The sequence below is a fragment of the Ixodes scapularis genome, unplaced genomic scaffold (assembly GCF_016920785.2).
Source record: "Ixodes scapularis isolate PalLabHiFi unplaced genomic scaffold, ASM1692078v2 PGA_scaffold3__209_contigs__length_174095766, whole genome shotgun sequence".
Taxonomy (NCBI): Eukaryota; Metazoa; Arthropoda; class Arachnida; order Ixodida; family Ixodidae; genus Ixodes; species Ixodes scapularis.
In genome coordinates, this window is record NW_024609868.1 from 5,351,967 (window position 1) to 5,496,145 (window position 144,179).

General features: G+C 44.3%; 3 protein-coding genes across 3 annotated transcripts; all 3 read left to right on the plus strand.

Annotated features, from left to right (window-relative positions):
• Positions 1 to 28,425: 28,425 nt before the first annotated feature.
• On the plus strand, positions 28,426 to 53,189 carry LOC115329577. The gene is made up of 6 exons (XM_040206071.1): positions 28,426 to 28,438; positions 28,601 to 28,744; positions 39,366 to 39,445; positions 42,033 to 42,156; positions 52,244 to 52,729; positions 53,182 to 53,189. The coding sequence occupies exons 1-6, from the start codon at positions 28,426 to 28,428 to the stop codon at positions 53,187 to 53,189; spliced, it is 855 nt and encodes a 284-aa protein (XP_040062005.1).
• A 2,221-nt stretch (positions 53,190 to 55,410) lies between these two features.
• Positions 55,411 to 64,176, plus strand: LOC115324461. The gene is made up of 4 exons (XM_040206070.1): positions 55,411 to 55,452; positions 57,136 to 57,402; positions 61,116 to 61,195; positions 64,018 to 64,176. The coding sequence occupies exons 1-4, from the start codon at positions 55,437 to 55,439 to the stop codon at positions 64,174 to 64,176; spliced, it is 522 nt and encodes a 173-aa protein (XP_040062004.1). The 5' UTR covers positions 55,411 to 55,436.
• Positions 64,177 to 65,223: 1,047 nt separating this feature from the next.
• LOC115324445 (P-selectin) lies at positions 65,224 to 74,438 on the plus strand. Its single transcript, XM_040206069.1, has 8 exons — positions 65,224 to 65,414; positions 66,325 to 66,501; positions 68,461 to 68,661; positions 70,013 to 70,189; positions 70,429 to 70,623; positions 71,511 to 71,687; positions 71,927 to 72,121; positions 74,227 to 74,438. Exons 1-8 carry the CDS (start codon positions 65,408 to 65,410, stop codon positions 74,436 to 74,438), a joined length of 1,341 nt encoding a protein of 446 aa, XP_040062003.1. The 5' UTR covers positions 65,224 to 65,407.
• The last annotated feature ends 69,741 nt before the right edge of the window (positions 74,439 to 144,179 follow it).

A 144,179-nucleotide genomic window follows, 5' to 3' on the forward strand; every position in this document is an offset into this window, starting at 1 on the left:
GAGCCTCGGTAATTTCGCTGACGCCGCTCAAGATAGTTAGACATCGCCAGGAAGACGTAGAACCAACAATTCGAACACGAAAAAGGGCAGGGGGACTCACACCGACGCCAACAACATGGCATTTCAATGGTTTGTTTATGGGCGACGGCGAGATTCTTGCCCACACCCCCATCGCGCATGCGCGGCGCCGGTGGCGTCCGCTAGGGGCGCTCCGGGCGCTCCGGTTTGTTTGTAAACATGAGTTGGTGTATATAGGAAGCGTCACATTCCTTGCAGTGCACCTGGTAGATCACGCCCCTTTCTGCCTCTGGCGGGGTCGGGTCTTTTGGCATGGAGATAACATTGACAATTGTTCTTTCGTACCCCCAACGGCCTAAGGGCGCGTCCCAATGCCTCCGGGATGCACACGACGTCACGTGTTCGTTCGGCTCGATCCGGGCGCCGATGGGACATTTGTTTCTTAACGCGATTGACAAACCAGTGGGGGTAGTTACGTTTTTTCAAAGCCTCCCGCACATGGCTAAGTTCTTGAATGCTAAGTGTTGACTTAGATGGGACAGTTTCTGAACGATGAAGTAACGATCTTACAACTGAGCTTTTGTGTTGAGTAGGGTGATGAGAGTGGTAGTCAAGAAAGTTTTGTCTGTCACATGGTTTACGATATACGGATGTCTCCATCTTAAAAAAAGGTTCACTAGTTCTATGGACACGTACATCTAAACACGGCAAGGTACTATCGGTTTCATGTTCGGAGGTGAACTGAATTGAGGGGTGGACACTATTCAAATTGCGGTGAAAATCAGTTACATTCTCTCTGTTAACCATTACAAAAGTGTCATCGACATAACGACGGTAGAACTTCACGGGGAAATCAATGCCAGACATTACCTTTCCTCAACATATTCCATGACGAGATTCGAGACGGTGACGGAAACTGAACTCCCCATGGGCATCCGCTGACCTGATGATATATGTCCCCATTAAAACTAAGATTACACTGGTTGAGACAAAAACGCAAAAGGAGTATAACGTCTTCCACAAGGAGGGTTGTGCGAGTGGACAACGACTGGTCTGCCAACAACCGGTCACGGGCGACATCAACCGCAGGGGCGTTGGGGACATTCGTAAATAATGAAATCACATCAAAGGATACCATAGCCTCGTGCGGTAGCAGGGTCTGAGCGCGTATAAGTTCAACAAAGTCATGGGAATTCCGGAGGCTAAACTCATTTTTTCTTGTAACAGGGCTCAGAATCATAACCAGATATTTCGAAAGGCTGTAAGTGGATGAACTAATAAAAGATACAATCGGGCGTAGGGGGCAACCCGGTTTGTGAATTTTGGGGAGTTCATACATCTTGGGTGTCGCGGCGTCAAAGGAGAAGAGACGACGGTATAGGTCGTCACTGATGCGTCCTTTCTTTTTCAGCTCTCGAAGGTGGTCAACTAACTCTCTTTCGGACTTAGCAGCGGGATCTCTTGATAGCCTCACGAAATAGTGACTGTCGTTTATAACTTCATACATCTTCTTCATGTAGTCATCCCTATCAAGCACAACGGTTCTTTTTCCTTTGTCGGCCTTTAAAATCATGATGGAGCTGTCTGACTTCAACTCATTAAGACCAATGCGTTCTTCTTGACCAACAAACAATGTCCCATCGGCGCCTGGATCGAGCCGAACGAACACGTTACGTTAAGGGTTTCGGAGGCATTGGGACGCGGCCTTGGGCCGTTGGGGGTACGAACTGTATACAAACCCTACAGAACAATCGCCAATGTTATTTCCAAGCCAAAAGATCCGACCCTGCCAGAGGCAGAAAGGGTCGTGATTTACCAGGTACAGTGCAAGGAATGTGACGCTTCCTACATTGGAGCGACGAGACGAAAAAGAAAAACAAGACTAAAAGAACAGGCACGGGACCGCCACCCGCTTCATGTCCGAACTCGTCGACCACGCATGGACGTCAGGACACCAATTTGACATTGACAAGGCATCCACCTTGGAGGGGGATAAAAGGTGGGAACCGAGGAAGCTGCTGGAATCTTGGTTCATCCAGAACGACAAACGCGGAAGTGATTCATCGCTGGTAAACAAGAACCGTGGCCCCCTGCCGGACGTGTACACAAACTTTATGCCTAAATAACCGAACTTTTTTGTGCGACTCTCACTCGCTCTGCGCTCTACTGAAGATGCCTCCCGCATGGGAGGCGAAACGTTTAATTAAATTGTTATTTTTGTGATGTCAAGCCGTTTTTGTTATTACATTTATCACGTCTTCGCCCGGCTTGTGGAGTATTTTTGCGCTCCTAATTTCACCGGCACGACAGCCATGGGAGGCCACTGCGAGCAAATGGGGACAGAAATAATTGAGGCCTATCGGATGGCGACAAGCCCGGAAAACATAACCACCCCGTCCATTTCGCTCTCAAGAAAGGAGATTATCTTTCTTAGGCCCTTAAAGGGCCCATGAAACGATTTTTGGGTTGGGATAAATCATTTTAGATTGGGATTTTACTAATAGCACATCGTTCAGTGGACCAAAAGAAAAAGGTAGAAAGTCAAAAGCCTGACTTTCAGTGCGCAAATTTGAAAACAGAGCGGACTATTTCGTACCTCCTCCCCTTCGCAACCTCTCTGCCTTTTCACTGTGATACAACCGCGGTCCCAAAAGCGCGTTATCGGGTCCAAACTGACGTCACACGCAACCGGACCTCACTTATTCCCTTCACCCCTAAGCTGACATTGTGGTGGAAGCTACACGCTTGCCGGACCAATCAGCCGCCTCCCTTTCATCACCTGACTTCATTCTCTGCAGCCACATTTGCCACGCTCACGTGTCAAGTGTGGCTGGCCCAACGAGCACGTAGCTTCAACAGCACTGTCAGCTTCGGAATGAACGGGGTGGGGAAAGCGACTTTTGTCTGAATTTTGAGCGACGGGCTAATCTTCTAGGGGGAGAATGGATGTGTCCGGGATTACACAAACGGGAGTGCGAGCAAGAAGGGACTCCCCCTTTTCGTCTTCTTGAACTGTTTGGTGGAATGCGCGATTTATGAGTTCAGGAGGAAAGCGAAACAGGAAAAAGTTGGAAAAGCGTTTCATGACCCCTTTAATGGAAGCCGCACGCTGACAGACTAGGCTAGGCGACAAGGTCACCGGCAGAAGCGGCCTTTCCTTTTATGCGTTGTTGATGCCCCTTCGACCTCGCCTTTTGCAAATCCTCCCCACCTGCTTTTGCGTCTTCGTGTGGCTGTCAGCGAGCGCGACAGCCGCTTTAAGCAAATCAAAAGGATGAAGCGAAACGCGTTACTCAGCGTGACCTCTCTACATAGGACGCGTAGGACAAAAAAGTTTGGACGAAAATTTGTCACGTGACTTTTTCTGTCACGCTGATGGGATCTCTGGGGCTGTCGTTTTTGCCGTTTGCCTAGTTATAGAAATAAGCAGGCCACGTAGGTCCGGTTTTCGAACTGGGCTCTTCAGTGTGCTGTTGCTTTCGTGCGTTGCAGACGCGGCCGTGTTTTTTCGTCGCAAACGGTCGGAATACGTCCATGCCAATTTTTCGGTAACAGTCATTTTTTGCACCGGAGTTCGTGGAATACTTGTGATGTGTTTGTTGGACACGCTTCGACAAAAACTGCTCTTCGTCGACGACGAGACGTCAGTTGAATGTGCGCAACCTTCTTCCTCGAATGTGTTTGTGGGGTGCCTGAGTTGGATTATGCATCTATCAAGGATTACATGATATCGCTCTTTTATTAGTAAGTGCACTGCAAGCATGATTCTGATAGTCGCCCTGCTTTCCTTTCATTCTCCGCGGTTTTACGTGTGATGAGTTTTGCTTGGCATGAGGACAGTGTTAATTGTATTTTATAATTTGCTTTTCGTTTTACAGAGAAGTGTGACCTTTGTAAATATGTTGAGAATACACTGTGTGTAATGATAGTTGTTTAATAAACTTCTGGGAGCGATCGAAAAAATTTGTTTGTCCGTATAAGTGATTGGATATGCAACAAATGACATGTAACGTACACATACTTGCACGACGTTCGGCCAATACGAAGCAGACGCATCGTAGAGTTTTCGCACAATATTACGCGAACGCTAGGCCCGGCCGAAACAGCTGTACGGCAATACCTGCCGGGTATCAAACGGTGGTGCAAAACTGGACAGTTGAGCGATATTGTAACCGACTTTCGGCCGGCACTGGCACGATACTGCAAAGTATTGCCGTGCTGCTTGGGAACGGAGGTGATGACATCTTACTATCGTGCTTCCAACGCTTATTTATTTTATTTCTCTCCTGGGACGCGTAAAAGAGCACTTCTGTGACACACCAGAGATATTCGAAACTTGGGCTGGCCTCTCGGCTTTCTTTGCCACTTTTGGCACTTATTTGGCACTTCAGTGGGTAGCCAGAAAAGAGCCAAACTTCGGCATGCCCCGAATCGACAAATTAACATTTACTGCGGCAGTTATGGCTCAAGTCTGGCACTTACTTTGGCACAACTGTGGCGGACCAGAGAAAAGCCAAACTCGGCGAGGCTGAAATACCGAAATTAGGCGTTGCTTTGGTTGTTATGGCTCAAGTATGGCACACTTCGGCACTCCTGTGGCGTATCAGAGAAACGCCAAATGTTGGCGTGTCCGAAATACCCAAATTAGGCGTTGCTCTGGCAGTTATGGCTGAATTATTGCATCAACTTTGGCGCTCCTCTGGCGGACCAGAGAAACGCCAAACCTTAGCACGTCCCAAATACCGAAATGAGGCGTTGCTCTGGCAGCTATGGCTGAAGTATGGCACCAACTTTGGCGCTCCTCTGGCGGACCAGAGAAACGCCAAACCTTGGCACGTCCGAAATACCGAAATTAGGCGTTGCTCTGGCAGTTATGGCTGAAGTATGGCACCAACTTTGGCGCTCCTCTGGCGGACCAGAGAAGCGCCAAACCTTGGCGTGCCCCGAATTCCCAGTTTAGGTTTTATTATGGCAGTTATGGCTCAAATCTGGCACCAACTTTAGCGCTCCTCTGGCGGACCAGAGCAACGCCAAACTTTGGCATGTCCAAAATACCCAAATTGGGCATTGCTGTGGCAGTTATAGCTCTAGTATTGCACTACTTCGGCAATCCTGTGGCGGACCCGAGAAAAGCCAAACTTTGGCACGTCCCAAATACCGAAATTAGGCGTTGCTCTGGCAGCTATGGCTGAAGTATGGCACCAACTTTGGCGCTCCTCTGGCGGACCAGAGAAACGCCAAACCTTGGCACGTCCCAAATACCGAAATTAGGCGTTGCTCTGGCAGTTATGGCTGAAGTATGGCACCAACTTTGGCGCTCCTCTGGCGGACCAGAGAAGCGCCAAACCTTGGCGTGCCCCGAATTCCCAGTTTAGGTTTTATTATGGCAGTTATGGCTCAAATCTGGCACCAACTTTAGCGCTCCTCTGGCGGACCAGAGCAACGCCAAACTTTGGCATGTCCAAAATACCCAAATTGGGCATTGCTGTGGCAGTTATAGCTCTAGTATTGCACTACTTCGGCAATCCTGTGGCGGACCCGAGAAAAGCCAAACTTTGGCACGTCCCAAATACCGAAATTAGGCGTTGCTCTGGCAGCTATGGCTGAAGTATGGCACCAACTTTGGCGCTCCTCTGGCGGACCAGAGAAACGCCAAACCTTGGCACGTCCCAAATACCGAAATTAGGCGTTGCTCTGGCAGTTATGGCTGAAGTATGGCACCAACTTTGGCGCTCCTCTGGCAGACCAGAGAAATGCCAAACCTTGGCATGCCCCGAATTCCCAGATTAGGATTTACTATGGCAGTTATGGCTCAAGTATGGCACCAACTTTGGCACTCCTCTGGCGTACCGGAGAAGAGCCAAACTTTGGCATGCCATAGGATCGCCCAACTTAAGCTATAGTTAGGCACCGTACTTTGGCACTGATGAATGCCATGGTGCAAAAACCGAACTGCGCCAAAGTTGGGCCCTTATGTTTGCCAGACCTTTGCCCAAGTTGGGCATTCCTCTGGCGTGCTACCTGGGATATAGGTAAGGGCAACAGAAATGCAGCTGTAATGAAAAATAGAGCACTTTGGAATTACAACAGGTATGAGGTGGTGAGAGAGATTTGGAAAGGGGTCATGGTGCCTGGCTTGACTTTTGGAAACGCAGTGCTATGCATGAAATCCGAAGTGCATGCGAAACTAGAAATAAAACAGCGCGGAGTAGGTAGACTGGCTTTGGGGGCGCATTGCAAAACGCCAAACCAGGGAGTACAAGGAGACATGGGATGGGCATCATTTGAGAGCAGGGAAGCGGTGAGCAAGGTAGAATTTGAGGATAGGTTGAGGCTAATGAATGGGGAGCAATGGGCACGAAAGGTTTTCAGCTATTTATACATGAGGAGTGTAGACACAAAGTGGAGACAGCGCACTAGGAAATTAAGAGGAAAGTTTTTGGGCTATAGCAAAGATACGGAAGAGCACATCTCAGTTAAGAAGAAAGTTAAGGCCACAGAAAGAGATCGGTGGCTAGAGGGAATGCAGACAAAGACTGCTCTGGAAAGCTATAGATTAAACAAAAGAGTTATTGCCAAAGAAAGCATTTATGACAATTCTAGGGGAAGCTCATTGCTGTTTGAGGCAAGAACGGGTGTTCTGCGAACCAGAACATACAGAGTGAAGTACCAGGAAATTGATACAGTGTGCATTGCTTGTGGAGAGGAGGACGAGACGGCTGAGCACTTGATACTCTACTGTAAAGGGCTTCACCCTATGCCTACCGAAGACAACATAGATTTAATAAAGTCATTGGGTTTTAGAGACAGCGAAGGGAGAGTGGATTTCAAGACTGTAGAGATTACCAAGCAAAGATTAAGTGAATGGTGGCAGAAATCGAGAGAAAACTAGGTATTTTCTTATTCACTGATGGCAAGGGGGTTTCATAGCCTCACTTTCTTTGCACTGCGGAGTGAATATAGATTTCACATTTAAATATTCTAAGCTTAAATGGTAAAACAAAATGGCTAGGTGGCGTAAGCTACCGCCCGATCCAAAGGGCTCAGCCGTATTCATCTATCCATCCATCCATCCTCTCCGCTCCCGTTTCTCCGCCCCTCCTTTCCCATTTACGGCGGCCGTCTTTTCACGCGACGCGCCAAATAAACCTACGGTTCAGGGTGCGACGCCTACACAAAACGGCTTTGAAGTAAAGAAAACCAGGGTGCGGCAAGCTTCCCTTCCGTACATTCGGCATGGCCCAATAAAAGAATACACACACAGAAAGCCTTCAGTTCTCGGTACGCCGCGTACACAAGGCGGAGTAGAGATAAAGATCAAGTCCCCGACTCCCCGGTCGCTTCTTTTCGGGATACCCGGCCTATTCCGACATACCACCCCCATAGAAAAAATGCAAAAAAAAAGAAAAAAAAAAAAAAACCGACAAAGCAGCATAAAAAAAAGAAGAAATTTCGGCGATTCGTGACAATTTTACAGTGTTCAACGTCCCTATTTGTTTTATTTTATCTTACATCGAAAAAGAAACACGCAGCTAGGTATTAAATCTAAGATAGCTCGGAACTTTGCGGTTAGCTGGTGGTGTCAATAACGCGTTTAACAAATCCCGGAGTAGACATAAGCGCCATTTTGACAATCTTCGAAGGCGGAACTATTCTTTTACGAGATTCAGAAGAAACAAAAACAAAAAAAGGAACCGAAACTTGACTCTGCGCAGCGCATTTGTGCGCTCGCAAATCTCGTCCCCGCCTCGAGTGGGCGTCGGGTTTCAATGATGGCTATCGCGGAATATCTGCCGCAAGCGCAACAGGACGGCAATATGGTTTTCTCGGTGGCTCAGAGCGACCAAACACAGCGCCTCGGACCAGTACGGACAAGACTCTTAATTCCGTGCGGCGGCAAGAGGCTCGAAGCTCCATGAAGTGCTGGACGTTCCTGGCTCTCCAGGTGCTCATCTCAGCCGCTGAGGATACCTCCGTGGCGCCCCAACAGAACTGTAAGCAATCCTTATTAAAACCGAGCGAGAAAAAAAAAAAAAGATCTGTAAAACTTTGTGCAAGTCCCGTTGGAAATGGACTGCCCAGCTACACTCCATTTCACGCTAGATCCGAACGCAGCCAACGTTCCAATCCGATAGAGCCAATCAAGCAGCGCCTCATCACCACGGCGATAGTCGCCTTGGTGCGTTTGCTTTCACAGGCTAACCAATCACGCAGAAACTTAAAAAAAGAGCAGGGTTACGATGTATTTAAAGGGAAGCTAAAGAGCTTTTCGAAAAAAAAAAAAAAAGAGTTAATGGTTGTTTCTGACGTTTTTGTGCCTGCTGAGTCCAAATATCACCAACCGTTTGACTCAAAATAATCCTTGAACGCGAAAAAAAGCGAAGAAATCAGACGCGATCGTTGCAGCGGCACGCCATTGGCTAGTGACGCGTGACGCGCCACTACGTCATAAAAGGACCATCTCGATTCTCGTTTGCTCCGTCGCTTGCGGAAGTAGCCGGGCGCCGGGTCTTCTGCTCTTGTAAATCGGGTTCTGCTTCTGATTTTTCGAAATCTTTCGGTGGATCCGAAAGAGGAATGTGTCCAGACGACCCTCGACGTGACAAAGTACGCGTTCCAGCCGTTGGCAAAGTAAAAAAATGACCCCCGCAGTAATAAACGCAGACACGAGGAACCGCTTGCGCGGACGCGACATGGCAGGCTTCATACCTCCAGGAACGTACTGACTGCTACTTATTGTAACCTAAAGCGTTGACAATAAACGGAGTGCTATTGAAGGGACGCCTCAAGCCGGATTAGCGTGACCCTCCCCAAAACGGTCGTCAGAGGACAAGAAGAATTCTGCACACATCGACCTTCGCGCTTGGCAGCCGCTGGACGCGTGAGCGTGCAGGCTGCATTGTTCATCAAGGCTGAAGTGGTTTGAAGGGATAGTATTCGCAACTCCAACGCCCTATTGGCGACGAGATCTTTGGGTGGCGCCGCCTCGCGGATGCTTTCTGTAACCTAGTCAGTAGGATGCTAGCAGACGACGCTATATGTAATCGTATGAGACATTTCTGTTAGTTTACATCAGGGACGATTGATAATTATTTTTAAAATCTTATGACGTGTCATGAGCTTTTGTGGGACTGAACGGCAGCCCCTCCTAAGCTCTCTTGATAGATACCAGCTTTAAGATGTTCGAGAGCAAGCCTAGAACTTGGTAGCGCGCGCGCAGTCCAACGCGGATGCGCGGTTGCGCTGGTAGTGCTTGCTGACTTTCTTTTGTTCTGGATTAAGCGTGTGGCAATTCTTTGTCTGTTAGTCCTGATTAGTTTAATCTAATTTTAATCTAGCAGCGTTAAGTTCGCATTCAGCAGGGCGTGAGGGGACAACTGTGCACGCGCGCGCAGTCCAACGCGGATGCGCGGTTGCGCTGGTAGTGCTTGCTGACTTTCTTTTGTTCTGGATTAAGCGTGTGGCGATTCTTTGTCTGTTAGTCCTGATTAGTTTAATCTAATTTTAATCTAGCAGCGTTAAGTTCGCATTCAGCAGGGCGTGAGGGGACAACTGTGCACGCGCGCGCAGTCCAACGCGGATGCGCGGTTGCGCTGGTAGTGCTTGCTGACTTTCTTTTGTTCTGGATTAAGCGTGTGGCGATTCTTTGTCTGTTAGTCCTGATTAGTTTAATCTAATTTTAATCTAGCAGCGTTAAGTTCGCATTCAGCAGGGCGTGAGGGGACAACTGTGCACGCGCGCGCAGTCCAACGCGGATGCGCGGTTGCGCTGGTAGTGCTTGCTGACTTTCTTTTGTTCTGGATTAAGCGTGTGGCGATTCTTTGTCTGTTAGTCCTGATTAGTTTAATCTAATTTTAATCTAGCAGCGTTAAGTTCGCATTCAGCAGGGCGTGAGGGGACAACTGTGCACGCGCGCGTTGTCGTTGTGGTATGGAGCTCGCCGATACCGACGCTTCCGTCCAAGGTAAGGAATTAGCACGGCTCTGCGGTTGTTTCCCAGCATTCGTACGGAACTGCGTGAACCAAGGGTACACGAAGTCACTTTCATCGAAGTGCTTACTACATACGCGAGAGCTTTTCGAGTTCGTCTTGCCCATTTTCAACTTGGTCAGCCACTCCTTTCTGACTTTCCTGTCGCGCGGATAATAATAAAAACTTGCACCCGTCTCACCGTGGTAGGTGTTGCACTGCGGTACCGAGCAGTATACCACCATCTCGGCGCTTCGACAACGCGTGAAACAACCTTTGTCGCGTCTAGAAAACTTAAAAAAGGAACGATCTCAACCACCCGAGCACCGAAGCGTAGCGCGGCCGACCTAGGAGGAGGCATCCACCAGTCCTACTGCTTACGTCACAAACGATGATGATGATAGCTGGAAAGCGCCCCCTATAGTTCGCACACGCCGCCAATAGGTGGCGGGGCGGTAGTTCCAAGATGGCGGAAGAGACGGGGATAGATTCTCCAGGATATCATGTGCGCCTGCTCGCTGACGCTGTTCAGCGCGCTAAAAATAATTTATTTGTCTACAAATGCGAAGCGGTTAGGGAGGGATCATAGTACAGGTGACGGAGATGCTGATGCACGTTAAGAAAACGAGCATGCTATTATTTGAAAGTTGCAGAAACCTCAAATTGCGAAACTTAGTGGTGGGCGACCGCGTTTTAGGCACCGGCCACGTTACTGCTGGTGGCAGAATATTTTCGAGGGTGATGAAGATATGTTTGCGCTTTGCCTGGCCATTAGTGCTCTAGAAAGAGAGCCGCGAACGGTGACCGTCAAGCTTCGGAAAAGCCGCGTTCACAGTATTGGTGTCTTTGCGTCACAGCCTCACAACTCGCTGCTGTCTCGGTTTTAGTGTATTGCAACACTTAATCAAACTGCTCTATGGTTATTGAAAGAAAGTTTGTTACCGCAGGCTACCGTGTGGTGTAGCATTACAACCGCAATCTCCCGCTGCGCCTTTGAAGCACAATTTTCAGTGCGCGCCAGGAGCGTTGCCGTGCTTATGAATAAAAAAAAATTTTGTAGTTCTATACACCCCTTGTCACATATACGACACTACAAAACTTCAGGTCGCCGTGCAGCCCACTTACGTGAAACTGATGGCCCCAACTTTTACGAGAGGCTTGATGATGACGCAATATAAGACATTAAACAGCTAAAGTACGAATCAAAGAGTGCCGAAAAAAAAAAGAAAAAAACGTGGTTTTGCAGGAAAGCCAAAAAACAAAAAACCTATTACTTTTTTTTTACAGTCATTTACTCTTACTTAAGCTATTTTAATAAGTTGCACAATTCGGCTATCAAGCCGATCGTGAAAGTTGGTAGCGCCGGTTGAACGGCAGTGCGCTGTACGTCCAACTGAAGTTTAGGGGTGTCGTACGCTAGGCAAAAACTGCCTATTAACATAATCGGCGTGTTTAGGGGTTTTATTTATTGCTCTATCAAAAAGAAATATTTTAATATAGCGTACATTTTTGTGCCGTGTTATTTGCGACATTGCGGTCCCTCTGGCCAAAACTGTGCGTTCTGAGCACTCGTCACGAACGGCTGGCTAACACAGACGCGCCTGAAATGCTTCGAGCATTTCTTTATTTGCTTTGTAATTACCTGAAAGCAAGTACGGGTATTCTGTCTTTTTAAAGTGCTTGGAATAAATGGTCATGTTCCTTGTAACGGCCTTGAAATGCGAACCCATTCCCGATTTGTATTGCTCGACATACCGTTGCGCGACGAGTTTTCTCCTACTTATGGCAAAGAATAGACTTTCCGTAGACCTTACTATAGAGTTTTTCATTATTAGTGGGAGCGTTTTCCGTCACGTTGAGCACAGATTGAGCTGGCGGCCATGCACAAGACCAGAAATCCGCAGCGTATGCGATACACAAAAAAATCCGTAATGAAATTAGACATCCCGGTCCTTCGTGCGAGGCTGTTGCAAGGCGGAGCACAGAAATTCCTTTTTCAACGCGCTCACTTTTTTCGTTAAAACGGCTTCACGCATCAAGGCCGACAGTCCCTGCCACCGCTTCCGCGCCGCCGCCGCCGCTGCCGTCCCCGCTCCTCTGGTTCTCCGTTCGTCCGCGGGAGGGCGAGCGGCGCGCTGGAGTTGCGAGACTTCTTTCAAAACCGACGCGCCCCATCGCAGCGAAATACCACGCAGTGCACTCTGGGAACTAGTTGGCCGCTCAGTTTCGGTTTCGATTGAGCAGCTTCATCTCATGCTATCACGCCGCGACCGAACGCGCTGCTTGCGTTTTCGATTATCTGACTTTTCACGAACGTACAATACGCTCATTCTCGAGCGATACAAAACGAAGACCGGGGCACTTTTCTTGGTTCCCGAAACACCGGATATTATGAGTGCGTATGCAAACGTAGTAAGGCGTGGCTTAGTCACCTCACCCAACGAGTGCATCTTTGAGTTCAATTTCAATAATCCCGTCTAGTACCAGTGAACTAGAACTGAAATTTGTTCACCTGGAGCCTTTCACCAATTTTTTTGCCAAACGTCCGCTTCTTGTTACTTCATTGGGCAAAAAGCAAGCCGCATTCTCACAGGAGTATCAAAGTTGAGCCCAGCGTTGACGCATGAACTTTTAAGGAAACGCAATAAATTCGACCTCGCTACTCCACAAAAGTTACTATGATGTCTTCCTCGTGTCATCATATATCTCCCACTCAAATTTTATGCAGATAGAAGATTCAGTTTTTGCAAACGCTGAGATCGGCTAGCTACGACGGAGGCCCTAACAAGCGTCCCCTACTCCTCGCTAAGCCTTTTTGGACGAGCTTTTACTGACGCCCAAGACCTGTGCCTGAACGGTGTGTCTGAAATTATCTCGACATACTCAGGCAGGAAGAAAGCAAATACATAACAAATATAATGGCCATTAACAACTGTCAAACGCGCTTTGAATAATTTCGTTCGTTTGGCGCACCGCATAGGGGTTCTTGCCCGTCCGGCGCACTCCCGGCGAACTGTGCGACATTCTTCACACAAGTGCTCGACCTTTCCTTACTTAAAATGGTATGTATGTGCGAATGTGCCTATATGATTGCAGGATCACTTTATGCGCGCACGCCATGTTGAACATTAATGGAATGCAAGCGGGTGGGGACCTCACTTCGTGCAGTGCTGCGGGTCAGTACAGATAAGAGATTAGAAGTGTGTTAAAATTGAGCTTTTCAATGGCGCCTCCGAGTTTTACCTCACGTACTCAGGCGTATTAAGAAAAACAGTAATTGCAAAAAGTGATTTTTCGTCTATGGACGCACGAAAGAAACAAACTTCCTGATCAACAACACTAATGTAAAGGCGTGAGCTCGATGTATGCATACTTATTGGTTGCTACAGCTTGTTACATAGGCAAGATACATAGGCTCGGGGATCTTGCTACATAGGCAAGATCCCCGAGCTTCGCAGCGTCGAGATTCCCAGCACTGGCTCGTCCACATACCTCGATTGGAACGCTAACAGAAAGGCTCAAGTACAAAAATACAACAAGCATGAGTTAAGACAAACTATACGACTCGGGCTTGTCTAAAGCTTCAAGGTCTGGCCATTTAGGTTAGTTTAGAGACCACAAATGACGCTCTCGGGACCAGAAAACATGAGATAACGGCCGTTAATAGTCCACGCCCTGTGTATAATCTTTTGTCGACGAGTCAATCGAAACCGAAACCATGCCACCCTCCTCCCTGGCTGGCCAACTAGTTCCCAGAGTGCAACGCGCGCCGTGTTGCATGCAGGGCTTTATGGAAGTAGTCTATTGACTTCGGGCGACGGGAGAGCTTCCCCTGAGATGAGACGGGTGATAAGATATTGTCGCCGTTCTGCCACCGGCATGTCCTTGCGCACAATGTGAATAACTGTGCAGAAGGTCCATCCTTGTGATAGCGGTACCCTCTGCTGCGTTTAGTTTATTTGCTACAAACTATTACGCCATTATAGCTTTAGAATGAGCGGAGATGTGCGCCCGGCAGCCCTTAATTTGATGTCGAAATCGTGAAAGCTTCCTGGGCCTCTACATTCGCATACTTCTACCAAGATTTGTTGACTACATCACACCACCACCAAGTATTATCATCGTCCGATCGCATTTCTACGACACAAAGAATTGTTGCGTGACACAAACTTTATACGGAAAACATAGCCTAACTTGTAACAAAAGAACTCAATTCAGAACAGAAGGTCACATGCTTTGTATATCCACAAAGCTCTCCTGAAGAGAATATGAACCTTTGGAAGGAAAATTTAACAAATTTTATGTTTACGTTTAAAAAATATGTGACCTCAAATAATATCAGCAACTGTAAAAAAAAGTTTATGCTAAAACAAGTTGCACCGTGAAAGTCGAATTACGAATTGCATGACCACTTTTTAGAGGAAGCCCTCCTCTTCCAAGTGAGTGGGTAGCCGAGTAGATTAAAAGCAAAAGAGAATAATCTTGGGCTACCCAAGATTGTTTTCTTTTGTTTCCCAGATTTTCCGGACCGGAGTCGGTCCGGAAAATATGGTCACTTCAACATTGTCAATATAAGAAACCAACACTAAAACACTAATATAAGGTGCTTAACACAAGAGAGTCAGTAGAAACCCGCTATTCGGCTAAATGATCGCGGCTTTTCTAGCACACTGCACAATTCTAATAACGTAATAGCTTTTTTTTATAAAACAGTCGACCTACAATTCGTACCTAGTTACGTTTTCTCTGTGCTTGTGACTTTTAAAATGACTTCTTACCTTCAAAGATGGTCGGCAAAGCGTCGGGTTCAGGCGAGCCTTCTTCAGACCAAATCAAAACCCGTACGTACATAGTTTTCTTACGCGCCGTCCGAAACACGTTTCGAACAAAAAACGGTGCACTTGCTGACACCCACCCACCCATTTAAAATCTCGGTGACGAAGTGGAAAAGACGGTGTGCGGGAAGAACAACCGCGACGAGCGTTGTTCGTGAAAGCTGGCGGCTACACATGAGTACGGCATCGTGCAACAGCACGAGTCAGTTGGTTCGTTGCTACGAGAATTCTGCAAACAAGTGAACAAACAAGAGAACAATCAACACGCCAGGCGATTGAGTCAATAGCATGACCGGTCAACGGATAAAAGCAAGCGCTATGCAGCGGCAGAACGACGACGGCTCGAAAAGACACTAGAGCAGCCTACGAGGAAAGCGCGGCCAGCCGCAGCGGGGTCCCCCAGCCGGTCCTTTTGTGACGTCAGCTGACGGGCTTCCTCCTCTCTTCCCTTTCCCTCTGCTTCGGAGAGGCGTGGCTTCGGCGCTACTTGGAAGGAGCTTTTCCGGTTAATCCGCGCAGAAAATGACCAAACGAATACTATATTCGTGATGGCTGAGGTCTCATTAACTGGGCTCAGGCGTTTTTTCTCATATTTAAAACCGCTTCAGCTTCCCTTTAATATGTGTGAACGGTGTAGCCGGGAATCACGAACACACAAAAACGACGAGCACCGGATGGATGGATGGATAGATATCGATGGCTGTACCCTCTGTAATGGGCGGGTAGCTTGCGCCACCTAGCCTAAGTCTAAAAAAACAAACACATGATTCCTCCCTCCCTTCTAAACCAATTTTCTCCCCTAACTATCACTAGGAAGTGTGGGATATCACCAGGATGACCTTCGGGGAATAGGGCAAAAAAAACTGAAAACATCACCCCCCTCCTCTTTCTTCCCCCCCCCCCCCCCCCCCCCCCCCCCCCCCTTAGCGAGGGAGTCGCCAATTTCCTTTGGTCAAACCTTGTCGGCGTTACCCCAGCATTGGACCCGCTGGGAGACAGGGTCGAGACTTTGGGTCTTACCATATGTTTCGGCATCGTCATTCGCTGAGCTGCCTTGTTAAGTTGCGGTGATTGGCTCTACGAGTGTTGTGCGGGAAAGTAGACGCACGAACTTTTTTAAGAGTTCATCGCTGTGGAGAAAACCCCCTGAGGTAAGCGAGGGAGGTAGATGCGTAAAAATTAGGTGCAAACAAAAACCTCAAAGTTTAGAATAGCTTGTGAGTGTTATTGTTTGTTGACTGACAAAAGGCACCGACATTCCAGGCCTCACCAAATTTTGAAGACACACATTTAAAATGTTACACAGTGCAAGATAATTGATAGATTCAAATCCTGGAAGCTTATTATTAAGTTCTAAAAGAAATTCAGAATTTGACATGTTACTTTTCGAATTGGTTAGAAAATAGGGATTAGCTATCCGTACGGAAGATTGAGGAGATTATGTTATTAAAGAGTATCATTGCGTGAAGTAAGGTTAACGATACTAGCGAACGAATCTATGGTGTCTTAACGGATGCTTTTAGAAAAAAAAAAAGCTCGATTGTATCATTACTTTGATTATTAATAAAATCCTGACAGATGGGAAGCACAATGGGTTAATTTTTGATTGGAGGAAGGAATTCATTTATTTTCTTCATTTGCAAAAGGTGATGAACTAGTCCTCCTGTTTGCCCACTTTTGTTTTAGTTCTTTGAGGTCGCAATATGTATTCTTGTGTTAATATGTTATTTGCTTCACAATTCATTTCTTTTACTATCCTATACAGCACCACCTCACCCACATGGGGGCGTGCAGCGTGGCGGCGGGCATGACACGAACACTTACGGAGTAGGCGAAGATCCATACGGGATCGGCAGCTCCGCTAAAAGCCCGCAACTAAGGAGTTGCAAGTTTCCAGAACGTGAAATTCGATTGTATGCGGCCAATGGAAACGTCCGCGTTCTTCCGAACGAGAACGTCACCCATGGTACGGTGCTTCGCTTCCACTGCAGGCCCCTGGGCGAAACAAGGCTCGAGGGGAACGAATCGTCCCAGTGCATGAACGGCAGGTGGAGCAACCAGGTGCCGCGCTGCTTGAAACCACACGAATTGAAAGTTGTGATTCGCCTTAAGGATACCGAAGGGACAGCCGTGAGTCCGGACGGATACCTTTACATCAAGCCTCGATCTGAAGTGGAGATGGAATGCGAAAGCTACTATTATCCTCCGCGATTGGAGATGATTGAGCCGGTATCCTCCTGGAAGATGGGAGGTGAGTCCACTTTGTTGAAGTTTCATTTAGATATCGTATATAGGAAGCTCCTCCATACGCCTAGCTTTAAAAAAGAAAAAAAGAAAAGGACTGTTGGAACAGCGCATTGCAAACTAGAAAAAAGTACCTTAAGTTTTCAATCAAAAGCAACTAGTCTGTTAGGTAAAACCATGATTGCTTTAAATCATGGTACAAAACTGACTGCCCGAAAAGACTCATGAATGTAAATAAATAAATATATAAATACATAAAAATTCAATCAATCATTTCAGTATAGGACTTGCTACTTTTACGTGTCTGAAATGAATATGTATAATTACTTTATTCCAAGTAAAACAACGAATAGTTTTTATTAAATATTTCACTGCAAAATAAGTACTGAATGAAAATTAAACCAGGAATTTCAAACACGTGCTCTTTAAAATCTTCAATCCTTGGTTTAAAAACTTAGACTAAAGGTCTGGAGATATTTAGTGGCATACGCCCTAATATTCGCATATTAACTAAAGTGATTTGATATTACTTTTGCCTGATACATATAAAAATGTGAACGCTTTTGTATTTTTGGAGCATTGCAATCCAAGTGTCGCTTCAAATGTGACATATTAATTAGCAGCATTGTGTTTTCAATAGCGACTGGTCCTTCGCTGTATTAGTTTCATTCCTCAGAAACGCATTATTTTGTCGCTGAACAAAAATACTGAACTACAGTCCATTGCCGAGTCTTCTTTACTAGAACAGAAAACGTTGATTTAACGTCGTCTAGTATTTGCGAGGTAAAACTATCAATGTTACTGTAACTAACGTACTGGATGATGTGAAAAAGCGCAAATGATTAGGAAGAGAAGAAGAAGATAGCACAGAGCGCTTACTTACAACAAAAAATAAAAAAAAGAAACAGCGTCCACAGGAGAGACACGGAAAAGGGCTTATTGTAGAAGAAAGATTAAGATTAACTGATGGGCTAGTTGGTTAAACATGTCCTATCCCCTTCTTCTCTTCTTAATCATGAGCGATTTTTCACACCATGTTTAACTAACTAGCCCACCAGTTAATCTTAATAACTTACTGGATACGGAAATCATGCAATCAACGATTAGAAGCAATCGGAGACGGGCAGTATTTCAAATAGAAGTATTTGCAGTACGTGTTTAACATATACTTTCTGCATTGTGTATTTCGTATTTAAATACGAAAATTTACATTAATCAATTCATACGAAAACAATCGACAATCACATTAAAATGTGGTTGTCGATTGTATGTAAATACAAAATTTATGTATTTGAAATACTCACTCGTATTTCCAATACCGAATACAATTTTAGTAACTGGTTTTTGCAAATAAATTGTCGCAACGAAGAGTTGACACTCTTCGTTGCGACAATAAATATTGAATAAAGTAAGTAAGAAAAAAACAAGGAGTGAGCGAAAGGGGTATCATGCTTTTATTTTTTAAATGCCATATTAACAAAAGGCTGCCTGAAAAGGCTTTGTTGTTTCACTTAAACTTTAAAATTAAATATACTCTGAATATATCTTTATGTTGCACCCGCCTAAGATACACGATGGATACACGATGGAACCAGAAGTAAACAAAGGGGCTGGCCCCGCCCCTTGTTTATTAGGGGGGCGGGGGGCCAGTCTCGACCCATCACAGAGCCGCAGGGCGGGGCCTCTTCCCTCTCTCCCATCCCAGGGACCAATGACAGAACATGTAGTAGTAATCAATCAATCAATACGAAAAGATGTGTTTCCGATAACGACATGTTCCCGATATATGTTTCCGATATCGGGGTGTCTGGTTCCTGACATCGATGCTATCTATGGAATCGATGCGGGCGTCTTTCTCACATCGATCCTATCTATTCGGATATCTAAATGGCCAACTGCGCGCCCGCCGAAGGAGTCGCGACCGACCGGCAATCCTATCCTAACCTATTCAGATATCTGTTTCTGATATCTGAAAAAAGCTTTGACTTGCGATAATCGATAATTGATCAGTAAATTTATTATCGACCAATAGTTGACCATCGGTCGATAGTCGCAGTGCCACGCAGTTGTCACGTGAGAACCACGTGAAAACTTTTAATTACTCCGAAAAAGGCTTTTAAAATACTTTCGGCTGGGCCGGTTTCGAACCAGCGACCTTTCGTTCAGTAGCCCGACGCGGTACCTCTGCGCCACAAAGGGAAGTGAATATTTCATATTTAGACTTTGTGTGCAATCGTGGGTAGTGCTAGGGTTCGCCGCTCTCTTACGCTCTGTCAAGTTCAGTTTATAGTTGGTGATGCTTCCACAAGGTGGCGCTTGAGGTCGCCGTCGCCACACCAATCAGCGTACCTACCTCGTTGACTCGTGGGAAAGTGTGGGGACACGCCGCTGGATGGCGCCTTGTGCAGTGTGGTTGGTGATATTCCCACAAGATGTCGCGAGTCGTACGGCTAATCGCGTCATGTGTGCGGTGTCGCCACACCAATCAGCCTAAGGCCTTTTCTCTCTTTATATATATATATATATATATATCTTCTCCATAAAGACTCCGCACATTAGTTATGGAAGTGACACGACCGATCGTCATGCATCAAATAGCTGCCATCGTGCTTTCACTGCCAATCATCTACATTATTGTCTTTGGACTTGCCATGTCTCTACCAAACCCTTACGGCCACTGCACACTCGAGACAAGTTTGACGTAAGACATCAAGGTTCATCGATGTTCAGACTCTGTTTTGGCAATACGTGCCTGGATGAAAGTGTACTATCCCGAGAAAATTGTCGTAAACTTGGACAAAAATCAGACTCAGAACCTAAAACGATGTCTTCACGAGGCCGACGTTCGTGTCTTGCGAAAACATGACCTACAGCGCGAAGACACTTGCAATATAAGTGAGTCGATGTATCTTCGTCGATGTCCATTCAATGTGTATCAAATTAGACGAGTGTTCGGTGGTAAACCCTCGATGTATGGGATAAATTTAGATCACGAGGCAACATTGCGTCTCTTGGACTTTTTGAATAAAGAGTAATAAAACACTCTACGTGTGTGTGTGTCTCAAACAAATCTGCAGAGCCTATTGAAAAGACTCATTGCAGTGTGAAGAACAACATCGTATACATATCTTTTTTTTATTTAGTTTATTTTTCAAAATCACCTGCCCTAACCCAACTGTTGTGAGAGGAATCATAGCCTCTCCATTTCACAAGGTATTGGAGATCAGGCGCACGTCGTTTTCTCAAAATACTCTCGATGATCCTGGCCTTGTTTTCGGGGTTGGAAACACGTTGCAACTCAGCTTCGTAGAAGGAACCGAGAACGAGCTCTTTTCTCACCATGTCGACGAGGTAATATGTTCTGGGAATACCTAGTCGAATTCTGTCGACGATAAATACCTCATCTGTGAAAGACTGTTTCTACTTTTTTAAAAGAAGGTTTCGTTCTTTGGATATGCGGACATGGTCCCCGATCCGAAATTTCGGTTTCTTGGGTGCTCCCGACGGAGGAGGGAAAAGATGAAGAAAGAAATCTGTCTGATTCTCCTCGGTGACGTCGATGGGTCGAGCACCCAGCGTTCGGTGGTAGCTGTGGTTGTAGGATTTTACAATTTTGGGAAGGATCTCTATTAACCGCCTCGTTCTTGCATACTCAAAGTATTTATAGATCCGACTCATAATGTTTTTTTGCACGCGTTCTACTATGGAAGCCTTTTGTTTTGAAAACACAGAATACAATTTAACTCCCTTCTTATTCAGATAGGACACGACTAATTTCCCGTAAAACTCACGGCCGTGGTCCGTGCATAGAAGCCTACTTTTCTTCACCCTACGAAAGACGATTTTAAGCTCTCTCACGACCTCTTCTCCCGTCTTTCGAGCGATCGGAACGGTGGAGAAAAATCGAGAAAACGTATCACAAACAAAATGTATCTTTTTCCATCATTATATTTGGCAATTTTTTGGATTTCCACAAGGTCCACCTGATAGACGTCTCGAAGTCCCAGGGACAGCGTTTTGCGGTATAGACGAGGGCGTTTGGTTTCCCTAAACAAGGTGTAAGCGTCTGATCCCTCTAAAACCTTTTCCGCCGTTCTTCGTCCCGTATGTCTGGCAAGTCTATTGACTCCACCGAAGGATGCGGGATGGGCTGCTCTGTAGTAGACCGCTTTGCTTTCCTTCTCTGACGACGGCATCTCGACTTCCGCCGGTAAGACTGAGCGCGAAAGGCTGACAGGTCCAGGAAGTTATTAATTACGGCGGAAACTGCACCTCTCACCCAGGAAGGTTGTCTATTGTAGAGCTCGTAGCGTAGTAGATCGATTATGTTGGATTCCTCGATCCTCTTTCCGTGAACAACCAACTTTCCATCGGGGGTGTAGGCAATCACCGACGAAATGCTCTCCAAGAGCCCCTGTACCTTCTTTCTTTGACGCGGAGGAAATGAGGAAAAAATTAGCTCGTCGTTGAAGTAATCTTCGTCTAAAATATCTTCCATGCCTTATCGAGCACTCGTTTAGATGTCAGTGGAGCAGGATCAGCACAGGCATCTGCAGCAGCAACAGCGAAGGTCGAAGGTGAGTGCTGCGATGATGATGATTCTTGCTGCTCCGAGGAACGCTTCGGCGAAATGTTCGGAGAGGTGGATCGTCGAGATAGAAGTCTGCACTGGAGACCGTAACACAAACAACGACTTCTTTGTGACTGCACTGGAACTGCTCATCGACCTGATTGTGTTCGGAAAGTTCCCTCCCTACGAAGTGGACCCAGTTGTGTTCCGTGTAGTGTCCCGCGTGTACGAGCACTACGAGGGAAAGTACAAGGAGTGGCCATCGCACGAGGGTCCTTTCACATTCTTGTCGGGATGGGTGAGCAAGGTGATGTCCAGAGTGAGCGAAGCGGAAACCACGGACGTGGTGGAGTTCCTCTCGGACACGGTGCATACCATCAAGCGGTCATTGCGGTGCAAGTATCACAACGAAGCAACCTACGTGCATCGGCTGGCCGCGGATGTTCTTCGATACAGGCTGGTCACTGCGGATAGTGTGGACTCGTGGAAATAAATTACCATCTTAATTTATCTGTCTTTCAATTTGTCCGATAGAAAAGATCGGGCCTCGCTATCGGTCCGGTCAGTCTGGTGTTGACCGAGTGCACGATCGGTCCTTAGAATGAGCGATCAATTTTATGTGAACCTTTTCTCCAATGCCTCCAGTGAAATATTTCACGATAATACTTTAAGTAAGTTTAAGGTACAGCTGTCCCAACCTATCCTTTTAAATGAACCGTATGAGGTCGCCCTAGAGGAATTAAATTTTCCATTTAGCATCAAGAATGTGACGAGGCCATCTAACGAGATCTATTTGGTCAGACCAACGGACGCTGGGCAAGTGGAATCCAGTAAAAAGATTTGAATCCCCGCAAAAGAAGACGTCCTCTCGTTGTTGAGAAGTGGGTTGATAGAATTGTTCGGTCCCAAAGGGAGCCTCGATCGAAAAGAAAGCTTTTATTCCATAACCTTCCAGAGAAACAACGCTTTGCACATGTCGTCTCTCTTAGCCAAAAAAACTTGGCTTTTCAGAGCAAATATTTGGTATAGGTCAGTCTATGGAAGGCCGTCCCGTAGAGGAATTGACGTTCGATAAAGAGGTTGAGAAAGAGCTGACAAGAGTTAAACACGTCATGACACGGGACCGTATTGAGATCCTCGAGGGCTTTTACGAATCGGCAGAACACCTCATTGATGCGATAAACAGTGCGTACCAATCTACACTCAAACTCCCTCCCTCAAAAATGCTGCTTCGTCATAGCCTCTACATAAAACTCGTAGCGTTGCAGTTGCATCACACTGGATATATATTGATCAATCAGCACTTGTCACACATGCTTGGATTTGGTGAAAAGACCGCGTATACCTCCTTTACCGTGGCAGATCGTGAAGTCATATTATATCCAAATAATTACATTTTTACGTATTGCGATATCATAGAAGCGGAACACGTTGGTGATGTGAAAGCCCCTCGTTTCAGAGTCGTACCTTTCGTGGTGACCAAGCGAAATGAGATGATATCGTATTCATTCAATTTGTTACAATATGAGAGGGTGATCGTAAAAGAAGTCAACACCATTTGGCTGGAGCTCGTTGGTGCGAAAGGAACTTACATTCCATTTCTAGACGGATCCGGTCGTGTCGCAGCAACCCTGAATTTTAGAAAATGCACGTAAAGTCTGCACCGTGCTGTGTGGACCATTTTTCCGGTTTTGGAGAGAAACATTTGCCGCATTTTGTGTCCGGGCCTTTGTTCCAAGTGGGGAGCGGTCTGCTGTCCGACATATATCAAAGAATATCGCCGGTGTTTACAAAAAGAGTAGCTCCGTACCTCGGTCGAAAACTCGTGGCCACCGGCAGAGACGTAGCAGAGCGCGTCAGACAAGGTTCCTCACTTCGGGATGCCCTCAAAAAAGGAATTGGCAAGACGTATCGAAACACGAGGGACGAGCTTCTGCAAAAGCTCTCCGGTGCGGGTCATAAAAGAAAGAAGACCGAGAAACCTTCCTCAGTCTGCCCACGAGAAAAGAGACGGAAGGTTCTAGACTTTTTTGATATCTAGAGAATGTCTAGCGGTATCTTTACCCTCCACGAACGATCCTGTTTGTGTACAACCGGCGAACTAGCACTTTTCTCGCTGCCGCCTACTTCGTTTGCCCTGGAAAAATCGGAATATCTTGAGTTCTTTCCCGTCGCTAGTGCAACCTCCACGTCCGTTTTGAAATTTCACGTCCCTTCTTTGGGTCCACACTTTTACGATTTGAAATCGAGCTTCCTTCACATTCAATCTAAAATCGTTCGAGCTAATGGCGATCCTGCGAGCACTGTTGCACTCGACGGGTCGGTTACGAACGATAAAGTGATTCCGGTTCAGTCCTTTGGAAGCTCCCTCTTTCAATACCTACACGTTTATCTGAATCAAACTCTTGTCAGCCAGTACGAAAACTATGCCTATCGTTCATATCTTGATATTCTGCTTAATGCAAACCAGGTAAGTAGAGATCATTCTCTTTCTGCGATGCTCTACGAAAAATACCCAGTCAATACACCGGAAAAGCTGGAGATTACGCCGGATGCCAAGGGACGTGCCGCTCGCTTCAAGCGTACCGAGGGATCTACCCTTTGCGACCTGTTCTGTCCGATATTCAGCGAAATTTGTCAGCAAGAAAAGCTCCTACTTAATGGCGTGGACATCCGCATCGTGCTGCGACAAAATACCGAAGATTTCAGACTCTTGGCTGCTTCGACGATTCAACAAAAGCACATCGTTCAGCTTCCTCGCATCGTTCTGTACTTTCGACGAGTCCAAGTGGCCCCGACAGTTCTTGTCGGAATCGAAAGGCGACTGCAATCTACTCACGCATCATACCTGTTACGTGGAGTGGAGATCAAAACCAGAACCGCTTCTCCCGGTGTGTCACATATCGTTCTCGACGACCTCTATCCTCATCGGGTTCCATCTAAGCTCGTCATCGCGTTCGTAAAGAGTGAATCGTTTCAGAGAAGTCGCAAACACGACCCCTTCAAATTTGAACACTTCAATCTGAAAACGGCCGTACTAGACGTTGGTGGGTCTCAGCAGACGGAAAATTTAGATTTTAATCAGGATCTTTATATGAAGGCCTATATGAACTTCCTGCATCGACTCAATCGAAAAGACGTTCCGTTCTCTGAAGGTGCTTTCTCAAAAGACTCTTTTCTTCTCTACTACACTTTGACTCCCGACAGGGAAGAGCAGAGTTTACGTCCGATCCTCACAGCCAATGTGAGACTCACCATGACTTTCAAACAAGACCTAAATAAGGCAGTCACGATCCTGTTCATGTCAGAAACACCACGCGTTTTGGAAATTGACAAGGAGAGACGGGTCAGGATCGCTAATTGAAAAAATGGAAGAACATGAATTTTATTCGATGTTTGCAGGCAACCAGTGTACGCGACCCTGGTTTCGCAGTACTTTTTCTTGCGACGAGATTGGCCAGGAGAGAACAAGCCAGGGTCTTTACGTACTTAACACGGCACCGAGGTCATCTTCCGGCGAACACTGGGTTCTTTTTTTCATATCTCCAAAGGACAATTCGATTAGTTATTTTGACAGTTTTGGTATAATTCCAATACACGAAGAATTTTACGACTTTATCGGAAATGTTTCCAGCTTCTTCTTCAACAAAAAGAGAATTCAAGGATTCAAGTCAAATACGTGTGGACTTTACTGTCTATACGTCGGCGCTCTCCTGTGTTGTGGTGTATCACTCCGCGAATGCACCAAGACGTTCTCGCCAACCGATCATCGATGGAACGATCGCTTGATATCTGTACTTGTGCGGAAACAATTTCCATCTCCCAAGTTAGAGCTATCCTGCTGCAGCGTTTTGTAATCTCTTTTCAGTCAAATAAAAACAAACACAAAAAGTAAAGCATGAATCGTTTTATTGCATGCATTCATACGCATCGAAAACGCTATACGTAAAAAACAGACATGAATACACACTTACAATATAACATATTATAAGAATACATCAACATAATAACATTTTATCGTGGGGACGGCGATTTCAAGGAGTTAAGCTTGTCCAGGAGGTTCTCCATCATTGGGTCGGCGGTGGCGGCAGTGGGCTCCCGTAATAAAAATGTACGTTAAAAAACAAAATAAACGCGTTTCAAATATTTTTTCCCCTCACCTCACGTGTAGTGGCACGCTCTGAAGAAACAATGAACGCCCGTCAGTTTTATAGCAACCTGTTTACGAAACGATTGGCACCGCGAGACATGTTTGGAAGTGACAGCCTCCACAATCGCGAATTTGACACCGTGCATCGTATTAGGTTTCTGTAGTTTTCGCTCTTCGATTTAGGGCAATCTGTTTACGATCTGACGAACGCTGCGCGTGTTAAGTGGGAATTCGACACCAGGGTCGGTTGCTTCTGAGTTTATGGTTATGATAAGCCAGTGCGAGAAAGCTGGCGGGTCATCTCATCGTGTATTTTTGTAAGGAAAGTGGTAAATGTATCCGGCGTATATAGAAAGGTGTAGATACTCTGCCTTTCACATTTGCAAACCGGCCGTCATGACGGTCGTTCTCAATACGTTCCAATTTGAGACGCCCGCGTCTGTAACAATGATTGGTTCTTCGAAATCAGGCAAAAGCACGTATATTCGTAAATTGTTGCATTATAGACAGGAAATGTTTGATAAGAAGTTGGACGCCATTTTCTACGTGTACGTTTACGAGCAACCGTTTTTTAAAGATCACCCGGACGTTGTGTTCACTAAGGACATTCCGCAAAATTTGGATCCCGAAACAAACTCGCTAATTATATTCGACGACTTTTTCTCGAATAGGACAAAACTGAAGGAGATATGCGAGTATTTCATAGGCGCTGCTCACCACTAACGCCTCCGTCATTTTCATTACTCAGAACATGTTCCACCAAGATTCATACTTTCGAACAATCAGCTTAAATTCTACGGCTCTAATGATATTCCGATCGGTGAGGATTGTCGATCAACTCCAGGTACTATCTCGACAGCTCTTTGGAGGGAAGAGAGGGCATGTCCTTCCGCGTATATATTCGGACGCGTGTAAAACACCATTCAGTTACGTCCTTATCGACCTGTCGCAAACTTGCCCCGATAATTTCCCCGTGAGAACAAGGATCTTGCCGGACGAGGGACCAGAAGTCTTCTAGGACACTTCCTCATGAATCGTTTGAAGGGACATGCACGGTTTTTGCACCTCTTGTCCAAAGCTAAATCGTCTAGACAAAGAGATGTCCTTCTTCGTGACGTCAAAAAGGGACATCTAAATATTGTCACGAATTAAGGCGACGAGAAGGCGAAAAGTGAACTGAAAAGAGGGGTTTAATGGGCGAACTTGTGCCAACCAAAAATAAGTAACGAAAGAGCGTCGAAGCAGCAGAAAAGCAGGCGGCGATTCGGCGACGAATCAGAGCGCGAGCGAGACTGAGACTGACTCGACAAGGTCGCGGGAGCTGCTTATCTACCCTGCGTCACTATCTCGAAAGTTCGGCAAAGAAGGTTCGAGCAGCGCGCGCTCGGGGCGAGGATGAACTGGCACTTTCGAGAATAACAAAGCAGAAGGAAAGTTACGTCTGCTGCGAGAATGACCGGGAATCTTCTAGAAGACCGTGACGAAGCTTTGCCTTCTCGTCGGGCTACTGAACGTAAGGTCCCTGATTCGAAACCGGCCCAGCGGAAAGTATTTCAAAAGCCTTTTCCGGAGTAATTAAAAGTTTTCACGTGACAACTGCGTGGCACTGATCGTCTATCGGTCAATGATTGACTATCGACCGATGGTCAACTATCGGCCGATGATCGATCATCGGTCGATAATCGATCATCGATCGATAATAAATTTATTGATCGATTTTCAATTATCGATTATCGAAAATCAAAAAATTTTCTCAGATATCAGAAACATCCGTTTCTGAATGGGTTAGGATATCAGAAACATCCGTTTCTGATATCCTAACCTATTCAGATATCAGAAACATCCGTTTCTGAATAGGTTAGGATAGAATTGGCTAATGGCCGGTCGCGACTCCTACGTCAGACCCAGCGGCGGGCGCGCAGTTAGCCATTCAGATGTGAGAAATAGACACCCGCATAACCCACATATCAAATCCATAGATAATATAGATGTCAGATACCGGACATCCCGATATCGGAAACATATCGGGAACATGTCGATATCGGAAACAGATGTTTTCGTATTGATTGATTACTACTACTCTGGCCAACGCCCATGCCCTGTCATTGGTCCCTGGGATGGGAGAGAGGGAAGAGCCCCGCCCTGCGGCTCTGTGATTGGTCGAGACTGGCCCCCGCCCCCTCATAAAAAAAAGGGGGCGGGGCCAGCCCCCTTGTTTACTTCTGGTTCCATTGTGTATCATAATACACTACTCGCCTATCGCGCATCATATAACTCATTTTTAAATCTGCAACTTAATTTTTTTAGACCTTAAGATATACTCCACTTCTTATTTAGGGCGCTGACGTTTTTACCCGGGATTAAATATATGTTTAATTTGTCAAACTACGGGGATAAAAAGTATTTGTAAAGAGCTTTTAAGATGATAAAATACCCCGCGTTGTATTTGTGTTTTGTATTTAAATACTTTACTGAATTGTAGGTGGGCATGTAATTATGTACATTTTTTGCCGAAATATTTGGTAATAGTATTTCGATGTGAGCATTTTGCCATCCATAATAGCAACCTTTGCTAAACAGACGCAGAAAAGAAAAGAAAACGACGCCACAGCAATTATTTTACAGCTGGGCAAGGCTATATGGTGCCTGTTGGTTTGTTTCTTTTTGGCTCATTGATCCTCGGCGAAGTTAAATATGCGAAATACGAATAAATTGGGCATGTCATGCTACAAGCCATCAATGTTGTGCAAAATGTAACAGCTTCAAGATTTATTGATGGCCTGATGGTAACAAACTTTTTTTTTTCTATTTCAGGTGTACGTTCTATCAGGAAATCATATCATGGGGAGGATAATTACGTGTCAGCAAAATTCAGTCTTCCTGAGGATTACGAGGGAATTGTTCGTTGCCCAAACGACACCAAATATTACACTCAAATAATTAAAATTCGCGGCCGTGGTAAGTACTGAGTTATTTTTATTGAATGTGACGTAGCTGGCTAGTCTTATATTTTATGAACAGATGCCATGTACAGTGCTAATTACACTTGTCTATAACGCGCGAGCGTGCAGCTTTCTCCGGAGAGCGCTAAACTGGTGGCATTCGCGGAAGCTAAGCTAGTCACCTGGCGCAGCATGGAACGGCTCGCTCGAGGGGTGTCCTGCACACTCTATCAGCTTGATAAGCGATAAAAGTAAAATGCTTTATGATATATTTTTGTCTTTTGATGACGACATCGTTGATACGCCTTCATGTTTTAGTTTTATTGTTCGAGCAATGATGTTTGTAAAAAGCGTGCGACCAGCCTTCCGGGTTCGCCGCCAGCTGATAGAGTGGGCAGGACACCCCTCGAGCGGGCCGTTCCATGTTGCGCCACGTGACTAGCTTAGTTTCCGCGAATGCCATCAGTCTAGCGCTCCTCGGAGAAAGCCGCACGCTCGCGCGTTATAGACAAGTGTGATTAGCACCGTACATCACTGCGCCCGTGAATAAATCATCGTAGAATCGGCGGCGGTCTAATCGTAACAAAAGCAAAACTTCTGAATATCAAGATCCACAGAGAGTACCACACAGATTACATCGTGATTGGCACGCTCGATTTATTTGTGGTTCCTTGGCTTGGTGAACCTTGAGGGGTTTATTGAGCGTTTATAGTTGCCAACGCCTTTTCCAGTCGGCTTAGACATATGAAAGCCTTACAATAAAGATATGTTCTCCGTGTCTACATCAGGTATTGTAGGAAAGCTTAAATGTAGAAGAATTAGGCATTAAATTGTCCAGCTAAACAAACGCACTTATGGACGAAAAAGATACGCGAGAACTGGTATATCTTTTAGCAGAATCGCAGTCAATGTAGGCTAAAGTTTTACTGTTTTTATTAGGGAAGAGAAATTATTCGGTTAACCTACCAATTAATCAGTGATTGCGGTAATAAACGACATTATTTTTAACCAAATAATCCTTCAAAAGTGGAACCTTCAATAGAGTTGCCACTGGCATTATCCTAGTGATACTTCTATCAATAGCTATATTTGTAATCGTGAGAATCAATCAGAAAAATACAACTTATACTCCCTTGATATGTATCCTGTATGTAAAAATGTATTATCAGAAGTGTATCGTTCTTTGTTATTGTTTAAAAAATCAGTACTTTACTGACAACTTACTCTCAAAGAATATAAACTTGCCTAACAGTTAAATTATATTTGCTAAGTAACTTCCTGCTGGAAAATATTTATTCTTATTGGCATTGTGTTTTGTGTTTCATGTTGCTACTGCATTCGGAGGACGAGGAACTTGTAGAAACTGTGTTTTTTTAGTCCATTGCCTAATATTAGAAAAAATAATTTCCCAGCAAATAACAGATTTATCACATCTTTCAGTTATATAGATAGCTATTAGAATCTGGCAACTTGATGTTTATAGAAGGTGTATGCATTTCCTTCTGTCCTCTCTCCTAATACTGCAAACAGCCCAAAGCATTTCAATGTGCGCCAAAAAAAATGGCTTCACTAAGCCATTTCTGCATCGTAAAGACTGCAGATTCCAACAATCGAGACCCCAAAAGTATAGTGCTATAATTTCTCACTACATTTAGGAATTTATTAATCTTGATATTTTATTCGTATCAATTAAGTTATTTATTATTCGACTGAAGGTCAGGAGTTAATCGGTCAAACATTCTTAATCGGAAACGAACCCAGTTTTTCTTAAAACTAGAGCTTCAATTTTCACGCACCAGATCTACACTCCTGCAAAATTCCTACCCATTTGGATGCGACTGTGGTCACACGGGTAAACAAGGAGATTTTCACAGTCGCCTGCCAACCCCTTTACGTTCTGAGAGGCGAACCGAAAGCTGTCTGTCTTGCACACGGCGAATGGGAGAAACCATTTCCCGAATGTGTGGTACCGGCACCTTCAAACATTTCCAAGGAACCCAGGAATGTGAACCTCCAGTCTGCAAAGCCCGTTCTTGATCAAACTACTGAAATACCACGCCTGAAAGGTATGCATCTCACATTAAATTATATACCAGATGGGAAAGGGGCCCCTTTCCAGCGCAATTTTGTCCAAAGAGAAGATACGCTGTATTTCCCGTAGTCAATACCCTTGATCGACAGCAGCTTAAAGGTTATTTTTATTAAACATATTGTTTGCTAAAAGCCCTCCTGGGATGTTTCAGATAAGATCGAACAACCATATGCAATGACCATTTTTAATTTTTATAAAAAAAAAAGGAAATTTGCCTACTTTTCACATGCCCGGAATAATAAACCCAGTCCTTGCCATAAAAAAAAGTGTCTTCGCGAAAAAAATTTGTAAGCATTCTCCCAGTCACGTGCGCGTGTTGCGTATCGCGCGATGTTGGCATTTCGGGCGGCATCCCCCCCCCCCCCCCCCTCCCCACAAAAAAAAAAAACAGTTTTGGCTACGGGTCTATATATATTCACTGACAAATTATGCATAGGAAGGATTATCAAAAAGTATGAGGCACCGATTATTAGGGTCGTTACTTTGAGAAACAAAATCACAAAACTGCACATTGCACAATAAAGCTCTGGATTAATTTTTTTTCTGCGTATATATAAAAGCTGAGGCCTTCAAACTTTGCCAGTGTAATTCCCTGTATATAGTTCATCTGCGCATGAAATATTGTTCTCCTGGTTAGCGGGAGAAATTTACAAGGATTGCTCACACAGTGGCATTTTACTAAATATGCACTATTTTGATAATCATTTCGAAGAAACGGCGATATTCTTTAAACTCTCCGACATTAACGCTTATAATATGTACTTACAGAATCTGCAAAAACTTAATGCAGTATTTGTGTTGATTTGAAGTTATAAAGCGAGACATATGGCCAAATTGACGCTGACGCTGTTGCCATAAATGATGCGTGCACATACCGATTCTTCACAATTTCATTAATATTAAAAAGCGTAAAAATGCTACGGCGTAGTCATTAAAATATAAACTGACAGCACAGAGGTAGACGGCACTTTTTAAAAGAAACTTGCTGATACATTTTCGTACAATCGACCCAAAGATGCCCATGGGCCGGAGCGATTGAGGTGCGCCAGCCTGTAACATGCTTTGCTGTTCCTGTTTCAACAGCCGGCGTGTAGCGCCTCTGTCTACGCGACGTAAAGGAAGCAACCGGAGCGGCTTCGCAAACAGATCAGCCTACAACCTTGGCGGTGACATGATATAAGAGGTAGGGCGCGGCAGAACCCGAACCTTCGACGCCTGTGACTGTGAACGCCAATAGATCCGCCGCCGTAAAAAAGCCGCACAATGCAAAACAAATCTATCTATCTATCTATCTATCTATCTATCTATCTATCTATCTATCTATCTATCTATCTATCTATCTATCTATCTATCTATCTATCCATCTATCCATCTATCCATCTATCTATCTATCTATCTATCTATCTATCTATCTATCTATCTATCTAAATAATGCAAAAATATAAATGAGAATTGCGATTGAATGAGATTGTCTGTAACTTAATTTATATGACAACGATTTGGAGAATTGTAAAACCCAATTTTGATATGCTCATGTGACCTACGCCAGTGATGGTGCAGCAGGTCACTTTAAGAACAAGTACCAACTACACAAGCTGCAAAGCAACAAGAACACGTCAGCGAAGTGTATTTTTTCCGCAACTGGACATGGCAAGAGTGCCTGCGATAGAATCGGTGTCAAGCTCCAAGCAAAGTTCTACAACCTCGGACGGCCCACCACATCGGTGATCAAGTCAGAGATTGTTGGCCTACTGAACACTGAACTGCCGAACGTGAAACTAATCCAACTCTGAAAGCTGTCGTCAAAGCGTTCAGGGACATGAAAGCAAAGGAGTGGGACTCTGTTTCTTTTGTGCGTGGAATTAAGTCACGTCACTTGTGGCAGTGTACGTGTTCCGACCCTTCGCAACCACAGCTGTTTTAGCAAGACCAGTAGACGCAGAAAAGATATATCTTTAAAAGTAAAGTCTCCTATGGCTGTAAAAAGCAGATCGACTTCGCGAAATTGCGGTGCCACTGAGAATAAACGAACACTGATCGCTGGAGGCAAAACGGGAAAAGAATGTTCCTTCTCGGAGTGCCAGGAGAGTGCCGTGACGGAGTCAGGTCAGCGTCCTGCAGAAAGAACGCACGCGACAAGCGCCAAATGTGCGCGTAGGATCTTGACTCATTAAACTAGTTTCAATTGTACCACTTTAAACATGTGTTCTCTCTTATCACTACTTAAACCTGGTCGTCGGCAGGCTAGCATCCCTACGAAGGGTAGGCTCCGAAATTCACTGATTCGAGAAATCTATATTTAGATTTTTCACTTGTGCTTCAAACTCACCGGTAATATTTTTAATGAATACTTAAATTTTCCCGAACTTACGTAAGTGCTATCTCCTCACAGACTTCCTAGATTTTTTGACCCCTTGCTTGCCCTTGTTTGAAATCGGCAACGTCCCATCTTTCTCTAATTCCGTTATGGTAATTCTGTATATTTAGCGCTCTGTAAAGTAAGAATAATAAAAAAAAAAATATTGCAAGGCGATTTTGAAGGGCCTGATAGGACAGTTTATGAGCCTTGATCTGTCAAAAGTAGAAGGAAAATTAAGGTGGCCTTCATTTTAAACTGATTTTTCCATTATTGCAAAATCGGTAGCCTGTCTACATTTAAGTGTATTTTTCGCAAAGGTTATCGTTTTCAAATTTAAAGACAATTTATGCGAATATTGAACAACTGCGTCCAAATCATCTTAAACATTTGGAATTTTCAGTCTTTTAAGATACGGATCCATAAAGTTCTGAATTGCTTCGTAATCGATAATACACGTTTACCTCTTTTTATTTTATGTAGTCTCTGCACAAAAAATAAAAATAAAAACTAAAATATTAGACCTAAGGCTACAACAGTTTTTCTTTTATAAATTTCCAAAGGGACAGTTTCACACAAGTCGCAAAAACATGCGCGTACACTGACAGCGACTTTGTGATTTTTGTTCATTAAGAGAAATTTTATTTTCCGCAAAACAAAAAAAGTTTGAATCTGATTTTGCGGTTCCACAACACGTAAAATATATATATTTTGATAAAAATTAAGAAATGTCAACAGGGCATGGTCGTTCGATCCTATCTGAAAACGCCCAATACAGGCAATCCCAGTCCATCAAAATTCTTCTTCTTTTTTTTTTTTTTTTTTTTTTGGGGGGGGGGGGGGGGGGGGGGGGGGGCGTTGTGCGGCTTTCCGCGGCGGCGGATCTATTGGCATTCGCAGGCGGCGCAGGTTTTATGTTCTCCTCTACCTCCTATATCCCTACCCCCTATATCATGTTACCGCCAAGCTTGTGGGCTGATCGTTTAGCGAGGTCGCTCCTTTTGCTTCCTTCATGTGGCGCAGACGGAGACGCTAAACGCCGGGCGTTGAAACAGGCACCGCGACGCATGTTACAGGGTGTCGCACCTCGATCGCTCCGGCCCATGGGCATTTTTGGGTCGGTTGTACGAAAATGTATGAGGAATATTTTCTTCAAAACTTCCGTCCACTTCTGCGCCGTGAATTTTTTTTTCTGTCCGCCCCGTAGCTTTTTTATTTTTTTATTTTTTTTTTAATAATGAAATTGCGAAGACTGGGTATGTGCTCGCCCCATTTATGGCAAGCGCGTCAATTTCGCCATATTTCTTGCTTTATAGCTTAAAAGCCACGCAAATATTGCATTATGTTTTTGCAGGTTCTGTTAGTAAATAATATAAACGTTAATTTCGGACAGTTTAAAGAATATTAAAGATGACCTTTTTTAATGATTTCCAAAATAATGCATATATAGTTAAATGCCGCTGTGTGAGCAATCCTTGTAAATTTTTCTCGCTAACCAGAATAACACTGGCAGTGTTTGAAGGCCTTAGCTTTTATAGATAGGGAGAAAAGAAATCTGTAATCCAGAGCGTTATTGCGCAATCTGCGGTGTTTGGGATTTTGTTTCTCAAAATAACGACGCTAATATATGGTGATGAAAACTTTTTGTCAATTCTTTCTTATGCCTCCTTTGTTAGTAAATATTTCTTGAACCGTAGCTAGAACAGTTTTCTTTTGGAGGCGGCGTCCGAAATGCACAAATCGCGCGATACGCAAAACACGCACGTGACTAAGAGGGGGGTCATAATTCTTTTTTCTCAAAGACATTTTTTTTTTTTCAAAACAAGAGTTGGGATTAATATTTTCTTCTGGGCATGGAGCAGCAAAATATTTTTTTATCAAAATTAGAAATGGTCACCTGACATAGTTGTTCGATCTTATCTATTCAAAACGGCCGACCTAATCCCATTTACAATTGACGTTGTCGAAATTGGAGTGGAGTGGACGTTGCCTACATTGGAGTATTTTAGTTGAAACCGGAACTACAAATATTATTCCAATATTTTAACCACATTTCAAATATTTTACAATGCTTTCATTTGAAACTTAATGTGTGATTTGTTTAAAAAAAAATGTGTATCCATGTGGTAGCACATTTCTTGCGATGAGTGAAACTGTCTTAAGAAATAAAAAAATTGCAGCTGTTTAGAAACACAATCGGAAGTGCCAAGCCATAGAATACGCCAGAAATTCGATCTGAGTTGTGAAGTTTGACCACCGTGGACTTTACTCAGACTATTAAGATTTGTTCACGTATCAGAAACTACTGCAAACATTTCTATGACAGCACAAGTTATTTTTAGCTTCTCTGATAATTGCTTTACAAAGCAGTAAGCTTGCTACCCTGGGCAATTTCGTCTCATATTCAGATTGTAGTAAATCAATAGCCACGAACTATGCCATGAAGCACTACCAGTGACTATGGACACAAGCTATTTGATTACACAGGCTGTTGAGAAAATTTCAATTCGAAAATATATAGACGAACGGGGTATGAGAGTTAGACGAAGTTCGGTTTTCACCATGCATCTATCAGACACGACAGACGTTAGATGACAAGATAGTCGTCATTATGAGTTTGTATTTAATAAAATAAGTTTTAATAAACGTTTTATTTTTGTTTTTAGGTGTCACGCTTGAATTGCAGTATTGACGGAAATTACTATTGGAGGCCAGACCAGTTTCAAGAATTTGCGAGAAAATAAGGGTTTTGCGGGTATCGATCAAATATGGAGATTTTTCGCACGATTTAAAATGGCGCTCAAAAAGAGCTCTTCGACATGCAACGTTATTAGATTAGCTCAGTCACAGAACTGCCCATAGAAGCTGCATGCACGAGCAGTACCCCTCTCCTGACTCACCACGAGTCGCCTTCCGTCGTTCAACGCGCCGAACGGCTGCTTTGGTAGCTGCAAGTGTATTCTATGGGATGCGTACGTTTTGAAGCACGGCGTCTAGATGGCGTTACAGTTTTGCTCTATGGAACGCGTAGTTATGAAACGAAAATCTAGATGGCGCTTCGAACGACGGGAGGCGGACTGAAGTGAGTGAGGGGGAGTACCCCCTCCCGTGGGAGTTCCACAACTGAGGTAATCTAGTAACGTTGTCTGCAAGCTTTGCTCACAATGACGCTCGGAAGAGTGACGTAACCATTTGAATCATGTCGCCACTATCTCGGCAGCGTGTTCTTGGTGGTTTCTCCGGCTACAGAATTGACCACGTGACTGAGACACGTCACTTTTCTAAGCGTCGTAGGGGGCAGGGGTTGCGGAGCACTTCTTTGCGCGCAATAAATACAGATCGGGTGAAAGAGCGCAAAAAATAATATTAATATTCTAAAAATTATTATCTTTCCGCAAATGTTTATATTAGACTGACCTCCAATAGTAACTGCCGTCAATACTTCCATTACAGCATAACCTCTAAAACCAATAATTATAAATTTATATAGCATATCTTAGTTAGCCAACTTATCGTGACGATTATCTCATCATCTAACGTCCGCCGAGCCTCATAAATGCATAATAAAGACGGCACTCGCCTAACCCTCACCCCCTTGAAGAATCTGTTCGAAATCAAATTAAATACCCTGTATGCAATTCAAGTGGGTGACGGTCATTAAAATAATAATTATATTCGACTCCAAACGGGTCAAATAATTTAGATAGAATTAGGAGAGCCTGTTGGTGCGAACGGAAAAGGAAACAAGGAACAGGCAAAAACACGTCAGACACGTATTTTTGTGTGTCCCTTGTTTCCTTTTCCGTTCGCATATCAAGACAAATAACTCAACTTACGAAATATTTGAGGTCGATCGTTTAATTTCCTTTGATTTTTGCTACTGATTGATTGCCCGTAGATTGAAAATAAACAAATATAGACATCGGCTGACCTCTTCTTTTTGTATTCTGAACACAGCCAGTTTAATAAGCAGTTTCCTTCTCTAAACTTGTAAAACGCATGAAAATATATTAAGATAAGATTTTTTAATATCTTTATCTCTCTCTCTCTCTCTCTCTCTCTCTCTATATATATATATATATATATATATATATATATATATATATATATATATATATATATATATATATATGTTCTTAACTTTCTGTGTTGATTTGCAAATGGCTCAGAGTCACTAAATATTGATATTGACTGATATTTGTTTTTGTACTCGGCAATTGACTCCGTAAGTGTGACGTCATGGGTCCAAACAAACCGTTGCTAGGGTCGTTGTTATGGACAAATACATGTGACGAGGTGTCGCTACGAAAACCCGACCGTTCAAAAATCGGGAGTAGGATTTAAACTTCTAAAAATCACAGATATAGAAAGCTTGAATGTCATATACGTTGCGACAGAAGTGTGCCGGTAATCGCTTGTTTCTGAAATATTTACGACTGCAACTTCCGGTCCTCAGGATGCCTGCAGCAGACGACGAATGCAAGAAGAATGCCGTCTGCCACACGCCCGCCGGCCAAGCCGGCGGGCGTGTGAATTGGGCGCCGGCGTCTGAATCGGGTGAATAAAGACGATATTCTGATATTACATTTGTTTGAAATATAATGAGTTTCAGACACCTATAAGAATTCATAGTGGGGTGCGATGCAAAATATGGTTTATCGAAAGTCCGGGCGTCGATCGAGATGCTCGCCTGCTAAAAGATCGCAATGCACCCGTGAGAAAAGCACTTCAGGCGATCGGTAGAAATCCCAATTTTGTTTCCGGACTCGCGCTACGGGAGGGTGCTTCGTGTCTGATTGTAACCATCGCGTGGAGAAAGATTCTTGCAGTTTCTTCAGATTTTCGCAAAACCCCCCAAAAAACGCGAAAGAACTGGATAAAAAAACATAAGGTGAGTTTATTACAGATTGTACTCTCATCGCGGGTTCGATGGAGATCTTCACCGAAATAGCACATCCACTAAATTTAATGTATACAAAAAAAAAAAAGAAAAAAAAAATTGCGAAATTGCGATAGACATGCAATATTTTAATAACCTGACAACCTCAATAATAATAATAACAAACGACTTACCTCGACGGCGTACGATTTGTTTATCATGCTGTCCTGCACTACGTCGGTAATGCACTTCAGGTCGTCGTCGTAACTTATCTGCATGACGTGGTTTGATTTTGCGGAATTTTCGCCCCTCTGAACTAAGCTGGGTTCTTCACAGAAAAAAAAACGCACATTGCGGAGGCCTCTGCGGCCATGGCGATGCTTGTGTTGCTCGTTTACCGACGCAATTCAATGAAGACGCTCGCTGCAAAAGAGGCCAGCAAATCTATCGTCTCGTCTGCTACCAAAGCAAAGCGGAGTGGAACACTTCATAAATGGCTTTCATCGTTGCAATACGACGCTGAGATGACAAGAACATCTTTATAATTAGATATCAAGAAGTTAGGTTGCTTACAAAAAATTATTTAATTACTTATAAGCGAAAATCTAGCCTCGTGTGGAGTCTCCATGTAGTTGTCCATAGCAACGTCCCTAGCAACGGTTTGTTTGGACCCAGACGCCAAGTTGTGACGTCATCACTTACGGGGTCAATGGCCTATAATAATGAGAAGTGTTGCCACTATATTAAAATTTGGGTGTCAACTCTTTGTAAGTTATGCTGTTTGTTTGATGAACAGTTACGCGATTTGGGCAGTGCTAGTTATTTGTGGTTACAGTGATTTCTGGTTAGTCCTCAATCATTACATCCGCACATTGATCTGAGCCTTTTTGGGAATATCTATAAACAATTGAGAATCTCTCATCCTCAAAAACATTTAAAACGCGTCTTACTTTTTTTTTTTTTCTTTTAACGGCGACGGTGGTTTGAAATTACATACAGTTTTAGTGGCAGTAATGAATTCCATCGGTTTCTCTTGGAAGATAACCCGTCAAGCACGGCACAAGTTTGTTTGTATTACAGTGATGTCTCGTTAATAGGGACGCCTCCGTTCCCCCAAAATACCATCCATCATGTGAGTTGTTTATATTAACGAGACAAAACTGCATGTATTTTTTTAGCTTGTCCCCGAAAGTAGTGTCCTTATAGCGGGGTATCCATATTGAAAGGGTCCAGATTAACGAGACATATGACTGTATATCAATGCATACTCTAAAATACCTATCATCGTTTCTTTTCTGGATGCCTCGAAGATCCTTCAAACCCGAAATGTAAGGTTTTGCCCATTGAGAACGCAGTTTATCTGAGTGACGTGAATAACAACTCCTCCGAGGTAAGAATCGCACTCTGCGCTTCGGAGTTAATGGACGCAGAACGCTTATTCTGGGCTTCCCAGACCTTTGCAATACGCTCCTTGCACTGGTGGTTTAAAAAAAAAAAATTCGTTGCGCCATCTGGCAGTCAAAATAGGAACTATTGGTATGTCCCAGGCGCTCCGTTTCCGCGGGCGATCCAGCGTTTTCAAAGCCTTGTTACGGTGCCCATAGCATTGCAGGCAAAGAAGAAAAAAAATATAGCCGCTGATTTTCTTGTGTTGCGTGCACGACTTCCTCAACGGCTGAATGAATAAAGCTGAAGAGGCTATCTTCTGGGAAATTGTAGCGCTTTCCACGCAAGTCGTAGGAAGTCGAGCCGGCGGAGCTTCGACGGCAATGAATCACAGGGGTACCACGGTGTGACTCGCCATGACAGCTCCATTCACGTCGTCCTTTCTTAAATCTTTACCCGGCCCCACGATGCAGATTTGCCTGTAGCTGGCATCGGCATCGCTTTGGTTCAAAGCCCTAGTGGCAGTTCGTTAACGGACAAGTCCTAAAGTGCCTACTTCGCGGGGAACGAAATGAGCGTCACCACCATGCTTAGATCACTAGAGTTTTTTCTACTTTATCAAAAAGAAAGGTAACCTGACGCCACGAAGCATAACGTGACTGCGGCACTATAGACCAAAAAACATAAACCCTGAAATTTGTCTTGAAACCCCCGAAATATGTGAAATGTGTACATTCTTTTTCTGCCGTGGATAAGATAACCTGACGGATAAGACGTCTGCACCTTTTTTTTTTTTTTTTAATAAATTCTAAACGCACGTTTTGCCTTGTTCGCGTTTGTTCGTGGTTATTGGTTCGTTACACAAATCAAGAAGCATAAAGGAGAAATCAAGAAGCTCGTTGGTTCTATTTGGCTCGTCGACGACGGCCGCAATGATTGCGTTACCCAGACTCAGGACGCAGCTGCGGACAAAATCGCCAACGCGATACCGCGTTGTGCCAGTCATGGACGTTGGCTTTGAGACTGCGATTCGCCTCCCAGGTTAGGAAGTATCTGTAGACTATTTCAGGACGTCCCGCACCACTTACCGCAACGAGATTTGGAACTCTGGAGACACATCATCTTCATCTTTGATGCAGAAGGCGCGGCGAAGGATTAAAAAGAGTCGAAAACTGTACTCCCTACAAGGACGAAGCGGCTTAAAAATTTCGCTGGGTAAATCGTCACGCTTAAGAGAAGAACAAAAAAAACAACAATGCAAACGGTCGTCGTAGAATCCCCTGCGTGAAACAATTCTCCACGACTTCGCCAACCCGCTACAGGCCGCGGCGTAAATCATCCACTTTTCTAGAAAAAACAAACAAACAGGTGACTGCCAGCATAAAGCTGCTTTAGGCCTAGCCTGAGACGCTTTGCTTTCAAATATATTTCAGCGTCATTTATTCTGGTGAGTCGGAAAAGCGCTCCGCATGGTTCCTCCCGCAGTCCCATAAGCCCCCGCTTCCGCATGGGAACACACCATTAGTTCTTAAACCAACCACAGGAGGTGCTGATGGCGCGAGAGATGGTGGCACCATATATCAGCATGCACGGAGCGTATTCTCGCCTTCTGCGCCGCCATCTTTGTTTGCTCGGCTGTGGAAGGCGCTGTTAGCGTGCGCAGTAACTTTCTTCCACGAAATAGGAGACGCCACGCATGTGTCCCAGTGACTCAGCATATCTCGCCTGAGTGATAAGAGCTGGAAAGCTCTGTGGTCGGTGACAGGTTGGATGTTGTTCACGGGAAACTCCTCCTACCTCTTTCCGCTTTAGAAGAGCAAACGATGAAAAGGCGACGACTTCCTCCAACCCCTACGAGATAAGAAAGTGCTTTCCTCGTCACTAGAAAAGGCCCGACACAGATTGGACGCGACTGCTGCGTCAGCATTCGGCAAGACGTCGTGTCCAATCAGTGAAGAGAACGCTAACGCAGAAATCGTGTCCAATCTGTGTCAGGCCTTGTTTAGTGACGCAGGAAGCATTTTCTTACCCGGGAGGTCTTGCTTCCTCTCCGGCGCCCGCATATCTGAAGTGGAGAGAGGTGGGAAAAGTTCCCCTGGATTTTAAAACTTTTTCTGAGGCTCTACTTTACATTATTTATTATAGAGTAGTACAGGAATGCAGCTTATACGTATTTTTAGAGCGCTTCTTTTTTGTTATGGTGTTGCAAAGGAAAACCAGCTTGGGGGACAGGTAATCTACAAGTACCGCGTAGATTATCTGAGGTTCGATGCGAAAGAAGGACTGCGGAAGCCATGTAGCTAAAGGGCCACTAAAGAATTACGGATTCATTATACGGCAGAATTTTAGAACCCAATGAGCCGATTATTAAGGAAAAGAATTGATACCTATTTATAAAATTGCATTTCGTGCAAAGTTGTTTTACATTGAAGCGTTAGCACACTAACGGGATCTCGCGTTGTACCTTTTGTTATTCAGCATTGTATAATAAAAACTAAAAAAACACACCAGCCAACCGGTTTCGGTGCATAAAATAAAAAAAAAATATAATTCCAGAAGGCCTATTTGATCTTGAACTATCTTTATTTCAGATACAACTCTACAGAGAGTTTGCCAACGGCACCTTCATTTACTTCCACTGTCGCGGTGATCGAACAAGTTACAGAATACATTGCTTGGAAGGTTTTTGGAAACCGACTCCCAGGTGTCCACCAGGTAAGGGTGTGAAATTTACTTTCGGAAAGGGCTGATAACAGTAATAAATCAGTGCTTTGTGCAAACGAAACCGACTTAGTATTTATACATGTGTGATCGACAACTGCATTTAGTAATATGTAGTTAAATGCAAAATACTCAATGTTTTAATACATATATTTCAAATCCTGCCCCCGGGTAGCGGCTTGCCCCTTAGACAAGCCTACGTCTCACCCGGCATCTCTTTTAAGTTTTGTGCTTCAACATTTTAGTTCCATTCTACTCCATACTGTCTAAAGTCACCTTAATACAGCCAATCCCTCCACATTCTGCGAACCTGTTAACGCAAACACTCCACCGCCTTATTTTTTTTTTTTTCTTCTTGTATTGAAGAACTGTCATTAGAACTACAATGGAAATGGAAACTGTTCAGTTTGGGGACTGACCCAAGAGTTAAATTTTGATGCACCCCAATACCCCTTCGAATTGAAATTCGAAAAGCGCCGAAGTCGTGTTTGCCCTAACAGTTTCGTTCAGCGTACCAGAATTCCGGAACTCCGATGCGCCTCATCCTCCCGGTTCGTTGCCTTCGCTCATATTGACGCAAAGGAGGGGAAGGGTCTGAGACATTGATTTCGCGTTTGATATGAAGTCGGGAGGCGTACGCATGCGATCACTTTGGCTTTTTATAAGATTAGAATGACGGTGGTAACCAGACAACCGGCCAGCCGGTTGTCTGGTTGCTACCGTCGTTCATACATGGCGGTAGCTGTCCAAAGTCTTGTGTCGACGCTTGTTTGCCCGCGGACACGATGCTGGGGAAACTAGCCTTTGACAGCTCCGCTGTAACAAGTTAGTGCATTTTGTCCCTGCGCTCGATCATCAGAGCAAATTTCCCAAATATTTCGTACGTACTAGGAAGCCTAGGACATCTCTTAGTCGGGCAGACGAAAAAATTGGTTCGTTGCGGCGTTTTTCTTTCAAATTTATTGCATTGAAGACGCTGCTAAAACGGCTTTGTACATGTAGTTAGTTATGTGCACTGTCGGACACCGTTAGCGCGAACCACGTTGGCGTTCCTCGGCATAAGGGGGGGGGGGGGGGGGGGGGGGGGGGCCTCGTTCGTGCCAAACGAACGAGGGGCCTTTGTAAAAGCAAGAGAGGTGGCAAGAACTACGAGAGTTACACTGGATCAATAACTCCCTATTGGTGTACGATGAATATAAATTGACGCCCACGTAATATAGTTCGATTTTCAATAAGTTCTGCTTTATTCTTTATGATCTGTGCGAAGATGCTTGTTCTGCGTTCAAAACATCACCCACACGCTCGAAATCTTTGAGAACAAGTCCTTTATTAAAGCTGGCCATAATAGAAAACATAACCCACAAAACGTTTTTTAATGTTTTTACCTGCTCGTAAAGATGCAAGACTTGTCATTTTCAGATAGTGACAAATCTGGCATTTTAGCAATTTATAAGCGTCACCGGAATGCTGGCGAACCTTGAGCACACTCTATATTCCTTTTCATTTTGGTTAGAATCGTCGCTTGTTTTTACACACCTGCTGTGGAACACAGGTTTGGACCTCAAATATAGCGCAGTTAAACATCGCTCAATGACGAAGAAAAATGCCGTAAATGAAGCAATTACACTTTTACAATGTTAATAAACGTACTATCAGGAAAAAACGAAAAATTAACAGAGGAGCGCGAGCGCGAACGAAAGCTGCTACAAGCGGCGAGCTTCCCCGCGCCGACCGCGTCGTGCGAGCAACTATGGCGCTGATAGCTTTCAGCGCACCAAGAGACGCAATTCTACACACCCTCGCTCCTCGATTCACTTCCAGGCGGCGCAGCTTGTACCGAGAGCCACGCGCTCCTCTGTTCGTATTTTATTTTCCCCCGATAGTGCATACTATTCGGTAAGACCCAATCAGCAATTGAGTGTTCCAAGTTGCTTTCCGGCGAGGATACAAAAATTGCAAGCGCGGTTTCCCATAGAAATGTACAGGAACACCGTAAAAGTAGACTGGTGTCTTTCTGCTTCAACTTGCGTCCCGGAAGTCGCGTATACACTAGCACCGATTGCACCTCCGGCCAACGTTACTAGAACCAATCAGTTCGGAAACTGCCATAGAGACTACTCCGAAAAAGTGGCACTCCCTTAGCGAAAAGTCGTTCAAAATCAGTATACTGAAAGTATACTAATAGTGAACTTAGGGTATGTACTGAAATCGTACTAGTTTCACACTTTTATGAAACAAAATAATACACCTTTAGTACACCCCAAGCACATATGTAGTATACCATAAGTGCACCTCGAGTGTACTTTTAGTATACTGTAAGTGCACGTTTAGTACACTTCATGTATGTTTTTAGTGTATTAAATGTACACTACCAGTACATATATGCGGAGTGTCCCAGATAACTTGCACCAAACTTTAAAAAAAAAAAAAAAAAAAAAAAAAAAACGGAGCATTTTGCGGGAGTGAAACCAACTGTACGCTGTTAGAAAATCTCTTGCGAAAGTGTACGAAATTGTTTTAGTGCGCCTATTTATTTATTTAAGAGTAACAAGCTAACTTTTGAAATCTTCGTTTAAAAGGTGTGAAATGGAAAGTTGTAGAGCGCGTTAAGAAACACCCAATTAAACCATCTTCAACAAGGTGCACTTTGCATGCTCCTTTTTCCTAGCCTTCAAAAAAAGGCCCGCGAAATACAAAAAAAAAAAAATACCCCGTGACAACTCGCTTCACCGATCACGGCGTGCGAGCGCGCCACGAATGTGCGTTCTTTGAAGGCCGGAAAAAAGCACGAAAACATATTATGTTTCAAACACTTTAATTGGGTGTTTCTCAATGCGCCCTGCAACTTTACAATTGATATCTTGGCCCTTAAAAGAATATTTGAAAGGTTAGCTCATTAATCCTAGTTATTTACATAACCAGGCACATCAAAAAAAAAAAAAAATCTGTGCACTTTCTCAAGACACTTGCTAACGACAGTTGATTTCACTCCTGCAGAGCCCTCCGGTGTTTTTTTAAGTATGGTGCAAGTTAATCTGGGACGCCGTGTATGTCGGGCGTTCTGAATGGAAAGAACGGTCTCAAATTGACCAGAAAAATCGGCGCCTGTTTTTAAAAAGCCGACTTTTCAAATGTGTTTCTTTGAACGGCTGTATTCCAATCTGTGAAATTTCATGTCATACAGCTCCATTCTCGTGAAATGTTAATAAACGCCGTTGACACTCAACTGATGATGATAATGCAGAGGCGCCATCGGGAGGTGCACTCTTAAAAATGAGTCAGGAAATTAACGAGGAAATCTTTGCCAGCTCTATTCCTCGTGAGAATGACGTACCGGCGTCTTCTGAAACTGTGTGAGAAAAGCCATAAAGAAGAGGTGCATTGCATTTTTGAACTGAAAGTATGTATGTGTGGCATACAAACATTATGATCAGTGTTCGCGTAATTGATAAGACAGAAATCGAAATCTTACTTATCACTTTATTCAAGTTTCCGAGCCTGCCTCACTGTACACTCTCCTTTGTGATGATGGTATGCCATTACATCCTGCGTAAAAAGATAAGAGAAAATTACCCTATGCCACTCTATGATATAACATCACATAATTCGCTCAAAGGACCACTTTGTGAGGAAGGCAAGACAGTAACAACTTCATCCTGACAAAAGGGCGAGGAAAATCGGACAATATCGTTGCAAAGCCTGATACCTGAAAGAAGCTCTAATACAGAGCAAACAAAACGATTGGAATTTTCTTAATGCCTCCTTTTCTTTTGCTGTGAACACACATACCAAGTCATACGCTATTACACATTCAGTGGTGCGGCTTAATTTATGATAAGTACTTTTTTTCTATAGAACTTCAAGCTTTTAGAGAAAAGATTCAATATAATGGGTCGGACATAAATGGTTGCTATGAACTATCCTATATATTTACACGTTATCTGATATCATAAACGCAGTAGAGCAGGGTAGGGCTGTACTGCATCAATTATAAATTTCTAATCAATTAAAAGTTGGCATTAATTTAATTTATTAGTATTGGCTATAATTCTTTGACAAAGAATAACTGGGCGAGTTGGTACGTTGGTATAGTATTTCAACTCCATCGAATATTCAGGTCCTTTCAACATTTTTTCATGCTTTTGCTTTCTCTAACTGCTCTGCCTTTTGTAGCGGCTTTCGCCGCCACTAAAAAACGTGACATCCAAACTCACTTTATTCACAACACACAATCGCAAACTTGGAAAGCGTGCCGCTTCGGCATACGCAAAGAGATCGCCCGTCTCTACGGCACAGGCATCAGCACGGGCAAGAAATCATGCTGCTCGCTCTTGTAGCGTTTTTCTCGCTCCCGCTTTATGAAACAAATCGTTGGCGAGAGACTGTTGGGACCACACGTCAGAACTAGCATGACCTGTGATTGCTTGAACTGCCGTCAGACTGTACTTGAACGCTCCGCAAAAGCGTCGTCGGGCGACCGTCGTAGGGACGGCGCCCAGGACAGGCCCTCGGCTGGCCCTCGGTTCCGCCGCACGCGAATCTTTCTCACTCTGCGGAGAGAGCCATATATTTTGAAGATAGGCTCTTTTCAAACAACGAAATAAAACCGGGTAGAGCATAGTGAGAGTCAAGCATAGCTTAGCAAGCACACGGTACTAGACAAAATTTGAAACAGCGGCGCACTTTGCAGAAACAAAAGGAACTTCCTCACCTTCGCTTGCACCAGTCGGCCGTGACTGTCCGCCACTTGCGACGCTGTGTCTCACAGCTCTCAGTAATCGCCTGCTATTACTGAACACAGTATTCGTAAGTAAAATATCTAAAATATCCGCTTAAACGGCTAAAACGTAAAAAGGAAGCGATGCCCGAACCCTCCGGAACTCCAACGGCGGCCGAACGGAAGCTGATTGCAATAGCGATGGTCTTGCGCAGTTTTAAAAAGTCTCTTCTTTTTGTTCTTTTTTTTTTTCTTTTTCGAAGACAAAACTAAGCAAATCAATATATTAATAATAATAATGCCACTTTATTATATTCGTAAAAAATTAACAAAACGTTTAGTCTATCTTAGGTTTTATCTAAACTTTCGGTTTTCTTTTTCAGTGTAAAACCGAAACTATCTCAAGCAATTTCTCCCTTGTCGCCAAGGCTATTTTGATTCATCAGCGCATGCTTGCACCGCTGGGATTTCGGCTTTTCTGGAAGGATCGGCTCTCGCGGTACATAAATAATGAGGGCAACCTCGCGTTTTGAAACAATGAGCGTGCCCGTCTTTTTTGACGAGGGAAAGACACGTTAAATTTACGTCGATTTTTTAGTGTGGAAATCTCGATCGACGGTGTTGTTCGTTTTTGCAATTGTCAATCTCTTTTCACGTGAATTGAGATGTCTTAGAGTTTTGCAACATAAATCTACACCATGAAACACTTTCGGTGAAACCTTGAGGTTGTTACATAAAGGCGCCGATTTCTCCAGCCAATGTCAGAGATAGCTTCCATCCATAACACCACTTCGCTTACGCGGTTCGGAAGTTGATTTGCGCTGCATGCGACCATGCAAGGTGGAGCATCTTATGTCCCCATTATTAGCCGTGGTTTCTTTTGCCTCCTGTCCTTTTGATTGCTGTGGATGCAGATATATGAAACAGCGTATAGTTGCGCTAAGACCTGCATTACAAAAACACCGGATTATCCTGCAAAGGCAATTTGTCTACTAGCCTATGAGGTAGCACGCAAGTGGCGGTGCACTTTGAAAACAAAGTCATGTGCATGCTTTTTCATCAGCAGCATTAAACACTTGGTGCGATTGCCCTCGATCGCCAGCTTCCGAATAGTGCTAACAGTTTTTTTATAGTAAACTTTTATTCTTCAATAAAGGTAACAAATACAGCTCAGGGAAAATAAAAGCCATCTTTGCAATAAAAGTAGACTGTTCAATTGATAAATATGGTGTAAATGACTAGCTAAAATAATTATTGACAAGTTAGATAACGCTACTTTCCGTGGCGTACAATGTAGCTAATTTTTCTATTTGTGCTTTTTTTTAGGCGTAAGTCTATGTTGCATTTGCGACGTAAGTATGCTATGGCAGTGCCGTTCGTTTCCCCGGGGAACTTTTGGACCACGTGGTCTGCAGTGAAATGAGAAATGAAGCATCCCTTTGTCACATTATGTCAGCTATACCCAGTGATATTTTTTAATCAACTGGTTTCAGGAAAATTGGGGGCCCATGTCATGTTGATGCAGTCTTCATGTGTGTCGTGCGACTCGGCGGACATTACATGGGCGAATAACCCTGGCAACATTTTTTTAAGTAATTAAAATCCGTAAATTTACTTTTCTTTATTATTGCTGTTTTAGAGGCAGTCGTTATTAGAGCCTAACACAATCAAAACTATTCACGAAACAGCCAAGGGGCTTTAAGATATTTATTTATCAAATTTCGCACTTTTTTCCTCGATTCAAGAACCACGCGCGGCAGGGGCGGGCAAAGTGGAGGGTGACTTAGCGGTTTTGACATGGCATATCGGTGATGGCATGTTTGTTTGTGTTAGCGAGAACTACTCATACTGGAGTTCTATGCATTATTTAATTTTCTAGTGAAGTTACAAACCTCATAAAGTGCTGTCGCATTCAGCATGAACGAGGTTGCACTCATTTGACAGCGTGCCTTTGGTGGATGCTCCAGCATCATACTTCCAACGGTTCGACTGAAGGGAATACGTAAGAATAGCATCCTGCGCTCTGTCCAACGCGCTGTTTTTAACCTGGCGACGAAAGGCAGTTTTAGCTATGAATAACCCGAAACTCGTCACCTTTTCGCAAATTGTTTGAGTTGTGCTAGAGTTTATTTATAGCCCCTTTAAAATTGAAAATTCAACATGGGCAATTACACTGTCAATTAAAAAATCTAATTAGACAACGTACTGTGACGTTTATTTACTCATGTAATGTCGACCGAGCACCACAAATATTCTGTGAAAACGGCATCGGCCTATCTATCGCGTTTTTAGTGTGTTGATGTTAAAAATCGCACTATATATATATATATATATATATATATATATATATATATATATATATATATATATATATATATATATATATATATATATATATATACCCGTTATTATAATTTGAGTACACCGACTGCAAGCACTGAAAGTAGACCTTTAGTATACTTAAGTGCACTTTCTGTAAACTGATTTTGAACTACTTTTTACCGCGGGCACTACGATTCTACTACATGTACTAGTTTTGTACGGACGAGTGTACTTTCAGTCCACCGCCATTTTTACTAGAAGTGTACTTTAAGGACACTTAAAGTATCTAATCAGTACAAAGACCGCACTGAAAGTATACTTTTAGTATACTTCAGTGCACTTCGAGTGTACTGATTTTGAACGACTTTTCGCTAAGGGAGTGATCCGTACTCGGAAACCGAGCTAATGACGATCACAACGCCACCATTTCTCCCGCAGCGGCCACTACGAAAACTGCACGTGACTTCTATTTTGGCTATAATCGGCCATTTTGGCGCCGAAACAGATACGGTAGAAGGGGTTTAAGGGCGCCACCTGGCGCCACCTCCGCCTCTCAAGCAGACGCGCCGCGGATTACTGCCGAAGTTAAATGCGCCTAGGTCGGGACGCGCTACCTGAAATCACCGCTGAGGCAGGGTTGTATAAAAACAATATTAACTGTGCTGCAAAACATTGCAAACAAAAGATTTTAGAAAACATCACCCGCTCCTCATTTTGTACTAAACTCCAATAAAGATTTCTACAAAGTTAGTTTTATCTATTGGTTTTTACGCAAAAACATGCTTTATAAAAGCTCAAGGTGAACACAGTACAGACGAATGATAAAGAGTGGCGCTGTTGTCGCATTTAGCTCGGTCTCGGTGGACGCCAGCGGCCCAGGTTTCAACGGTGAGTTTCCCAACTGAGGGTTCTAGTAACGTTGCCTCTAGCGTACATTATAATAACTCTATGCTCTTGTGTTTTCACATAACTCGAGACACCTCGTGGAAAGTGTCTATTGCTATATTGTCTGGAATGCGTCTCGGACTGGTGTATTTAGCAACCTGTTCCTCCCACCCATCCAAAAAGCTGCCGTAGTGGCAACAAACTTTATTTATTTATTTATTTAAATAATAATGCCGGCCTACTTTGTGGGCTAAGGCATGTGAGTACATATGTGACATACACAACAGCAGAGCTCTAGTTATACATGGCTTCAAAAAACATTGTTGAGAAAAAGTAAAAGGCATATAGTACCGACGCTTCCCAATAAACAGAGGTAACACTTGGCAAATGATTAATCAAATGGATTTGAAACTCTATCTAAGGCGCTGACAAATAAGTCGAAGGTGGCACTGCCTGTATTGTTGTGAGGCAGGCCATTCCAGTCTCGGACAATTCTCGGAAAGAAAGAGTAGTTAAAAATGTTTTTCTACATTGAAACTCTCGAAGAAGATTGTCATGCTTCTGCCGTGTGACTCAACTAAGATTGTACACCAGATAGTGTTCGAACTGCATTCCAACTTTATCGTGTATTAATTTATACAAAACATTCAGACGCTTCAGTTTTTTGCGGGTCGATAACTGGGTTAATCTGGATAACACATAAAGGGATGACACAGACGTATGCATGCCGTATGCATTATATATAAATTGCAGTGCCTTTTTTTGCACTCCCTCAAGTTTGTCAATCAATGACTGTGAATACGGGTCCCATAAAATGTCCGCGTATTCCAAGAATGGACAAATCATAGTGTACGCAACAAGCTTAGTGAACAAAAGGTAAGGGCACAAACAAGCTGGTGGTGGTTCAACATTTGGAGAAAAAAAAAACAACCCAGAGCTGTGTTTGAGAATTTGTGTTTGTCCGTCCCTTATTGTCCCAGTCTCGTATTTTTTTTTTTTTTTTAATGTTCAACAAGTTCAGTTTCCCGGGAAATGACTTTACAAAAGCCGGAGTGTCACGCTGTCGGTTGTCGCGATCCTGGCGGCTGGACGCTGAGGTTCCGGGGAAAAAGTACGAGTGAATGAGAGTGTGGCTGACGCCCCGGGAATTCAACTTCTGGCTGCCGAAGCTTCCGTGGCCTGTCACGCTGAAGAACGACCTGCAGCAAAACAGGTGTTTGCCACTTCCACCAGCGCTGCCGGGACACCGCCAGGGTCGCGGCAGGCGACAACGTGACACTTCTTTGACGTCATCTGGCGGAAATGAAGGGACAATCTTATTTAGACGCGGTAAACACGATCGTCCGAGACGCCGCCACCATGCTGTTACTACTAACCTGACAAATGTTATTGGCTGCAATTTTTAAAACCATTTTAGCGCATGAGGTAATAATGTGCAGGTCCACGGAACAAGTTTGTTGCGGGAACGAAGAACTTGTTAATTTTCGCATGCGTTAAAGGTGGACTGATTAAGCTCGGCATCGCGGTGCGGAAACCCGCCCAGGAAAGCGAGCGAGGTGCATGATACGTAAAAACTAGGCATAAACAATAACCTCAAAATTTAGGATAGCTTGTAAGTGTTATTGTTTATTGAATGACAAAACGCACCGACATTCCAGCACTCACCGAAAGTTGAAGGCACACATTTAAACTTTTTCGCAATGCAGGATATTTGATAGATGCAAATACTAGAAGCTTATATTATTATTAAGTTCTAAATTAAATTAAGATTTGGACGTGTTACTTTTCGCGTGGTCAGAAAATAGAGATGAGCTGTGCGTACGAAGTCTGAGGAGATTAAAGATTTATTATTGCGTAAAGTAGGGTTAACGATACTAACGAACGATTCTATGGTGTTGTAACGTGCGCATTTAGAAAAGAAAACGCTCGATAGTATGTTTACTTTGATTATTAATAAAATCTTGATTGATGGGAAGCACAATAGGTCCTTTTTTGAGTGGAGGAAGGAATTCATATATTTTCTACACTTGCAAAAAATGATGAACTGGTCCTCACATTTGATAAGTTTTTTTTTTTAGTTATTCGAGGTCGAAATATGTGTTATTGTGTTAGCATGTTCTCTGCTTTACAATTCATTTCTTTTACTATCCTATACAGAACCACCTCACCCAGATGTGGGCGTGCAGCGTGGCGGCGGCCATGACACGACCGCTTACAGGGCAAGCGAAGATCCATACGAGATCGGCAGCTCCGCTAAAAGCCCGCCACTCAGGAGTTGCAAGTTTCCAGAACGTCAAATGTCTCTCTATGCGGCCAATGGAAACGTCCGCGTTCTTCCGAACGACAACGTCGCTCATGGTACGGTGCTTCGCTTCCACTGTAGGCCCCTGGGCCAAATAAGGCTCGTGGGGAACGAATCGTCCCAGTGCATCAACGGCAGGTGGAGCAACGAGGTGCCGAACTGCTATGAGCCAGGCCCATATGACGTTGTGATTCGCCTTAAAGATACTGCAGGGACAGCCGTGAGTCCGGACGGACACCTTAACATCGATCCTCGATTTGAAGTGGAGATGGAATGCGGAAGCCACTATCATTTTCCGCGACTAGAGATGATTGAGCCGGTATCCAGCTGGAAGAGGGAAGGTGAGTCCACCTTGTTGAAGTTTTATATAGATATCGTATATAGGAAGCTTCTCCATACTTAAAGCTGTAAAAAAACAAAAGACTGTTGAAACAGCGCACTACAAACTAGAAAAAAATGACCCACTGTTTTCAATCAAAAACAACTAGGCGGTTATGTAAAACCATGCTTGGTTTAAATCATGGCACAATACTGACTGCCCGAAATGACTATAATTATAGTAAATGAATAAATCAATAAAACTTTAATCAATTATGTCAGTATATATACTTACTACTTTTACGTGTCTGAAATAAATATGTATATTGACTTTATACCAGCAAAAAAACAAATAGGTTTAAATAAATATTTCACTGCAAAATAAGTACTGAATGAAGACTAACCAGGAATTTCGAACACGTGCTCTTTTATATTTTTAATCTTTGGTTTATAACTATATACTAAACGTCCGCAGGGGTTTAGTTCATACCCGCTAATATTTTCACACCAACTAAACTTATTTGACATTATTTTTGCCTGATATAACAATATATAAACGAGGTTAGATTGAAAAGTTTCCTGAATCGCCAATAGGGGACTTTTGTTTCCAAAATATTTTATGTCGATGTGTTGGCATCTCTTTCGTATGAAATGACGACAAACGTCAGATAGATATCTAAAAAAAGCCTGGCTTTGAGAAGCATTCTAGTCGAGCAACCATGAACAGTTTCAATTATGGAGAAAGTCGAGATACGAGCGGTCAACAAATTTGTTTTATTTTGAAGGGTAATACCGCGACGGAATTGAAGTCCAGGTTGAATGCTGTTCTTTGGAACTCATCACCTTCGTTTTCTATCACGAGGTTTTGGAATTCCGAATTCAAGCGTGGTGGTACGGAAACAAGTGATGATCCATGTTTAGGACGTCCAAAAACAACTCCACACCAGAAATTGTGGATAAAATATATGACCTGGTTTAGAAGATCGCGACATTAAAGTTTGTGAAATTGATGAAGCAGTGGGCATCTCTTCTGTACGAGTTGTTCATCTTTTACACGATAAATTGGGGTTAAAGAAACTTTCTGCTAGATGGCTACAGCAATTGCTCAATCCGGATCAAAAAACGCACTCGAGCCCGAAGGGCAGCCGACAGTTTGCGCATTTTTAGGCAAATCCGACGTATTTCAAGCGACAATATGTAACTATGAACGAGAACTGTGTCCATCCTTACAGACCAGAAACAAAAAGTCAATCTGAGCAATAGACTGGGCCCGGTGAATCAGCTCCAAAGAAGGCAAATACCATTCAGTGGGCAGGCAAGGTGATGACACCAGTTTTTTGGGGGCCGCAAATTAATTTTGCTTATTTATTATCTGGAAAAGGGAAACAATGTTACTCGTCAATACTGCATAACAGTTCTGGACAAGCTAAAACAAGTAACTTTTAGGAAAAACACCAGGGAACGGTAAAGAAACAGGCGTTGTTTCATTATAAGAACGTACCAGCCCATACAAGTGCAGTAGCTTATAATAACTGAGAGAAGTGAAGCTCAAAATCTTTCCGCATTTACCGTATTCACCCGATCTGGCTCCCTCGGACTTCCACCTAATCTTGAAGCTCAAAACCTTCCTGGATGGAAAGAGATTTCCGACGAATGAATGATGTAATGGAGGCTGTGAACAGTTATTTTGGGGAACTTGAAGAAAGTCACTTCCGGTAGGAAATCGAAAAGATAGAAAAGCGTTGGACCAAGTCTGTCGAGCGTTGAGGGATTGTGCCGGAGGTAGAGTATAAATTGAATCCAATTTATATTGTTCCCTCTTTCATTCCGCACACTTTTCATCTACCCTTGTACGTATTAAAAATGTGAACGTTTTAGTTGTATTTTTGGAGCACTGTGTTTTCAATAGCGACTGGTCCTACTCTTTATTATTTTCATTCCCCAGGAAAGCATTACTTTATAAATAAACAAACATACTGAATTACGGTCCGTTGCCAAGTCTTTTTTACGTATTTAACATATACTTTGTGTATTGCGTATTTCGTATTTATTTACACGTTAGGGAATGTTTTTTCGATTGTACGTAAATAAAAAAAAAATGTATTTCAAATTTTTGTATTTCCAACACTGGCCCAAATACAATTTTGGTCACAGTTGTTTGCAACTACAATGATTTTGGCACTCTTCGTTGAGAAAATAAATATCGAATAAAAATAAGGAAGAGACGAACAAGGGGTGAGCTGGATGGGTATACAAGTGTTGATTTATTAGTTGGATCCTTTTATTTTTTAACTCTTATATTAACGGAAGGCTGCTTGAAAAGACTGTGTTTTTAAATAAAACTTTAAAATTAGGCATGCTTTGAATACATCTTTCGTCATCTTGTACCCACCTATCGTACGCCAAATAACTTTTATGTTTAAATCTGCAACTTTATTTATTTAGAACTTGATATACACTCCACATCTTAATTCGGCGCTGACTTTTTTATTCGGGATTAAATTTAAGTTTAGTATGTCAAACTATGGGACCAAAAAGTATTTGTAAAAGTATCTGAAGATGGTAATATCGTTGTGCTTGTATTTTGTATTTAAATATTTTTTTAATTGTAGGCGGGCATGTCATTAAATGCATTTTTGCCGAAGTATTTGGTATTGGTAGTTCGATACATTTCTGCGAATATTTTGCCATCCCTGCTAGCAACCTTTGCCTAACAGACGCAGACAAGGAATGAAAACGGCGCCACGTGAGTCTTTTACAGCTGGGCAAAGCTATTTGACGCCTGTCTGTTTGTTTCTTTTTTGCTCATTGGTCCTCGGCCAAGTTAAATATGCGAAATACGAATAAATGGGGAAGGTTATACTACAACCCATCAATGTTGTCCACACTGTAACAGCTTCAAGATTTATTGATGGCCTGATGGTAACAAACTTTTTTTTTTCTATTTTAGGTGTACGTTCTATCAGGAAATCATATCGTTGGAAGGAAAATTACGTGTCAGCAAAATTCATTCTTCCTGAGGATTACGAGGGAATTGTTCGTTGCTCAAACGATTTCAAATATTCCACTCAAATAATTAAAATTCGCGGCCGTGGTAAGTACTGAGTTATGTTTATTGAATGTGATGTAGCTGGCCGGTCTTATATTTTATGAACAGATGTCATGTACATCACTACGCCAGTGAATAAATCATCGTAGAATCGGCGACGGTATAATCGTAACAAAAGCGAAAATTCTGAATATTAAGATCCACAGAGAGTACCACATAGATTGCATTGTGATTGCCCCGCTGGTTTTATTTGTGGTTCCTTGGCTTGGTGGACCTTGAAGGGTTTATTTAGCGGTTATAGTTGGCAACGCCTTTTTCAGTTGGCTTAGGCATATCAAAGCCTTACAATAAAGATCTGTTCTCCGTGCCTGCATCAGGTATTCCAGGAAAGTTTAAATGAAGAATAAATAGGCATTAAATTGTCCAGCTAAACAAACGCGCTTATGGACGAAAAAGATATGCGAGAACTGGTATATCTTTTAGCAGAATCGCAGCCAATGTAGTCTAAAGTTTTACTGTTTTGTTAGGGAAGAGAAATTATTCGGTTAACCTACCAATTAATCAGTGATTGCGGTAATAAACGACCTTATTTTTAACCAAATAATCCTTCAAAAGTGGACCCTTCAATGGAGTTGTCACTGGCATTATTTTAGTGATACTTCTATCAATTGCTATATTTGTAATCGTGAGAATCATTGAGAAAAATACAACTTATACTTCCTTGATATGTATTCTGTGTGTAAAAGTATATTATCGGAAGTGTACCATTTTTTGTTATTGTTTTAAAATATCAGTACTTTACTGACAACCTACTCTCAAAGAATATAAACTTGCCTAACAGTTTATTGTCCTTCTGTTAGAAAACATTTATTATTGGCATTGTGTTTCGTTTTCTATGTTGCTACTGCATTTGGGGGCAAGGAACTTGTAGAAGCATTGCTTTTTTTAGTCCACTGCCTAATATGTGAAACAACGAAAAATCATTTCCCAGCAAATAACACATTTCTCACATGTTTCAGATATAGATAGCTATTAGTATATGGCAGCTTGATGTTCATAGAAGGTGCATGGATTTCTTAATGTCCTCTATCCCTATACTGCAAACAACCCAAAGCTTTTAAATGTGTGCCAAAAAAATGGCTTCACTAAGCTTCTTGTTTTTGAATCGTAAAGACTGCAGATTTCAACGATTGAGACCCCAAAAGTATAGTGCTATAATTTCTCACTTTATTTAGGAATTTATTAATCTTGATATTTTAATAGTATCAAATAAGTTATTTGTTATTCGACTGAAGGTCACGAGTTAATCGTTTACACATTGTTAACCGGAACACGCCCCCAGTTTTTCTTTTAACTAAAGCTTCATTTTTCACGCACTAGATCTACACTCCTGCAAAATTCCTGCCCATTTGGATGCGACTCTGGTCACATGGGAAAACAATGAGGTTGTCTCAGTCGCCTGCAAACTCCCTTACGTTCTGAGAGGCGAAGCGAGAGCTGTTTGTCTTGCACACAGCGAATGGGAGAAACCATTTCCCGAATGTGTTCTCCCGGCACCTACAAACATTTCCAACGAACACGGGAACGTGAGCATGCAGTCCGCCAAGCCCGTTCTTGAACAAACTACTGAAGTACCACGCCTGAAAGGTACGTATTACACATTCAATTATACGAGATGGGAAACTGGTTCATTCTTTGCGCAATTTTCTCCAAAGAGAAGTTTAATTTTAGCTGGTCAATATGACGGCAGCTTAAATGCTATTTTTTTTAAATACCCATTTTGCTAAAAGCTCTTCTGTTAAATGGGCTGCTGTCACACGGCCGACCTAATGCCATTTACCGCTGACGTTGCCTAAAGTGGAGCGGGACACTATTTTAGTTGAAACCGACACTACACATATTATTCCAATATTATTAACGCCGTTTCAAATGTTTTACACTGGTTTTATTTGAAACTTAATCCGTGTTCTGTTTGAAACAAATACTCACGTGATAGCATATTTTCTGCGATGAGCGAAACTGTCTTAAGAAATAAAACATTTCAGTGGTTTAGTAAGCAATTGGAAGTTCCAAGCCATAAAATACGCCAAAACCTCGATCTGAGTTATGAAAAATTTGACCACCGTTTACATACTGTTAACTTTACTCAGCCTATTAAGATTTGTTCACGTATCAGAAACTACTGCAAACATTTCTATGAGAGCACAACTTATTTTTTGCTTCTCTGATAATTGCTTTACAAAGTAGTAAGCTTGCTACCCTAAGCAATTTTCTCTCATATTCAGATTGTATTAAATCAATAGCCATGAACTTTGCCATGAAGCAGTACCAGTGGCCTTGGAAATAAGCTATTTGATTATACAGGCTGTTGAAATAATTTTAATTCGAAACGATGTTTCGTTTTCACCATGCATCTATCAGACTTGGCAGACGTTAGTTGGCGGGATAATTGTCATTATGAGTTGGGTAATTAATAAAAAAAAATGTTAATAAACATTTAATTATTGCTTTGAGGGGTCATGCTTGAATTGCAGTATTGAGGGCAATTACTATTGGAGGCCAGACCACCTTAAAGAATTTGCGAGGAAATAATGGTTTTTGGGGTATTAATCGATAAAATATGGAGTTTTTTCCCGCACAATCTAAAATAGTAAAAAAAAAAAAAAGGCAGCTCTTCACGCAAGCTCTGCTCGCAATGACGCTCGGAAGAGTGACGTAACCGCATCAATCATGTCGCCACTATCTCGGCAGCGTGTTCTTGGTGGTTTCTCCGGCAACAGAAGTAACCAGGTGACTTAAACACGTGACTTTTCTAAGCGTCGTTGGGGACAGGGGTTGCGGCGCACATTTTGCGCGCAATAAATATAGATCGGGTGAAAGAGCGCAAAAAATAATATTAATATTCTAAAAATCATTATCTTTCCGCAAATGTTTATATTAGACTGACCTCCAATAGTAACTGCCGTCAATACTGCCCTGCAACATAACCTTTAAAACCAATAATTAGAAATTTATATAACCTATTTTACTTAGCCTACTTATCGTGACGATTATCTCATCATCTAACGTCCGCCGAGCCTCATAAATGCATGGTAAAGACGGCACTCGCCTAACCCTCACCCCTTATGAAATCTGTTCGAAATCAAATTAAATACTCTGTATACCGTCCAAGTGGGTGAAGTTCATCAAAATAAGAATTATATCCGGCTCGGAACGGGTCAAATAACTCAGAATTAGGAGAGCGTGTTGATTAAACATCTTCGTGTGCGAACGCCAAAGGAGACAAGAGACACACAAAGACACGTGTCTGACGTGTTTTTGTGTGTTCCTTGTTTCTGTCGAATAACGTAACAGCGCACAACAAGAGAAACACTCGCAAACTCAGACACACCAAAAAATATACACTCACACGGCGCTGACTCACAACTCTTGGATTTGTATTGTCTTCTTCTTCTATGCAAAAAGACGGACCTCCTCTTTTTCTATGTCCTAAGAAAGAGATGAAAAACCTGAAAAACCGCACAAATTCGACCGGTGTTTAAGTTTCGGTTTGCTATCGGAGCGCATCTCAGCCCCGGCGTCACCCCGCCCCGTGGAGAGATAGTGCAACAAGGCTCTGCTGCGTCGCGTGATGACACATGATATGCGTCTCGCGAAACTTAAAAACCCGTCGATTTTGTGTGCGGTTTTTCAGAAAGCCGTAAAATGCTTCGCGTGCCTTCTATCATTCTGCAATTTGCTGATTTAGTGTTTTTTTTTATGATGCTGAGCAATTTTCTAATTTAAACCATGCCCTTAAACACAATAATAAACAGTTAATTACGCAAAAATAATCAACAACCTAATTATCTCGGACTTTAATAATTTTCCTAAATAGGCCCCTGGCCTAGGACCAGAACGCCACAAGCCTTTTTTTCGTTGCGATGAGTAGTTTTCGCAGGAGTGATTTGGGCTGCGTTCTTTGAAACACCCTATATGAATATATATATATCCCGCCACCATGCCCGTTATATATATATATATATATATATATATATATATATATACGGAAGAAAACGCACCTCAGACGGTTGTTGGAGTTTTTAAAACATATTATTGGTAAAGTTGGTCGACGTTTCGGCCTGAGCCAGACCTTTCTCGAGAACAACCGTCTCAGGTGCGTTTTCTTCCGTATATACTTTTCGTCGTCCTGCGCTTCGTTTCTCTCTCTCTCTCTCTCTCTATATATATATATATATATAACGGGCATGGTGGCGGGGGGCCGAAGGCGTGGGTATAGAAGAACAAAAACCCTTAGTGAAAACAGCAACAACGGACGATTTATTCTTCGACGTTTCGGCCGGAGTCCGGCCGAAACGTCGAAGATCAAATCGTCCGTTGTTGCTGTTTTCACTTAGGGTTTTCTTCTTCGTCTCTCTCTCTCTCTATATATATATAGTTTCTTAACTTTTTGTGTTGATTTTTCATGTGGCTCAGAGTCACTAAATATGAATATGGACTGATATATATATATATATATATATATATATATATATATATATATATATATATATGTATATTTGGCAATGGCCTATAATTTATTTATTTATTTATACATACATATGTACATACATACTGCCGGCTGCCATTTGGCAGCCAAGGCAGGGGAGGGGGCACATGGGGCAACACACAAGGATAAAACCACATTACACGCTAATGGAAGAAAGAGCATCTAGGACTGCACATCTAAGAAATACCGCTGTAATGATGAGGCAAATTCTTGAACGAACGAGACATTGGTAATGTTGGCAGGGAGACTATTCCATTCGTTAATGGTTCGTACGAAAAAGTGGTTTTTTAAACATTGGGTTCTTCTGTAAGGTACCACAATTGTGTTGGAGTGTTTGTGTCGTGTGTGAAGGGATGTGTTAAATTGCTTAAATGTGTAGAATGAAAGGCGGCTCATGAGAAGTGTCGTCACTATATTCAAATTTAGGTGTCAACTATTCGTAAGTTATGCCGTTTGTTTGGGCAACGGTTACGCGATTTCGGCAGTGCTAGTTGTTTGTGGTAAGTGTGATTTCTTGTTAGTCCTCAATCATGACATCCGCACATTGACGTGAGCATTTTTGGGAACATCTATAAACAATTCAGAATTTCTCATGTTCAAAAACATTTAAAACACATCGTGTTTTATTTTCCTTTTTTTTAACGGTACCGACGGCTTAAATTACATGCAGCACTTTCCATGGCAGTGCTGAATTCCATCGGTTTGTTCTGGAAAATAGCTTGTCAGACAGGGCACAAGTTTGTTTGTATTATTTCAATGCAAACTCTAAAATATGTATCATAGTGTTTTTTTTTTTCTGTATGACTTGAAGAACCTTCAAACCAAAAATGTAAGGTTTCGCCAATTGAGAACGCAGTTTATCGAAGCAACGTGAATATCAGCTCTCCCGAGGTAAGAACCGCAGTCTCGTTTTTCATGTTTTTTCTTCTGCGCTACCGAGTTAATGGACGCAGAACGCTTATTCTGGGCTTCCTAGACTTTCCCAATACGCTCTTTGCGCTGGTGTTTAAAAATGAAAAAAGTTGTAGCGCCATCTGGCAGTCAAAATAGGAACTATTGGTATGTCCCAGGCGCTCCGTTTCCGCGGGCGATCCAGCGTTTTCCAAGCCTTGTTACGGTGCCCACTGCATTGCAGGAAAAAAAGAAAAAAATATAACCGCTGATTTTCATGTGTCGCGTGCACGACTTCCTCAACGGCTGAATGAATAAAGCTGAAGAGGCTATCTTCTGGGAAATTGTAGCGCTTTCCACGCAAGTCGTAGGAAGTCGAGTCGGTGGAGCTTCGACGACAATGAATCGCAGCGGTTCCACGCTGTGACCCGCCATGTGAGCTCCGTTCGCGTCGTCCTTTCTTAAATCTTTACGCAGCCCCACGATGCAGATTTGCCTGTAGCTGGCATCGGCATCGCTTTGGTTCAAAGCCCTAGTGGCAGTTCGTTAACGGACAAGTCCTAAAGTGCCTACTTCGCGGGGAACGAAATGAGCGTCACCACCATGCTTAGATCACTAGATTTTTTTCTACTTTATCAAAAAGAAAGGTAACCTGGCGGCACGAAGCATAACGTGGCTGCGGCACTATAGACCAAAAAACATAAACCTTTTTTTCCTAGCTTCACGATTCAGATTTGTCTGTAGCCAGTGACAATCCGTGAACGGAGAAGTTAAGTTGATTCTATTTGGCTCGTCGACGACGGCCGCAATGATTGCGTTACCCAGACTCAGGACGCAGCTGCGGACAAAATCGCCAACGCGATACCGCGTTGTGCTAGTCATGGACGTTGGCTTTGAGAGTGCGATTCTCTCCCAGGTTAAGAAGTATCTGTAGACTATTTCAGGCGACCCGCACCGCTTACCGCAATGAGATTTGGAACTCTGGAGACACATCATCTTCATCTTTGATGCGGAAGGCGCAGCGAAGGGGCAAAAAGGATCGACAACTGTACTCCCTACTAGGACGACGCGGCGTAAAATATTCGCTGGGTAAATCGTCACGCTTAAGAGTAGAAAAAAAAAAAAAAAACAATGCAAACGGTCGTCGTAGAATCCCCTGCGCGAAACATTTCTTCACGACTTCGCCAACCCGCTACAGGCCGCGGCGTAAATCATCCACTTTTCCTGAAAAAAAAAACAAAAAAAACACCAACAGGTGACTGCCAGCATAAAGCTACTTTAGGCCTAGCCTGAAACGCTTTGCTTTAAAATATATTACAGCGTTATTTATTCTGGTGAGTCGGAAAAGCGCGCCGCACGGTCCATCCCGCCGTCCCATAAGCCCCGCTTCCGCATGGGAACATACCATTGGTTCTTAAACCAACCACAGGAGGCGCTGATGGCGCGAGAGACGGTGGCACCATAGCGGCACACACGGAGCGTATTCTCGCCTTCTGCGCCGCCATCTTTGTTTGCTGGGCAGTGGAAGGCGTTCTGGGCGTGCGCAGTATAGTTCTCTTACGCAAAATGTGAGACGGCGCACATGTGTCCCAATGACTCAGTATTTCTCGCCTCAGTGATAAGCGCTGGAAAAGTCTATGGTCGGTGACAGGTTGAAAGTTGTTCGCGGGAAGCTCCTCCCACATCTTTCCGCTTTAGAAGAGCCAACGATGGAGAGGACGTGACTTCCTCGCACACCTCCTAGATAAGAAAGTGCTTCCCGCGTCACTAAAGAAGGCCCCACACAGATTGGAGACGACTGCTGCGTCACCATTCGGCGGCCACTCGTGTCCAATCAGTGAAGAGAACGCTGACACAGAGGTGGTGTCCAATTTGTGTCAGGCCTCGTTTAGTGACGCAGGAAGCACTTTCTTATCCGGGAGCTCTCTCTGCCTCTCCGGCGCTCGTATATCTGAAGTGGAGAGAGGTGGGAAAAGTTTCCCTGGATTTTAAAACTTTTTCTGGGGTTCTACTTTACATTCTTTCATTGTAGTGTAGTACAAAAATGGAATATACCGTATTTACTCGAGTAATAGCCGCACTGTTTATGAAGAAAATCTGAGGGTTCGCTTTTCCGCGGAGCACGCAGATGGCCAATCACAGCGACCGACAGCATGATTCCAGCGGTTTACAGGACAGAGATAACGTCTTCGTGCGAAGATACCATCTGTGAAGATTGCATTTGTATGGAAAATTGTGTTCTCAGTCTAGTTATTCGGTATGCCATTTATGCGCAACGCGATGATTGGCTGTAAATGTGCTTTGCGGGAAACAAGACACAAGGGCCTTGTTCATAAATAGTGCGGCTATTACTCGAGAAAATACGGTATACGTTCTTTTTTTTTTTTTTTTTTTGAGCGCTTTTTTTTTGTCGTGGTGTTGCAAAGGAAAAAGAGTTTGGGGGACAGAGGTAACGTACAAGTACCGCGTAGATTATTTGAGGTTCGATGCGACTACGGGAGTCAAGTAGCTAAAGGCCACTAAAGAATTATGGATTCATTTTACGGCAGAATTTGAGAACCCGTTGGGCGGGTTATTAAGGAAGACAATAGAGACCTATACATTTATAAAGTTGCATCCCGTACGTTGGTAGTTTTACATTGAAGTTTTAGTATACTGACGGGGATTAGATGTATGCAGAGCATAGTATTGCTCCCGTTGTAGCTTTTTATTATTTAGCCTTGTATAATAAAAAAATAAACGCCAGCCAACCCGTTTTGGTGCATCAAATAAAAAAGATAATTCCAGAAAGCCTATTTGATCTTGAAGAATCTTTGTTTCAGATACAACTCGATAAACAGTTTGCCAACGGCACCTCCATTTACTTCCACTGTCGCGGTGATCGAACAAGTTACAGAATACGTTGCTTGGAAGGTTTCTGGAAACCGGCTCCAAGCTGTCTTCCAGGTAACGGTGTAAAATTTACTTTCGCAAAAGGTTGATAACAATAGTCAATCAGTGCTTTGTGCAAACGAAACCGACTTAGTATTTATACATGCATGATGGACAACTGCATTTAGTAATACGTAGTTAAATACAAAACACTCAGTGTTTTAAAAGCAATATTTGAAATCCTGCCCAAGGGTAGCGGCTTGCCCCTCAGAGAAGCCCATGTCTCGTCCGATTTTTTTTTTCTTTCTTTGTACGTCAACATTTTCGTTTCACTCTACTCCATACTGTCTGAAGCCCTCTACACTCTGCAAAACTGTTAACACAACCACGCCATCGCCTGATTTGTTTGTCTTCTTGTATTGAAGAACTGTCATCAGAACTACCATGGAAATGAAAACTACTCAGTTTGGGTACTAATCTAAGTGTTAAATTTGATGCCCGCCAGTACCCCTTCGAATTGAAATTCAAAAAAGCGCCAAAGTCGTGTTTGCCCTAACAGGTTCGTTCAGCGTACCAGAATTCCGGAAATCCGATGCACCTCATCCTCCCGGTTCGTTTCCTTTGCTTATATTGACGCAAAGGAGGGGAAGGGTCTGAGACATTGATGTCGCGTTTGATATGAAGTCGGGGAGGCGTACGCATGCGGTCAATTTGGATTTTTATTAGATCTTGTAATGTAAATAGTAAATCAATTTACAGATAAAAAAAGATGGCTGGAAACATGTTTAGTGCACCTTCAGAAGTAAATATAGCGCACTATTCAACCGTCATTTAGAGATGGTGCAGGGAAAGAAGAGTCTGGCGAACTGTCAACTGTTTAGCATGCAGCAATATGGAAGAACAGTCTGTGTGAGGTTGCATCAATTCGTTGGCTGATAGTCACCATAATTAGCCGCTCATAAAGTAACAGCTATTCATTAAAATTTTGAGCCTGTCAATCGACGAAGTGAGAAAGTTGACCTAGACGGCGTGTTATATTTGTCGCTATTTAGTTCTGCCAAAAACGTTGTCCCCAGACTCACCTTGTGATGTTGTTTCAATATCCCTTGCCAAGCATCGTATGAGTTCCTCTTATTTTTCTCCCAAACTACAGAAGAACAGACATGTGATGTGAATAACTTTCTGAGCCGTGTACCTCCTGAAGTCGTCATTGAAGCAAATGCGTCGGAAGTTGCCGCTGGGACTGTCTATCACGCCTTCTGTAAGAACACCGGTTACATCTTCGATGGACGGAGCAGAGTTGTCTGCAACGCCGACGGCAAGTGGGCTTTCGATCCAAGCATGAGGTGTAAGTCCTCGATACTTTTATTATCAACTTCACTCGTCGAAAAAAGCCTGTGCTTCGGAGTTTTGGCGAATTATTACTGTATTTTTTACTGCGATAATAACCGCTCTGACTTCACGGTCAAATTGCGACTACGCACCTGAGTCTCAGCATGCAAGTCAAAATGTATAATCTACGAGAGGGCTTTTGCAGAAAGCAGTGTGTTTAATATGTAATTTTCTTGTTATAAACTTGCCCAGTCTTCAGCTCTTCGAACAGAAATACAGGAGAATAAAAGAAAACTATTTAATCTTTTAAAATGGCAACTGCCATTATTTCATTTTTGATACCAACTTTGAAATAACCAGTGAAAAAGCCGCAGCAAATTGTAGAATAACTTTCAGCGGAATTCGAAGCGCCTGAATTGTATACATATGTTAGACATCTCTCAACCATTAAGTTGGAAATCGTAGGCTAAGGCGCATATATTGATTATTCTTCAACAATTTTACTTCGATCATTTTGATCTACTGTGGATCTGAAGTAAATGAAAAGAAGTCATTTAACAAAATTCATATCTGTTTTAGAAACAGCACCTTCTTTACTTTCTTTTTTTAATTAGTGCATCACTAGGCGGCCTCCTTGGTATGTAATATTACGTCTTCGGACCATTTCGAGGGGGGGGGGGGGGGAGGGGATCCTCAAGGAAACTTCGCAGTGGAAGCTGTCGTTTTGTAAACAGCCTTAGCTAAGGCTCTTGATAAACATCGGCTGCCGGTCTGAAGCTTTCAGAGGGCTTCTTTTCAAGTTTTGCTTGCCAGCTTCTACAGCCCTTATAAGGGATTAAAAGGTTTTGTAACCTGTTTCTACCCTACCCATTTTATGAAAGAACGTGTTTTTCTTTTTATGTGTACGGTTTTGGTTTCCTTTTCAGGCAATCGCTCGTGTGCTATTCCACCTCTCGCACCAGGAGTAAACATAGTGCGGCGGACTGCTGCAGAGATGAGATTTGCTTGCCAGAGAAACTTGGCACTCGAGGGTCCCGAACAGATACATTGCTCACGCACCGGAGAATGGGACGCTAAGCCACCGTTATGCGTCCAGCTTCAAAGTAAGCGATTCACCTTCCGGTACATTGAATTCACAAGAATCGATTTTGTGAGTTAACCCCAGCTACAGCTGCGTGAAAGGCGGTATGACCGGTGACTGCTCTCTGGAATGCGTCCCCGGCTAGTGCATTTATCGTTCTGCGCCTTCCATGCGTCAAGACTGGCCGTTATGAGGCGTCAACATATGGAACAGAATTAAACACGCGGCTCATTCAATCGAGTGTCACGATCTTGGCGGTTGATTTTATAAGTGCTGGCGAAGAAGAAGAGCGGACGCAATGGATCGCTGTCCGCATCAAGATGTGCCAGTTGTGACGTCACGAGGCGTTAACCGAAGAATCAAAAATGAGGAACCCACCAGTGCGAGGCACTCAAAAAGGCCGACGTACACTTCGCGCTTTCCACTTTTCCCCTCCTCCTCCTTTTCTATATCCTCTACTTTTTACCTTGCCTCAGCTTGGCTCCCCTCACAGTTAAGGAGAGGGAAGTGTTAAAAGAATTTTCTTTCCTGCAGAAAACCGAGGCTGTACATCGGCCTTTAAGCGTAATTTCAAAACGAAATTTGCCTGTCTTTTCAGTTTTTTTTTTCTTCTGGCTTGTGAAAGCAACGTAGTGCGTCAATTTACTTATATACACCAACTCATGTTTACAAACAAACCGGAGCGCCCCTAGCGGACGCCACCGGCGCCGCGCATGCACGATGGGGGTGTGGGCAAGAAGCTCGCCATCGCCCATAAACAAACCATTGAAATGCGAAGTTGTCGGCGTCGGTATGAGTCTTCCTGTTATTTTTCGCGTTCGAATTGTTGATTCTACGTCTTCCTGGCGATGTCTGACTACTTGAGCGGCGTCAGCGAAATTACCGAGGCTCTTTACACCGCGAAACTTCGCGTGAATAATGTGACATGTGGCGATTCATTCCGCGTGAACGCCGCAGTATGTACGCTAAAACCTTATTCGCATGATGAGATTTCGCTCGCAATTTTCGGTCGCGACACCGCTTGGGCTCCAAAAGCGTGAACCGTAGCTGAGATGGTCGATGTCGATACTGAAAATCGCAAGCAGAATCGGACCAAGTCAATTAGGCATAGGAAGTCAGTGATGGTCACTGGTAACAATAATCAACATCTCCTTGTATCTACTGTTTACATCCAGCCTGCTTACGAACCTTCAATCTTAAGTCTTTTGAGGCCTGCACTCACCTCTTATAGCAAGTAGCGGGCCGGCATCTGGTTTACGGGCCGGCGTCGTCTAAGAGAGCAGACGACAAGCAGGAACGTTTGAAAGAGCAGACGACAGTTCGAACGATCAGGCGGCCGTTTGAACTTGAAGACGCACTGAACGTAGTTTGCAGGTGGTTTTCTGATGTTTTCTGATGGTTTTCTGGCGTTCAAGTTGGAACAAAACAAATAAACATGATGACCATAAGTACCCGTGAATTCAACCCCAAGTGCTTCCCACCCAAGCAATCGTCATCCAACGGCGTCTGCTTTTCCCTTTTCACGGCACATATAAGATTCTCGGACGAGCCGAGCACGTGAAATCTGACCTTCAAACCTTTCTCGACTCTTTTGGTACGGCCCCAGTCGCGGCGTTTTGACGAGAAGGCAGATTTTTGTCTGGTTCCTTTCAAAACAACGCAGGAATACACGTCTGGCATGGGGACTTCTGCCCACAGCTCCAGACCAGAAGTGCGACCGACGCGCCACCACCGCGCCGTGACGTCACAGAGTTGAGTTGGTGTATAGCCTCTCACGGCAGCCTTGGAATGAAGAATAAAATCAACTTCGACATAAATTGTCCTTGAAAGATGATTTTACGTCCAGAGTGACGATCATCTATACAGCGACAATATCGCTGTTGTTCGGATAATTCCTATAAAGCTATAGAACCAGAATGCAGAACATCCAAAATGGCCTTCGCGCGGACGCTTCTGAGAATAAACGGAATTTCTATTTCAGCTACGCCGGCGCCGGGCTGTGATGTGACCGACTTTCTCATTGCGGTGCCCGACCTTGTCGTCATTAATGCGAGTGACTCGGAGGTAGCCTTGGGCGCTGTCTTCGAAGCATTTTGCAATTACGAAGGCTACATCCTGGAGGGACGCAGCCATGTTACGTGCAAAGCCAACGGAATGTGGGACTTCGATCCAAAAATGACTTGTAAGGCTGCAGTACTTTTTCTAAGTGATTTTGGCACGGTGACACTTTGCGTCGACGTTCCCGGTGTTTTTCACGCATGATAGTTTTCATGACACACCCCTCCTCAAAATTATGTAGTTACAGGGCGTCCGTTGTCGATATCACCAAGTGCGTGTAAAAGATCACCAAAACGCCCCTGCGTTTCTTTTTTAGAGCGCAGCTTTTAGGCGCCCGTTTCCGGCTTGAGCGGCGTCGCCGTCGCCTTCAGGGTAACCGCGCGTTGCAATATGGGACATTTCCCATAATGACATCACACGTGACGTCACGAGGGACACGAGTGACGTCATGAAGGTCACTGTTGAACGTTATAACGAAGGTCACAACCTTCACAGTGACCTTCACGAGGCCGTCAGGAGTGACGTCACCAGGGAGGAGGGAGGGAGGGGGGAGGAGGAAGGCAGGAGGACGGGAGGAGTAGAGGGGGTGACGGAGGAGGAGGAGGGACATGCCTTTCTTTCCGTACCCTCCCCTCCTCCTCCTCCAAAGCTGCGCTTTAATTCGGCACAACAGGGAATTGCAAACGTCGATTTTTTTTTCCTGCGATAATAACCGCGCTGACTTGAAGGTCAAATTGCGACAACGTAAGTGAGTCTCAGCGTGCAAGTCGAAATGTATCAGCTACGAGAGGGCTTTTGCAGAAAGCTAATGTTTAATATGTAATATTCTTATTATAAACTTGCCCAGTCTTCATCTCTTCAAACAGAAATCCAGGAAAATAAAAGAAAACTATTTAATCCTTTAAAATAGCAACAGCTATAATTTCATTTTTGATACGAACTTAAAAAGAACGCGTAAAAAAGCCACAGAATATTGTAGAATAACTTTCAGTGGCGTTCGAAGCGTCTGCATTGTATACATATATTTGGGAATCGTTAGTTAGGGCGCATAAATTGACTGTTTGTCAACAATGTTACTTTGATAATTTTCATTTAATGTGGATCTGAAGTAAATTAAAAGATGTCCTTTAACAAAATTCATATCTGCTTTAGAAACATTACCTTCTTTTCTTTCTTTTTTTAATTATTGCATAACTAGGCGGCCTCCCTGGTATGTAATATTACGTCTTCTGACCATTTCGGGGGGGGGGGGGGGGGGGGGTCTTTAGGGAAGCCTCGCAGTGGAAGCTGTCGTTTTGTTAACAGCCTTAGCTAAGGGTTGACAAACATCGGCTGCCGGTCTGAGGCTTCCAGGAGGCTTCTTTCCAAGTTCTGCTTGCCAGCTTTTACAGCTCTTATATGTTATTAAGAGCTTTTGTAACCTCTTTCTATTCTACCTGCCAGTGTGTGTGTTTTTTATGTATTATTTTTTTTAGGTATTCCCTCGTGTGCTATTCCATCTGTCGTACCAGGAGTAAAGGTAGTGTGGTGGACTGCGGCGAAGGTGAGATTTGCTTGCCAAAGCAACTTGGCACTCGAGGGTCCCGAGCAGATACATTGCTCACGCACCGGAGAATGGGACGCCAAGCCACCGGTATGCGTCCAGCCTCAAAGTAAGCGAATCACCTTCCGGTACATTGATTTCACAAGAATCGATTTTGTGAGTGAACCTCTAGCTACAGTTCTGACCCTGTCAATCGACGAAGTGAAAAAGTTGACATAGATGACGTGTTATAATTGTCGTTATTTAGTTTTGCCAAAAAACGATGTCCCCAGATTCAACTTGTGATGTTGTTTTAAGATCCCTTGTCAAGCATCGTATGAGCTCCTATAATTTTTCTCCCAACTACAGAGGAACAGACATGTAATGTGAATAACTTTAAGAGCCGCGTACCTCCTGAAGTCGTCATTGAAGAAAATGCGCCAGAAGCTGCCGCAGGGACTGTGTATCACGCCTTCTGTAAGAACACCGATCACATCTTCAATGGACAGAGCAGAGTTTTCTGCAACGCCGACGGCACGTGGAGTTTCGATGCAAGAATGAGTTGTAAGTCCTCGCTGCTTTTATTATCAACTTCACGCGTTGAAAAAAGCCTGTACTTCGACGTTTTGGCGAATTCTTACAGCATTCTTTTACTGCAATGACAATCGCGCTGACTTCATGGTCAAATTGCGACTACGTACATGAGTCTCAGCATGCAAGTCGAAATGTATCAGCTACGAGAAGGCTTTTGCAGAAAGCAGTGAGTTTAATACGTAATTTTCTTGTTATAAACTTGCCCAGTCATCAGCTCTTCGAACAGAAATACAGGAGTATAAAAGAAAACTATTTAATCTTTTAAAATAGCAACTGCTATTATTTCATTTTTGATACCAGCTTTGAAATAACCAGTGAAAAAGACCCAGCAAATTGTAGAATAACTTTCAGCGGAATTCAAAGCGCCTGAATTGTATACATATATTAGATATCTCTTAACCATTAACTTGGAAATCGTTGGTTAAGGCGCATATATTGATTATTTTTCAACAATTTTACTTCGATAATTTTCATCTAATGTGGATCTGAAGTAAATTAAAAGAAGTCCTTTAACAAAATTTATATCTGTTTTAGAAACATCACCTTCTTTTCTTTCTTTTTGAATTAGTGCATCACTAGGCGGCCTCCTTGGTATAGAATCTTACGTCTCCTGACCATTTCGGGGGGAGGGGGGGGGGGTCTTTAGGGAAGCCTCGCAGTGGAAGCTGTCGTTTTGTTAACAGCCTGAGCTAAGGCTTGACAAACATCGGCTGCCGGTCTGAGGCTTCCAGGAGGCTTCTTTCCAAGTTCTGCTTGCCAGCTTTTACAGCTCTGATATGTTATTAAAAGCTTTTGTAACCTCTTTCTATTCTACCTGCGAGTGTGTGTGTTTCTTATGTTTTTTTGTTTTTTTTTAGGTATTCCTTCGTGTGCTATTCCATCTCTTGCACCAGGAGTAAAGGTAGTGTGGCGGACTACGGCGGGGGTGAGATTTGGTTGCCAAAGCAACTTGGCACTCGAGGGTCCCGAGCAGATACATTGCTCACGCACCGGAGAATGGGACGCCAAGCCACCGGTATGCGTCCAGCCTCAAAGTAAGCGAACCACCTTCCGGTACATTGATTTCACAAGAATCGGTTTTGTGAGTGAACCCCTAGCTACAGCTCTGAGCCTGTCAATCGACGAAGTGAGAAAGTTCACATAGATGACGTGTTATAATTGTCGTTATTTAGTTTTGCCAAAAAACGATGTCCCCAGATTCAACTTGTGATGTTGTTTTAAGATCCCTTGTCAAGCATCGTATGAATTCCTCTTATTTTCCTCCCAACTACAGAGGAACAGACATGTAATGTGAATAACTTTCTGAGCCGTGTACCTCCTGAAGTCGTCATTGAAGAAAATGCGCCGGAAGCTGCCGCAGGGACTGTGTATCACGCCTTCTGTAAGAACACCGATCACATGTTCAATGGACATAGCAGAGTTTTCTGCAACGCCGACGGCACGTGGAGTTTCGATGCAAGAATGAGTTGTAAGTCCTCGCTGCTTTTATTATCAACTTCGCTCGTTGAAAAAAGCCTGTACTTCGACGTTTTGGCAAATTCTTACTGCACTTTTTGCTGCAATAATAACCTTCGCTGATTGCAATGTCAAGTTGCGACAACGTAGGTGTGTTGCAGCATGCAAGTCGAAGTGTATCAGCTCCGAGAAGGCTTTTGCAGAAAGCAGTGTGTTTAATATGTACTTTTTTCTTAATGCTTAAAGGACCCATGAAACGAATTTTGGGCTGGGGTAAATCAATTTATATTGGGATTTTACTAATAGCACATCGTTCAGTGGGCCAAAAGAACAAAGGTAGAAAGTCAGAAACCTGACTTTCGCTACGGAAATTTGCAAAACATAGCGGACTACTTCGTACCTCCTTCCCTTCGTAAACTCTCCGCCTTTTCACTGTGATACATCCGCGGACCCCGCAGCGCGTCACCGGGCTACTCGCCACCATAACCGGGCCCCCGCAGCGCTTCACCAGGGCCCAAGCGCACGTCACACAACACCGGACCTCACTTAATCCCTTTACCCCTAAGCTGACATTGCGGTGGAAGCTACGCGCTTGCCGGACCAATCGGCCGCCTCCCTTTCATCACCTGACCTCATTCTCTGCGGGTCGCGGTATGCGCGAGAGAGCATGATCACGTGAAAAATGTGTGGCTGGCCCAACGAGCACGTAGCTTCCACAGCACTGTCAGCTTCGGGGTGAACGGGGTGGGGAAAGCAACTAGTCGGAAGTTTGAGCGACGGTCTAATCTTCTAGGAGGACAATGGTGGTGTCCGGCTGCAAGCGAGATTCCGAGCAAGAGGGGACTCCCCCCTTTCCGACTTCTTGAACTGTCTGGTACAATGCGCGATTTATGAGTTGAGGAGGAAAGCTAAAGAGAAAACAGTTGAAAAAGCGTTTCATGGCTCCTTTAATTCTTTAAAACTATTTAATCCTGTAAAAAAGCAATTCTTGTAATTTCATTTTTGAGGACAGCTTAGGGGAGAACGAGCAAAATAGCCCCAGCATATTTTAGAATATCTTTCAGTGGAATTCGAAGCGTCTGAATTGTATGCATATATTAGACATCTCTTAACCATTAAGTTAAGAATCGTTCCTTCGGGCGCATGTATTGATCTTTTTTTAACATGTTTACTTCGATAATTTTATTCCATAGTTGACATAATATAAATTAAAAAAGGTCCTTCAAAAAAATAAAATAAAGATGTCTACAATTTTCTGTAATACCAAATTAGAAAGCAGGTCTTGAGGAGGAGAAGGGGAGGGTACGGAGGGGAGGGTATGTCTCGTTTCCCCTCCCCTAATCCTGTCCTGCTCCCCTCCTATTTACTGGGAATTTTTCGCTAAATTTCCCGCTAAATAGAGGGGCGGAGATTTTAAGGGGAAGTTTAGCAAAACTTTTACCGCTAAGCGGGGAAATTCTTTCGCTAAATTTTGCAGGGAACTTTAGCAAAAAATTTCCCGTTAAATTTAGCAAGAAATTTAGTGAAAATTTGGCCACTAAATTTAGCGGGTTAGGTTTCCCGACTAAATTTTGCGGGAAAATTGACTTGACGTCACTTCAGCACCAATTTAGTTTCCTCGCTAAATTTAGCGGAAAAACTGTGACGTCCCATGATGCAACGCGGGCGGTTACGTCGACGCCGACGCCGCTCAATCCGGGAACGGTCGCCTAAGGGCTGCGCTCTAAAATTGAAACCTGTTTTATAAACATAATCTCCTTTAAGAGCGCAGCTCTTAGGCGTCTGTTCCCAGATTGAGCGGCGTCGCGGCCTGCGTCGCCGTTGACGTCGGCGTAACCGCGCTAAATTTAGCGGAAAAATTGACGTCACGTAACCTCAACACCTATTCAAAACGATGCCTAACATTGAATCCTCGGACAAAAAACACACACACATGAAGAAAGTAACACTGCTTAATTTTGGTGTCCAAAACTGAACTCTTCACCAGAACAATTAACATAACCGTCAATTCAGAAGAAAAGAAAAAAAAGGTTCAGTTTTATGCAACAAGCTTTTGCTTCATGGTCCCTTTGAGGGTTATTTTGATTAAACTTTGCATTTTCGTGCTCTATTTTTCAGGTGTAAAAGGTTGTCCCAACTTCGCGGACCAAGACGAAAGCCTCATTATAGAAGGTATCCTTCCTACGTACCAGCTTGGGGACAGTATCACCCTCAGCTGTCCAGGAGGAACTGAGCTGGACCCGCCCGTCGAGAGGATAACCTGCCTGGGAGACCGGTGGTCCGAGACCAAGCTTCCTCATTGTTCGGACAGGTTCCCTTTCAGATTTTAAGGTGTCCAAAGTTTTGTATTCCATTTCTTGCGCAAATGAATCTGAGCAAATATGTCTTTTTCTGAGAGACATAAATGCACTCATGGTTATTTGCAGCTGTGCCCTTGCTGGGTTTCTGAATGCTGAAGGGCGCAAACCAGGTGGTGCCAACTACTCAATGATAAAAACTTGTTTAAATCTCTAATGAGGAGACAAAAAAATGTCTGTCAAGTAACAAAACTCAAGTGCATGTCCAGTGACTAAGCTCAAAATAATGAATGGCAAAACTGATTTATATATCTAATGTCTAAACTTAAAGGGGGGTGCAACGATTTTCGAACTTTGGTCAAAGATTTCTGGAAGTTGCCCCCTGGCACTTCTGAAGTAAAGAACAGAAAACCGATTTCGCCTGCGTGTCCTAGTTGTTGCGTAAAAAAAAGATAACTACTGGCATTTCGGGCACCCCTCAACTCACTCCCAGTCTTCAGGGTCACTCCTGGTCGCGCTCCCAGTGACGTCATTCGGAGTGCCGTGTAGCTTCCCGTGTGCTATCTCGGAGGACGCTTCCCCTCCCTCTCTCTGCGTACATTAGCGGGCGCTATGCTGCAGCTTAGGGCCGAGCGAGGTCACGTAATCTTTCCGCCGTAGTTCCTTCGGCTGCCACTTGGGGCTGCAGGAGGGGGAAAAAGCTCGACTTTTGCTTGGCGATTATGCAGCGGAATCGCGACACTTTTAATGAAGGAGGTGTTTTCTCTATGCTCTGGGACACGATAAATATCGTAAAAATAACGAGATGCAAATTCTTTTAATCGTAAAATCGTTGCAACGCCCCTTTAAAATAATCAATATAAAGCTTTTCATAATGAAACTCATTGGAAAATGTATATATATTAAGTTCATAATGAACAAGCTCAATTTACTTTTTAATTAGTGAATTCAAAAGAACACTGTATATATTGAGTTCCTAAGGACCAAACTCAATTGCATTCATAATGAGTAAATTCAATTTGATCGATATTGAGTTTCTTATGACCCAAATCGATTGCTTTCCTCATGAGTGAATTTAATAGAATCGATATTAAGCTTTCTATGACCAAACTCAATTGCATTCCTAATGAGTAAATTCAAAATAATATATATATATATATATATATTGAGTTCTTAATGAACACACTTAACTGCATTCCTAATGAGTAAATTCAATGGAAGCGATGTTGAGTTTTCTTTTTCTTTGACCAAAAGCAATTGCCTTTGTAATGAAGAAATTCGAGAGAATCAATATCGAGTGGCAAAACGGGACACCGACTTTTTGACGATGATCGATGCGTGCGGTAACAAACGATTGTGGAATTATTATTTCTGTAGTTGAGGAATCTGGTAGTAGATCTTATGAAAAACAGAAATGCGAGAGATTCGGCGACTATGTGCGAGACTTGGAAGCAGTAAGCTTTTTTTTTATGTGACACTTGTAGTGTGATTATAATTGGCTAGTATAAAACGTCCGGACCTGTTCTAAGCTGCCTCAAGTGAGTCAGTGAGATAATTAGTATAGGAATATTGAGTTTAGATCGCACAAGCGTTTTATAGAGAAAAGGCTTTAATGATGAAGGAGTTAGGTAGAAGCTACGTTTGAGATAGCCAAGCATCTGATTACCATTGTGTTTCACGTAATTAAAGGGGCACTGACACGTCAAAATCTTTTTTTATTATTATTTTTATTCGAAACGATTGAAAACAATTCCTGGACATTACCCTCGAAAGTAGAAACTTGGGAATTCAGTGTATTGAAGAAAAAAAAACAATTTCCAAATGCCTAATTTGAAGTTCCCTTTGGGCAATATGTGAAAGCTACGGAAGCTACACTCGATTCGCCAAAATTAGAACCCGCGAATAATTTCAAATTTCCAGCTTTTGCCCGATTCGCGAAAACTTGAGCCCGCGAAAATTAAGTCGTTTACAATATATTTTTTTTAATTGCTTCAAGCCAATATTCATGATGCTTATTACATAGCAATCCAAATACCGTGTGGTTTCTACGCAAAAATATTCCACCTTTCCATAAATATATCTTACTTCTCATGGAGAAGTACGATATAATAATGGAGAAGTCCACGTCAGCTGATGCCGCCCGTCGATTAGGCATCGCGTTTTGGAGTGTGAGGAGCCGCCCTCGGATACAAGGGGCACAGCGGGCCTGTTATGGCTACGCACTGGCGGCACCTCCGATTATCAACACGATGCCCGCCGTTTGCTCCCTTGCAGCTGAAAAGACGGATAAGGGGAAGCGGCAGTAAACTCTGTTCTTTCTTTGGACCTAATCGTGTCAGCTATCGTTGCCAGTGGCATGCTGCGCGGCGAAGAGGCGTTAAGAAGCGACGCCGGGTTGTGGTGCGAGAGTTCTACTTCAAAAATTGTTTTCTCGCTTTAAAGAAAAAAATACTTTGATCAAACTTTCATAATCAAAAGACAATCGATTGTTCTTTGAAACCACCATATTTTGTATTTTTACTTGGACCATCTAAGGGTGAAATAAATTGCTGTTTATGCGTTAAAACGCACTTTTGTGCAACTTCAGGATTTTTTTTTACTGCGAGATATTTAATTGAGCGGTTTAGAAATTTTTTATAGATTATATACCTGCAGGGCAGCCGGTAAAAAGTTCTATTAGGTCCCCGAAGCATTTAGATATTTTTAATAAAATAACAAAAATGTTAACATTTTCAGAAAAAAAGTGTTTTTTAAAAAATATTTAATTTGAACAAAACTGCTCAAACCCAACTACATTGCAAGTCGTAATCCGTGCAGATTGAAAAAAAGTATTGTTGGGTGTTTTATAAAAAAAGCTGATTTTTCATAAATTATAAAGTGATACCTAGTTCCACGCCGTTTCCAACATGAAAGACAACCATGAAATAATATGGTTGTCTTGCGCTTGTCCTCCGTGTTTTATTCTTTCAATTTTATGGATATCTAGTTTTACGCTATTCTTAAAGTTAAAACCGCGCTCACGCCATCAAAATTTTTTTTTCGTCAAAAATATTTTAAGGCACGTACGGCTCGGACAATGCGGCAAAAGGCCAAGATATCAAAGGTGGTTGAGCGCAACGTCTGGGACTTTTGACATGGAGTGACCCCACTTCGAACTCACATTTTAGATATTTCAAAAAGAAAGGCCGTAATGCGTTCGCAATTTCGTTAAAAAACATGTTTTACGAATGCCGTTATTAAATGTTATAAAAATGTCGCCTACAAAGCTTCCAAATTTCATAAGATTTGACGTCACAAATCAAAGAACTGAGGAGGTGAAAAGCGAAAAAAAAGCTCCAAAAATAAAAAAGACTGCGCGCGTAAGCAACGAATTGGCGTAAGAGGACTTTTTTTTTAAGTTTTTTTTTTTTTTTTTTATATGATTATAAAAGTGTTGTAAGTGTAGCGAGTTGGTATGATTACCTTTTGCGCGCTGTTCTGTTCACTATGACTACAACTTGCATCGTTTTAGACAAGAAAAATACTACATAGTTTTGTTTAACCCGAGACTGGGGTATTTCGGAAAAGGGACGAGAAGAAAAGAGGCCACAAGGAGGCGACGTCTCAAACACAGCTAAGGATTTTATTCCATCGTATGCACTTTTATACACACCACGTCCACACACCACCAACCAAGTCGACCAATGACAACATAACACCCGGAATACACTAAGCCAAACATAGGCCCAAAACATTACAAAAGAAAAATCTTTCAGCCAGACAAAAGGACAAGATAAGCCTCCGACTACACAAAGTCAACAAAGAACCGTTAAAAGGTTTTTTCAAACCCGCAAACACACGGAACCAAAGGGAAAGAGGGCATACAAGACCTAATTACACAAAGCCTCTTTGTGGCCTCTTTTCTTCTCGTCCCTTTTCCGAAATACCCCAGTCTCGGGTTAAACAAAACTATGGTTAACTTCCACCAGGTCGCCTGCACCCTTACAATTTTTTCATTAAAAATACTACCTTTGATGCTTCAGTGTCCCTTTAACATGCAGCTGCCAGGAAAGATCGGCGCTTATAATCACGCCCAGATATTTGTACGAGTCTACAAGCGGTGAGTGTGTGTGATAAAGGTTATAAGTAGCAGAGAATTTAGCTTTATCTGGTATGCGCATCGTTTTGCATTTGGTAATATTAAGCTGCATTGACCAGTGTTCACACCACTGCAAAATCGAATCGAAATCATGTTGCAGTTTTTGTGAGTTGGAGTCGCTGGATATAACACGGAAATGTCACAATCATCAGAAGCGAGTTCGATTGAAGAAAAAAACACAAGTCATTAATATAGTCAGCCGGCAATGGCCAGGCGGCGCCACGAGAGTGCTGCATTCAGCGCCTCGAGCGGAGGCGTGTGTGTTACAGGGGCGGCCAGCCTGTCCGTTGGGCCGTGGCGAGCGTAGGCGACCCCGATTTTTACAGTTCTCGTGTGTACGCGCGCCGTGTCCCTGGTTATTTTATTCGTTTTTTTATTTTTGAAAGATCATCGGGAGCCTTGATAGGTCGAAGTGTTTAGAGCATCTTCTATACTTCGTTTCATCTTAGGTCCGAGCGCTGCCCATGTTATGAGTCGAAGGGCCAATCAAACAGTGAAAGAGGCACAACGTCATGGCGTGCTCTCTGCAGTTGATAGGAATAGCCGGTATTCGCCGTCTCAATGTGCGTGCTCCTCCGCCGGCTAGTCCCGTCAAGCACAGAGAGCACGCCATGACGCTGCGCTTTTTGCGCTGTTTGATTGGCCCTTCGGCTCATAACATCGGCCGCGCTTGGACCTAAAGTGAAACGAAGTATAGAGTTGTCATTTGCACATCAGTTTGAGGGCGCCCAATCGGTATGTGCGCTTCGCTCGTCTCCCAGGAAGTGACTCAGCACAACGAGGAGGCAGCGAATCGGTATACTATACTACCCAGTTGTACGTCTTCGAGAGCCGGCAGTCCGGACCCTAGTTGTCACCCTTCGTTCTGAGCTCGCAGTCGGAGTCCGTGTCCAGACCTGCGAATCGTCCTCCCCTTTCGCCAGCGCTGCGTAGCTGTTCCGGGCTATCACAGCCAGGGTCTCACTGCGGAGCCACTCCGGTATCGTCATAGCCCAGGCCCGTAGCTCTCAAGTTTTGAGCAGCGCTCCAGGCGAGCAAAATAGAATATTTGGCTCGCGTTTCGAACGTGCGTCAATATGCTTCCCCACTACAGTTTTTTTAAACTCCGTTCCATTATAGGTGCCAGCGTAGCAGAGGCTACAAGAGCGAGCTCCGAGCTCTTAGTGCCCCTGCCAAGCACGCGCCCTCGTGCAGTGCGAGCATCGTTCAGGGGAACAAGCCTTAGCAAGTATAGCTTCGGCTTTGCTATCAAGTAAAGTGAAACATACGGGCTCATGGAAGCTATGAAAAAGAGCAATAAGCTTGAAGGAATATTTAATGGGACGCTGAGGCCGCGAGCTGCATAATTCTTTTTTTATTTTAGTTTTTTTTTTAGACGTTTTGTTATCGCGCGTCTACAAATGCTGACAGATGCTTGCATTTGAACGTGGCACGTGCAAAATCGAACGTTACAGCGCCGCCTAAATGGTGCTGCCAGCATAACATGGTCGCGTCTTGCGGACGCGCTCGCGCCCCCTGCCCGAGAGCAACGGGTCTATGGCCAGGGCTCGCCGCTTCCGCCAGTCCTGATCCGAACTTCGCTGGTGGAATGCTCCCGGGAATCGCCATGGGCCAGACCAGCCAAAACGGCTCTATCGTTCCTGCCCGGCCCCAGCCTCGTGCAGCACGCTCTTTCTCTTTCCTCGCCTGCTGGCACCCCCCCGCGCCTCGCTCGGCCGTCCTCTCCTCCCGACGCCCACATACACTAGAATAAAACTTGGGTAATTAGAGCCAAACTCTGCATGCTACAGAACCGTACGCACATCGCAAAGCCTGGTGTAAAAAGGCGACAGGCAACAAAGTGTACGTGTAAGAAGGATATCTACGCTTCGCACGAGCTTTTTCTGAAGAAAAACTTTAGCATCCTGCTTTCTGTACGCCGTCACATTTGTTACCAGACTCAGCATTAAATTTGGTTGCTGAAACAAACAAAACTTTGTGCTACGAAAATCCACTATTTGAAAACTCGCAGGTTTGGAAGATTTTGGTTGCGACCAGGGTTGTAAAGTTCCTATGCACAAGTAACTGGATATCGGTATCTAAGTACTTCCGTTGTATCCGAGGTACACACATAGGTAGTTCCATTTCTCGGTATCTGTATCTGTATCTTAGGTACATTTTCCGATAGCTTGTAACTAAGTGAAGTTCCTTTTTACAGGTACTTTTCTATTCAGTTTGACAAAACTTTAGAAACTATAAAGTATTAACACACTACCATGTGCCGTGATTAGCGTTGACTTAGATACAACCTGGGAGGCACTGACTTGATCGAACGACGTTTTAGTGAACGAAGCCCCGCCCATGATGTTTCATTGAACAACACTTTAGTGAATGGCGGTGTTCCTTTGAGCGAACGGTGGATTGGCAATGCTGTTCTAGCCACACCAATTTATCAAATCGCTTCGGAATTCCGTTACGAAAAATAGCGACCTGCTTGCTTCATCTCAAACCGAAATCGACTTCACTGTGTGTTTGAAGCTCCTCTGACAGCTATACAAGGGAGGAGCTAACTTGAGAGATGTGCGCAGTTTCCGTTAAAGGGGAAAGTGGCGCATTCTCTTCCCTCCTAAACTACGATCGAAGATGTCAGATAAACATTTCGAAGAGGTCCTGATTTTAAAATTAAGTAGAACATTTAAGTGAAAAAGATAAGGTGTCCTGGAATGCTCATGTGAATGCGGTTTTCCTTATTTCTCGCCTTGACAGCAGTAAAGCAAATTTATCGAACTCATTTTTGTGTGTATCCTTACTATAAAAGCTTTACTTCCAATATACGTCGACAAATTTGGGGGAAATAAATAAAGTATCTTTGAAGAAACTGCACCTGTACCCAGGTACATTGATAAGCGAGTACCTATAGGTACGTACCTGGGTACCTTTCCGTATGAGTAGCTGTAACTGTATCTTAGGTACATTTTTGAAGTAACTTTTACAACCCTGGTTGCGACCACGCGTGCCGAACGGCATTAGGAGTGCCGGAGCGGGCCGACGGGCCTCTCGTTTGAAGACCTGATTGCCCGATTCTCGACGTCACAGCGAAGCAACAATCGGCCCGATTGTTCCTATCGTATTTCCCTATGTGGCTGTCAAAGCGACTCGTAATACAACCTGTATAATTATGTTATTTTGCCGAGTAGACTACAAAACGAGTTCGTCCGACCACTTTCCAAGCCTGCACATATATTTTCGTTCATCCCCCCCCCCCCCCCCCCCCCAACAGTTTCCGTAAAATTCACTTACTTGATGCGTCGCACCGCAGTCATCCACTTCTGTCGCCGTGTCGCTTCCAAATATCTCGAAGGGAACCGGTGAAGTTTCACACTTGAGTCACCTTCACGACTGTGGCCGTCTTTCACGCAGCAGTAGCAGCGTTTATTTTTATTTTTTTATTTATTTATTTATTTTTTTTTTTTTTGGGGGGGGGGGGGGATTCTAGGAGTAGGCGAGATGATAATGGAACCCGGTGAGGTCATAGAGACGTGAAGTTGGGACTTACTTTTACGAAAAACGGTTCCAAAAAAGCTCACGCCGATCCGAAATGCAACGTTCACACGTGGTTTCTGGATGCGCCCGCCCGCAGCCCCCGCGACCCGCGCAGGCCTGGCCTACCCAGTTTCTTTATTTTTCAGGCGCTAGATGGCGCAACGTGTAGAGCCAAACTGCATTGCAGGTTGCATATAAAGCAAAAAAAAAAAAAAAGTAAAGGACCTAAGACGACCCCTGAGGTACACCAGAAAAGACGGATGCGAGAGCGGAGTTAGCGTCCTTACTCGTTACAAATTGAGAGAGATTTGTTAAAAATGACACAATTCAGTTAAACACGTTAGAGTGAATGTTAAGTTTACTTAGGTTCAGCAATAGAAGTCTATGTGACACCTTGTTGAAAGCTTTTGAAAAATCTAGAGAGATGCGGTCCACCTGAGATCCCTGAACAAGAGCGGTATGGAAATTGTTGGTGATAGAGAGGAGCTGTGTTTTACAAGAAAAATATTTCCTAACGCCATATTGTAATGGTAAAAATAGGAAATTTGTTTCCACGAAGATAACGAGTTGTGCATAAATTGCATGTTCAAATACTTTACAGGGAGCCCTGGTTAGTGAGATAGGCTTTTAATTATTAGGAGAGTACTTATTATCAGATTTTTTCAGGAGAATTACTTGACCAATTTTCCAATTGCTAAGTAGAAATTCAGTGTCAATTGATTGTTGAAAGATACGTGCAAGAATTAGGAAAGAGTAGTCAGTTGTAGCTTTGAAAACTTTTGAGTTAATTTCATCTATTCCGGTTGCCGAAGACAGCTTCGGACCATTTAGCATTTTTAAAACTCCATCAGGACTGATGATGACAGGATCCATTAACGGACAAAAGTCAGAATGATAAATTGGAGTGTCGTTGTTAGGTATGTTCGAAAATGACTTAATCGGCACTTTTTGAAACATTTCAGAACATAGTGACTAATCAATCCAATTTTCGTTTGGTGTTTTCAGCGATATAATGGAGGGTCTGTCACGGTGAGACATTACGTTCTATAATTGACGCGGGTTATTTCTTAACATGACTGGAAGAGAGTGACTAAAGAAATTACGATTAGCATTTTGAACAGCACGTTTGTAACACTGAGTAGCAACTAAACAATTTTCCGTAGGACAGGGCACGATGTAAGCCTCTAAATAAGCGTATCTTTCTCTTTGACAGCCTGAGGAGCGCTTTGTTAAACCGTAAAGAATTAGTATTTGAAATTTTGGTTTTTAGTGATATGTTTGTTTCAGTAAGTGAAATCACCTTTTCTTAAAAAGTGCCCAATTGGTCTCGATAGATCGCTCTCAGAATATCTCGCAAAAGTCATCTAAGCAACTGCCCAATTCAACGTTAATGGCATCGAAATCGGCTTTGCTGTAATCTCGAATAACTTTCTTTTGATTTGTGACACAACTTAACGGAAAACACAAGTAAAATTCAATAATAAATGATCACTAAGATCTGAAAGATGATTGATCCGATCAAGTTGGGCACAGTAGTTAGGATAAAGTCTAAAACACTTGGCACAGTCAACTGACAATAAAACAGACGAGGCTAAACTCCGGCTATATACAATGTTAGGGTAATCAAAAAATCACTCATAAATAGAACAAGGGTATTTGTAAAGCGCGTTGTAATTGAATTCAGTGCATTATGTGGTTTTCAGAAAAGTTGGCAGCATAAGATGGTGGGTGAAAACAGCATTGATGTTTAACGTTTGATGTTTAACGTAATACACACGCCGATTATTTCAAGAAAGCTGTTAATATCTACTATAAAGGATAGTATACTATTACTAACTCTAATTAAAACGCCACCACCATCTCGCTCCTTCCTACCAAGACAAAGAGTGTTAATATCTTTTTGTCGAAGAAACAACTCTGTATCTCTTATTCTTGCCGAGAGCCACGTCTCTGTTAGTACAATGATAGCATCGCAGGTGTCAATGGCAAAGCATAAATTGTCGCGCTTTTTAATAAACTTCTTATATTAGTGAAAAGGATAGATAAGTTTGACCAGTTATGTTCACGACCACTACCTCTCCGCAGCTGTTAAACAGAGACAGATACACTATCCGGAGTGTAGCCAGCTGGATTACGGCGTACAGTGCTGCCGGACGCACGTGGGAAGGACAATTCCGTGACCTTGCTTATATTATGGTCGTATACATGGCCACCGTGAAGTTCCAGAAAGGTACTGGAATTGACGTGATCATCACGATATCGTCGCGTCCCCTGTTGTGTTGGCGCAGCCGCTGAAACCCATCCCCAGAAACGTTGAGACGTGTTCCGGATGGCAGCAGCAGAAAGTGCGCAAAGATGAAAAATTCCGAGGACATTAAAGCACTTCTTATGAGTTGTGAATGCGAAAGCATGAATGTCGTTCTTCCGCTCCCTTAGTTCGTCTGCGGTGTAGTGGCGTGGACGGCCACGTTTCGCCACTTCCGAGGTTGCGGCCGACAGCTGAGCGTGCGCTCTCGTGAAGTGGCCACCCCGCGCTCAGCTCAGCCATGCAGTCTGTCCGGAGTGTGCCCATGCGGGCTCTGCTGGATCTGCGGCTAGCCGCTCCCTCTGACAGGTGGCCGGGCCGATACGCCGCCATGGAGAGGGCTTCTCTGTGGGGTGGCGTTCCTTGGAATTACGCTGCGCGGCAGCCAATCAGAGCCTCGTTCCTTGAACCGTTCCCTCCGTTCCCATTGGTGAAACCACCAATGGGAACGGAGAGTTTAGGTCGAGCATAGTTGTAAACCCGCGACTGGGGATATGGACAAGGGACAAACACAGAACGTGTCGTTTTGTATTTGTCCGTATCTCCAGTCTCGGGTTTACAACTGTGCTCAATTTACACCAGCTAGTATGCACCCTCACCGTTGCTTCATTACGTAACGTTCAGGTGCCGTTCGGCTCTGCTTCAAAGGATGATAACGCTGGTTCATGGCAACAGCGTGTCACGCATGTTGCACGTCGCGCTGCTGCCGTCCTGTCCACTCATCCGGGCATTCCGCTCGTTCCTAACTAACCAGCAAGGAGGAAAACGCAGGTAGCTCCTTCCCCTTTTTTTTTCTTGCCCTCTTTCCGTAAAACAGTATATGGACGCTTTCAGGCAACTTTTTATGGGCGCTACCATCATGGCATCACGTGACCCGTTCGCCATTGCCCGACTGCACAGCATACTGCCCTTCGCCAGCCACCGCCGGGGTGTTATATACGATGGAATCGAACTGTGAATGGGTCGACGACACAAGATTATGGTCTAGACTTCAGAGATCATCTGATTTGTTACGTATTTTTAGGAAATAGATGTAGTTGAAACCTCGACTTCTGCAAATGTCGAGTTGGCACAGCAAGGCTATCGCAGTCTTATCCATCGCTGCGTCTGCGTACTTTCCCGCCGTGGTTTTGCTTCTCGCTGCATTCGGCACTTTAAAGGCCATTTGGCAAGCAAAAAACTTCGGCGATCAGCGACGGGCTGGGCCGTCACTGGGGCGGGTTGCTACCTGTTGCTCGTCGCACCGCTCTGTTGCAGTAGATTCCTAGCAAACTTCGCTCGTCGCCCGGGAGTCGCTCGCATGCGATCTTTGGCGCTGAGCCTCTTCGCTCATCAGAAAAACATCGTATTCGATTGTTGGGTGCATCGGAATAAGTTACAGCACACAACCTATGGGTTAGTTTGAAAGTCTTGCGCGAATAAGTAGTCGCAGGGCCGTTTCTATACCATCAAGCGGCCTGGGGCAAACTCCGGCCGTGGCGCCTCCCCCCCACGCCTTCTTATATGCCCCTCGGTGCCCCTGACCGCACAGGTCGCACAGCCGATTTGGATTAGCCGCTAATTATGAAAATGTGCATTCTTAGCGACTGAGAATTCGCGGCCGCAGCGATTGCCGTTTATGATCGTGTTTTCTGCAGGAAGAGAGCCTACACTTAGATCCTACATTGCCAAACTTTACAAATCGTAATATCACGGGCACGCGCATTTGAGATATTTACTCTTGACAAAATATCGTTTATTTACCCTGATAGCAAACACATTTACATTTTTTTATTGCATTCGTTTATGACTACATGATTTTGAGAACGGACATCGACGTTTTGCCCGTTAGACGCCGTCCACGCTCCCCACTGCGGTCGCTCATCTACACCCGCAAGCAAGGTTACCGAAGTTCAGGACCAGGTCAAAATACAGGCCGACAATGACGGCCTTCGGAGCGCGCCGACTGGTGGTGGCTCGGCTAACTCACGCACTGGGAGGAGATCGGGCAGTCTCGCCTCTAGCGGTATTGGTGACGTGAGCGATCGAAAGCATCGCTGCGGTCGGCCACAATTGGCCGAATGCTGACCACGACGCCAGCAAAGGATGTCTCATCGACGGATATAATAATAATAATAATAATAGTAGCTTTATTTTTCCAACAAAATACAATGTTGAAAAGGTGACAGGGGAAAAAAGCTGTAAAAACAGCTTGACGAGCCCCGAGCCACCTATACCAGCAGTCGCGATGCAGGCGCCAAAGAAATTATACAAAAATAAAACATGACATGTGTACTACATGTTTGCGATACTTCACAAAAAAAAAAAAAGAGCTGACGCTATACAAGATAAGTAGCATATTCATACAGCTTACACAATAGCGAACACATACACAGAGCGTTAGGATATCACTGAAATAAACGCGAAGGAAACATCAATTCAAGAGATTTTAGCGCTTATTCCGGACAATGTGGCTCGAAATTAACATTTGAAATAAACATTTCCCGTAAGATGCTCACCGATATATTGCTGAGCTCAATACCCTGCCTAGTGAGCTGGTTAAGGGTAGTCGGCAAAGTATATTCTAAACTTTGGTGGCCGTAATTTGTTCTAAAAAAGGGTACTTCCCAAGGTTCTTTAATTCGTGATGGGCATCTATAAATTTTATCTGTTAGCTTCGCTAAGTTTTTAATGTGATATTGGGATAAATTTGTTTCTATTTTATACCTTGCACATAAACGATATTTATATAAATCAAACATTTTCATCAAACCAATATAAGAGGAATGTAAGAACTTCAATTTTGACGGTGTTGGCAGTGTTGCTTTGAGAGCGCTATGATTTCAGGCTTCCACTGTGACCATTACAAGCACTATCGAACTTGTTGTTCACAGGGTAATTACGTCACGATAGGTAACCATAGGAGGGCGCCACCCAAACATCTCGCTGCTAATTGGCGACGCGCGCGACCGAAAGCGTTGCTGTGGTCGGCCTTCCACGATCGGCCGGACGCTGGCTATGACGTCAGAAAAGGTTTTGTCATCGACTGAAATCAGAGGAATGAAAGAACTTTAATTTTGACGGTGTTGGCAGTGTTCCTTTGAGAGCGCAATGATTTCAAGCTTCCACCATGCTATTTACATACACCATCGCACTTGTTGTTTGCAAGGTAATGACGTCACAGGGGAACCGTAGGAGGGCGCCACTAAAACATCTCGCCACTAATACCGCTAGAGGCGACACTGTTCTTATTTGTTTGTTTTTGTTTGTTTTTGATTATAGAAATCGAAAATGACGATTCGAAGGCCGCTCCTCGTGCGACTAAAGCACTGGTCAGATCAAAGCGCTCGTGCCCAGATCCATGCCAGGCAAGGTTCAATATCTTTGTTATGCTGTGTTGGTAAAACACCGGGCTCAGGGGACATCAGGCCCGATAAAGCGCCCCTATAGTTCGATCTCCTGCCCAATACGTTGTGGGAGAGGAGACGAGGGTGGAAGACGACGGGGCGGAGGGCACGTGACAGGCGATCGGCCGAAGAGACACGAGCTGGCGCGAGACAGAGCGCGCTGCGCGCGGCTGGGTCCGGGCAGGAACGATGGAGCCATTCTGGCTGGTCTGGCCCATGGCGATCCCCGGAGCGGTCCACCAGCGAGGTTCGGACCAAGACAGGCGGGTACGGCGAGTCCTGGCCATTCGGGCCTGGACCACGACGTTCCCGGGGTGGTTCCGTAGCGAGACTCGGGCTATGATAGCCCGGGACAGGTCTATCGGCAGGCCTGGACACGAACTCTGACTGGGAGCTCTGAACACTACATTATTCTTCAAGGGCTCTTTTCGTGATCTAGCACAAACTGGAAACACTACTAACAGGTAGGGTATTCACTGAGCTAGGTTATGTGTGCCATTGCGTGTCAAAGGGGCTTTGAGAAAACTAATTGAAGAACACTTTGTTCAAGCTCAAGAGAAAAAATCTTGTTCTTGACCACTGGCTAACACAACATGATGACAGCAACTGGTTAGTTGTTTTCTTCTGGTGACTTCAAAACGAGGTCTAATAGCACAACAACCAGCTGTGGTTGTCGTGCTGATGGGAACAGTTCCAGTATTCAGGAGCTTGAAGTTCCAATTGCCAGAACTGCTTCACAGCTTGCATGCCAAATGCTGAGACCACTCGTACAAAGCAGGACTTGATCTAAGTCGTCCTCACAGTTTGCAACCTGGTTCGCAGCTTGCAACTGCATAAGGCTTTCCGTCTCAAGTGTCTCATAGATGCCGGGAACTACTATGCGTCAGCGGTATCCCAGAAACTCCCTTTCAGATTAATGACTTGAAAGGGGTTTTCAAGACAGCCCTCCCTAAGACAGATCGTGATGAGGAAGAGCTAGAGCCCTCCCAGCCACTGTTTTTTCCCAGATATGCAGAACTGCCGTTACTGCACTTACCCAACCATTTACGCAGTTTGTCATATGGCGAGTTGCAGAATATTGTCAAGTGATCACTTCTGGCTGCGACATTCATAATTGCATAAGAGATCATAGAATAGATGCCAGCACCCTCGTGTGAAATTGTAGGCCGCAATGTCAATTTGGGTGGCCACATTACAGCTATAATCTGTTTCAGTCTAATTTTACAAAGAAAAAACGCTGCCGCTCTTTGGAGCTAATCAGAGCAACGAAGCAAGTTTTGTGAGAGCTCTCCGTAGGAGGAGTATACTCCCACAACATGTTGTCCCGTCCCTCAGCCAAATGTTCCGGTTGTCTCGTTGGTGCCGTAGCTTTGGAAGCTGCAGAAGGATGAGTCAACCTAGTTCCAGTAACAGTTCACTTCACGTACGAATATGAACAGAAAATGTTCATGCCACCCAAGGACGAGGGTCGACAAATTTCCCAGCGTACAGTCTCCGATTTTCTTCTTGTGGCCCAGAAGATGAGCTGCCTCCTGAGTTTACTCACTTCATCCCCCTGGTTACTGATGGTCCTTGTCTCTGTGTCCGGCCCTTGCAGCTTGCCTCCACACGTTTGTCGCCCTCGTGGTATTCTCTTTCTCCGAGGAACCATTGTACTGGAACAAGAAAGTAACAGCATACAGGTGAATGGACGAAGTGAGACACACCTTATACTTAGGGGCAGATCCAGAACTCCAATCTTGGGGGAGGGGTGGGGGGGGGGTAGAAAATTTGTAAGGATACTATTCTCGCCTTCTTTTGTGTGCACCGGGGGGTCCACCCATGTCAAATTGCCCTCTGAGAAGGGGGGAGGGAGAGGGGGGGGTCGACTTTGTTTGGGGGGCGGCAGCCCCCGTCGCCCCCCCCCCCCCCCCTTGGATCTCCCCCTTGGATCCGTCCCTACTTATACTTCTAAATTAGATAAGTACTGTGGGTCTTACTGCATGACGTGCCAAGCGGAGATAAATTATGTCTGGACCGTGACGGGGGATGGGGGGGGGGGGGGGGTCTTGACGCATGCTGAACGACAGGTGCCAGATGCTGCCATACTCGCAGGGTACCCTGAGGAGAGAGAGAAGACAGGTGTGAGTCCAGGAAATTGGCATGTTTCAGCAACACTTTTTTTAGAGGTGCCTTCCTGTTAATTCCCTTCAAGGAACATCCATCTGACTAGTTAATTCAGAATTATGTTCAATGTACCCAGTCAACTTGCTTAGCCTGTTTGCAAATATATAACAGGTAAATTCACTTTTTATAATGTTGCGTTTTTTTTTTGTTTTTTTTTTTAATGTTATACTATGATGCCAACTTCTCTTTTATGATTTTACAGATTAGCAAATCCCAGGTTCGGTCCTGATCCGCGTCATCTGCCACGATACTTATATTTTCCCAGTAAAGTGGTGTGAAAGCTTCGATACGTAGAGGTTGCGCGTGAACAAGCAATTCATTACGTTCGACCGTTTTACAAGTCACGTCCGATGTACAGTACAGTTCTAATCACACTTGTCTATAACGCGCGAGCGTGCCGCTTTCTCCGGGGAGCGCTAGACTAGTGGCATTCGCGGAAACTAAGCTAGTCACGTGGCGCAACATGGAACGGCCAGCTCGAGGGGTGTCCTGCCCACTCTATCAGCTTGATAAGCGATAAAAGTAAAGTGCTTTATGACATATTTTTGTTTTTTGATGAAGACATCGTTGATACGCCTTCATGCTTTAGTTTGTTTATTGTTCGAGCAATTATGTTTGTAAAAAGCGTGAAAGCAGCCTTCTGCGTTCGCCGCCAGCTGATAGAGTGGGCAGGACACCCCTAGAGTGGGCCGTTCTATAATGCGCCACGTGACTAGCTTAGTTTCGGCGAATGCCACCAGTCTAGCGCTCCCCGGAGAAAGCCGCACGCTCGCGCGTTATAGACAAGTGTGATTAGCACTGTACATACGCCTAAGAAATTAACCGAGTCAGGATTCCACTTCCGGCCTCCGCCGAGTACGGACGTGCGATGTCGGGCTCCCAAGGAGCGGCAGCAACGGCCAGGCCTGGCCGCGGTTCTTCTGTTTCTGAAACTGCCCCCTGCCCACCGGTTATCTGGCAAAGAACGCAGTTTTTCTGCACTGTGATATGCGCTACCGGCCTTATCGGATTTAAGATTTCAAGGAAGAATTGGAAAGGCTGAACATACTGCAAGAATTGGCGTCGGCGGGAGCCCACGAAATGAATCACGTATGGATGCTTCGGCTGCACTCGCTCCCCGCAAAGCAACGGTTGGTAGACGCCAAAGAACTTCGGATCAAAGGGGGGCGTTGCTTCGTTTTTGACCCCGCCAACACGGAGGTGAAAGTCAAGCTGCATTGGGTTCCTTATGATGTGCCAAACTGCCAGGTACGTCGAGAACTCGAACGTTTCGGCAAGGTGACGGACATTAGTCGCGACCATTTCCGTGAGAAGGGATTTGAGAACGTCGAGTCTAATACGCGACTCGTCCAAATGACGCTAAAGGAAGGTACGACCGTGGAAGACATTCCGCACGAGCTACGCATAGTAGGATGCAAAGTGCTAGTCATCGCTCCTGGAAGGGCTCCTTTGTGCCTCCGGTGCCGCCGTACTGGACATATCCGCCGTAAATGTCAGGTTCCGTGTTGTAACGAGTGTCATCGCTATGGGCACGACAGCGAAAGCTGCGTAAAGACGTACACCTTCATCGCCCGAGAACGCCGAAACGAAGACGTGGATGACCTAATAATGGATGAGGTGGAGGCTGAAGACACAGCTGCGAGCGACCTGCCAGGGGGGCAGCCCGGAGATGAACCGAAAAAGCCGGTCACAACCCGTCCAAGCGACGAGGCAGCGACTTCGTCCCAATGTGCTAAGGAACCCACGAATGCGGTAAGGGAGGCGCATGAAACAATGCCACCGCCCCCCACATGTCGACCAAAGCCGCGGTTGAGGAAGTGGCGAAGGCTGCCGACGATGACTTCGTACACCACCCACTCCAGGAGGGAGACGAGGACACAGATCAAGTGGACATGATCGACGCGTCGGTCCAGTTAAAGAAACGGACGCTCGCACAAGTCTCCCCGACGGTGCCAGTGGACGACACTCTTGACGAAACCCAGCAGGATCACGGAAAGGCACGAAAAAAATCCGAAAAACAACAAAGCCAGGTACTGCCGAGGACGCACGTAGACACAAAGACTCAAAGTGAGTGTACTTACGTCAGCCCAATTTTCGAGTGTTCTCCTTTCCTTCTTTTTTTTTTTTTTCTTTGTAACCTTTCGACAAGTGCGTAATCCTCAGTTAGCGTCACACAAACAAACAAACAAAGAATAACGGACCTACCATCCCCAATTCGTATCGGAACACTCAACATTCGAGGCTTTAACTCGGGGAAAAAACAGTACCAGTTACAGCGTCTACTAACCGAGGAAAACATCGACATACTTGCCATTCGGGAAACTAAAATGGAACATGACGACAACATTGAGCGTGCTTTAAGACCTTTTTTAAGCCGATACGAAGTATGCGTCAGCCATGCTGTGGGTCTCTCGGCCGGTTGTTTCTTACTTCTTTCTAAAGCAGTAGAACTGAGAGATTTAAATATAGTCACGGACGCAAGAGGCAGGTTTATAATAGGCGACTTCACCTTGCACGGTCAAAAGTGGAGGGTTCTGTGTATATACGCACCAAACCGAGTCAGCGTCAGATGTGTGTTCTTTTCGGACTTGGATCCATACCTGGAGTGCGATCGTGCGGTTGTCTTATTAGGGGACTATAATTGCGTTTGCAGAAGGGAGGACAGAGCGCCAGGAGAGATGCATACAGACAGGAGCGTAAAACTTTTGAAGAACATATTGAATAAGTATGGCTTAGAAGACGCTGCGCAACTGACATATGCGAAACCCGAACTTCGGTTCACCCATTTTCAGTCCTCTTCACATGCGCGTTTGGATCGTATTTATGTATCAGCCGATATTGCCAGCGAAGTAACGAACTACGACCGATATTCTTTAGTGATCACAGTCTAGTAACAGTGACTATGGGTAGTAAAAATATGCAACCAAAAAAAAAAAGTTTGATTGGGAGCTCTGGAAAATTAACGTTAGACTTCTCAAAGATGATAATTTTATTGAGAGAGTGACGAAGACTTGTGGAAAATTAACCATGATGAAACAATTTAGTTTCTTAGAGAGATGAGAATTTTTTAAGCAGGAAATAAAACAACTCGCAATAGAAAGGTCCTCGCGGCTAATTTTTTTGGCATCAAACGAAGAAAAGGTGCTGCGCAAATGTTGGATGGATTTACTACAAAGTGAAAGCGATAAACCGGGGTCATGCGTTGCAGACATAAAGCAGGTCAAGGCCAAGCTGGACGCCTTCCAGCAAGAGCGTTATCGCGGAGCAGTGATACGAGCGCGATCTGAAAGATTTCTTTTAGGGGAGCAGCCCACAAAGCGTGCTCTAGGCGAGGAAAAAAAGTACGCGCTCGGAAAAGAAATCGCGAGTATTGAACATAACGGGTGCATCAGTAATGACAAAGATGTCATCCAGCGTGCGTTCCATGAACATTATTGTAGCCTCTTCAGGGGAGACAAAAAACCGAGCGGCACAGCGACCTTCGAGGGCTTGCTTCGTAATGTGCCGGAGTTATCTCAAGAGGCGAAGGAAGGGTTGGAAGAACCAATCACGGAAAGCGATATAGGACGCGCGATTGAAAACCTTCCTATGCAAAGACGCCTGGGCCAGACGGTCTCTGTGCTGAGTTTTATAAAACGTTCAAAAGTTATTTGTGTCATTTTCTTTTTGAGGTAATAAGCGAAGCTTTCGAACTTAAAGCGCTGCCCCCTTCCTTCCTTCAAAGTTCAAACCCATACAGTTTTAATTCCTAAATCAGATGACGAAGTAAAACGAAGGCAAGTTACTGGATACCGACCTATCACGCTCTGTAATGTAGATTACAAGATATTTGCAACGATTATTAACGAAAGACTACAACGCGAAGTTACTGAGCTAGTAGGACCGCATCAAACCTGCGGTGTCAGGGGAAGAGCGATTCAGAGTTACATACACGTCACTCGGTCTATCCTCGAAAGTTGTAAATCCGAAGGACACCAAGTGGCCTTAGTTCAAATTGATTTAGATAACGCCTTTGACCGCGTCTGTCACGAGTTTCTTTGGAAAATTCTGGAACGCGCGAAACGTCGGCAAAATTGTTTTAGAGGTGATTAGAATGGGGGGGCCTACTCCGGTTGTACTACAATACTCCTTGTGAAGATCGTTTTAACCTTTAAAATACAGGTGCGGTCGTCTGTGCGCCAGGGTTGTCCTTCGTCTCCGTTGTTATTCGCTCTATACCTGGAGCCTCTCTGTTTAAGTGTGTTGCGCAGCGAGCTAGTGCACGGGTATGTCATGGGAGGCGTAGAAGTAAACATTTTGGCGTATGCGGACGACGTTACTGTCTTCTGACAAAAGAAGCGTCGCGCATGCCCTGGCATTGTGCAAGGCATTCTGCGTCTCTACAGGCGCTGTAATTAACATGAGCAAATGCAGTGGGTTATGGCATGGCGAGTGGGCCACAGCACCCGGTAGTTACGAAGGAATCCAATGGAGTTGCTCGCCCAGCAGGTACCTGGGAGCACCTTCCCTGCATTAAAGGCAGACATCGATGTATTGGACAAATGTAACTTCTGAAATGAAAGAGCGTGCAACAAAATGGGGTTCCCGCGACCTGTCAATTTTTACGAGATCCATGATATGTAACATATTTCTGGCCGCGAAGGTGTGGTTTGTGCTTCAAGTTTTGAGTTGTCCGCGAATATGTATACAAAAGATGCACCGTGTTTTTGCCTTGTTTGTGTGGAAGAATGCAGGAGAACCAATGCGAAGGGACAACCTTCTTCGTCGTGTCTAAAATGGTGGCCTAGCAATGCCGCATCTATTTCTCCGTCAGTCCATTTCGCGTTTCCTGTTTTTGAGAGACCAGACGAACCCCTTCATTCAGGTGATGTTCCAAACGAGTCTTGCTCCCCACCTTCCTTCTTTTATTGTTTCCTCGGGCATTGGTCGTCCTGCTAGCCTGGTGGGCTTTGTGAATGAAGTGGTCGACTCTTTCAAACTTTTGACAGCAAGGTACTCGCTTGATTACTTGTGCATCGTTTCCCGAAAAAAGCTGTACCGCGATCTCCTCGATAATTTATTCCCCGCACCGATGTACCGGACGCTTTATGCGGATGAACCAGGGAAAGAGGTTCTAGTTCGTGTGAAAAAGATGTGTATTCCGCCCTCAGCAAAAACTTTCTTCTTTCGTTTGCATAGCGATACCCTGCCGGTTAAACTCTGGCTGGGTAAACGAGGCATGGTTGTCCCTGGGGGCGTCAACTGCCCGCTGTGTAAAGTCCCCGAAACTGTGGAACACTGTTTTTTTGTACTGCTAAGACGCAGTGTTTTTAGTTTCTTTTTTTTTTTTTTTTTGGGGGGGGGGGGGGGGGGATGTGTTGAAACGAACTCTGAAGAAAGAACTTTGTATAACATCCCACTCTCGTTTTTTTACCTACCGAACAGCACGAGAGTTTGTCATATGATATGATAATGCTCCTCGGTTTGTTTAGCCTGTGGAAGTCTAGGATGGCTGTCAGACATGCGGAGCGTCACCCCAAAACGGCGCGCATCTTCTTTATTGACTTAATTGCACAGATAGGCTCTGTTTACGAACGGAACGAGTGCCCGCCGGAGTGGATAACGGAGTTCAATAGCCTTACACAAATTAAAGAATTTTAAATGAAAATCGCCCATAAGCACTGGGTCCGATTTAAGGAAAAAATGTAAATATGTGTAAATAGCTTGTACATATGTTTGTTGGTTGAATAAAGATATAAAAAAAAAAAATTCACCGAGTCACATACACTGCGTTGGAGAAAAGACGATCGTGCCATGACCTGACGCGAATGACAGCACGAGCACTTTAAAATGTTTGCACTCGCCGGCAACGAACTTGAAGCGGAATCCCGGAATCTCGAACGGCGAAGTGAGTCCCCGGCTTTTTGGCTTTTTGCCTGAGCAGGCCCAATTAGAACAGATTCATAGCGTGATTCGGTAACTCACGTGACATTAAAATGCCAAGCGAGGATCCAACCGAAAGGGAAATGTACTAGGAAAGAGAAATTCGCAGAACAGCAACAGCGACAACGCCGACAACGCGACCGGCGACGTTTAAAAACATGGCTTCGGTTAGGGCAATGAACTTTTTAAAGCTAACGGTAACTGCTCGATTTTTTCTTTCCATATTAGTTTATTATTATCAGCTAGCTTATTATGTTTTCCAAAAATATTGACATTAACGCACTTGATTTAGTATTGCGATTCTTTTTGACCCTGCTTTTTTGTTTGTTTTTGTTTTACACCGTCAGTTGTCGCCATCCGGCTTGAGGAGCGCTGTGTATGCGCGATTACCGGAAGTGGCCTTGAGTGGGACCACTGGTTATGATTTCACTGTGGGTCGGCCGACCGGTGACCGGCCGCGCCGTCGACGGAGTGACGGAGTTGAGCCGGTCGAGCTCGATGGGCTCGGATGCGTCGGTTGTTTACGCGGGATTGTGACGGCTCGAACGCTTCTAGCTCGCGTAAATAAGGAATGCATAGCCGGGACTGGAGCGTGGCAAATCGCAAGCGCTGACATCTGTGATTGTGAGAGGAAGAACGAGAAAAGGAACGGCAGAAAATCGGAAGGAGGCAGACGCAAGGTTAGGCCTGTTCATTTTGCCGCCATTGATTGTTTACTTTTTTTAAGGTACGTTTATACTAAAACATAACGTCGACGGGCGCGGCTTAGTGCAGCGCATACTGATACTGATTGGTCGTAGATATTTATTTATTAAATTCGTACCAGCAATCTGAACTCCACCGATGGCAATCGCTGTCCGCGCCCCGCCGCTTCGAGGCGGCCGAAAGGTATGTGACGGTGCCGAACATACGTCTTGTTCGTTATTTGCGACATGGGCTCCATGGTATACGTTTAATTTCGCCCGGCCTGTGTCGCGTGTTATTTCTGCAGCTAATAAAAGACAGTTGCCACTGGTCGTCGGAAAGATCAGTCAGCTGAGGTGTTGGTCGGCTTGTCAAGTTCGAGCAGCGGCCAGTTTGAACGGCCGAAGGGGGAGGGGTCGCTCCAAAAAGGCCAGTCCATCTTCCGCTCGTCGATTCAAAGCGGGTCCCACGGAACGGAACTTTGCCTCCCTCGCGGATTTCGGGAAGCGCTCCGGATCTACGAGTGGAATTCACCATAATTAAGATGAGACTGCAACCACAAGCACGAGAGCTCCGGGTCGCTGCTTTGAAGCGCTCTTGCACAGAACGCGCGCTCCCGCTAGGCCCGCTCTCCGTAACGGGGTCTACTCTTAAACTCAATATTGTTTCTTTTCTTTATGAAGTAACTATAAAAATGGGCTCAGTGAGGTCACTACGGTCACTGAAAGAGTGCGAACGGTGTTTTTCGAACGGCCGGCCTTCAACACGCGCTTTAGGCATTCTGCCATAGCCTCTTCTATACTCACAAAGTCTGGCAGTTCGGCGACGGAGCCATATAGTGCCCGGTCGCAGATTTGGAGCGCGAGAATCTTGTAGCAGAGAGAATTTCTGGTTTCAGCGCACAGCTTTTGCAGCGGCGGGGACCCGAAACATGGTTTTCAAACCAGACGAGAAACGAAGCGGTAGCGCGAGGAGCATGTTAGAACTCCGCCGCGAGGAACGAGCCGTACGCCATCTTTTTGACAACACCAAACAGAAGATGACGATGTTTATGAGGATTGCATAATGTGCGATAGCTGTACAAGAAAACGAAAATTAAGTTTCTTTACACTCCCCCACAATGACGTCAAATAGATTCCATGGGGTATAAAAGTTGAACGAGTCTCCTAATTATGGTACCATTAGGAAGACGTGCCATAGCAGATCGGCCCGTCTCGCCCAGTCAAGGCTTCTACGACTTCTCCCGTCTTCAAAAGTTGTCGCGGTTGGAAATGCTGGTGGACCAATACTAGAGTTCCTTTCTTCAGGGCACTGGAGGAAGTCGGCACCGTGAAATGGGCAGATCGAAGACTGGTCCAGTATTCCCTCTTCCATCTTCGCCAAAAATAATCTGCCATCTTTTGACGGCAATGCCACTACCTGTTATATTGTCCTTCAAGGGAAGGCACAAGCTTCGCGCTGGAGCTGGTTGGAAGTGCAGTTAAACGCTTTCCCACCAGAAAATGGGAAGGGGTGAGTGGCTCATTTTCGGTTGCTTCGGTGTAGACGTATGTCAGAGGCCTAGAGTTGATTACAGCCTCAATTTCAGTTAAGATGGTCGTCCGTTCTTCGAAGTTGCAGTAGCTGGTACCCGAAACTTTCTTGAGCGAGGACTTTGCCGACCGGACCATCCTCTCCCAAAACTCACCCCACCAGGCAGCTCTCTCGATTATAAACTTCCACTGTATCTGCCGATCAGCGAAGTAGGCTTGTATCTCCTCTCCACTCAACGTTGTACACAGTTTCTTCAGGTCCCTTGAAGCACGCTGAAACGTTTTTGCATTGTCAGAAAAGATGACTCGGCACACTCCTCTTCTTGACACAAATCTTCTGAAGGCCATCAGAAAATGGGCGGTGGACATGTCGGTCACTGGTTCGAGGTGAATGGCACGGGTAACGGCATAGGTGAAAATGAGGATGTAAGACTTCTTGTTGTTGCCTTTATCCCTTGTGTTGAGCGGTCCCGCGAAGTCCACACCAGTCACCTCAAAGGGGGCGGCTTGTTGTACTTTGTCTCGAGGAAGTGGAGCAACCGGCTCCAAATCACACATTTCTTCAGCACCTTTTTTACCATCTGTCTTCTCCGAATCACCCAGAACTGTTCCCGCAGTTCTGTCAGAGTCTCGAGGGGACCAGTGTGGAGAAGTCGTCGATGCGTGGCATTGGTCAAAAGCTCGGTAAAATGATGATTTGACGGAAGATTTTATTTATTTATTTTTTTACTTACCCTCAAGGCCCCGAAGGGTATTACAGAGGGGAGTGGGAGGGATTAGATGACAAGGGTACAGTTGTTGATACATAAAATATAATACAGTAATTAATGCACGCTTGCTCAGACACTTCAAAAAAATTTACGCAATGTTACAACACTAATACCAACTAGAAAATGGTTAGTCAAAATGTACAAACAAGGCATTTTTAAAATCAATAATACTGGTTATGGAGGCTATGTCAGCGGAAAGGCGTTTCCAATCAGTGCTAGTGCGAGGAACAAAGGAGTTATAATAAGTGTTAGTTTTGCAAATGGGGATACCGACTTTGTACTGGTGATCTACGCGGGATGAAACATAAGTAGGTGGCGTTAGAAGTTCATGGCGCATGAAAGGGTTATTATGGTAAGTCTTATGAAATAAAGTAAGGCAAAAAAATCCGTCTACGGTTCATTAGTGTGGGTAAACCAAAACTATTTTTCATTGAAGTAACACTGGATTTACGATGGTAATTACAGAGTATGAAACGTGCTGCACGATTTTGAACTGAGAATGATGGGATGCTTTGCATTGTCACACATATCAGTGTTACTGAGGCGTCCTCCGACCCTCAATACCCCGTCCTTGTCCAGGTATGCATTTAAGTCCCGTAACGGATAGTTGCTTTCCATACGTGCTGAGCGTCGAAAGCATTGGAGCTCTCTCTGAAACGCCGCCTGTTGAACCTGCAGTATCAGACACGTTTGAGCTTGTGCTACTTCTTCGGTCGTCAAACCACCCTCGTGTTTTTGGCTGGTATGTCTGGAGTTATGTATAAATCGTCGTATCCAGGCAACAACTCGAAGAAGCTTCGAAAGGGAACTGTGGCGCTGCATAGGCAAAACCTGTTCTTCTTTTAGTGTTACGTTATGGACTCGGCCTTGTTTCTTCTCTTCATCTGCCGCGGTCATATCAACACCCGCTTCATGCGTTGGCCAGGCAGCAGGTGGCTCCGTAAGCCATGGTGGTCTGTTCCACCGTGCCGCGCTGGACTTGAGCGCTTCGGGTGTCACCCCTCTTGTGAGCAGATCAGCCGGATTTTCTAGTCCAGGGCAATGGTTCCAAAGCTCTGGATCAGTCAGCTGTTGGATCTCCAATACTCGACTGGGCCACAAAGGGCTTCCACTGTTGAGCAGAACCTCGCACCCAATGTAGTGCGATTGTTGGGTCTGTCCAGAGGTACCAGCTGGCGACTTGTAGGTTCAACGACCTAGTAAGGTAGTCCTTTAGCCGTGCCCCTATCACCATTCCCATCAATTCAAGTCTTGGGAGAGAAAGTTTCTTTAGCGGCGCCACCCGGGTCTTGGACAAAACCAGTCACCCACGTTGGAGCAGTCTGCGTGCGCAGGTACGCCACAGACCCATAAGCCTTGGGACTAGCATCTGTGAAGATGTGGACTTCGTTTCGGTCATCCTCAGGAAGTTCAAGGCACCGTCGGGGTACTGTTACTTTCGTTAAGTGGTGCAGTGCTGTGTGCCACTGCGTCCATCTTGTTTGAACCTCTTCAGGCAGTGATGTGTCCCAGTCGACACCCAGTTCCCAGAGGGTTTGAACATCAGCTTGGATGTCACGGTGACTGGGGAAAGGAGTCCTAATGGGTCATAAATGCGAGATGATGCCTGAAGAATGAATCGTTTTGTGTTGCTGTTCCGGTCTAGGAATTCCAAAACAGGCCCCATGAAGAACGCCAGGCAAACGCTGTCTTTTTCCCAGACAAGTCCTAACACTCGAGAGACGGTAGCACTCAGGAGTGGTACATTCTACTTGGTCTAGAACCCCCACACCCGGTTCCTTCCTCGTTGAATAGCTGCTGTAGCTTCGTAGAATTTGTGTTCCACTTCCGCATTGTCATTCCGGGTAGCTTCATGACATGTAGCGTTTGTCGATAGAACTGTTCCGCCTCTTCCTCGGTGTTCGCTCCAGTGATAAGATCATCGGCGTAGAGTCTTTCGGCTAGTGATTTTGTTGTTTCCGGATAGTCCTCTGTTATCGACCAATGGTGACGTTGCGTGGCTGCGAGAAGGATTGGGCTACTGGTCGCTCCGAAAGGAACCCTTGTCATCCTCCAAACTTCTACAGGAGGGTTCAGCTCTTGCTTCGTTGGCATTCGTTCGTACCAGAAAAATCTTAGAGCGTCACGATATTCCAGTCTCAGTAATATCTGTGTAAATGCCTTCTCAATGTCTGCACTGAGGCCGATACTATGAATCCGAAAGTTTAGTAACAATTTCAGGAGGTCTGGATTCAGGTTTGGCCCTGGCTCTAGGGCGTCATTCAGAGACAGACACCCTGGTTCTCTTGATGACGCATCAAACACGACTCTGACCTTGGCTGAGATGCTGTCAGGTCGTAACACAGCACGGTGAGGCATGTCGTACACTCGGTTCTCTGCTTTGTCTGCACTCGGTGAAATCTTTTCTGCAAATCCTTGCTGGAGACACTGACGAACTTTCTTATCATACTCAGTCAGCATCACACCGTCCTTAAAAGCAACTTCTTTGTGAGGCTCACCAGACGCTACCTTGCAACTCCTTCATTGTCCGCCAGCTGAATGTTCATTGGCTTCCAAGGTAAGGCCACCTCGTACCGTCCGGTAGTTAGCTTGATGGATGATGTAAACGCTCTGACAACTTCATTCTCCTCTTCCTTTTGTGGGAGGTTAGGATCGGTGATGGACCATGCTTTCCAGCTCCCAAAATGACCGGAGGTCGGTAGACAATGAGCATGTGCTTCCACCCACATTGACTTTCAGAACTGCAGCAGTAGAACAGGAGGCAGTCGAACCGCTGTGAGGAATCGGTCCTTGAAGTGTCTATCCAAAGTCTGTTTTGACGGCGACCAGAGCGCCTTGCACTTTTTGAACCTCACCACAGACAAGGGTCCAATAGTAGTTAGCACCGATAAGAATGCCGATGCCATGTCTTGTTAACTGGGCTGGTGGCAAGGTGACGTCTGCCAGCTCAGCTATCTGTACTTGGACTCCTTGCACTACACTCTCAGGTAGAAGGAGATGATCGGAGCAAATCTCTGGTATCTTCAGAGCTTCTAGGCAGTGCTTCTTTTGGCTATACTGGCTCCTTAGCCAGACTCGTACCCTTCTGCGTTTTTCCTTGATGATGTTTCCTGCTCCTCCAAAATGGTAGGTAGAAATGTCTTCTTCACCAACAACCTTGAGCCGCAGCTTACGCGAAATATAAAGGTCCCTGGTTCGATCCCGGATTTCGGCACCAAAATGTTACAACTCCGCCGCGAGGAACGAGCCGTACGCCATGTTTTTGACAAAACCAAACAGAAGATGACGATGTTTATTTTATTGGGATTTCGTAATGTGCGGTGGCTGTACAAGGAAAACAAAAATTAGTTTCTTCAGAGCACGAGCGGACATTCCATCGCTCGGGGGAAGTGTGTTTCGGCGTCTCTCCGCAGCGAGGCGCCCGTCACGTGGCTCTCCTCTCATACGTCGTCTGCCGCTCTACCTTGTCAATTTCGGCGGCCGCTTCTCGTGGAGATCTGCCAGGCTTTGTCAGTATAGAGGAGGCTGTGCTACTGCCGTGCTTTCACGCTCGCACTGAGGTGCATGAGACGTCGAAGCGTTTTTGAAGGTAGGAGGTTTGCGCTGGAGGCGGGACAAGTGAAGCTCCTCCCCGTCATTCCTACCCTATCAGCGGCTAGAGCTTTTGACACAAAGTAAGAGGTATGTGCAAAAAGAAGTCAACAGAAAGTTGGCTGCTTTTCTATCGGCACTGGCTACGGGAAGTCAACTGTCATTCTGTGGGGCAACGAATTATGCAATGTTGTCGATGAATGCTTTTGAAGATGTGATCTAAAAGATCTAGAACGTTTTGGTCGTCATTTCTTGCACATATGAACCTGACCATTTTTGTGTTTTTGCTTTTATTTTAGAACGCAGCTTTTAGGCGCCCGTTTCCGGGTTGTACGGCGTCGACGTAACCGCGCGCGTTGCGTTACGGGACGTCAAAGTTTCCCCGCTAAATTTAGCGGGAAAACTGAATTGGCGTTGAAGTCGGTCACATGACGGCAATTTCCCCGCTACATTTAGCGGGAAAACTCAACCCGCTAAATTTAGCGAGGAAATAGACAGTTTTAGTATAGCGTTGCTGGGTCTTACGTACGTAATACGCAATAAAATATCGTACGCTAAAAATGACCTGGACGGACCAAATTTAGTTGTGCGTTACTTTTCCGAGTGAATATCCCGCATAATCTTTTCTATTCAATTCGCCAGAGCCGTAGAATTTCGCGTGCTTATAGCGCAACCATGCTCCTGGAAAGAAATATTAGACAGTTTAGTATAGCGTTGCTGGATCCTAGGTACGCAATACGCAATAGTATAGCGTACGCTAAAAATGACCTGCTCGGACCGAATTTAGTTGTGCGTTACGTTTTCGAGTGAACACCGCGCATGATCTTGGTTAAATTTGCTAGAGCCGTAGAATTCCGCGTGCTTATAGCGCAACCATGCTCCTGGAAAGAAATATTGAAAAAGAAAAAGTGTCCAATCATTTTATTTCAAATTAAACCAAGCCACAGCTGCTTCGTCAAGCGCGCTTTTCTGCGGGGTACAGAGGCTACGAGTACGAGTGCGTAGCCAACTTCGATCACGGGGCCTCCGTCAGTCGTGCCGTGGAAACGGCACCTTTTATCGATGCTATCGCGGAATGAAATTCATGACCCTGATGTCCAGTGCATAGCGAGAACTTCGGCGATTTCTTTGAGAGTCGTTCGTCCGTCGGCGATGAACTGTGGGAATAGGCTTAGCGTTGAGCAGATCCCAGCGTCGACGCACACTGCGAGCGGCAAACATTTCCACTGTGCACTCCTTCAGCTGCAGGGCGATCTAATTCGACCGCGGTAGGTCCCAGAAAGAATCGCCGAGCTTAACACCACGCAATTTCACGTAACACAGAACTTCGAAAACACCACGTCGCCTTTGCTGCGCCAGTCGAGGCAACCACCATCTTGAAACTGGCGCTCTCGTTGGGTCCGACATCTCTCGAGAGCGTCCCGCAAGGCCCGCTAGCCAGCAACGCGAAACCCTAGCGTTGCGTGCGTACGCAATACGCTAGCCCTTCTATTGCGTTCTGCGCATGCACACTCACGACCCGCAATCTCCTTGCATACGCAAAGCTATAGCATACGGTCCACTAAAACTGTCTAATGTTCGCTAAATTCCCCGCTAAATTTAGCGGGAAAATTTCACTGAATCTCCCGCTAAATTTAACGGGAATATGTCCCCGCTAAATTTAGCGGTTAAATTTTCGCTAAATTTAGCGGGAAATCTTGCTAAATTTTTTTTAAATTTTCTGCAAAATGGGAGAGGAGCAGGAGTGATGGAGGGGAGGGGGAGGAGGGGCGTACCCTCCCCTCTTCCCCTCAAGAGCTGCGCTCGTTCCGAGTGATATAAGTGCACTTGTGCTTATTTCTAGCTATGCCCCTGGTGGGGTTCCTCAACTGCAAATCAGCTGATGTCTACTACTCAACCATAAAAACTCGTTTGAATCTCTAATGAGGAGACAAAGGTTTGTCGAACGAGGGAACTTAAGTGCGTGTCTAGCGGGTAAGCTCAGAATAATGAACATTGAGTTCTTAATGATAAAACCCATTTCTAATGAGTAAATATAAAATAATGTACATTGAGATTTTAATAACTGATTTGAAAATCTAATGAATAAACTCTAAATAATGTATATTGAGTTCTTAACAATAAACCTCGTTTGCTGATATAGTGAATAAATTCAAAATAATGGATATTGAATTCGCAATAACCAAGCTAAATTGCATATTTAGTGAGTAAATTTAAAATAACGAATATAAAGTTTTAATGACCTAACTCAATTTTATATCTGATAAATAAATATATATATATATATATATATATATATATATATATATATATATATATATATATATATATATATATATATATATATATATATATATATATATATATATATATATATATATATAGGTGATTTCATCTCAAATCGGGCAGGCTAAGAGGGTCTAATTTTTCCTTTTCACGAAAAAAATATATGTTTTGGGGGTATTTCTCAAATGAAGGAGGGCGCAAACCGCATGTTCCCCTGATTTTTCGTTCTCGAGTTACGAGCCGTAGAAGCCGCAGTGGCAGAAACTAGTGTTTTTGCCTGCCGCCGCAGGTCGCGTGTTTGACACCCTCTGCTGACGCTTTTTTTTTTTCTACACCCTTTTAACTTTTCCCCCTCATTTAATAGGTGTTATAAAGATACCTTGATGTATTCAAATAGTTTTAGGAATTTCATTATTTTCTAAAACACATGTCAAACTCGTCACTCCGGTCGCTTTTCGGTCAAATTTGACAGGTCATTACTTTGTCTGTACTTAAGGTAAATTTTCTTTCTTTGGCTCTACAGAAAGCCCAAAGCAAGCCCATTATAGATATAATAATATCATTATGATCTGTTGAATAGCCGCTCCGCTGCCTTCACGTAAACGTTGTAAGAAATAACAAATGTTGAAAGTTTGAGGTCGATTTTCTCAAAAAACCATTTTTGTAAATTTTTTTTAAAATTCTTTTAGACATATTAGTCGACTACAAGACAAAACAGTCTAGAAATGTAATATTTTGGTTGTATGTCCTCTGTCTGAGCCGCAATCGCGTGAAATATGTGAACATTTATTTTTTACAACGTTTACGTGAAGGTAGCGGAGCGGCTACTCGGAAGATAATAATGATATTATTATATCTATAATGGGCTTGCCTTGGGCTTTCTGTAGAGACAAAGAAAGAAAATTTACCTTAAGTACAGACAAAGTAATGACCTGTCAAATTTGACCGAAAAGCGACCGGAGTGACGAGTTTGACATGTTTTTTAGAAAACAATCAAATTCCTAAAACTACTTGAATACATCAAGGTATCTTTATAATACCTATTAAACGAGGGGGAAAGGTTAAAAGGGTGTAGACAAAACAATAGCGCCAGCAGAGGGTGTCAAACACGGAACCTGCGACGGCGGGCAAAAACACTAGTTTCTGCCACTGCGGCTTCTACGCTTCGTAACTCGAGAACAAAAAATCTGGGGAACTTAGGGTTTGCGCTTTCATTCATTTGAGAAATGCCCCTTAAACATATATTTTTTTCGTGAAAATTAAAAACTGTACCCTTTAAGTCTGCCCGATATGGGAAATTTCATCTGAAATCGGGCAAAATAAAAAAGTCTGATTTTTAATTTTCACGAAAAAAATATATGTTTTGGGGGCATTTATCAAATGAATGAGGGCGCAAACCGCATGTTCCCCAGATTTTGTTTTCTTCAGTTACGAAGCGTAGAAGCCGCAGTGGCAGAAACTAGAGTTTTTGCCTGCCGTCGGAGGTCGCGTGTTTGACACCTTCTGCTGGCGCTATTGTTTTGTCTACACCCTTTTAACTTTTCCCCCTCATTTAATATGTACTATAAATATACCTTGATGTATTAAAATAGTTTTAGGAATTTGATTGTTTTCTAAAAAACATGTCAAACTCGTCACTCCGGTCGCTTTTCGGTCAAATTTGGCAGGTCATTACTTTGTCTGTACTTAAGGTAAATTTTCTTTCTTTGGCTCTACAGAAATCCCAAAGCAAGCCCATTATAGATATAATAATATCATTATTATCTGCCAAGTAGCCGCTCCGCTTCCTTCACGTAAACGTTGTGAAAAATAACAAATGTTCACACATTTCACGCGATTGCGGCTCAAACAGAGGACATACAACCAAAATATTACATTTCTAGACTGTTTTTTCTTGTAGTCGACTAATATGTCTAAAAGAATTTAAAAAATAAAAATTTACAAAAATGGGTTTTTTGAGAAAATCGACCTCAAACTTTCAACATTTGTTATTTCTTACAACGTTTACGTGAAGGTAGCGGAGCGGCTATCCAACAGATCATAATGATATTATTATATCTATAATGGGCTTGCTTTGGGCTTTCTGTAGAGCTAAAAAAAGAAAATTTACTTTAAGTACAGACAAAGTAATGACCTGTCAAATTTGACCGAAAAGCGACCGGAGTGACGAGTTTGACATGTGTTTTAGAAAACAATCAAATTCCTAAAAATATTTGAATACATCAAGGTATCTTTATAATACCTATTAAATGAGGGGGAAAAGTTAAAAGGGTGTAGAGAAAAAAATAGCGTCAGCAGAGGGTGTCAAACACGCGACCTGCGACGGCAGGCAAAAACACTAGTTTCTGCCACTGCGGCTTCTACGGCTCGTAACTCGAGAACGAAAAATCGGGAGAACATGCGGTTTGCGCCCTCCTTCATTTGAGAAATACCCCCAAAACATATATTTTGTTCGTGAAAATTAAAAATTAGACCCTTTTAGCCTGCCCGATTTGAGATGAAATCACCCATATATACCCGTACTTTCGGAGTTGCCACACTAGAAAGTGTATTGCATATATGACGACAGTTTCCCCGAGAGGCTCGGCGAAAATGTCGTAATGTTTTCAAGCTACCAACTAGCTTGAAAACATGTACATTTCGAGCTGCATCCGACTTCATACATTCTAAAACCGGAGCAGGTGAGAAAATTATATTCCGTCAGGCGAACACGATAATGATATACACACAGACACACACACAAAGAAAAAACAATAAAGAAGATTATATGGAAGCATTCAGGAAAAATTACAATTAGTTACAATTACAATTAATTAGAAGAACATGGCGCAAATATAAAAGTAGAAATTGCTGAATTTATTGAAAGTAACAGATTCTTCTGAAGACAAAACTGGGTAAAAAAAAAACTGTGTGGATCGACTGAGCTTCGGTTATTTTGCCGCTTCACGCTTCTGTACTCTGGCATGATTGGGCGTCCTAACAAAAGAAATGCAGCCCGACTGTGACATAAAATACCATAATTTCTGCATGTAGTGCTTTGGAGAGATAAGCACATATGCAATTTTATGAAGAGCGCCCTATGGCTGTTAACGTGAGAGAAAGCAGCCGATGCAAAAGTTTTCTCCTCCAGTTGTCGACCGACGGCCGTCCGCTTTTTTCGGCACAGCGCCTCCCATTGGCGCTGGCCTCGCTTTTGCCACTACTCGTACTTCTAGAACGCTGTAGTTTGCATGCAGCGGGCAGCGGGCCGTGCGTCTCTGGAAAGACCGCAGCCATTCGCGGCGCGGGCTGACCGGAACGCCTCCGCGGGCCGGAGTTAGGCGACCCCTGCCACTGAGAACACTAGAGAGCCCGTAGAGAACACCCTGGTACGCTGCCGCCATCTATGAGGTGACCCTGGAACTGTAGTTCACTAGAGCGAAGGGTTTGCGACATTCGCTAGATCAAATGTACGCACTATTTATGACAAATGGTCCTTCGTAACATTCCCAACCGTTTTTCTTACTAAGAAACAAATAATGATGCGGAAAAACAAAAGGAAATATGCGGAATTTCCGAATGTTCCCCGATAGATGGGCACGCGGTCGTAGGCGGTCGCAAGTGTGTGAGACAGACTTTAGAGCTAACTGGGGCGTAGGTGCTCGTTAGGTCCAAGAGATGCAGAAGGAGCACTGATAGGGTGGACTTCACTGCTTTGCACCGGGGTGTTCAGAGAAGTGGCTGACGAGGGGGTGCACTTCGGTTTTGCCAGGTGGACTCTGAAGTCTGGGGGTGGGCGCTGCATATGTTCTCTGCTTAGGTCTCAAACATTTCAAAAGTTGCTTGTATGTGACCTGGGCGCACACTTGCTATTTTAAAGGATGGAAATTATTTGTTATGATTAGATTTTTATGTTTCTTTTTTTTTTTCAGATTCGGCACATTTTTTCGGTTTTTATCTAAAAATATTTTTTTTCTTTCGGTGGTACACGTTAAAAGCTTACCGATCTCTTTTTTTTTTTTTTTTTTGACGTGGTTTGTTTTAATTTTGTTTCTTTTGTGAGTGCTGGAAGAATATTAACAAATGGTAGTGCTCAGCATGGCAACGTCACGCGGAGCTTGTGACTGCCAATCGGGAAACATGTCATTGGGACTAAAATGTAGCCAGATAAATTCATAAAATAGCATTTTTATTTGTCACGGTCGCATGCACAGCATTAAAATTATGACTAAATAAAAATGTTACTGGTTATACCCAGCATCAACAACCCTTAACAGGCAACCACATATTTCACTGGTCATCTAGATCGTAACTACTTTATTGAGTGTATAATTAAAAACGCAGTAAAAAATTGTCAGATTTTCTGGACGCCGATTAATTTTGTTTATACCTGTCAATTTAGAAAAAGCCTCAAAAACTTACCACGGCAGGTTGATTCTAGCCTTTCGTACCTGTGTATTTACACTCCAAATTGGCACACTGAAGAATTACAGTAGATCAAGGTGGATTAATTGATCAAATGTGAACAACCGGTACCACGTTTTGAACCACTACATAATAGACAAACTCAGAAAACTGGCCGTGATGCTTGAATCTCATCATTAGTTCCGATAAAAATATTGAAAACGCCATCATACATGAGAAACCTAGGGGCAGTTCGGACAATCAAAAGAATCGAGTCACTTTCACATTTTCAAAAAGGGCAACGAACTTTGCACTCAAAGGCCGAATACGAAGAACAGAAGGTTAACTCCCTAGAGAAATTATTGTTGGACCGTTCCCCAACATAACAAAGCGTGATTCCAAAGATATTTCTGGCCACTCTATAAGGAAGTGCGCAGTTGTACGAAAATGTACGCAGCAGAGTACACGTATGCACCGATCAATGTTATCGTATATATCGCAGAAGAAACACGCAGCTAGGTTTTAAATTAAATGTAAGATTTCTCGCAACTTCGCGCTCAGCTGGTGTTGTCAGCAACCAGCTTCGCGAATCCCGCCATAGAAATAAGCGCCATTCTGACAGTCTTCGAAAGCGGAACTATTCGCTTTCGAAGACTGTCGAAAGCGAATAGTTCCGCTTCCGCTATATTATTCGAAAGCGAATAGTTCCGCTGTTCCGCTATATTATTCGAAAGCGAATAATATAGCGGAACAGCAACCAGCTTCGCAAATCCCGCCATAGAAATAAGCGCCATTCTGACAGTCTTCGAAAGCGGAACTATTCGCTTTCGAAGACTGTCGAAAGCGAATAGTTCCGCTTCCGCTATATATCCGAAAGCGAATAGTTCCGCTGTTCCGCTATATTAGCGAGTTTTAGTAGACAGTGTTTCCCGCTCCGCTGAGCCCCTCCGCTACCCGGAACTCTACAGCCAAGGCCACCGGCGCGCAGGCGCAGTGGCGGTTTCTTCGTAGCGGAGGGCTAGCGGAGCGGGAAACACGGTCTACTAAAACTCCCTATTATTCGAAAGCGAATAATATAGCGGAACAGCAACCAGCTTCGCAAATCCCGCCATTGAAATAAGCGCCATTCTGACAGTCTTCGAAAGCGGAACTAAGTCTTCGAAAGCGGAACTTCGAAAGCGGAACTAAAAATTTCGCAAGAAAGGAAAAAGACGGGGGAGGGGACCGAAATTAGACTCTGCACATCAGCGCAGTTGCGCGCCCGCAAATCTCGTCCCCGCCTCGAGCAGGCGTCGTGTTTCAGTTGGCGGCTATCGCCGATAATCTGCCGCAAGCGCAACAGGAAGGCAATAGGGCTTTCTCGGTGGCACGGAGCGACCTTACACATCTGAACTCCGTGCGACGGCAAGAGGTTCGAAGTTTTCCATGAAGTGCTGGACGTTCCTGGTTCTGCAGGTGCTCATCACAGCCGCTGAGGATACCTCCGTGGCGCCCCAACAGGACTGTAAGCAATCCTTATTAACCCTTTGCCTACCGCAAAAATTAAAAAAAAAAAAAAGATTTGAAAATACCGAATTTTTTTATGTGCCTTATAAATTTAGTATGCAATCCAAAGGCCAAAAACAAATGCCAGAAGATTTATTATATGAGAGATCTTTGACCAAACTGCAAAAGAAAAGGGAGTTAAAGTTCCGCTTCACTGCATTACCGCAGAGAGTTCACGTCACCTTGCACGCAAAGTGAACGCAAAACGTGGGGGGGGCTGGAGGGGGATTTTCTACATTGATTCTAGTCCAATGCCGACGCGCCGACACGATGTCCTCATCGAAATCGGAGTCATCTTATCTAAAATCCAATAACTCAGCTGTAACGCTCTCGCTATTCCATGAAAGAGTCATTTCCTCGTCTTCTTTAATCTGAAGAGACGTCACAATATCTTCGTTTTCGCCCCAATTTTGAGGCAAGATCGTGACTACGAGCGCAGCGACCAGAAGTTGACGACGCCATTTTCAAATCCCCTGTTGTCTGCGTTGGACCAATTTTCTGCCAAACTCAGAAATTTATCACGATTTTATTTTCCGCGAAGCGCCATCCATCCACGGCAAAGCTCACTAGAAACACGTGGACTAGCCCAGTTCGTCCATGGTAGCGTATTGGAGCCCGAATCAACGTGGACGAGCCCAGCTCGTCTTCGGGAGGAGCGGTACAAACAGTGTGCACGAACCCAGGCTAAAGGTAACCTTTATGGTGCAAGCTCATTTGTTTAGGTTTATTTGTTACGACTGTCACCGCTCACGAAAGGAACATGTTCGCGACAACGTAAACGCTGCTGACTCTCTACAGGATCTGGATCGTACTTCTTCAGGATGCGTTCTTGCTTTGCTCCTCCCTATGCCTCCCAGACTGCCCAGAGCCTCCGGACGAACGGAGCCTGTACAGAATCCACGAAGACGCCGTGGGAGATGACGGCACACTGGCCCAGGGCAGCGTTCTTCGCTACCGCTGCGGCGCTGGCTACGCGTCCTCGGGTCCGATCAGTGTGTGGAACGTGACCTGCACCAGGTCCTACGACGGAGTCTTGCACTGGGTCCTCCCGGACCACGACTGCAGACGTAAGCGGTATTCGAGTCTTACGAAGCAGATACACGGTGACAAACCGACGAAAAGGAGCAGACGAGAGGACGTCCGAGCGCCGATTTTTGACTGGAAGGATGAATGGAGAGACGCAAAAGGATGGTTGCCTTTGTCTCCAGCCAGTTTCAAGTAATCACTCTATAGGTTTAAACAACTTTTAACGTTTCTGATACACGTCGCCTCCGGGTTCCTGTTGAATTTTATTGGTTTCCGCTTAATTGGTTCCGATTTTGATTCATCGTCCCGTCAAATATTGCTTCATCCCAATTACGGTAATCAAAAAAAAAAAAAAAAAAATCCGCTCTTTAATAGTTTTCGGTTGGAGTTTTGGTTATGGTTTGAGTTTCTGGTAGAGGAAGTACAGTGTTCAACAGTATGAAAAATTCATTCAACGAGGTAATTTGTGTCAGCTGTGGCGAACTCGCTGTGCTTGACGTGTTTAGCGAAAGAGGCAGACAGTGCAGATCGCCTTGCAGGAAAAGTTGCTGCGTTGTCTCCGGTCTGGCAGCGGTCTTTAGCGAGTGACTTCCCCCGCTCGGACTTCATGGAAAAGTCCTTTGGCGGCCGCCAGGATAGCGCTCCCATCAGATACGACGCCGTTCGCCTGTTCCAAAGTATATTAAAGAGCACTGCACTTTCTAAAAAAATTTAAAAAATTGTCTACAATAATTTTTTTTCAGAAGATGAGACAAGAAATCACGGCGAACAATACAAAGATCTCTGCGAGTGACGAAGCTAAGAATCAGTTAGGACTAACAATTCGATACGCGCATGGACAATGAGCGTGGCGTTTCACTTGCTCGTAATGTCTGATCGTAATAGGACCACCATTATTAGCTGCGATCCTTCAATTTTCGCCGTGATTGGATGCTTCCACGTTCTGCAAAGAAGGGGACGCGCATACTTTTTTTTTTTTTTAGATTGTATGACACACGACGGAGTCTCGTCTAGAACGCTAATTTTTTGGTGAGGCAAGGGCAACGAAGATTTAACGAAGCATTTTTTTTCTTAATTAAGAAGGCAGTTGTATTTGGTGGAAGGGGTGCTCAATCAATGATGCCTTATATAGTGGGACCTAACTAAGATTTTTTTTTTTATTTTCTCCTATCCGACAGTCGTGACATGCGAACCCCTGGAGAACCTTGCCAACGGTTTCGTCGAGACAGAGGGCAATGAGTACGGCTCGACTGCTCGCTACCTGTGCAAACGGGGATTCCGACTCCGGGGCGAGGCGGAGCGAAAGTGCGGACCGGATGGACTTTGGACGGGCTACGCTCCTACCTGTCAGGGTAAGCTGTGCACACTTTGCTGTTGTTTTAGAGATATAATAAAGTACACACGCGATTGAGATGTAATTCAAATTCACCACTCACTCATAAACGAGCACGCTCGATAAAGCGTTGAGCCAAGACCACCCAGAATAATGAAAGCCTGCGAGCAAACTCTTTTGTACTTTCACGTAACCACATTAAGGCCAGTTCAGACAGTTGCGTTTGACTGCGTTCCAGTGCGGTACGGCATGCTTGCGGTCGACTGCAGAAGCGAGTCGCCTAGCAACCGACGACGCTTGGCGTTCCGCAACGCACCGCAGCAGAGTTGGGCCAGGCTGAACTTTCCATTAGACTCGGACGGCGCAAACTTGGCAATAGTCCTTTTGCTAAATTACTCAAGCATTAAATATAATGCTCGAGTATGATATTGCGCTGCAAGTGTTCGCCTTATCCGTATTAAGTATTTGAAGTAAACGACGAAATTAAGACGTTGATGAACGCGCGTGCTAAGTGTCATTTGTTTTGAATTTTTACTTAAGAACAGTTACAGCTGCTGCTGCAGACGGCAGTACGCGCAGTGCGTCTAACTGCACTCGCGCACGCTCCCTGAGCCATGGATAATTCAGCGAACAGCCTATTGGGCCCGAGCCCAATGCCGAACGTCCTGCGACGCGTTGATTAGACACGAGGCCAATCCGAATGCTGACGCAGCACTCCAGTCCAATCTGCGCCCGATTTCACTGTCGAAATGCCAGTGCACAGGCTTTTATTATTCCAAGTGGTGTTGGCCGAGCACGGTTCGTTTGCAGTGGTCGCAGCCAAGCGCGCGTCGTCGTTGGTTGACGTAGGGGGAAACAAAAGCTCGTGGGCCCGTTTGAGGGGTGAACAAACGCACCAGGTGTGCAAAGAGCAGATATACTTGCACGCCGTATATTTCGCCTTGGAGAGCCTCCGACAGGAGATGAAATAGCACGCTTCACTGGCTGATATTTTTTTCATCGCCATATAGCGCTTTTTTATATATATATAGTCAATTATAAATGAGGTGGCTGTCGCCCTAGATAGATTAATTCATTTATGAGAACAAATTTTGTTGTTACAGTGTTATGCAATCAGGGATGGGCAAAATACATGCAGATATGTATCGAAATACAAATACAAAATACTTCGTCAAGAAATGTATTTAATTACAAATCTAATTACATTTCCAAAAAAGCGTTTAATTACAAGATACAAATACGGCCAAATGTATTTGGTCTCCTCCAAATACTTTTCCGAATACATTCCTCAAAATTTGCGTCAGCGACTTCAGGGCACCGGCAACGGGTTTCTGGGTATCTCATTTTAATTTTTCATCGCACACTCGGGAGTTAGTGTGCGAGGCTCTAGTAACGTAATTGAAATATAATCACAAAAAAATGTAATCAGCTCGGACGTAATAGGTGAAAAAAGTACAGAGCTTCAGTCAGCTTTTTTTGTCAATTACATTTTGGTATAGACCAACAAAGACCCGAGACGACCAAGACGCGCAGCACTATACTCTGTTTCACCTTATGTTGTACCGCAGGAAAGGCTACAAGCGCGAGCTCCTTGCTCTATGGCACACCTCGGCGGCACAAGCTCTCGTGCACCAAGGGCAGCTGCCAACGCTATGAGCTCTCGCTTCTAGCTTTCGCTGCGGTACAACATAAGGTGAAACAGAGTGTAGCTAGAGAATATCTTATTGTTGCAACTCGCACCAGTTACGAAAATCTGGACATGCCGCGCATTTAGAATGTTCCAGGCAAAAATATGGATGGAAATCAAGCTGTAAAGCATCACAAGTAGTCACAGGCACTTAATTATTTAGGCAGTCTGCCTGTGAACGTCGATTTCGTCACTATTTTTGCTTTGGACTAGCACCGTAATCACAAAGTTACTGAACGCTTGTGCTTGATTGAGAGACACTGCATTCAGTGCAGAACGTAGTTTTCTTCCTGCTCTGGACAGTGACAATAAATTTGAGGGATGTATTTTCGCCCACAAAATTGTATTTAATTACAATTGTATTTGAAATACCCACATTTTAGTATTTAAATACACACGTCAAATACATTACCTAATTTGTAATTAAATACAAATGCAAAATACACAAAGTATTTAAAATACGTATTTTAAATACTTGTATTTGAAATACCGCCCATACCTGTATGCAATGATCCTTGTTTGCATCGTATTCATATTAAATGGGGTATTACCCTGTGCACTTTCTTGTCCGTAAATATTTTTGCAACCAAAGAACAGAATGCGCATGTGCGAGAGATTGATAAGGAGGTACATGGAGAATAAACTTCCAATGTCCTCCAAGAGAAAACGATTCAATGACTCCAAGATTGTAAGCCCGACAGTCAACCACTGCGCTTCCATTTTTATGTTTATTTACAGAGAGTAACATAGAAATATCTGAATTGCAGTAATCTTACGACAAAAGTCGTTGGAATGTCGTGGGACGCCCGCCCGTGGGAAATCGTCATTTAGATGAGTTCAATAACGTAACGTTTAGAAAGTACAAGAAGGTGCAAAATGCTATCGCATTTGAAGGGCAATCTGTGGAGCGATTCCGGTAACATTGCTTGATCACGTGCTCTGAGCACGTATTGGATACGACTGCTGATATCAGCGTTCGGCGAGGACTCGGATCCAATCACGCGCTTCGTGTCCAAGCAATGGCGACCGCCGATGTTGCCCAACGAACTTTTGAAAATGGTCTATTGTTTCGATATCATTGCCTTCTTTTGTGAACCTCCGCGCTATGTTCTTTCCACTGCACTTCTACATCTTGGCAGAGGTGACCTGTCCTGCTCCTGAACCTCCCGAAGGAGGCACCAGCGACATCTCCAAGGACGCTGGGCCCCAGAGATTCGGCACCGTTGTGCGTTACTCGTGTCCCCAGCCCCTGATGCTTGTGGGCTCGAGATGGAGCACCTGCCTCTCCGTGGGCGTCTGGTCATTCGACCCTCCCAAGTGCTCACGTTAGTATATACCCGCCACTGCTACCATAGAAGGCCGCGCTTCGCGGAGTATGGTCTACATTTTTGTTTACTTTTGCCGTTTCTGTACGCACAGAAAGGCAACTGACAGGAATTCAGAAGGGACCCTTTTCGAAAATGCGCTCCATCTATACTTCATTACAAGTCCCACCCTTTGCTAGCCGACGATCCGAATCATGGTAGCGCGGAACGTGCACTGTCACGGCGCTCATCGCCTTTGTGGGTTTCCTATAACCCAGGGCCGTACCCAGAAAAAAAATTCGGGGGGGGGGGGGGGGGGTTTCGGGGACAACGGCGGCCATTTTGAAAGTGTCTGTTGTCTTATTTTCGCCTATGAATCATGTGCATCGGTGGCATATAATGGAGAGTTACAGCAAACCGGAGAACCGGTCCCGGTTTGGTACCCGGTAGCCGACCGGCGCCACTGCGCGTGCGCAGAGGTGGAGATTAAAATCGGCTGGCTGCCAGTGCACCGATCAGGGCCGTACCCAGAAAAAAATTTCGGGGGGGGGGGGGGGGGTCAGAACCCCCTATCCCCCCCCCTGGTTACGGCCCTGCTATAACCGACTAAACCTGTCACGCACAGTAGCTGCGGGTACGCGAATGCTACCGTAGCGCATCGGGTCGAGATATGACGATTGTGATTGGGTAGAGGAGGAAGAGGCAAAGAAAGTAGGAGCGTCTTATTTTTTTTTAGATGCGGAGCATTTCTTGCTCGGGTCTATGTCCCGCGGCGTCGTAGTCCGCACTCACACTACGCATGCGCAACTCTCCTCCTTCCCTCTCTCCAACAGCTGCGCGTTACTCTCTCCGCTCTCTCTCCCTCTCTACCAGCTGCGTGCACTTGGCGTGCGTTCGCTTCTATTCACACCGCGCGCGCATGCGCAACTCTCTTCCTTTAGTCTCCTCTCCTTCAAGTGTGAATATAAGCAGCGGTAGGGCGCGCTGCACGCGTTGAGTTCACCCGCTGTTGACTCCACTTCACTCCGTTCTTCCGATTAAGTGTGATGGAAGTAACAGTCCCGTCAGTTAGTGGGTTGGCGCAAGCAAGCGTCAGCGCCACCCCACAAGCTAACGTAATAACACGCAAGTTAACAACGTTACTAACAACGTTACTAACACCGCTAATAACACCGTTAATAACGATCCGCGATGCTCCGCATCACCCCATGGTTCCCCTCGGGAAGATGGTGTAATTTTTTCTTTCAGTAGAGGGGTTTCATAGAGCGATAAACTGGTATCCCGTTCACCAGGTGACCAGGCAAGAAACCCCCCCCCCCCCCCCAAGGCTGCCGCCATGTTGTTCAATTTTGACCAATAGACACGTGACTGTGCAAAATCCTAAAGTTTTTCCGCAAAACTCAGCCGAGATTTGTTTTGCGATGGCTATAAAACCTTAATAAACTATTTTTTTCAACACCGTTAGCCCCAAAGATCAGTGTCTAGCTCCGATAAAAACCCTAAATACAGCACCGGAGCTGACGGCATTTAGCGGAGCCATTGCGAAGCTGCCCGAGTTTTTGTCGTTAAAGCACATTTTGGATTTAAAACAGACGAAACATAACTTACCTCGTCTGTACTGTTATTAGAGATCAATAAGCAATTAGTTGTGCGCGGTAGTTAGTGAAAACCTAGACGTAAAATAAAGGTGTATAGTAGTGATGCAAGACTATCGATAAATTGACTATCGATAGGTTTTTACCAAAACTATCGATAGTGCCATAGAACTATGGATAGTCGACTATCGATAGTACTATTGATAGTTTTTCAATAGTTTTTCGATAGTGGACTATCGAAAAACTATCGATTGTACTGTCAATAGTTTTTGCACCTTTATGGTAAGTGCTTGGGATAGTTGGTGTCCCATTTGAAAAAAATAAAGCGAGAAAAAGAGAAGAGGGAGCGACGCAAACAACTAGATTCGCAAAACTACCAATAGTAAACCGTCGGCAGTGCTATCGGTAGGTTTACGATATCGACTATCGATAATTTTCCGATAATCGAGTATCAATAGTACTACCCATAGCTCTTCGATGGTCGACTATCAATATTACTATCGATAGTACTGTCGATAGTACTATCGATAGTTTTTCTACTATCGATAGTGACAGTTCTGGAGACCATCGATAGTTTTGCACCACTAGTGTATAGTGGTGAAAAATGTGCAATATGGCGGCGAACAAATGGGGGTCACTTTCAGCTGCCAGTTTATCGCTCTAAGCCCCTCTACATCGTTGTAGCAAGCCCACAACGGCACTGGAGCACCGTGAAGATGCACATTTGCTGGTGCTTGATTGAATCGATCGAATCGTATACCGTCGGCTGCGTTTATACTTAAAGTGAAACGGAGTATAGCAGCTGCTGCGGCAAGAAACCCTTTCCCAAATTGTGAAATGAAGCATAGATTATGCACAGCCGCCATTCGTTGGCCTCGTCGCTTCCTGTGTGAAGCCCGTGATTGGTTCCGAGTCCGCGCCGAGCATTGACGCAGCACTCGTGTGGAATGCGCTTCGATCCGAGTGCACTCCGAATGCTGACGAAGCGCTCGTGTCCAATGCGTGCTCACGGTGCAAGACAAACTAATGGCGGCCGCGCATAATCTATGCATTATTCGGAAATTTCGAAAAGGGTTTTTGAACACGTACTCTGAGCATGAATTGGACGCGAGGGCTGCGTCAGCTTTCAGCGAGAACTCGGATCTACTCACACGCTTGGTGCCCAAAGAATGGCGGCCGCCAACGCTGCTGGGTGGGGTTTTGAAAAGGTTCCACTCAAAATTATTTAGGACGAGACTCTCGTGTTGTCTAAAAGCTTTAAATACACACTGAAATTACCCGAATGGTGGTGTTTTACGGTTGTTAGCATGCACCAGGGGAATCAAAAATAATTAAAAGTGAATTGCAACTGTCTTTTTACCGGAATCTCTGGTGACTGGTATATTTGTTAGACGTCTATGAGACTACCTTGTGACTATTTTAGGTTGCCTGAGCTGTATACAGAACAAATATTTTATATATGGTTTTAAAAAACCTGTCATAACTATAGACTTAGTTTTTTGCGTTCTTGCTTTACCATTAAAAGACCGTAACTGACCATTTCAGAATGTTTGATTTATTCTATGGATATTTTATTTTAAATTAATCATCACGAAAATCTTTGTCGAATAGGCTATCTCAGATTAAACCCCGTAAAGTCAAAGAGCGTGGAACAGTTATTAAGTTATTTTTTAGGCATGCCGCATGTTTTTTTACAAGAAAGAAAGTAAGACGCATATCAGGTCCTCATTCGCCTTTTCTAGAATTGCATGTTCTGCCTTTGAACGAGGGCCATGCTCTTTATCTAACGAAAGAAAAGGGAGTTTGGAACCGTAATGAAGAATACGCAAAGTTAGAAATTCGAATGTTAACACTGCAACCTTTCTTGTAGCTGAGTGAACCCAAAATTCAGCGCGAGGTCGTTGAGCCATGCATCACCCAAAGTTCAGAAATTAGTTTCTAGATATTAGAGATGATAGCTTTTTTGTCTTTGCTTTTTGTAACTTCGGTTTCAAACTATCTTATAGACAATTCTTTATGGCGATCTTGTTTTCCGAAATGTTTCCTCTTAAGAACTCAACATCTTCAATGAAGGCCATTTTTTAGAAAACATTAAAGCAAGCTTTTTTGTATATTTTTTAATGCTTAATCGGGACTGATGCGGATCCAAATAACGCTTATCGCCCTAGCTCTGTCATAGAAGAAAAAACAAAAGGGGGAGGGGGAGAGGGGGGAGTTATAACCTCACCACCGCAGGAAAGACATGTAAAAATGCTAGACAAACCATTTGACCATCTAGAGAAGGACATTGAATCACTAATCGACAGCCTCTGATTATAACTTTATGAGACAGAAGATGTCTACTAAATTTATCCTGCGTCACGGGGCAGAACGTGTCCCGTGAAGCAGCAATAATTAAGGTGTTTCCAAGAAAATAATTTATTTCAGCGTACGACGACGCACATCCAATGGCACTTTCATGGTGCCCAGAACCCTTCCCACCAGCTTAAAACGAATCCATCGGTATAAAGCCTCGGCCGTCTAGAGCGGAAGAACCCAGATGATAAGCGGGTGCACAAACTCGTATTCGATTGCCCCCGCATCGCACAGACAGCCAACAATAGTCGACCGCAGTGTCTGTGCTTTATAATGCAGGAACGTTCCCATAGACACCCGCATGGGTGTCTATGGGACACCCATGCGGCAGCACATACATGGGCTGTGTCGACGGTGAATGAATGAGTGAAAAAAAAAAGTTTATTCCACTTTCTTACGCTGTAGAGCGTCGCGGTGGATGAGTGTTTACGGTGAATTATTAAAAATTAGTGCTGTAAATGACTCTATTTTCGTGAGTCTAATCTTTCGCGACCTTCTTTTTTTTAAATTGGGGATCTTAAAAATATTTGGCAGGCACTTTTTTTTTTTAGTTTAGAGATATATGTTATTTATACCGGTATACAAGAATCAAAGTAAAAATAAAAATACTTAGGGACAAGGACAGACAGCACAGTTTTTGTTTATACATATTTATTTCTTCCGATGTTTTTTCAAGTAGCGAAATTAGCGAAAAAGTAGGTCCAAGTAAAGATAAGGTCATTTAGAGTATATCTTTAGACTAGTTCGATGTAGCATATAGCACTGGCAGCCTCTATAGAGCTGAAAGTACACCCTGCCAGGATGTGCCAGTACACGCACGCTCAGGATTAGCACGCAATTCCGTCTTCAAATCCTGCACTGACTGACTGTTGTGACCCAATTGTTCTTTACAGCTCCATGTGAAGTTCCGAAGCTTGGAAACGCGTTCATAGTGGAAGAGAAGACGCTTCGCTCGGGCAGGAGAACATACACTGAGGTATAAAAATCTTCGAGCACGGGAAAAAAATAATGGTAGTTTGCAATGGAGACAAATGCTAGTGAACCATTCGCTCGTGTTCCGAAATTAGTAAACTTTTATTTTTACTTTCTCTTGACGCGAATTATTGGGCTTATTTTTAAGGTTTTACGAAAAGAAAGATGGCCTCAATGAGTGCAGCCAGCATGGAGAGGCTGCCGGCTGTGAAGTCTTTATGCAGAGCTCAAGTTCGTCTGCTACTTCCACAGGGGTTGCGGTGACGTCATAACATCAAGCTCTGATTGACTCTGATTGAAGGAGAGTGGGTAGACCTCAATGCTAGCTGCCTCGAGGTCTACCCACTATCCTTCCGATCGGAGCCAATCAGAGCTCGGCGTGTTTCTGACGTCACCACAGGCCCTGCAAAAGAAGCAGACGAACTTGCGCTCCGTATAGGTCCCATTTTACGGGTGGTGTGCATTTTGCCAAATTTGGGGCGTGAGGTTTTGGGCATTCCCTGTCTATTTGGGCACGCCGCCTAAAGGCCGACGATCAAGCAGAGAGAAGGAGAATCTCCCCATATTCCTCCTTTCCACTCGAGAAAGGAAGAGACCTCACTCCTTTCTACGGGAGTACCGAGACCCACTCCTGTGGGGAGAGGAGGGGAGAAGAGAGCGAGAGGGAATGGAGAGAAGGAAACTGGGTTTTCTGCTCGGCAGAAGACAATCCTGCATCTTAGTTCGCGGTGCCTTGTTCGGCATGCTTATCGACGGCAATCTCATCGGATGTGATCATGAGATGCTGGCCACGCCTCGCGTTTGTTAAGATGTCAGGGACTATGCTGCGCTCGGCTGAGTCTGTCTCCAAACATTTAAGAACTGCCGGTTCCGACGGCTCAGTCTGTCTCCGAATATTTAAGAACTGCAGGTTCCAACGGCTTGGTCTGTCTCCAAATATTTAAGAACCACCGGTTCCAACTAAACGAAACTTGAAAGAAAACAAAAGGAATCGCTAGTGGCGTTTTTTAATCGAACGCAGCATTCCACGATAAGACTATTGCTTTCGTTCATTCTATGAAGCACCCGAAGAGAACAACAAATACCAAAAAGTCAGGCTCTGCTAAAATGTACACATACTGAGCAAGACATGCACGTCACCTTTATGGCCCGGGTCCCAATCGTAACGGCGCTGTGCCTTCGTTACAACAAAAACACCAGATTTGATGTCCGCTTCTTACGAGCTCTGTCCTCCAAGCCCATATCGCTGAACAAACAGTCTTGCGTGCTGGTGCAACTGGCAACGCCGACTGTATCCGAACTCATCTTTACATTTTTATGTAGCTTTAAAGTCTCACCCTTCCCCTCGGTCCCACTTGTTATGATCAGGAGAGATGTTCCTCTCTTCATTCATTCATTTTTGCTTGAGATTCGTGAAACTCTCTTGTCTGCGTTCTTTAGGTTCCTCCCGGCACTCAACCACTGGATAAGAATAACCTATTCCTCAAATGCGAAGAGGGATACGAGTACAACGGTCGGAGTTTAACTCCCCTATCTTGTCGTGATGGCCACTGGGATCCACCCCAACCATGGTGTGAAGAGAGTGAGTACGTTTTGGTTGGTGCTTTCTTATTACACAGCTAGCGCAGTCGGGGCGGGGAATAACAAGTACACACTATTTTGCAATAATAGAGGAAGAGCATGTTGGTGCGGGTCAAGATTGGAGAAAGAGTAAACACGTAGGACGAAGACGACCTCAAGAAACATGACAGATGTGGTTGTGTCATCTTCGTCGTACGTGTTTATTCTTTCTTCAACCTCGATTATTTTACACTGCATTCCTTAATCGACACATACGAGGGTGGTCTAAAGTTCCGCTCTCCTTTCCCCGATCACCTGTCTCCAACTTCGAACCAGATTCATCGTCCTTCTTAGCGCGTACCCGAGCTCCATGCTGCCTTGAATCCTGACTAAGAGTTCGATCGCGCGCGCTGGAAAAACTCTTGTAACACACTTCATTTCAGCTTAAAGGGCGCTCAAGTGTTTCCTGACATACGGTCTTTTTATGGAACAAACTAAATCGACGCGCCCTAAATACACGTCGCTTTACCAGATATGTCCCAGAAAAGGGACATATCTGTGTTGCGATGTTTGGTCGCGTTTTAATAAAAAAAAGAAATCGCCGTGCACAATCTTTTTTTTTTTTATTTCTAGGGTCGCTTAGGGTTGAGTTGCGTTCACTAGAAGTTGAGCTAAAACTTTACTTTAGTACCTAGCCACGAAGCATAAAAGCGCGAGTAGGTCTTTGACTGGTGCTTCTGCGCGATTTTTCATGCAGCTGAGACGCGATCAAACGCAAGGAGCTCGTGTCAAGTTTAGGCTTGGAAAACCGTTGGTTCAAGCTAGAGCCACTAAATGAGCTATGCTTAAGAGTATCGACACTTCAGCCGTCTTGGGGCTTAAAATAACGGTTGACTGTCATCTGAATCTTCATCTGAGTCGCAGGAAACGCTTTTCTGTTCTAAAGAAATGCTAAAACATTTCGCGACAAAGCAAATGATTATGCTTCCTAGCGTCGTATGTAAAGCTGATGAGGTCGTATTTTCCAGTGGAGCTGTTAAGGGCTAGGTTCCCCAGGATCGTGTCCGTGTATGTCGACACAAACCTACCTGGACAGCTACCGCCATCTATAAGCGACGGCGGCAAGCACACAACCAGTATGGTTTCCGCCGTCGCTCGTAGATGGCGCAACCTTTCCAGCTATAATAGACGCTTTGCAGCCGCTGTGCATGGACGCCGCCATAACTGACCTTCAGTTTTTGTTTCCTCTTATTAAGTTTATTTAATTTCATCATTACCATATCAGGCCAAGCTATTGCATATTAGATTGAACTGTGTCCTTTTCTAAAGCATCGGCCTTTGCAGAGGATCGTCAACTACCGTTTCAGTTGCTCGGCATCTTGGTAAGACAAGAGAAGGTCAGCAATGGCGGCTGTAATTTGGCGCGTGTGTAAAGCGTCTTATAGACGCTTTACACAGCGTGAAAAACAGACGACGACGAAGAGGCACACAGTGTATCGAGTACAGCTCCGCTGGTCTTCCTTCTTTACAAGAGTGGAATGGCTGAACGATTTTTTTTTTCTGTAACGATCGACAGTTGCGTCTGCTCTGCAATGAGCACCAAGGTGGTGGCACCCACTAGCAGATCGGAGAACGGAGTGCCGATACCAACGTTACTAAAACCCTCGGTTGGGAAACTCACCCTTTTGACCGCTAAACCTCAGCTTTTGACCGATAAATTTGGTACATTGTTTGTTGTAGTAATTGACTGTAAAGTGACACATTATAGGTTTTAAGATTATATTACAAACAACTTTTATGAACTAGAATGTCATGATCGGATAAGGGGGAAAAATTAAATGTTTCTAACGAAGCTGCGTGATCATCACAAGTCAAGCACTCAATTTAATAAATCGCGCTTTCTCGAAAAGTCGCAAGGTTTAGAGGTTGCTCTTTCTAGAAATTTCTAAAACCAATTAACAATATTGCAAACAAAAGTGAGCCAATGCGCTTGTATACAATGTTTATTTTTTTATTTTTTATCGAATACTGATTAAAAAAGGGGAAAAAGCCATGAAAGCTACGCAAATGCGGTCTGCGCAAGTGAGTTAAATGGTCAGGCGGACATTATGTTCAAGAAATAATGCAACGAATAAATTATTAATTAACGAAAATTTGTTAACTACTTTTTTATTACGTGTTTTATGACACATGCGCATATTGAAAAAAATGGAGGCAATCGATCTATGCTGAAGGCAAGCCCAGTTTCTTAAGATCCTGGATCGAGCAGGCAGTTTGAGTTATTCTTTGCGAAATTTGGTTCTAGAAACCTGTCTATACGGAGACCAAACGCGCGATGGCCACCAGCAAGATAACCCTCGTTTGACGCCAAAGATTCAGGTGTTAATAACGAAATCTTCGTCACTTTTGCATCACACCGCGTCGAAACATTCACTTTTTGTTGAGAAGAGTTCAGGAGCAGATCCAGAACTCGGTTTTGGGGGGAGGGGGGGGGGGGGGCGGAAAATTTGTAAGGGTGCTATTCTTCCATTCTTTCGTGTGCACCGGGGGGTCCACCCATGTCGAAATGCCCTCCGAGAAAGGGGGAGAGGGGGGGGTCGACTTTGTTTAAGAAGGGCGGCCGCCCCGTCGCCCCCCCCCCCCCTCCCCCCCCCCCCTTAGATCCACCCCTGGAAGAGTTTATGTTCCTGCTTATTTTTTTTTACCTGACTGGTGCACATGATTAAAATGTTTCTCAGTAATATATCGCGCAGCAAAGCAAAGCAACTTGTCGCGGCCGCTAAGGTGACTTACCCCTTCAACCATTTCGTCGTTTACCCTGAGACTGGGTTTTTTTTGAAGAGCAGAAGTAACAGAAAAAACAGACAGGTCTGTTTTTTCTGTTACTTCTGCTCTTCAAAAAAAAAAAAAAAACAGTCTCAGGGTAAACGACGAAATGGTTTACTTCCACCAGCTAGCCTGTACTTTGACTCTTTTCTCGTTACCCCTTTAGTTCTCCGGCTAGGAAACACCGACTGCAATCAGTCGCGGCCCGCTGCGACTCAACAGTGACACAAATTTCGTCAGTAACACGTGACCTTCCGGCGTCGAACGAGGGTTGTCTTTCCGACGGGCATCGCGCGTCTGGTTTCGGTGTCGGCAGATTTCCAGAACAAAATTTGAGAACGAATAACTCGAACTGCCTGATCGATCCAGGATTTTTAAAAACTGGGCTGGCCGTCAACATTGATTGCCTCCATTTCTTTAATGTAGACATGTCCGCTAAAACATCCGATTGAAAATTAATTAGTGTATTTTTATTAATTAGTCATCTATTAGTTGCATTGTCTCTTTTACATAATGTCCGCCTGGCCGTATAACTCACTTGCGCGGGCCGCATTTGTGTAGCTTTCACGGCCTTTCTTTAAATCTGTGTTTGATACAAAAAACAAAATTCTCCGTTTATATAAAAAATGACAAGATCGCAGTTTCTGTGCGATTGCTTGAAAACAGATCAAACACATCGACCCGGTTCCCGACGGCCAACAAGTTTTATCGATTTCAATGGGCCGTCTCGTGCATAGAGTTATTTTAATGTACGCTAGTGGTTCAACTTGCGCTAGTGTGCTGTCGCAAGTTGAAGCAGACAGCAACCAGTCGAAAACTGACTTACGATAATGCATTTATGTGGAAAAAAAAAAAAAAAGAGAGCGCATTTTCTCCCTGCGTTCGATCATAAGAGCAAATGTCCCGAATAAGTCGTACGTACTAGGCAGCTTGGAACATTTCTTAGGCAGACGAAATAATTTGTCGTTGCGGAGTTTTTCTTTGAAATTCATCGCATTAAAGACGGTGCTAAAACGGCTCCGTACATGTATTTATGTGCACTTTCGGACACTGTTAGCACGAACACGACGTCGGCGCTTTTCAGCATGGGGGATATGCGTGCCAAACGAACGTAGGACATCTGGAAAAGCAAGATAGACGGCAAGAACTACGCAGTAACACTAGATCAGTAACTCCATGGGGATGTACGATCAAAAATAAATTGAAGGCCACGTAATATTGTTTGATTTTCAATAAGTACCGCTTTATCCTTTCTGATCTGTGCGAGCACGCTTGTCCTGCGTTCAAAACATCGCCCGCACGCTCGAAATTTTTGTGAACACTGCCTGATAAAACCGGGCAGACATAGAAAGTGATAAAGAGATACCTTCAGAACCCACATACTTTATATTTTTACGTTTTTATTGTTTTTAATTGCTCGTAAAGATGTAAGACGAGGTCATTTTCATATAGTGACTGGACTGGCATATTAGCAATATATAAGTGTCAATGGAATGCTGGCGAACTTTGAACCCACTCTATATTCCTTTCGATTGTTATTTTGCTTAGAATCGTCGCTTGTTTTTACACACCAGCTCTGGAACACGGATTTGGGCCTGAAATGTAGCGAAGCTAATCATCGGTCACTGACGAAGGAAAATACCGTAACTAAAGTAATTCCACTTTTACAGTGTTAATAAAGGTACCTATTATTCGGTACGACCCAAATAGCAAACGCGTTCCCTGTTATTTTATGGAGAAGAGACAAAATGTACGCGCGTTTTCCCGTAGGAAAGCACAGGAGCACCGCAAAAGTAGACTTGTTGCTGTCTGCTTCAATTTGCATCCTCGCGCTGCAGGACCCAGGGATCCTGGGTTCGAGCCCCACCCCTGCCCGTTTCGATCTGGATGAGCATCGTACCGGCGTGCGGTCGTGTATCACTACTGCGTGGTGCACGTTAAAGACCTCAGGCTAGCGGTTGTACTGCATTGGCTAAATTGCTCATCTACAGCGTGTGACTCGTCGCAACTTTAATGGCAGACCAACTACACGCTGTATAAATATCCCCACAACCCAATTTTTTTTTTTCAATTTGCCTTTTGGAAGTCGCATGGACACTAGCGCCAATTGAACCTCTAGCGTACATTATAATAACATTATGCTCTCGTGTTTTCCCATACCTCTAGACACCTCTTGCAAAGTGTCTATTACTATGGTGTCAGGAATGCGTCTCTGACTGGTCTGTTTATTGTCCTACCAATTTCTCTCACCCATATAAAAAGCTCCCGAAGTTGCAACAAATGTTTTCACAAAAGCCGGAGTGTCACGCTGCCGAATGCCGCGATCCTGGTGGTTGGGCGCTGAAGTTCCGGGGAAAAAGTACGAGTGAATGCGAGTGCGGCTGATGTCGCGGAGATTCAACTCCTGGCTACTGAAGCTGGACAGTCGACTACGATGGAGAGCACCTGCAGCAGAACAGGCGTCTGCCACATCTGCTGCTGGGACACCGCCAGGGTCGCGGCCTGCGACAGCATGGCAATTCTATGACGTCATCGGGCCGAAATGGAGGGACAAACACGCGGTAAACACGACTGTACGAGACGCCTTCCCGGTAACATGCATGCTATTACTACTAACCTGACAAATATTATCGGAGGCAACGTTTAAAAGCATTTTAGCACATGACGCAATAATATGCAGGTCCATGGAACAAGTTTGGTGCGGGAATGAACTTGTTAAGCTTCGCATGGCTGAAAGGTGGAGTAATCAATCTGAGAGAACCCCCCGAGGAAAGCGAGCGAGGTAGATACAGTGGATATACGTAAAAGTTAGGTGTAAACAAAAACTTGAAAGTTTAGGGTTGCTTGTCAGTGTAATTTTTCACTGAATTACAAAATGCAGTGACATTCCAGGCCTCACCGAATGTTGTTCAATATGTTACACACTGCAAAATAATTAATAGATTCAAATACAAGATACTTATTATTAAGTTCTATATGTAATTCAGAATTGGCTATGTTTCGCGTGCTTAGAAAATAGGCATGGGGCATGGGCATAGAAGTCGGAGAAGTCTTTGTGATTACAGATTAATATTGCGTAAATAAGGTTTACAATACTAACGAACGAATCTATGGTGTTCTAAAGTACGAATTTAGAAAAGAAAATGAAGGAGGTGGGGGGATTCATATATTTTCTACATTTGCAAAAAGTGATTCAATTCATTTTTTTTTTTTACGATCCTATACAGCACCACCTCACCCACATGTGGGCGTGCAGCGTGGCGGCGGGCATGACACGAACACTTACAGGGCAAGCGAAGATCCATACGAGATCGGCAGCTCCGCTAAAAGCCGCCCGCAACTCAGGAGTTGCAAGTTTCCAGAACGTAAAATTCGATTGTATGCGGCCGATGGAAACGTCCGCGTTCTCCCGAACGACAACGTCGCTCATGGTACGGTGCTTCGCTTCCACTGTAGGCCCCTGGGCGAAACAAGGCTCGAGGGGTACGAATCGTCCCGGTGCATCAACGGCACGTGGAGCAACCAGGTGCCGTACTGCTATGAGCGAGAGCAATATGGCGTTGTGATTCGCCTTAAGGATACTGCAGGGACAGCCGTGAGTCCGGACGGATACCTTAACATCGATCCTCGATTTGAAGTGGAGATGGAATGCGAAAGCCTCTATTATCATCCGCGACTGGAGATGTTTGAGTCGTTATCCAGCTGGAAGAGGGGAGGTGAGTCCGCTTTGTTGAAGTTTTATTTTTCTTATTTAGATACCGTATACGGCATATAGGAAGCTTCACCAACCGCGAAGTTGTAAAACAAAAATTAGACTTTTGAAACACCGCACTACAAACTAGAAAAAGTGCCTACAGTTTTTAATCAAAAACAAGGCGGTCTGGCAAAAACATGATTCGTTTACATCATGGTACAATACTGACTGCCCGAAAGGACTATTATAATTGTAAATAAATTAATAAAAATTAAATCAATCATGTCAGTATGGGACTTACCACTTCGCCGTGTCAGAAATAAATATGTATATTTACTTTATACCAGGAAAAAAAATTGCTTCTGATAAATATTTCACTGCAAAATAAGGAGCGAAGGAAGATTAAAGCAGTACTTTCGAACACGTGCTCTTTAAAATTTTCAATCCCTGGTTTTAAAATGTAGATAAAAGTCTGCAGGGATTTAGTACATATCCCCTAATATTTGTACACCAACTAAACTGATTTGACATTATATTTGCCTGATATACCAAAATGTATACGTATTTTAAATTTAGACGTTGGGCTGTATTTTTGGAGTATTGTATCTTAAGTGTAGCTTTAAATGTGGCATATTAAATAACAGCTTTATGTTCTCAGTAGAGACTGGTCCAACGTTATATCAATTTCATTCCTGAAAAACATTACTTTATGACTAAACAAAAATACTGAATTACAGTCCGTTACCAAGTCCTCTTGACCAGAATAAAAAACATGATTTGACGTCTTTTAGTATTTGCGAGGTAAAACTATCAATGTTACTCTAGTTAACTTCCTGCGCATGGAAATATTCCAATCAAGGGTTACTAGCAACCGAGGATGTGCAGTTTTTCAAATACAAGTATATGAAAAAAGTGTTTACCATACACTTTGTGTATTTTATATTTCGCATTTAATTGCATGTTAGGGAATGTATTTGCCGATTGTACGTAAATACAGAAATTATGTATTTGAAATACTTGTATTCCCAATACCGCCCAAATACAATTTTGGCCACTGTTCTTTGCAAATAAATATGATTTTCGCACTCTTCGTTGCGATAATAAATATCAAATCAAAATAAGGAAGAGAAGAACAAGGGGGGAGCGAAATAGGTATATGATTGTTGACTTATTAGTTGGATGCTTTTATTTTTTTAATGTCATGTTAACAAATGGCTGCTTGAAAAGGATTTTGTTGTTCACAAATAAAATTTTAAAATTAAACATGCTTTGAATACATCTTCTTTATCTTGACCCGCCTATCGTACGTCAGATAACTTTTATTTTAAATCTGCAACTTTATTTTTTTAGAACTTGATATACACTCCACGTCTTATTTCGGCGCTGACTTTTTTACCCGGGATAAAATTGAAGTTTAATATGACGAACTATGGGAACACAACAAAAGTATTTGAAGATGGTAAAATATATCCCGCTTTGTATTTGCATTTTGTATATAATTAATTTTCTAAAGCCTGTACCGGGGAATGTAATTAAATATATTTTGCCTAAGTATTTGGTATTGGTATTTCGATACATCTTTGCAAGTGTTTTGCCATCCCTGATAGCAACCTTTGCCAAACTGACGCAGACAAGGAAAGAAAACGGCGCCACACGAGTTTTTTACAGCTGGGCAAAGCTATTTGACGCCTGTCTGTTTGTTTCTTTTTTGCTCATTTGTCCTCGGCTAAGTTAAATATGCTTAATACAAATAAATGGGTCATGACATAATACAACCCATCAATGTTGTGCACAATGTAACAGCTTCAAGATTCATTCATGGCCTGATGGTAACATTTTTTCTTTTCTATTTTAGGTGTACGTTCTATTTTGAAAACAATGCCTTGGAAGAATCATTACGTGTCAGCGAAATTCATTCTTCCTGAGAATTACGAGGGAATTGTTCGTTGCTCAAACTACAAAAAATATTCCCCTGAAATAATTAAAATTCGCGGCCGTTGTAAGTACTGAGTTATTTTTATTGAATGTGACGGAGCTGCAAGTCTCATATTTTATGAAAAGACACCATGTACATCACAGTGCCCGTAAATAAATCATGGTAGAATTGGCCACGAGAAATTCGTAAGAAAAGCGGAAGTACTGAGCATCAAGATCCACAGAGCGTACCACACAGATTGCATTGTGATTGGCACGCTCAATTTATTTAAGGTTTCTTGGCTTGGTGAACCTTAAAGGGTTTATTGAACGGTTACAGTTGGCAACGCCTTTTTCAGTCGGCTCAGACACATGAAAGCCTTACAAGATATATCAGTCCTGCGGAGCCTACATCAGCAGTGGCGTACCTAGATATGACGGCGCCCATAGCAAATGAGATTTCCCCCCCCCCCCCCCCCCCCCAAATGGCAGCGCGTAGCCCCGCTGACATTTTTTTTTTTTTTCATCGGGCACATGTTGGGTGGACTCGGCTCGGCGCCCCCTCCCAAGTGGCGCCCGGGACACTTGCACCCCCTGCCCCCCCCCCCCCCCCCCCCTAGTTACGCCACTGTACATCAGGTATTGAAGGGAAGTTTATGAAGTAGAAATATATAATAAATTGTCCAGCTAAGAACAAAAACGCCCTTATGGGCGAAAAAAGATACGCGAGAACTGTTATATATTTTATCAGAATCGCAGTTGATATAGACTAACGTTTTACTGTATCTATAAGGGAAGGGAATTTATTCGGTTAACCTATGCGATTAATCAACGATTGCGGTTTTGAACGACTTTATTTTTAACCAAATATTCCGTCAAAAGTGGACCCTTCAAGGGGGTTGTCACTATCTTAGGGATACTTCTTAGTGATACCCTTCAAGGGGGTTGTCATAGTCATAGTGATACTTCTATCAACTGCTATATTTATAATTGTGAAAATCAGTCAGTAATATAAAACTTACACTGCCTTGATATGTATCCTGTATGTAAAAATGTATTCACATAAATGTGCCTCTTTTCTAACGGTAATTGTTTTAAAAGATCAGTACATCACTGATAACCTGCCCTTAAAGAATATAAACTTGCCTAAAACCTACACTCTATTTGCTGATTGACTTTCTGCTGGAGAATATGTATTCTTATTGGAGTTTTGCATGTTGCTACTGCATTCGGGGGACGAGGAACTTGTAAAAACTGTGCTGTTTCTAAGTCCACTGCCTAATACTTGAAATAAACTTTTCACAGCAATTAACACATATCTCACAATTCTCAAATGCATAAACAGCTGTAGAATCTGGCAACTTGATGTCTATAGGAGGTGTATGCATTTCCTTCTGTCCTTTCTCTTAATACTGCAAACAGCCCAAAGCATTTAAATGTGTGCCAAAAAAAAATGGCTTCCACTACGCTTCTCGTTTCTGCATCGTAACGACTGCAGATTCCACCAATTGAGACCTAAAAATATAGTGCTATAATTTCTCACTAAATTTAGGAATTTATTAACCTTCATGTTTTAACCGTATGAATTAAGTTATTTATTATTCAACTGAAGGTCACGAGTTAATCGGTTACACATTCTTAATCGGAACACGCCCCCAGTTATTCTTTTAACTAAGGCTTCAATTTTCACGCACTAGATTTACACTCCTGCAAAATTCCTGCCCATTCGGATGCTACTCTGGTCACATGGGTAAACAAGGAGATTGTCACAGTCGGATGCAGACCCCCTTACGTTCTGAGAGGCGAAGCGAGAGCTGTCTGTCTTGCACACAGCGAATGGGAGAAACCATTTCCCGAATGTGTGCTACCGGCACCTTCAAACGGTTTCAACGAACACGGGAATGTTAACATCCAGTCTGCCAAGCCCGTTCTTGAACAAACTAGTGAAATACTACGCCTGAAAGGTATGCATCACACATTCAATTATACGAGATGGGAAAGGGGCCCCTTCCCAACGCCGTTTTGTCGAAAGAGAAGATAAGCTGTATTTCACCTTGTCAATACCCCTGTCCGACGGCAGCTTAAAAGTTATTTTCATTAACTATCCTGTTTGCTAAAAGCTCTTCTGCTAAATTGGCTGCTGTCACATGGCCGACCAAATGCCATTTACCGCTGATGTTGCCTGGAGTAGGACACCATTGTAGTTGAAACCCAAACTACAAACATTATTCCAGTATTTTTAACGCCTTTTCAAATATTTTACGATGACTTTATTTTAAACTTAATGTGTCTTCTCACGTGATAGCATATTTTCTGCGATGAACAAAACAGTATTAAGTAAATAAAAACCTAGCGGTTGTTTAGGAAAACAATCGGAAGTGCCACGCCATAGAATGCTCCATAAACTGGACCTGAGTTGTGGCAAATTTGACTGTCATTTACATACTGTTAGCTTTACTCATTAAATACTTGAGCGTGTTGGTGATCTACATTGACTTAAAACAAAAGAAACACACAAGGGGACGAAACAGACGACACAGCTTTCGACTTGCAGCTACAGATTTACTGGGGCGGCTCGCCGCTCAGAGCTCGACTTGGGGAGGCGATGGGGAAAGGGGGAGCGGGATGCGGGGAGGTGTAAGAAACACAGGGAGATCGCTGCGGCGGCGAACACTGCGGGCGGTCGGGAGTCTGGCCCTCTGCTGCTCTGGTCCGTCTTGCGCCTTCCCCAAGGAATTCCGATGACCCTCCTCCCTTCCCCCGCTCTCCGCAGCGCCCCCGACGGCACGAAGTGACGCGACGTGTCATCCATGAGAGAGGCGACACAGACCAGACCACGCCGTGGACCAGACTCCCGACCGCCCGCAGTGTTCGCCCCCGCAGCGATCTCCCTGTGTTTCTTACACCTTTCCTCATCCCCCTTCCCCTTTCCCCATCGCCTCCCCAAGTCGAGCTCTGAGCGGCGAGCCGCCCCAGTAAATCTGTAGTTGCAAGTCGAAAGCTGTGTCGTCTGTTTCGTCCTCTTGTGTGTTTCTTTCGTTTTAAGTCAACTTTACTCAGCCTACTAATGTTTCTTCACGTATCAAGAACTATTGCACACATTTTTATGAGAGCATAGCTTCTTTTTTTAGCTCTTCTGATAATTGCTTTACAAAGTAGTAAACTTGCTGCCCAGGGAAATTGTGTCTCATATTTAGATTGTAGAAAATCACTAGCTCCAAACTGTGCCATGAACTACCAGTGGCTATAGACATAAGCTATTTGATTTACAGGGTGCCTAAATAATTTTAATTCGAAGAGATTAGACGAAGTTACGTATTCACCATGTATCTATAAGGCTCGGCTAACGTTAGATGACGGCATAATCGTAAATATGTGTTGGGTAATAATTAAAACAATTGTTAATAAACATTTAATTATTGAACTTATGGTCATGCTTGAATTGCAGTATTGACTGCAATTACTATTGAAGGCCAGACAAATTTAAAGAATTTGCGAAAAATTATGGTTTTTTGGAGTATTAATTGATCAAATATAGAGTTTTTTTTTTTCACACGATTTCAAATGGCGCTCAAAAAGAGCTCCTCACGCAAGCCCGCTCGCAATGACGCTCGGAAGAGTGACGTGGCCGCTTCAATCATGTCGCCACTATCTCGGCAGCGTGTTCTTATGTCCGCGTCCCACTAGAGCGACAAACGACGGCGACAAGCCTCAAATACACGCAGCATGCTCGCGGTGGTACCTTCGGCAGGCGTTTCTTCGTTCGGTGCTTGTTTAGTAAGCACGTTTGATTGCAAGCCTGCCAAAGTTACCCTCGAGTGCAGGATGGTCGTGTTTGAGCCTAGCCTCCTTTGTTCTACAAAGCCTGCCAAATTGCGGAAGACTCTGGTTTGAGGCTCGTCGCAGTCTTTTGTTTCTGTTTGTCGCTCTTGTGGGACTCGGGCATTATACTTCGTTTCAGCTTCGGTCCGAGCGCGGCCGATGTTATGAGCCGAAGGGCCAATCTAAGAGAGCGAAAAGCGCAGCGTCATGGCATGGCTCTCTGCTCTTGATAGGAGTAGCCGGTGGAGGAGCGCGCACAGAGAGACGGCAAATACTGGCTGGTCCTATCAACTGCATAGAGCACGCCATGACGTTGTGCCTCTTTCACTGTTTGATTGGCCCTTCTGCTCAGAACATCGGCCGCGCTCGGACCGAAGCTGAAACGAAGTATAGTCGTTTCGCCGGCAGCAGAAATGGCCACGTGAGTTAACGGTCTTAACCGACTGCGTCACTTTTCTAAGCGTCGTTGTAGGCACGGGTTGCGGCGCTTTTTTTTTTTTTTTTGCGCGCAATGTTTAGATCTGTTGAAGAAACGCAAAATAAATATTAATATCTCAAAGACCATCATTCTTCTGCAAATGTTTACGTTAGTCTGTCCTGCAATAGTAACTGTCGTCAATGCTGCCATTGCAATATAACCCCTAAAGCCAATAATAGGGAGGTCATATAACATATTTTAATTAGCCAACTTATCATGACGATTATCTCATCATGTAACGTCCGCCGAGCCTCATAAATGCATGATAAAGACGGTACTCGCCTAACTTTCACCACCTTGAAGAATATGTTAGAAATCAAATTAAATACCCTGTCTATATTATTCATATGGTGCCGGTCATTAAAATAAAAATTATATCCGGTTCAAAACTAGTCAACTGCCTCAACTTTTGAAATGTTTGAGGTCGATGTTTCATTTCCTTCTAATTGTTGCTATTGATTGCCCATAGCCTAAAAATCAATGGATATAAATATTGGTTGACCTCATTTTTTTTTATACAGACAGTTAAATATGCCGTTTCAATCCCTAAACTTATAAATCGACTAAAAGACTAATGCTATACAAATCAGTATAAATATTTGATATATACATAGTTTCTTACCTTTTTGTGTTGATTTTTCATATGGCTCATAGTCACAGGATATAAATATTGACTGAATTTTTTATTTCTTCTTGTACTAGGCAATATCCCATAATCTTGAGAAGTGTAGCCGCTATATTCATACTTGGGTGCCAACTATTTTTAAGTTATGCCGTTTGCTTGGGCAACGGTTACGCGATTTTGGCAGTGCAAGTTGTTTGTGGCAACATTGATTTCTGATTAGTCCTCAATCAAAGCTTGCATCCACACATTGATGTGAGAATTTTTGGGAATATCTACAATCAACTCAGAATACCTTACGCTCAAAAACAACGAAACACGTCTTACTTTTTTTTTTCTTTTTTTTTTTCACTAAAAAACGGTAGTGACGGTTTAAAATAAATGCATGCACTGTTCATGTTAGTGCTGAATTTCATCGTTTTTTTTTTTTTTGGGACATAACTTGTCAAACGCGGCAGAAGTTTGTTTGCGTTATTTCAATGCAAACTCTAAAATATCTATCATCGTTTTTTGTTTTGTTTTTTTGTTTTTTTTCTGGTACTTTCAAGATCCGACAAACCCGAACTGTAAGGTTTTGCCAATCGATAACGCAGTTTATCGGCGCAACATGACTACCAGCTCTCGCAAGGTAAGAATCGCAGTTTCGTTATTCACGTTTTTACAGCGGAAGGGCTAGGCTCCCCAGGATCGCGTCCGGTACCAAACAAATGTCGACACAAAACTCTGGAAAGCTACCGCCATCTATAAGCGACGGCGGCAACCAGACAAGCGGCTTGCCGGTCTCGCCCATAAATGGCAACCTCCAGCCTTTCCACTCTGGTTTTCACCAGAGTCGAAAGGCTGAATTTCTCCATGCGTCGTCCTAGATGTCGTCCTAAAAGTCATCCTTGAGGTCGTCCTATACGTCGTCCTTGAGCTCGTCCTTGAGGTTGTCCGAGAGGTCGTCCCCGAGGTCGTTTAGAAGTCATATATAAAGTTCTAGAGGTCGTCCTAGAAGTTGTCATTGAGGTCGTCCTAGGCGTCGTCCTAGACGTCGTCCTCTAGGCGTCGTCCTTGAGGTCGTCCAGGAAGCGTCCTTGAGATTGTCCAAGAAGTCGTCCCACCATAGTACAGTGCGCCGCAATATGAAAGACCCATTGAGTGCGCTTGGCCGAGGCGGTGGCTGGCGGGGCCGTTGCGAGCGCTCCGGGCAATTCCATTCTGCTTCGAGGGCAAGACGCTCACTCGGGGCTCAGCTAAAGCGCAACATCAGTTTGTGCTGAGCCCCGAGTGAGCGTCCTCCCCTCGAAGCAGAATGGAATTGCCCGGAGCGCTCGCAGCGCCCCCGCCAGCCACCACCTCGGCCACGCGCTCCCAGTGGGTCTTTCATATTGCAACGCACTGTACAACTTCGCTGCTCTTCCTTCTTCACCAGAGTGGAAAGGCTAAAAGTTTTTCCTTCTGCGCTACCGAGTTAAATGAACGCAGCACGCAGATGATCGCCCTCTGCGCGCCGCCGTCCTTGTCTGCTGGGCTGTGGAAGGCGCTGATAGCGTGCGCACTAACTCTCTTCCACGAAATATGAGAGGCCGCGCAAGAGTCCCAGTGACTCAGCATTTCTTGCCTGAGTGATAAGTACTGGAGCTCTGTAGTCGATGACAGGGTAGAAGTTGTTCAGAAGAAGCTCCTCCCACCTCTTTCCGCTTTAGAGGAGCGAACGATGGACAGGAGACGACTTGCTCCAGCACGTCCTAGACAAGAAAGTGCGGAATTTTCCCGCGTCACTAAAGCAGGGGCGGATCCAGAACTCCGTTTTATTTATTTATTTTTTTTTTGGGGGGGGGGGGGCGGGGGGGGGCGGGAAATTTGTAAGGATACTGTTCTCCAATTCTTTCGTGTGCACCAGGGGGTCCACCCATGTCAAATCGCCCACCGAAAATGGGCTAGGAGGGGGGTCGACTTTGGTTTTGGGGGGGGGGGGGGGAGGGGGGCGACCGCCCCCGTCGCCTCCCCCCCCCCCCCCCCCTTTGGATCCGCCCCTGCACTAAAGAAGCCCCGACAGAGATTGGACACGACTGATGCGTCAGAGTTCGGCAGGCACTCGTGTCCAATCAGGGAAGAGAACGCGTTGGAGCCGAACGCCGACGCGGCTGTATTGCTTCCTCTCCGACGCTCGCTCTTCTGAAGTGGAAGGAGGCGGGAAAATTTGCTTCTGAATTCTTATCAACCTGTCGCCGATTATAGTTTTGTGCGCTTGGTCGCCAGTGGGACAGCAGAACGTTTTTCGCGTTTTCAAATAAACGTCGCAATGCACCGCGCGTGCGCGCACGCGTGCGTGCGTGTGCGTGCGTGCGTGCTTGCGTGCGTGCGCGCGTGCGTGCGCGTGTGTGTGTGTGTGTGTGTGTGTTTGTGCGCGTTTTTTAAGCATGAAATGTTTTCCTTTTTTAACACTAGCACTCAAAAATTTTATCCGTCCGTACGTCTGTCCATCCGTGCACTTCCCGCTAAATTTAGCGGGAAAATTGATGTCACCTGACCTATACAGGAATTCTGTTCCTCCGCTAAATTTAGCGGGAAATTTGATGCCACGGGGCCTACAGACCCATTCAGTTTCCCCGCTAAATTTAGGGGAAAAATTGACGTCACATGACCTATACGCCGATTCAGTTTCCCCGCTAAATATTGGTGGGCAATCGATGTCACGTGACCTGACGTCACGAGATCTGTACACCAATTCAGTTTCCCCGCTAAATTTGGCGGAAAGACTGATGTCACCAAACATACTCCAGTCAACGTTACTAGCTTACCTCAGTTGGGGAACTCCCGCGGGAGGGAGTACACCCCTCACTCACTTCAGACCGCCTTCCGTCGTTGGAAGCGCCATCTAGGTCTTCGTTTCAAAACTGTGTGTTTCATAGAGCAGAGCTGGAACGCCATCTAGACACTATGCTTCGAAATGTTCGTATTCCATAGAAAACACTGCAGTTACCATAGCTGCCGTCCGGCGCCTCGAACGACGGGAGGCGAGTCGTGGTGAGCGAGGGGGGTACCGCTCTTGCAAACAGCGTCTATGAGCAGTTACGTAACTGAGCTAGTCTAATAACGTTAACACCAGTGTCCGAAAGCTTATAAATTTAGCGGGAAATTTTTTCCCTTAATTTCCCTGCTAAATTTAGTGGAAAAATTGCTTTGCGGGAACATTTGACTAAATTTCCCACTAAATTTAACGGGAATATTTCCCCACTAAATTTAGCGGCGAAATTTTCGCTAAATTTAGAGGGAAATTTAGCGAAAACTTCCCGTTAAATGGGAGGGGGGGCAGCAGGCGAGGAGGAAAGGAGGGAACGGGGGGACGGAGGTGCACCTCCTCCCCTCCGTACCCTCCCCTCCTCGTCCTCAAGAGCTGCGCTCTATAATTCGGCGGTCTTTGATTTTTTACTCTACTTCTTTTACGGCGTTTTTCTTTACTTTTTTTAACGCACGTGCACACGAGGGGTACTAGCTTGTGTCCGAGATTTGATCTCTTGATACTTTTAAAATAATATACTATGTTTTTTTGTTTTTTTTCTTGAGGACCTACTTTACATTATTTATTACATCGTATTACACGAATGTATTTTATTTGAAATTTTTGAAACACATTTGAAAGCGCCTCCGCTTCGTCATGGTGTTGCAAAGACGAGCTGGGGGGACAGAGGTAACGTACAATTACAGCGTAGATTATTTTAGGTTAGGTGCGAAAGAAAGACTACGAGAACCAAGTAGCTAAAAGTCACTAAAGAATAACGGATTCATTTTGCGGCAGAATTTCACAACCCATTGGGCGGACCAGTAATGAAGACAATTGAGACTTTTAAATACATTAGTTTTTTAGATTGAAATGTTAGTCTAGTGATGGGGATTTGATGTATGCAGAGCATAGTATTGCTCGCGTTGTGCCTTTTATTATATAGCGTTTTGTAATAAATAAAAAATAAACATCAGGCAACCGGTTTTCGCGCATCAAATAAAAATATGTAATTCCAGAGAGCCTATTTGGTCTTGAACAATCTTTGTTTCAGATACAACTCGACAAAGAGTTTGCCAACGGCACCTACATTTACTTCCACTGTCGTGGTGATCAAACAATCTACAGAATACATTGCTTGGAAGGCTTCTGGAAACCGGCTCCAAGCTGTCCTCCAGGTAATGGTATAACATTTTTGGAAAAGGCTGATAACTATAGTCAATCAGTTCTTTGTGCAAACGTTTGCAGAGTTCGTGTGTATCGTTTGTTTTTTCTTGTTTTTTCTTCAGATATTTCAGTTGCTGCCACAAGTCATCAAAACAACGAAGATCAAAGTGAGAGGCGAGATCATGATAGTTTGCCAGTCCAAAGCGATCCCAGGACAGTGGTTCCAGAGACGACTCAAGTGGAAGCCATGAACTCTCCAGAACAGACAAATGTGACTGCAAATGTGGAGCTGTCCCAAGCACCAGATGCAGATAAACAGATAGCAAGTGCTGCACCACAGAACAAACAATCGCACAATCTCACTGTTTACACGAGTACGCCAACATCCACAAAACCGCCCGACGTTAGGGGACCTATCCCCGTCCGAGACTCAAATCAACCTTATAGAACCCAGGAGTTGGTATTACCCGAGAATATGACAGCGGCGCCAAATCCTCGTGAACAAGGCCTTCCAAGTCAGGGAGGGACACCTCCTACGGGAATCACGGCAACCTCCAGAGTGGCCTCTCCAGGTTTCGGTGAACACTTAGATACCAGGCCCAACGGCACCACTACACTGTCTGCAACAAGCGAGGATATCGGGGGAATGAATCCGATCGAGAATTCGTCACTAAATCAATCTAGTATGATGGTGAAGGGGCAAACGGAAGCAGCGTCAGGTCGTGCACCCGGCCAGAATGAAACGTGGCACATGTCTTGCGGCTTCGCGAACTTCGATTCCCGAGTGAAAGGTTTCGTCAGGTACCAGCGTGTCAATTTTTCAGCCCGAATTCCGCACAACACAACGGTTCAGTTTCATTGTGAACCCGTTGAAAGGACCTCGGGGTCTCTTGTTCAAGCCACCTGCTTGGATGGGAAGTGGACAGGGAACGTCGAGGTGCCTCCAAAGTGCGACCTATCGACGGAAGATCCCACCGTTAAAATTTCAGGTGCCGAGTATGAAGTGGGCCCAAACGCCTTCCTTCACGTGAAACCCTTGCAATGGATACGCGTTGAATGCAAAATAAAAGAAGGATCGTCGCACTGGGAAGTTCTTGTATCTAATTGGAAAGGCAAGTACCTGAAATCAGAAATTATCTACTTGTATTTTTTCGTCTAATATACTTATTTTCTGCTCTGTTACAGGAGAAAAAAACAGCAGCGTGTTTGAAAAGTCCGTCATGGTTTTTTATATTGAACGGAAATTTTATGTATTCAACTGCCGTGTCAACGAGGTTATAAGGAGAAGTATTCTTGTGAGAGGAAGTGGTGAGTGCTCCTGTCGCACCGGTGTGTTCCTGGCTTGGCGATGGCCTACCAAAAAATACATATCTTTCTGCGTTAAACCTCATTAATCGATAGCTCATGTTGAAGATCAGGCTTCAATAGCGTCTATCATGGAAAAAAAAAACTTGGAATGAACTTAACAAATTAGGCGTGGAAGCTTGAGCTCACCACATGAAATCTACACTTGAGCTGAAGCAGCCAAATTACCTCGGCGCATACTGGCAAATACAGTGCGTGAGTGTGGAGGAAATGAGTATTGGCAAGTTTGTCCGTTCAACTGCAGCTTTGGCGTCCGTGCCGCTCGAGGAATTCTCGTAGACAGGGACGAAAATGCAATATTTATTATCAACATTAAGGCAGACATGAGCGCTTTTACAAAGAAATTGCCACGATTTCACGAATGAGTGTCTCTTTTATATAAACGAGTTATTTAATACACCGTGTGGCAATATATATTTAAACATATTTACTGTTCGCGGGAATTTCTAATTTGTCTGCTTTTCAACGTTGTTTTTCAGACCAGCGTTTTTGTACATATCCGTCTCTTGAGAACGGAGTGAAGGTCGTAAGACAGACAGATTCGGAGATGCGATTCGCTTGCAACGACAACTTGTTACTCAAAGGGCTCGAACTTATTCGCTGCTCTGAAGATGGTCAATGGGACAATCTACCGCCCCAATGCGTGGAGCCGAGAAGTAAGCAAAAGTGCTTCGTGCATTTTCTGTGCCAGGTTAGGGTTGAAAAAATAAGACATTTCGCCTGCTGTCCTTCATTTGCTCTTATTCACTGCAGGGGGTAAAACTTTTCACATTTTTTAAGAACTAGTAATGTTTGTTTTAGTAATTCGAGTGACCATGCTATTGGAAATAGCTTAATTTCTTAGTCCCTAACAAATATAGAAAGCAGAGGCCGTTTGTCCTACTTTCTTCTGCTCGCCCATACGCAGCCAAAGCCACAAGCGCGAGCTAGCGCACCTGGCTTTGAGACGTGTCTCTTGGGCGAGCGCTTGTTCTGCGGGAGAAGGCTTTAAGGCAGAAACCTCGAGGTTTGGCGCTTGTAGCCTTGGCTGCAATCGCAGCTGAAGTGTGAATGGAGTATAGTCTTAGTACACTGTAGCATAGTATTGGATTTTGTTCATGTTTTTTTAGGGTGCCTTAGGGTCCTTCTGTTTATATAGCGACTTAGTATATAAACATATGTGATCGACAACTGCATTTAGTATTACGTAGTTAAATACAAAATATTCAGTGTTTTAATCATATATTTGAAATACTGCCTCCGGAGAGCGCGTACGTGTCACACGTCCCACGTCTCACACGGCTTTTTTTTCTTCTTTATACCTTAACATTTTAGTTTCACTCAACTCCATAGTCTCTAGTCACCTTAATACAGCCCATCCCTCCACATTCTGCGAAACTGTTAACGCAAACACGCCATCGCCTTGAAAGTAAACATATTCGACAGATATCTGCCTGGTTGGGTGAGAGTTAAAGTCTGAAAATATATCTCCAACCAAAAAATGAAAGGCAACCCGACGTTTCAAAACCAACACGGTTTCTTCTTCAGGGGTGACTGAAGGCGCGCGGACACAGCAGCAGCTCCCAACCTCTTCGTCTTCAAAAAAGGAAAGAAAAGAAAGAGAAAAGGAAAAAATTAAAAAAGAGAAGTTAGGAAATTGGAAAAATTGTAAAATAACTTGTTAGTTATGAAGATGGTCATCTCTTCAGCTTTTTCCGTCAGGCCACGGAGGCCATGTGCGTACACAGAGGGCAGAGCGCCCAGCGACCTGTTTAGGTTTCCTGGCGTGTGCTGGATGTGCCACGATTCCAAGAAAAGTCTTCTTCGAAAATTGGGCTCTGTGTCCACCACGTGCGCGTTCGCGAAGTCAATGCGATGGTCTAGGGCAGGGGTGGCCAAACCGCGGCTCGCAAGCCGCATGCGGCTCTTTGCTGGTCCAACTGCGGCGCGCGGATCTCTCGTAAGGGGACACTCCCCCCCCCCCCCCCACCCCTTTCGCCCCTTTCCGCGTTTTCCCAGGAAAAAAAAGAGGATTTCAGAATAAAGCACACTGCAGCTTGCAGTTTGACAGCCTTGTACTCCCATACGTACAGTCGTACAGCCTTGTGCATCCATACGTACAGTCAGACTCTGAACAAAAGTTAAATTTGCCCCCCCCCCCCCCCCCCCCCCCCCGCGGCTCTTAGAAGTTCCGTGGTTTTGTTTGCGGCTCTTAGGCCAGGCCAGCCTGGCCACCCCTGGTCTAGGGTATCGCAATGTTCGGCGATGGCGCTGCGCTCACTGTCAAACTTCCGCACGTCGTTCTTGTGTTGGCGGATACGCTCGGGAAAGTTCTTCGTCTCGGCGATGTAGGTTGCGGGGCACTCTGCGCAAGGAATGGTGTAAACCACGCCCTGTGCTTTTTTCTTTTGGTGGACGGTCTTTCGGTCTTGGCATAAACCTTCCCAGTGTGGACGTGGGCTTGTGGGCCACCAGAATACCTTGCTTTCCCAGCACTCGTGCGAGCGCTTCGCTGGTTCCCTTTACGTAGGGAACGCTTATGCGCGCGACTCGATGGGGCTGTTGTTCTACTGGCATCTGGTTTTTGTCTGGAGAGACCCTGCCGTCGGGCGATGCGCTCAATAAAGCTACTAGAGTAACCATTTTTCTTTAGGTCTTCAATTATGGTCTTCTTCTCCTTCTTTCTATCGGTTTCCGACGAGCAGATAGTCGTTGCCCTACGCAGCAGGATCGAAACCACTGAGGCCTTATGACTCGTTGGATAGTTGGAGACAAAATCGAGGTAGCGTCGGGTGTGTGTTGGTTTTCGGTACACCGCAAACGTCAGATCTTGTCCTCGTCGGTTCACCAGCACATCAA

Excerpts from the sequence above, each read along its gene's own strand:
- LOC115329577 (XM_040206071.1), top strand. Across the intron at positions 28,745-39,365 it reads AATTAAAATTCGCGGCCGTG|ATCCTTCAAACCCGAAATGT; the intron begins GTAAGTACTGAG and ends GATGCCTCGAAG. Across the intron at positions 39,446-42,032 it reads TGAATAACAACTCCTCCGAG|ATACAACTCTACAGAGAGTT; the intron begins GTAAGAATCGCA and ends TCTTTATTTCAG.
- LOC115324461 (XM_040206070.1), top strand. Across the intron at positions 57,403-61,115 it reads TGAAGTACCACGCCTGAAAG|AACCTTCAAACCAAAAATGT; the intron begins GTACGTATTACA and ends TATGACTTGAAG. Across the intron at positions 61,196-64,017 it reads TGAATATCAGCTCTCCCGAG|ATACAACTCGATAAACAGTT; the intron begins GTAAGAACCGCA and ends TCTTTGTTTCAG.
- LOC115324445 (XM_040206069.1), top strand. Across the intron at positions 70,190-70,428 it reads GGTATGCGTCCAGCCTCAAA|AGGAACAGACATGTAATGTG; the intron begins GTAAGCGAATCA and ends TCCCAACTACAG. Across the intron at positions 70,624-71,510 it reads TTTCGATGCAAGAATGAGTT|GTATTCCTTCGTGTGCTATT; the intron begins GTAAGTCCTCGC and ends GTTTTTTTTTAG.